The 140,595-nt window shown below is 48.9% G+C and overlaps 5 protein-coding genes across 16 annotated transcripts in view; 4 read left to right on the forward strand and 1 right to left on the reverse strand.

The window, feature by feature from the left end:
• The first annotated feature begins 1,992 nt into the window (after positions 1–1,992).
• ZNF541 (zinc finger protein 541) lies at positions 1,993–55,247 on the forward strand. 2 transcript variants are annotated; one of them, XM_073321739.1, is made up of 15 exons: positions 1,993–2,360; positions 3,695–3,938; positions 5,148–6,963; positions 20,121–20,179; positions 23,380–23,539; positions 24,610–24,777; positions 25,846–26,182; positions 27,498–27,561; positions 32,572–32,714; positions 33,225–33,328; positions 36,208–36,283; positions 36,837–36,925; positions 45,958–46,041; positions 53,050–53,231; positions 54,290–55,247. In XM_073321739.1, the coding sequence occupies exons 1-15, from the start codon at positions 2,057–2,059 to the stop codon at positions 54,390–54,392; spliced, it is 3,933 nt and encodes a 1,310-aa protein (XP_073177840.1). In that variant the 5' UTR covers positions 1,993–2,056; the 3' UTR covers positions 54,393–55,247. The 2 variants fall into 2 exon arrangements, with proteins under 2 accessions (XP_073177840.1, XP_073177841.1); XM_073321740.1 differs by lacking the exon at positions 45,958–46,041.
• A 1,180-nt stretch (positions 55,248–56,427) lies between these two features.
• LOC140902041 (E3 SUMO-protein ligase ZBED1-like) lies at positions 56,428–70,469 on the reverse strand. 8 transcript variants are annotated; one of them, XM_073321655.1, is made up of 8 exons: positions 70,306–70,469; positions 69,859–69,903; positions 65,345–67,092; positions 64,817–64,899; positions 63,816–63,952; positions 62,800–63,103; positions 61,458–61,614; positions 56,428–60,478 (listed from the first exon to the last, which is right to left on the reverse strand). In XM_073321655.1, exons 6-8 carry the CDS (start codon positions 62,809–62,811, stop codon positions 58,404–58,406), a joined length of 2,244 nt encoding a protein of 747 aa, XP_073177756.1. In that variant the 5' UTR covers positions 62,812–63,103; positions 63,816–63,952; positions 64,817–64,899; positions 65,345–67,092; positions 69,859–69,903; positions 70,306–70,469; the 3' UTR covers positions 56,428–58,403. The 8 variants fall into 8 exon arrangements, with proteins under 8 accessions (XP_073177756.1, XP_073177758.1, XP_073177757.1 ...); XM_073321657.1 differs by lacking the exon at positions 69,859–69,903 and having other exon boundaries at positions 66,845–67,092; XM_073321656.1 differs by lacking the exon at positions 69,859–69,903 and having other exon boundaries at positions 66,061–67,092.
• A 105-nt stretch (positions 70,470–70,574) lies between these two features.
• NAPA (NSF attachment protein alpha) lies at positions 70,575–94,028 on the forward strand. Of its 2 annotated transcripts, XM_073322291.1 has the most exons (11): positions 70,575–70,745; positions 78,704–78,783; positions 79,432–79,548; positions 84,370–84,416; positions 85,054–85,131; positions 88,394–88,449; positions 89,376–89,460; positions 89,786–89,890; positions 90,218–90,286; positions 91,491–91,541; positions 92,307–94,028. In XM_073322291.1, exons 1-11 carry the CDS (start codon positions 70,648–70,650, stop codon positions 92,406–92,408), a joined length of 888 nt encoding a protein of 295 aa, XP_073178392.1. In that variant the 5' UTR covers positions 70,575–70,647; the 3' UTR covers positions 92,409–94,028. The 2 variants fall into 2 exon arrangements, with proteins under 2 accessions (XP_073178392.1, XP_073178391.1); XM_073322290.1 differs by lacking the exon at positions 89,786–89,890 and having other exon boundaries at positions 70,584–70,745.
• A 3,199-nt stretch (positions 94,029–97,227) lies between these two features.
• KPTN (kaptin, actin binding protein) lies at positions 97,228–118,197 on the forward strand. The gene is made up of 12 exons (XM_073321456.1): positions 97,228–97,597; positions 104,043–104,125; positions 105,167–105,251; positions 108,056–108,110; positions 109,170–109,245; positions 110,290–110,363; positions 110,876–110,985; positions 112,129–112,224; positions 112,728–112,794; positions 113,285–113,420; positions 115,344–115,553; positions 117,567–118,197. The coding sequence occupies exons 1-12, from the start codon at positions 97,276–97,278 to the stop codon at positions 117,696–117,698; spliced, it is 1,446 nt and encodes a 481-aa protein (XP_073177557.1). The 5' UTR covers positions 97,228–97,275; the 3' UTR covers positions 117,699–118,197.
• A 7,352-nt stretch (positions 118,198–125,549) lies between these two features.
• SLC8A2 (solute carrier family 8 member A2) overlaps positions 125,550–140,595 on the forward strand; it is a 73,218-nt gene continuing 58,172 nt past the window's right edge. The window contains exons 1-2 of one of the 3 annotated variants that reach the window (XM_073321702.1): positions 125,602–125,689; positions 137,504–137,913. Coding sequence is in view for 1 of the 3 variants with exons in the window: in XM_073321701.1 (XP_073177802.1) it covers positions 125,623–125,689 (67 nt within the window). In the remaining 2 variants the exon portion in view is untranslated. Of the gene's footprint in view, positions 125,690–127,427; positions 127,501–137,503; positions 137,914–140,595 lie in introns of those variants that run through there. The other 2 variants (XM_073321701.1, XM_073321704.1) reach the window with 2 other exon arrangements.

The raw sequence follows: 140,595 nt of genomic DNA on the forward strand, positions 1-140,595 counted from the left end.
AACAAAATAATTTTTTTTCTTAACTCTTTGGCCCTGTTCTTGCCATTGTTACTTGGGCAAAAATTCCCAGTGATTTAAATGAGAGCTTTGCTTGAGCAGCAGACCCATTATGGAAGTGTTAGATGTAATTTTAGTAGCTTTATTAAATTATTACAAAAAAATTAAAATCAGTTTTCCAGCCTTCTTTGTCTCTTAAAACAAAGAAAGAAAAGCAATTGAAAGCTTCTATATAGAGGGTGAAGAACTCATTTTTAAGAAAAAGAAATTTAATGCATTTGACTTTAAAAGGAAAATATTTCTTAAAAATTGGGGGTTGGGGAGCATTTAAATATTTTCCTGTTATTCAAGGTGTGAGAGTGGGGAACAAAGGAAGGATACCCAACATATACATTGCTGTATGTACAGCTAAAAAGAATTTATAACAAAAAAATTAGGTGTCATTTTTACTATTCCATCTCCTGTAAAATTTGAACCTATTCTTTGAAAATAATATTGCCCTTGGTCAGAGTAGTATGAGGAAGTTCTTTATTCTCAGATATGCAGCAATAAACTATTCTTTTTGTGGTGGTTGTGAAAACTGTGCCTCTGAGATCTGTATGTCCTGTTCGAGAGAGATATGTTGCAGACTGGATGAAATTCACCTCTCTGCAGGTTCTGTAACCTGGACCTACTTTTTTCTAGGCATATAGCACCATAAGTTACAAACTTATAAACAGGGTCGTTGTCCCACCATCTTTTGACCCCATTGAAATACATGAGATTCAGTGATTTTTTAGGAATGATGTAGTGAATAAATGGTAACATTTTTCATGTTTGCAGCAGCACTGGATGCTGGTAAGGAACTTCAGGTTTCATAGATAATTCAGGCATATTTTAATTATGGACTAGTTCTGGTACATACACTTATTGGCATTTAGCTGTGTGCAATTGTGCATGAATTTTTTTCATATACAGTGTGTAGACTTGGTTTGAATATCTTCTCTGCAGGTTGCATTTCCTAAAATAATATCATCAAGATCAAATTTCTCATCAATCAAGTTTAAGGCAAACCAGGCTTAAATTACTTCACTTGTTCATGACTAGGCTTGGAAAAATTAGATTTTTATTGGTAAATGTCAATTTCACCATACATACACAAATGTATGAAAAATATTGCCATTGATAATAATTGTAATTTATGCATAGAAAAAGTGAGAAAATTGCTGCTTGAGAGCATATTAGAGTTTGATTTAAGGATATTTATTTTGTACGTTTTGATATGTGATGTTGACAGTTTGTGTTTTAACTGGTGTAAAACTAACTTTTTGAATCACAACATATACTGTCATTAAATAGAAAAGGAGTACTTGTGGCACCTTAGAGACTAACCAATTTATTTGAGATTAAGCTTTCGTGAGCTACAGCTGTAGCTTAGTCTCTAAGGTGCCACAAGTACTCCTTTTCTTTTTGCGAATACAGACTAACACGGCTGCTACTCTGAAACCGGTCATTAAATAGTTATTGTCTTAACCCCTCCCATATTTTCCTGCAACTATGAAAAATTAAATAGATAAAAATAGAAAACAATGCTTAAAACCCATAATTTTGTGCAACTGTGAAAATTTAAATTGATAAAAAATTAAAAATGCTTAAATATAAACATCAATATTATCCCTCAAATTTATATTTAAAAAATATGAATTCTGCCAAATCTGTTCCTGATGATCAGTGTAGCTTAAAGAGCAAAATGGATTTAACCACACATACAAAGTTCCAGTTGTTTGAAAGCACTTTTAATTTGAACACATATTTCCATCTAAAATACAAACCAGAAGTATTTATCTAGAATACTATATAATAAGGATTGGTTTATATATATATGGGCTAATGTATCAATACTGGTATTGCTTTCATTTTAAAATGTATTATCTGTTCATCTCTGTTATCTAACTTTTTCCTGTTACCTTTTGTTTAGGAATCTTGCTATACACTAATGCAGTTTTCAAGCTCTGAGTCTTGTCCTAGTTTATCAGAAACCAAAGCATATTCCCTGACCAAACATTAAAGGTGGGTAAACATGGACCAGTACCACCTCAGTGATGAAAACTTCATCCAATCAGAGATGCATATTCCTGGATTTTCAGAGAGTCAAGGGCTGAACTGTAGTGACACTCTCAACCTTAAGCTGTGTCCAGATACAAGAGACATAATGTATACTGGCCTAAGCAGCCTAGATATGGATCCTAGCCTTTCAGCTGCAGATATGGCTAATGACACTTTGGAGGACAATTTAGATGCACTGTCTTTGTATTCTGTGAAGGACTGTGATTTTGTTAAACTCCTTGATGAGTCTGACTTTGGCTCACAGCCTTCTTTGTGTGGTGAGTACATTGGAATCTCCTTTGGTTATAATTTTACAGTTCAGTGTAGCCAGAAATTCTTCAGTAGTTAATTTAGAAGCTAAAGTAGACCTAGTGATAATCTCTTTGGGGCAGGGACATTGGGTAAAATTTTCAAAAGCCCCTAAATGACGAGAAGCCTAAATCCCAATTTCAAGTGCCTTTTGAAAATGAGACTTAAGACTTCTAAGTCACTTAGGTGCTTTTGAAAATTTTGCGTCTTTATTTGTCTTATAAATTGTCATGTGTATTTATAGCTCTATAGAAAATAGTTACTTATAATTACTGTAATATTAAATAGGATAGGAATATTTCCCCTACGACTCTGTTTCCTTAAAATTGTACCATGACTAGGAATACACTCTCTGTTCAAAGTCTTTGCAACTTGATCTCAAAACTGCAAATGGAAAATTTAAAAACATTAAGATAACAGATTTGCTAAATATGCTGCTAACGTTTACATTACTAGCTTTCCTTGAAGCATAGAAGAGACATTCTGTTTAATTTTTGCATTTCAAGTTCTCTGGGAAATGGATTTAGAAGAATGGGCTTTCTCCAAAATTTGCAATTAGAAGTTAAAAGGAGAATGTCCTGAGTAAAATACTGTCCTTGAAAGAACAGGGTAGCATCACTGCTAATGCAGATCAGTGATCATGCAAAAGTTCAAGGAAATTTGAAGACAGAAAAAACAAAAAGACACAAGCAGGAGTGCTCAAATAAGAGAATGATAGAATTTTTTTTATAAAATTTGGTGCTTTTATTTAACTGATTAGGCCAACTGATAAAATTTGTAGTATATCTACCTCTCTCCTTTTTCATTCTGGTTCATAGGTAATTAATCTTAGATTTATGAAAACAATGTAAGCTTAGTGGCTCAATGAATTTATTAACTAGTCAGTCATCTCTGGTGACCTTGGTTTAAATATTGATAAGGTCACAAGTGCAAAATAATTCGGAGGAGTCTCCTGTGTCCATTTTTGTCCAAAAAAGCGGAAACAGTGTGGCAGAATTCAGGTCAGTTGACACTGCTCAAGAGATTCAGGACTGAAATAGCAAGCCACAACTGAGGTGCATTGTCAGAGCTGGGTGAGGACATAGGCCTGGAAAAGCAGTGGTGTTGCAGATCACAGGCTACATTGTTAGACACAAACCTGTGGTGCATCATGCTTGTACTAGTTATCCTGCCCTGTAACTAGGCTCCCAACAGAAAATTTAGGGGAATTAAAAAGAGAAATCTATGAAACCTTACATTATTGGGGTAATTTACTAAGATACTGTGTGTTACCTAATGAGTATAACTTTCACCCTTTATTTAGAATTGGGACTTCCTGTCCCAGCAGCACCTAAAGAAGTTGAACAAGAAGGAAAGTCCAATTCTGGTAGTGCCAGGAAAGGGAAGCATCAGCACAGCTCTCCTCAAAATCCTGTTCTGGATTGCAGTCTCTGTGGAAAGGTGTTCAGCAGTGCCAGCTCTCTTAGCAAACATAACCTGACTCACAGCCAGGAACGGAAATACATCTGTAAAATCTGCAGCAAGGCTTTTAAACGGCAGGACCACCTGTATGTAGGCGTTTACTAATATAAAGGCATAAAACTATGTTCAGTTTGTTTGTTTGTATGTTTGAAACAGAGTGGATAGTATCCACTTCAGTAGTACTTCATTTTCCTGTTTCAGTTTGGTTTAGACGCACAGTTACCCTACTTTGGTACTTTGGTGTGGGCATTTGTCAGGCCAGCAAACCCCATCAAATTACATTGCAAAGCTATATCAATAGCAGAAGCAAGTTAGTTCTAGCATTTCCAGAGCATATTGGTGCAGGAAGGGCCTCAACTAGCCATATAAGACATAGTTCAGCTACAGAAGACTTGGTAAGCTTGTATTGTGCAATAGCAACTAAGAGCCTTTTATTTTTCTTTCTGCTCAGTGGTCCAGGGAAAAGCTTACTGGTGTTGGAAGTACTTGTACTGGACAGCCAATTCTTGTGTGGTTTCAGCAGCCAATATGTTGTGAACTGCAGTTAAAGATTAAATTTTCACACCATTAATAACTGGGATTCAGTGTTTCAAATGCTGTATGGCATTTGTTCTATCTCTAGTGGTTCTTGAAGTATTGGACCTTCAGTGGTCTATTCTGGTTTCTTGATGTAGCAGTGCTGGTTCAGACTAATTGTATCAAGTCCAAGACATCGGACCAGTGCAAATGCCAGTCCCAGGGAACGGGCTGGAGGTTTCAGTCCGTATTACTATATTTTGAATTAATATGTGTCCTTTAAAATGTTGTTCCGCCCTAAAAGTGTCTCTGTAGAAAGGGCATTGTGGTGTTCCATATTCATTGTTTGTCACTGGTTTCTGTATCAAATTTGCTTTGAAATTTTGAATTTCTCAGTGCTGGCAGTTAAAAAACATCTTTCCTGAGAGTTTTGAGAAGGTCAGTTTTGAATTGGATTCAGCGATAGGCAGCCAGTGCAGGTGATGGAGGGTGGGAGTGATGTAATCCTTCTTCCTAGAGTGAAAAAAAAAGCAGTCGGGCTGCAGCTGTGTGGACCCCTCCTGCTTTAGAGAGCCCTAATTGTGCCTTGTTTTACACTCTGTCCAACCCCTGTGAGTTCTGTAGGAGTTGCACTGGATATGTCAGTGCAGAATTTGACCTTCAGAATTTAATAAAACCATAGAAGTGAGAACTGAAATAGTTCAGGAAAGAAATGATTTAATTTCTGCTAGTCATTTTAATATGAGTCTTCTCTTCTGTCTTTTGTCTTTTTACCTCAGGAGTGGACACATGCTAACACATCAGAAAACAAAACCATTTATGTGTATAGAACAGGGTTGCAATAAGAGTTACTGTGACCATCGGTCGTTGCTTCGACATTATGAAATGCAACACGGCTTGTCTATCTTGAAGGAGGCCACCTGTGATGAAGATGCCTGTAAGGTCTCATCACCTTCTCATGATGCATTTGTCCAAAGAGGACAAGGTAGCTTGAGAATGGAGAGGCTGGCTGTTCACTCTGAATCCAAATCTCCAAATCCTGTCCTGCCCAACAGAGACCTACTGAAATGTATTGTTAGCAGCATTGTAAATCAGAAGCTTCCAACAACTCCAGCATCGTCTGCAGGGGACTTGAAAGGTTCACTGCAGTCTTGCTCCTCTGTAGCTGATAAGGTTTCTTGCATCCCATCTAGCACGACTGCACTATTTGAAGCTACGAGTGACAACGTGGTGAAGGAGCATTATTCTTGCCAAAAGAATGCCACCTCTTCTAATGTGTATGCCATAATAAATCCTGGTAATTTATCTGTGATCACGCCAGGAGAAAACATAGTTACCAGTTTGACTGATACATCCCTGCGTTCAGAATCACAGTTTCCTTTAGAGACTACAGGGCTGGATTATTGGCCAAACAGCACTTTACCTTGTTTTCCATTATTCAGAGGTCAGAAGATTTCTGCAAACTCCTCCCATCAGTCAAGCAGTAATTTTCAGTGGATCAGAAACATGCCAGTTTGTACTAAAAGCAAAGGGAATAGTGTTTATATTAATCACAATCCATCTGTTGCAGCTCAGAATATTTCAGGTGGGTTTCCTGGACCTTCTCATGCATTCGACTCGTTTGCACAGATGTATGAGTGTCCAGATGCTGTGTCATTCGCACTTTTGAAGACCCAAGGGGAAATCTCAGGTGAAACAAAGCTCAGCAGTTTTGAGGAAGCCTTTAGGCCAACAAAAAGACAAGAATGTGACATTGATTCTTGTCACTGGCAGAACATTCAGAAGCATAATGTGTTACAGAATGATGCTAACCCACACTTCAGGCAGCTTTTCATGGAATCCTCCGTGAACCAGGAGCATTTGCAAGTGCAGCAGCACCTGCTCCAAATGTTCACCAAATCTCAACACATTTTGTCCCACACCCAGGTGGTGGCTCCATCACAGAAAGCAACTTCTGAGGTGAAACAGGCTGTAGAAAAACCACTCCAAAATGTATTGCAACAGCAGCAGCAGGCTGACGTGATTCACTCTCTTCTAGAGCACACACAACGTGGAGGGTCTCCCATGTATATGCAAAAGACTTTGACCCAGTATCAGAAGGATGTGTTATCTGTTAGTGAGGAACAAGGCCAAATAGGAAGGCAGCAAGCAGCAGTTACTTTGCAGTCTTCTCGGTCCCTGTCTGACCCTTTCATAAATTCAGACTCTGTTTACTCTGCCAAGCAGACTAGACCCTTGAAAGGGTGTGTGGGATTCAAAGATACTGACAACCCAAGCCAACCCCAGACTGCAGTATGTGATAAGGCCCTGGGAAACTCTACTTATGGGAAATCACGTCAGCGAGAAAATAACACTTCTGTATATAGCAACAAAGAGAAGAATGAAGGATATTGCAAAGGAACAAGTGGAAAACTACAGTCCAGCAGTGGTAGGCCTCGCCGCTTGTCCAGTGTCCGAAAAGAGAAGCTAAAGTTTGACCTGTCTTGCACAGCTTCTCCAAGTCAAGTGGCCATGGCTTCCTTTTCATTACCTGGTACTTCACCAAGTCATGTGACTGAAAAGAAACACAAACTAACAATTTTTAATAGGATTCAGGTATGTTCAAATCTTCTTTTATTTTTTAGCGAATAAAATAAAAACTTTTAAATAAATAAATAGAAAACAGAGATGGCATCTTCATGGTTAGAGCAGGGAATTAGGAGTCAGAAATCCTGGCTTTTCCTATTGAAAGTCACTGGGAGGTATGTGTCTAACTCATTTGGGTGCTTTTGCATCTTTAAGTATCTAAATAACTTTGTAAATTAAGCCCTCTGTGTCTCAGATTCTCCATCTTTAAAATGAGGATAATGATATTTACCAACCTTTGAGAAGTTGTGACACATTATTGGAGCAGTGACACAAGGCTCCATTTTTTAGCTGAGAAGTGAAACCACTATTGTAACCCTTGTGGTACAAAACAAAACCAAACCACCATGTAAGCTAGTCTTTTTGAAAATTAGGGTGTAAATATATAGGGGAAATTATTTTAAAACTAAGACCTTCTGTACCAAATTTGTATAGAAGATTGCAGTTTATAATGGAAATACTCACACATTTTAACAGGGCTGTGCTAGTAGACTATGCTAATAACTTGTTGCCAAGAGGAATCAAGTTGAAATCTGCTTCTGGATTGAGATGGGACTCTAATCAGCTCATCCAAAAGCAAGTGTTAATGTAGTTGCAGAATAAAACTTCTTTTCAGACTAAAAAAAAAAAAATCCCCAGCTCTGAAAATATTTAGTATTCCACAGGATAAATAAATAGTTTCACAGTTACTGTTGATCTAGATGTCTTTGTCAGGATCATATTACTACATTATTTTAACATGTGGGAGAAATGCTCATAATTCATTCAGTTCTTCTAGTGAATTATGTATGAGGCTTAGTCACTAATCAGTGAAGATATCTTTCAGTGCTCCCATGGGTTGCACTGAAATATTTCTTTGCTTTTCATAAATCAAAAACAGTAAAGCTTAGTCTGACATCCTTCACACTTGGTAGTGTGACAGGATCCTTATTTCTTGTACTTTATTTGTCAGTGTTGCTGTATTAAACTTCATCTTGAAAGGTGTGGTAAAGTGGGTCCAACATTCTTTTAAACAGCACATCAATTATGTTTTTTGTTTTATTATGAATAAAAATATGGGGCAGTTAGCTGTGCTTTTAACCTGAGATCTGAAAATACTTTATAATTGTTCATGAAGGGGGTTAACATTACCTCTGTTTTATAGTTTGGAAAACTGGGACACAGAGATGTTATGTGATGTTTTAAGTTAATTTGCAGTCTGGAATAGAACCTAGGGTTCCTAACTCTAGGTACTGAGCCTTAGCTATTGGATTTCATTGTTTCCCTGTGTTTTTTTAAATTGGAGGTGGGCAAAGTACGGCCCATGGGACACATCCGGCCCGCGGGACCTTCTTGCCCGGCTCCTGAGCTCCTGGACCAGGAGGCTAGCCCCCGGCCCCTTCCCTGCTGTTCCTCCTCCCCTGCAGCCTCAGCTCACTGCACCACCAGTTCAATGCTCTAGGCGGCGGGGCTGCGAGCTCTTGCTGGGCAGTGCAGCTGCAGAGCTGCTGCCTGACCTGGTGCTCTGTGCTGCACGGTGGCGTGGCTGGCTCCAGCCGGGCGGCACGGCAACCTGTCCTGGTGCTCTGAGTGGCACGGCTGTAGCACTGCCAGCCACTGGTGCTCCAGGCAGTGCGGAAAGGGATCAGGGGGGTTGGATAGAGGGCAGGGGAGTTCGGGGTGGTGGTCAGTTGGCGGGGATGTGGATGGGGTTGAGGCAGTCAGAGGGCGGGGAACAGGAGGGTTGAATGGGGTCAGGGGTCCCGGGGGGGCAGTCAGGAAGGAGAGGGGGGGTTGGATGGGGTGGCAGGGGGCAGTCAGAGGCAGGGGTTCCCGGGGCAGTCAGGGAGAAAGGGTGATTGGATGGGGCAGGAGTTCCAGGGGGGCAGTCAGGAATGAGAGGAGGGGTTGGATGGGATGGCAGGGGGCGGGCTGGGGTCCCGGGGGGGCCATCAAGGGACAGGAAACAGGGGGTTGGATGGGGCAGGAGTCCTGGGGGGGGCCGTCAGGGGATGAGAAGCAGGGGGGGTCGGATGGGGGCGGGGGCCGGGCCACGCCTGGCTGTTTGGGGGGGGCACAGCCTCCTCTAGTCAGCCCTCCATACAATTTTGGAAACCTAATGTGGCCCTCAGGCCAAAAAGTTTGCCCACCCCTGTTTTAAAATCTTTTTATTAGTGTTGACAACTTTGGACTCACCAAAAATAATCTTTAGCATTTACATGGCACTTTACATATTTCAAAGTGCATTAAAAACTAATTAATCCAGTGTCAGAGGTTTAAAAATGATTTAACAAGATGAAGTCTCACAGGATGCTTTGTAAAGTCTTTCACCTAGGTTCTTGGTTCAACTTGGGCTCTGGTCAGTAATAAAATATTGCTAGCATCAGACTGTTCAGGGAGCTGTGTGAAATGAGTCAGTACAATAATGGACAGATGTCCATATAGCACAGATCACTTTCTCAATTGGGAGTAATTAGTGCCTAACTGCTTGCATCAGCAGAGAGATAAGGGGCTAAATAGTTATACATAATGAACTTCTCACCCTTAGGGTATGTCTACACTACGGAATAAGGTCGAATTTATAGAAGTCGGTTTTTTAGAAATCGGTTTTATATATTCGAGTGTGTGTGTCCCCACAGAAAATGCTCTAAGTGCATTAAATGCATTAACTCGGCGGAGCGCTTCCACAGTACGGAGGCTAGAGTCGACTTCCGGAACGTTGCACTGTGGGTAGCTATCCCACAGTTCCCGCAGTCTCCGCTGCCCATTGGAATTCTGGGTTGAGATCCCAACGCCTGATGGGGCTAAAACATTGTCGCGGGTGGTTCTGGGTACATATCGTCAGGACCCCGTTCCCTCCCTCCCTCCGTGAAAACAAGGGCAGACAATCGTTTCGCGCCTTTTTTCCTGAGTTACCTGTGCAGACACCATACCACTGCAAGCATGGAGCCCGCTCAGGTAACCGTCACCCTATGTCTCCTGGGTGCTGGCAGACGCGGTACGGCATTGCTACACAGTAGCAGCAACCCCTTGCCTTGTGGCAGCAGACGGTACAGTACGACTGGTAGCCGTCATCGTCATGTCCGAGGTGCTCCTGGTCGCCTCTGTGAGGTCGATCAGGAGCGCCTGGGCAGACATGGGCGCAGGGACTAAATTTGGAGTGACTTGACCAGGTCATTCTCTTTAGTCCTGCAGTCAGTCCTATTGAACCGTCTTATGGTGAGCGGGCAGGCGATACGGACTGCTAGCAGTCGTACTGTACCATCTTCTGCCGAGCAGCCATGAGATGTGGATGGCATGCAGTCCTTCTGCACCGTCTGCTGCCAGCCAAAGATGTAAAAGATAGATGGAGTGGATCAAAACAAGAAATAGACCAGATTTGTTTTGTACTCATTTGCTTCCCCCCCTCCCCTGTCTAGGGGACTCATTCTTCTAGATCACACTGCAGTCACTCACAGAGAAGGTGCAGTGAGGTAAATCTAGCCATGTATCAATCAGAGGCCAGGCTAACCTTCTTGTTCCAATAAGGACAAAAACTTAGGTGCACCATTTCTTATTGGAACCCTCCGTGCAGTCCTGCCTGAAATACTCCTTGATGTAAAGCCACCCCCTTTGTTGATTTTAGCTCCCTGAAGCCAACCCTGTAAGCGCCCCTCCCGGCGTCAGAGCAACAGCAAACAATCGGGCATCTGAGAGTGCTGTCCAGAGCAGTCACAATGGAGCACTCTGATGGGGCTAAAACATTGTCGCGGGTGGTTCTGGGTACGTATCGTCAGGCCCCCGTTCCCTCCCTCCCTCCGTGAAAGCAAGGGCAGACAATCATTTCGCGCCTTTTTTCCTGAGTTACCTGTGCAGACGCCATACCACGGCAAGCATGGAGCCCGCTCAGGTAACCGTCACCCTATGTCTCCTGGGTGCTGGCAGACGCGGTACGGCTTTGCTGCACAGTAGCAGCAACCCATTGCCTTCTGGCAGCAGACGGTGCAATACGACTGGTAGTCGTCCTCGTCGTGTCCGAGGTGCTCCTGGCCACGTCGGCTGGGAGCGCCTGGGCAGACATGGGCGCAGGGACTAAATTTGGAGTGACCTGACCAGGTCATTCTCTTTAGTCCTGCAGTCAGTCCTATTGAACCGTCTTATGGTGAGCGGGCAGGCGATACGGACTGCTAGCAGTCATACTGTACCATCTTCTGCCAGGCAGGCAAGAGATGAGGATTGCTAGCAGTCGTATTGTACCATCTTCTGCCAGGCAGGCAAGAGATGAAGATGGCTAGCAGTCGTACTGTACCATCTTCTGCCGAGCAGCCATGAGATGTGGATGGCATGCAGTCCTTCTGCACCGTCTGCTGCCAGCCAAAGATGTAAAAGATAGATGGAGTGGGTCAGAACAAGAAATAGACCAGATTTGTTTTGTACTCATTTGCCTCCTCCCTTGTCTAGGGGACTCATTCCTCTAGATCACACTGCAGTCACTCACAGAGAAGGTGCAGCGAGGTAAATCTAGCCATGTATCAATCAGAGGCCAGGCTAACCTCCTTGTTCCAATAAGAACGATAACTTAGGTGCACCATTTCTTATTGGAACCCTCCGTGCAGTCCTGCCTGAAATACTCCTTGATGTACAGGCACCCCCTTTGTTGATTTTAGCTCCCTGAAGCCAACCCTGTAAGCCGTGTCGTCAGTCGCCCCTCCCTCCGTCAGAATCATAGAATCATAGAATATCAGGGTTGGAAGGGACCCCAGAAGGTCATCTAGTCCAACCCCCTGCTCAAAGCAGGACCAATTCCCAGTTAAATCATCCCAGCCAGGGCTTTGTCAAGCCTGACCTTAAAAACCTCTAAGGAAGGAGATTCTACCACCTCCCTAGGTAACGCATTCCAGTGTTTCACCACCCTCTTAGTGAAAAAGTTTTTCCTAATATCCAATCTAAACCTCCCCCACTGCAACTTGAGACCATTACTCCTCGTTCTGTCATCTGCTACCATTGAGAACAGTCTAGAGCCATCCTCTTTGGAACCCCCTTTCAGGTAGTTGAAAGCAGCTATCAAATCCCCCCTCATTCTTCTCTTCTGCAGGCTAAACAATCCCAGCTCCCTCAGCCTCTCCTCATAACTCATGTGTTCCAGTCCCCTAATCATTTTTGTTGCCCTTCGCTGGACTCTCTCCAATTTATCCACATCCTTCTTGAAGTGTGGGGCCCAAAACTGGACACAGTACTCCAGATGAGGCCTCACCAATGTCGAATAGAGGGGAACGATCACGTCCCTCGATCTGCTCGCTATGCCCCTACTTATACATCCCAAAATGCCATTGGCCTTCTTGGCAACAAGGGCACACTGCTGACTCATATCCAGCTTCTCGTCCACTGTCACCCCTAGGTCCTTTTCCGCAGAACTGCTGCCTAGCCATTCGGTCCCTAGTCTGTAGCTGTGCATTGGGTTCTTCCGTCCTAAGTGCAGGACCCTGCACTTATCCTTATTGAACCTCATCAGATTCCTTTTGGCCCAATCTTCCAATTGGTCTAGGTCCTTCTGTATCCTATCCCTCCCCTCCAGCGTATCTACCACTCCTCCCAGTTTAGTATCATCCGCAAATTTGCTGAGAGTGCAATCCACACCATCCTCCAGATCATTTATGAAGATATTGAATAAAACCGGCCCCAGGACCGACCCTTGGGGCACTCCACTTGATACCGGCTGCCAACTAGACATGGAGCCATTGATCACTACCCGTTGAGCCCGACAATTTAGCCAGCTTTCTACCCACCTTATAGTGCATTCATCCAGCCCATACTTCCTTAACTTGCTGACAAGAATACTATGGGAGACCGTGTCAAAAGCTTTGCTAAAGTCAAGAAACAATACATCCACTGCTTTCCCTTCATCCACAGAACCAGTAATCTCATCATAAAAGGCGATTAGATTAGTCAGGCATGACCTTCCCTTGGTGAATCCATGCTGGCTGTTCCTGATCACTTTCCTCTCATGCAAGTGCTTCAGGATTGATTCTTTGAGGACCTGCTCCATGATTTTTCCAGGGACTGAGGTGAGGCTGACTGGCCTGTAGTTCCCAGGATCTTCCTTCTTCCCTTTTTTAAAGATTGGCACTACATTAGCCTTTTTCCAGTCATCCGGGACTTCCCCGGTTCGCCACGAGTTTTCAAAGATAATGGCCAGTGGCTCTGCAATCACAGCCGCCAATTCCTTCAGCACTCTCGGATGCAACTCGTCTGGCCCCATGGACTTGTGCACGTCCAGCTTTTCTAAATAGTCCCTAACCGCCTCTATCTCCACAGAGGGCTGGCCATCTCTTCCGCATTTTGTGATGCCCAGCGCAGCAGTCTGGGAGCTGACCTTGTTAGTGAAAACAGAGGCAAAAAAAGCATTGAGTACATTAGCTTTTTCCACATCCTCTGTCACTAGGTTGCCTCCCTCATTCAGTAAGGGGCCCACACATTCCTTGGCTTTCTTCTTGTTGCCAACATACCTGAAGAAACCCTTCTTGTTACTCTTATCATCTCTGGCTAGCTGCAGCTCCAGGTGCGATTTGGCCCTCCTGATAACATTCCTACATGCCCGAGCAATATTTTTATACTCTTCCCTGGTCATATGTCCAACCTTCCACTTCTTGTAAGCTTCTTTTTTATGTTTAAGATCCGCTAGGATTTCACCATTAAGCCAAGCTGGTCGCCTGCCATATTTACTATTCTTTCGACTCATCGGGATGGTTTGTCCCTGTAACCTCAACAGGGATTCCTTGAAATACAGCCAGCTCTCCTGGACTCCTTTCCCCTTCAAGTTAGTCCCCCAGGGGATCCTGGCCATCCGTTCCCTGAAGGAGTCGAAGTCTGCTTTCCTGAAGTCCAGGGTCCGTATCCTGCTGCTTACCTTTCTTCCCTGCGTCAGGATCCTGAACTCAATCAACTCATGGTCACTGCCTCCCAGATTCCCATCCACTTTTGCTTCCCCCACTAATTCTACCCGGTTTGTGAGCAGCAGGTCAAGAAAAGCGCCCCCCCTAGTTGGCTCCTCTAGCACTTGCGCCAGGAAATTGTCCCCTACGCTTTCCAAAAACTTCCTGGATTGTCTATGCACTGCTGTATTGCTCTCCCAGCAGATATCAGGAAAATTAAAGTCACCCATGAGAATCAGGGCATGCGATCTAGTAGCTTCCGTGAGCTGCCGGAAGAAAGGCTCATCCACCTCATCCCCCTGGTCCGGTGGTCTATAGCAGACTCCCACCACTACATCACTCTTGTTGCTCACACTTCTAAACTTAATCCAGAGACACTCAGGTTTTTCTGCAGTTTCATACCGGAGCTCTGAGCAGTCATACTGCTCCCTTACATACAGTGCTACTCCCCCACCTTTTCTGCCCTGCCTGTCCTTCCTGAACAGTTTATAACCATCCATGACAGTACTCCAGTCATGTGAGTTATCCCACCAAGTCTCTGTTATTCCGATCACGTCATAGTTCCTTGACATCACCAGGACTTCCAGTTCTCCCTGCTTGTTTCCAAGGCTTTGTGCATTTGTATATAAGCACTTGAGATAACCTGTTGATCGCCCCTCATTGCCAGTATGGGGCAGGAGCCCTCCCCTCACAGACATTCCTGCCTGTGCTTCCTCCCGGTATCCCGCTTTCCCACTTACGTCAGGGCTTTGGTCTCCTTCCCCCGGTGAACCTAGTTTAAAGCCCTCCTCACTAGGTTAGCCAGCCTGCTGGCAAAGATGCTCTTCCCTCTCTTTGTAAGATGGAGCCCGTCTCTGCCCAGCACTCCTCCTTCATGGAACACCATCCCATGGTCAAAGAAACCAAAGCCTTCTCTCCGACACCACCTGCGTAGCCATTCGTTGACTTCCATGATTCGACGCTCCCTACCTAGGCCTTTTCCTTCCACGGGGAGGATGGACGAGAACACCACTTGCGCCTCCAACTCCTTTATTCTTCTTCCTAGAGCCACATAGTCCGCAGTGATCCGCTCGAGGTCATTCTTGGCAGTATCATTGGTGCCCACGTGGAGAAGCAGGAAGGGGTAGCGATCCGAGGGCTTGATGAGTCTCGGCAGTCTCTCCGTCACATCGCGAATCTTAGCCCCTGGCAAGCAGCAGACTTCTCGGTTTTCCCAGTCAGGGCGGCAGATAGATGACTCAGTCCCCCGGAGGAGAGAGTCCCCGACCACCACCACCCGCCTTCTCCTCTTGGGGGTGGTGGTCGTGGAACCCCCAACCTCAGGACAGCGCATCTCATGCCTTCCAACCAGCAGAGTCTCCTTCTGCTTTCTCGCCCCAGACATATCATCTGGTCCACTCTCCGCAACGATACCTGTGGAGAGAACATGAAAGCGGTTAGTTACCTGTGTCTGTGTTACTGGAACCCGGACATTCCGCTTACCTCTTCTGGAGGTCACATGTTGCCAAGCTTCTTCACTGGCCTCTTGGCTCCTCTGTGCAACCTGCTCTATATCTGTAGAGCTTTGGCAGACAATCGTTCCACGCCTTTTTTCTGTGCGGACGCCATACCAAGGCAAGCATGGAGGCCGCTCAGCTCACTTTGGCAATTAGGAGCACATTAAACACCACACGCATTATCCAGCAGTATATGCAGCACCAGAACCTGGCAAAGCGATACCGGGCGAGGAGGCGACGTCAGCGCGGTCACGTGAGTGATCAGGACATGGACACAGATTTCTCTGAAAGCATGGGCCCTGCCACTGCATGCATCATGGTGCTAATGGGGCAGGTTCATGCTGTGGAATGCCAATTCTGGGCTCGGGAAACAAGCACAGACTGGTGGGACCGCATAATGTTGCAGGTCTGGGACGATTCCCAGTGGCTGCGAAACTTTCGCATGCGTAAGGGCACTTTCATGGAACTTTGTGACTTGCTTTCTCCTGCCCTGAAGTGCATGAATACCAAGATGAGAGCAGCCCTCAGAGTTGAGAAGCGAGTGGCGATAGCCCTGTGGAAGCTTGCAACGCCAGACAGCTACCGGTCAGTTGGGAATCAATTTGGAGTGGGCAAATCTACAGTGGGGGCTGCTGTGATGCAAGTAGCCCACGCAATCAAAGATCTGCTGATATCAAGGGTAGTGACCCTGGGAAATGTGCAGGTCATAGTGGATGGCTTTGCTGCAATGGGATTCCCTAACTGTGGTGGGGCTATGGACGGAACCCATATCCCTATCTTGGCACCGGAGCACCAAGCCGCCGAGTACATAAACCGCAAGGGGTACTTTTCGATAGTGCTGCAAGCTCTGGTGGATCACAAGGGACGTTTCCCCAACATCAACGTGGGATGGCCGGGAAAGGTGCATGATGCTCGCATCTTCAGGAACTCTGGTCTGTTTCAAAAGCTGCAGGAAGGGACTTTATTCCCAGACCAGAAAATAACTGTTGGGGATGTTGAAATGCCTATATGTATCCTTGGGGACCCAGCCTACCCCTTAATGCCATGGCTCATGAAGCCGTACACAGGCAGCCTGGACAGTAGTCAGGAGCTGTTCAACTACAGGCTGAGCAAGTGCAGAATGGTGGTAGAATGTGCATTTGGACATTTAAAGGCGCGTTGGCGCAGTTTACTGACTCGCTTAGACCTCAGCGAAACCAATATTCCCACTGTTATTACTGCTTGCTGTGTGCTCCACAATATCTGTGAGAGTAAGGGGGAGACGTTTATGGCGGGGTGGGAGGTTGAGGCAAATCGCCTGGCTGCTGGTTACGCGCAGCCAGACACCAGGGCGGTTAGGAGAGCACAGGAGGGCGCGGTACGCATCAGAGAAGCTTTGAAAACCAGTTTCATGACTGGCCAGGCTACGGTGTGAAAGTTCTGTTTGTTTCTCCTTGATGAAACCCCCCACCCCTTGGTTCACTCTACTTCCCTGTAAGCTAACCACCCGCCCCTCCTCCCTTCAATCACCGCTTGCAGAGGCAATAAAGTCATTGTTGCTTCAAATTCATGCATTCTTTATTCATTCATCACACAAATAGGGGGATGACTACCAAGGTAGCCCAGGAGGGCTGGTGGAGGAGGGAAGGAAAATGCCACACAGCACTTTAAGCACAGCACTTTAAAAGTTTACAACTTTAAAATTTATTGAATGACAGCCTTCTTTTTTTTGGGCAATCCTCTGTGGTGGAGTGGCTGGTTGGCCGGAGGCCCCCTCACCGCGTTCTTGGGCGTCTGGGTGTGGAGGCTATGGAACTTGGGGAGGAGGGCGGTTGGTTACAGAGGGGCAGCAGTGGCAGTCTGTGCTCCAGCTGCCTTTGCTGCAGCTCAACCATACACTGGAGCATACTGGTTTGGTCCTGCAGCAGCCTCAGCATTGAATCCTGCCTCCTCTCATCACGCTGCCGCCACATTTGAGCTTCAGCCCTGTCTTCAGCCCGCCACTTACTCTCTTCAGCCCGCCACTTACTCTCTTCAGCCCGCCACCTCTCCTCCCGGTCATTTTGTGCTTTTCTGCACTCTGACATTATTTGCCTCCACGCATTCGTCTGTGCTCTGTCAGTGTGGGAGGACAGCATGAGCTCGGAGAACATTTCATCGCGAGTGCGTTTTTTTTTCTTTCTAAGCTTCACTAGCCTCTGGGAAGGAGAAGATCCTGTGATCATTGAAACACATGCAGCTGGTGGAGAAAAAAAAAAGGGACAGCGGTATTTAAAAAGACACATTTTATAAAATAGTGGCTACACTCTTTCAGGGTAAACCTTGCTGTTAACATTACATACATAGCACATGTGCTTTCGTTACAAGGTCGCATTTTGCCTCCTCCCACCGCGTGACTACCCCCTCAACCTTCCCCCCTCCCTGTGGCTAACACCGGGGAACATTTCTGTTTAGCCACAGGCAAACAGCCCAGCAGGAATGGGCTCCTCTGAGTGTCCCCTGAAGAAAAGCACTCTATTTCAACCAGGTGACCATGAATTATATCTCACTCTCCTGACGATAACACAGAGAGATAAAGAACGGATGTTGTTTGAATGCCAGCAAACATACACTGCAATGCTTTGTTCTACAATGATTCCCGAGTATGTGTTACTGGCCTGGAGTGGTAAAGTGTCCTACCATGAAGGACGCAATAAGGCTGCCCTCCCCAGAAACCTTTTGCAAAGGCTTTAGGACTACATCTAGGAGAACCGCAAATGCCAGGGCAAAGTAATCCTTTCACATGCTTGCTTTTAAACCATGTATAGTATTTTAAAAGGTACACTTACCAGAGGTCCCTTCTCCGCCTGCTGGGTCCAGGAGGCAGCCTTGGGTGGGTTCGGGGGGTACTGGCTCCAGGTCTAGGGTGAGAAACAGTTCCTGGCTGTCGGGAAAACCGGTTTCTCCGCTTGCTTGCTGTGAGCTATCTACAACCTCCTCCTCCTCCTCATCTTCTTCGTCCCCAAAACCTGCTTCCGTATTGCCTCCATCTCCATTGAAGGAGTCAAACAACACGGCTGGGGTAGTGGTGGCTGAACCCCCTAAAATGGCATGCAGCTCATCATAGAAGCGGCATGTTTGGGGCTCTGACCCAGAGCGGCTGTTCGCCTCTCTGGTTTTCTGGTAGGCTTGCCTCAGCTCCTTCAGTTTCACGCGGCACTGCTTCGGGTCCCTGTTATGGCCTCTGTCCTTCATGCCCTGGGAGATTTTCACAAAGGTTTTGGCATTTCGAAAACTGGAATGGAGTTCTGATAGCACGGTTTCCTCTCCCCAAACAGCGATCAGATCCCGTACCTCCCGTTCGGTCCATGCTGGAGCTCTTTTGCGATTCTGGGACTCCATCATGGTCACCTGTGCTGATGAGCTCTGCATGGTCACCTGCAGCTTGCCACGCTGGCCAAACAGGAAATGAGATTCAAAAGTTCGCGGTTCTTTTCCTGTCTACCTGGCCAGTGCATCTGAGTTGAGAGTGCTGTCCAGAGCGGTCATAATGGAGCTCTCTGGGATAGCTCCCGGAGGCCAATACCATCGAATTGTGTCCACAGTACCCCAAATTCGAGCCAGCAACGTCGATTTAAGCGCTAATCCACTTGTCAGGGGTGGAGTAAGGAAATCGATTTTAAGAGCTCTTTAAGTCGAAATAAAGGGCTTCATTGTGTGGACGGGTGCAGGTTTACATCGATTTAACGCTGCTAAATTCGACCTAACATCCTAGTGTAGACCAGAGCTTAGAGATAGTCCTTTCAGGTCACAGATGAGGCACATTGATGCAATTGTGTAGGGAAGCTGCTTGCAATAGTGCTGCCCATGCTGTACGTGTTCTGTGGATAAATAGGAGTTTTGAGTCTCCAAGGTTTTGTGGAGAGTCATTTTTCTTGTGTTGATTATTAGTTGCACTTCCTGCCCCATGCAGTCTGCTGACATCTCACCCTCATGCACTACTCTGATGGAGAGTTCATATGCATGCTTTTGTCCAGGCTTTGCACAAACTGCTGCTGTTTCTGCTGGCCAGAAGGTCGCCTGTCATCTATGCACTGAGGTGAACCTTTGTGCAAGGAATCCCCCCTACTCCATACTGTGGGGGCAGGTGCTGAGCCACCTCTGTTGTACTGTTCCCTGCCTTCCCCTAGGACCTTGCAGAAGGCTCTCTGTAATGGAAGGGGCCTGCCATTGCTGTGGGAGGAGTGAGATGCTGGCTGGGCCAGAGGAATGCCGGCACTAGGAAACCTGCACGGGGCTCAGAAGCTATAGGAACTCTCTTAACTCCTTGAAGTTTATATGGGGCGTCTTGCTTCCCTCCCCAAATCCCTGCATGTGGGCACCATGCATTAGGAGCCTAAGAGATTGGAAAGTAGGAGGAGAGGATCCTCCCTCTCTGGCATTCTTCTGCAGGAGGTTACTTTCTCTGTGCTGATGATTGCTCTCTCTTTTAGAGGGTCTTGTAATGGGAAGTAAGCAACTTATGATATAAGAGTGCTGTTGTTTGGAACTCATGTTATTTGTATATGCACACAAGGGTTATGAGGATAAATTCATTAATGTTTGTAAAGGGCTTTGGGATCCTGTAAAGAAAGTTTCTAAACCATATAACTGCAAAGTGTTATTTTTAGAAATGAAAGAACTCTGAAGTTCCATGTCTTGTTTCAGTATGGAATAACTATATTGTAAGTTTAAATCATGGACAGCATAACATCTGTTTTTGATTTTTTTTTTTTAAACTCAGGGTGGAAATATCTACAGCCTTACTAATGCAGTGAGGGAAGAAAACTTGTCAGCTGGATGGTAAGCAGGGTACACTGTAGTCTTGACAGAGCTTCAGATAAAGTAATGTCACACAGATTTTTATTTTTACTTTTAGGTTTGGCTTCAAATGTCTGTGTTAGCAGTAAGAGTCCAAATGATGTATTTGCTCCCTTAGGGTTGGATTTTTACATAACCCTTTTTTTTGGCTAGCTCTGAGATTATGCTAATTAATAGGTGTTTGAATTTGAGCCACAAGGCTTTCATAAAACTACTTTCTAATCCACAAGCATGAAAGCCATATAGCAACTTAAGTATGACAGAGGGATATTTGAGTGTGGTATTTAAGGTTATTAATATGGTAATAAAAACTGACCAATCCTTTTCTTTTCACACATTACCATAATGAATGAGGGTTCACAATGAAAGGAATGGAAGGCAAATTTAGAATAAAATTAAATGAGATTCACCTCTGGGCAAGAAGGGCTTCAGTGGGTCTTAAGTTGAGTACAGGTCTTGTGCTGAGTTTCATCCACAATGAGTAGTCAGCCTTTGAAATTTATTGTAGGAACAGAGAGTCAAATACTGAAGCTGGATGTTTAAAAGTGAATGGATAATTTTATGACCAGTAATTTATTTACGGCAAGTTTGTGCCCTGGTCCTCAGTGGCTGCATAGGGAAGTAAACACCTTTCCCCCTCCTTCTGTTCAGCTGCTTAAAACCTATCTGCATCACAGCTTGGGTGCTGGTGTAGAGAGCAGGGACTGCACTCCTGATATTCCTTCCGCAAGTAAGCCATGGTCTATCTTCCCATATGTTAGCCAGTGGAGCTGATTATTTATTAAATGAGGAAGTAAGCTGTTCCCTGAAAGGGGGTGTCAGAGCTTACTCCTCCCTGGGGAAGGAGGGGAGGAGCTGTGACGTAGGGTCACAGTTCATTCCTGGGGTTCCTCTTTGGGTGATACAGCTATGTGCTGCCCCATGCTTAAGTCTGAGCCTTTGTGACACTATCTGTGGTACCCAGGGCTCTGAGGCACCTTGCTACCACCAGCTCTTAGCGGGAGGAAGCCTTGTCTGTGCCCACCAAGGCTCAGCTCCCTGACACCACAAGCCTCAGGTGACACAAGCACTACCTTCAGGCTTCTGCAGGCCCCATCCTCTCTTTACGGGTTAATGATATGCACACTTCAACTCTGAACTCTGAGCATCCCCCTGGAGTATCCAGCACCTGTTCCACTGAACACTCACAGAATTCATAGATCCGCTACTCCCCAAGGAAGAGGACACCCCAGTGTAGCAGTTACAGCTAAGAATCGCCACTCTGATCAACACACAGCACTTAGATATGTTTATAGTAAAAACCTTGAAGTAGTTTATTTAACAAAGAACATAGACTGGGAAGAAGGAAGTAGAACTAATAGAAACAAATGGCTACATATAAAATAAAATCATAACATGCTTTGTAGCGGCTAAACTTAGCTAACAAGACATTATCATGTCATATAGAAGGAAAGCACACCCAAAATCCTTGCAGTGTATTATAGCCAGTCTTAGCTGTAATCTTCTGTTCATGAGACAAGTCATGTTGTCCTCTTGCTTTGTCAGTGGAGAGATCCCCTGTGTCTCTTTGCAATCCCAGATACATCCAAACAGTCCTTTGATCTTTATTCATAAACAGGTCACCCTCCTGCTTATTGTTCTTCCCTGTGGCCTCCCCCTCTTGTTGACCTTGCAATTTTTTAATTAGCATCTGGCTCCACGTGCACATAGGCTTACCTTGTGAGACACTCGGTGCACAATACACATTTGGCCAATCAAAGAGAGAGAAGCATCCCCTGACCAAACAGAATCTATCCAAGGCTGGTTACCTCCTGGTGACCTGCTTTTAACTTCAAGGCTTTAAGAACATAATTTCCAGTATAGATACATAACTTCCTAAATATTACTCAAACATACATTACAGAGTGACTAATAATCAGTGGTTGTTGATAGAGACTTCACATATCACTCTTTGGTATCATATACCATCGTAGGGATTCCTATGCATCCCTACGCAGCCTGGGAGTTCTCTGCCAGTTGGCACAAGGAGGTTGCTGAGTCATAGCCTTACAGTTCAATCTAGTGAAATTCAGTTGAATTCAATGAAGTTGCACGGGTGTAGCTTGAGAGTAGAATATGGCCCACTGATTTAATTCTTCTGTAGACATGGCGCAGATTAATATGATTCTTCATTTAAACTGCACAAACAGCTGCCTTTCCTACAATGCCACTAACCGTGATAGATACGCCAATAATTTTCCATCGTTAAGAAATTGATTGACATTTATTAAGAATCTGAAGAATCCATTCCTGGTCCGTAATGACTGAAAGTCACAGTTCATAGTGAGCAAGTGTCCACATAAAAAAAAAATCACCCACACATCAAGGTAGTCTCCTTCTCTCTCTCCCCATCTTCCATTTCTAGCCCCAGGAGAGGAGCCAAGGACTGAATGGACCATAGAGTCTGAACTCATCTCTCATTCTCACCCTTAAGGTGGTCCCTCCACATTAGGGTGGTAGGTGGGTGGGTATTGGAAAGCTTGAACTGCCTTTGCTTTGTTTGTGTTGTGGATAGAGGACTTGAGTCTCCAGAGCTGTCAATCTGTCGCCATTCATCAGCAAAAAATTCATTAGGGGAAAAAAAAATAAAAGGAAAAACAACCCACATGTAACACATGTTTTCCGATGGCAACATCTCAATTACAGAAATTCCATATGGTATGTTTAATGGATGGCTTAAGAAAATGCTCTGCGGGATTTGAATGCAGGCCATCATTTTTAGAGGAAGTGGTGTGGAGCTCTGTGTAAGCTCAAAAGCTCATCTCTGTCACCAACAGAAGTTGGTCCAGTAAAAGATACTACCTCACCCACTTTGTGTGTTGCTTTTTGGAAAAGGCATTTCTACATAGTTGGTAACAGAGGTACAATTGCATGTAAATACCCAAGAGGGCATTTCATTGCATCTTCTGTTTAAAACTATCTTTCTAACATGGATGATTTATGTCCCAGTGGGGATTTTTCTCTGGTTAACATAGTTTGCTGATAAATGAACTGTAGAGACTTCTTTTCTAGCTAGACATAAAATGAGAACTAAAGACGGGAATGCAAGCATGCACCTAATGTTGATAGAGACTAAATTGCAAAGAGTAGTTCAGCTTCATAATGTTAATTTTCCATCCTTTTACCTTGCTTTTCACGCTTAGTAATAACACCAGTGGTGTTCCTGCAGATGGGAACGAATATGCAAGTGGTTTCGTTTGCAAGACCTGCGGTCAGCTGTTCTATACTGAGAAAGGTTTAAACAGCCATATGTGTTTCCAAAGTGAACAATGGCATTCACCACCAGGGAAAATGGAACAGCAGGTAAAGGGAAATTGAATCCCTCAGTGCTTGTTAGTTAATGGGAGTATGAATTAAAGCCACAAGGATTCTTTAAAACCTGTTCCTGGCCTATGGGGATAAAAATACCTTGAAGCACCTTAACCTTTGTATTGAAAATTAAGAATAATAGGATAGAATCTAGAATTCTGGAACTATCAGACACCCTTCAAGTGGTTATTGTTCAGTAGGCATTCTTAAACAATTGTAATGTTTCAAAAGAGTGCTATTTCCCACAAAATTTTCTACTATATAGACAGGGAATATCATTGAAAATGGTCACTTTCTTTTTATAAGATAGAATTTTTTAAGTGCGTCTACTGTGCATAGGGGTTGACTCCGTGGATACTCCTGGGCTGGAGCACCCACGGGGAAAAATTAATGGGTGCTCTGCACCCACTGGCAGCCAAGCTGCTCCCGCATCCCCACCTTCCCCACCCGAGTGTGTCATGTCCCTGCTCCTCCGCCTACAGCTATTTGGTGGCGTGCTGGGAGGGAGGGGAAGGAGCAGGAATGTGGCGCACTCAGGAGAGGAGGCAGGGAAGAGGTGGGGCTGGGTTGGGGATTTGGGGAAGGAGTTAGAATAGGGGCAGGGAGGGGGTGGAGTTGGGGCAGGGCAGGGTTGGGATGGGGCAGGGCCTCATGGAAGGGTTGGAGTGGGGGCGGGGCCGAGGCCGAGGCCGGGCATAGAGGGGGGTCAAGCACCCACCAACGGGAGCAGAAGTCAGTGCCTATGCTACTGTGGTAGCACAGTCTTAGGGTTTGAGAGCCAAGTTTGGCGTGGAGTGTGGCATAATGGTTAGAATAAGGGACTGTGACTTATGGGTTCTGTTCCTGGCTCTGTCACTAACTTGTTATGTTACTTTGGAGAAAGTCATTTAAATCATTGGGTCTTCATTTTTTCCATATATAAAATAGTGATAATAATAGTGCTCTAATGCAGAAGGATATTGTGAGAATTAATTGTTTGCAAAGCACTTTGAGATCCTCAGATGAAAAGATGCTATGAGATATGCCTGTTATTATTATTATTTATTAGAATTTTTTGTGTTAAGGTGTACAATGCAGAAAACTTAAACCCTCAGAAATTGTCACTCAAGCGAATAGGAGATGGAAACACTCCATCAGAAATTAAGAAACCTTTAGAAGATGTAACAGTGGCACCTCTTGTGATCCCAGTCTCTGTACCTGTGACAGCTATGAACCAACAGACCAGGAACAAAGTGGGTTGTGATTTGTGTTCTTCTACATGGTATACATTGACTTTAATGGGACAACTTCTGTGAGCAATTGTGCACCAGTATGTGAAATCCCTCCCTGCTCAGATGGTTAGCAAAAAGCCTATGCACCACTTAGGTTCTACTTAAACCCTTAAAATAAAACTTAAGTGGCATTTCAGTGGCGGCTTTCTATACAGCAGTGAATTTCACTGCAATGTGAGGGGTTCATATGGACCTGTGAGATTAATCAATTGGAAATATATAAATATTTTAATGCAGTAAACCACTTTGAGTTGCATAACATTTGAAGATTGTGAGAAATGTCTGAATTATGATGCAAGCCTTGTATTTGGCTTTTGGTTTTGTGGAAAAAATAAATATTTACAATTACAGAGTTGAGGCAACATTTAACTGAGTTTATTTAATTTGTTAGATTTGAAAAAAAGTAATTTGTTCTGTTTCTTGCTAGTAATTGCCTTCTCTGGTAATTCTTTGTCACCAGTAGCAAGTGAATATTTTAGCTAAGAAGTTAGCAAATAGGCTTTCCTAGAAAAATTATTAGGAAGGAATTTCACAGACTTACTTTGCTATCAGCACTAGTTGGTGAATTTGATTATTGTGTAGGATAATCATTTGGTTTAAAGCAAATTAGAGTATATCTGAACTCTTTAGGAAGGATTCGCAATAACTCAACTCTATATGATTACAAGGAAACTTACATAGAGCTCTAGTTTTCATTCCTTGCTCATGTGAATACTTCCGTTGACTTAAACGGGACTACTTGCATGAGTAAGGGCTGCAGAAGAGGGTCCTTTCTTTAACTCTGCTCTAAATCTTGATGTTTGCTATTAATTATTAGTCCCAAAAATGATGAATCACCAAAGTGAGATGCTAGAAAAACCCAAACATGCAAACGACATGAGTCCCATGTAATTTCAAGTTTCCTCCTCTGTTAAATGATTTTAAGTGCTTCATGTTGGTCATATGCCACACACCTTAAATGCCAGAGACTCACACTTGTTACACTTGTTCCTGTGGTCAATTAAAATTCCAAATGAAATGTCTCCTCAGGTTAATGAAAAGGAAAGCCAGGATGAGAAGGACCTCAGGAAAAGTTTGCCCCAAAAAAAGAGGAAGAGACAGACTCGTCCCAAATCGCTCTTTATCCCACCTCCACCTCCCTTATGTGCTGAGATGCAGACAGCCATGATGGGAGGATGCCATGAGAGTAATCTTCGATCACCTGTCTACATGGTTGACCACCTCCTGAGAGACTTATTCCAAAACTCTCCATATACCCCGCCTCCTATGCTCAGCCCAATACGGGAGGGATCAGGGCTTTATTTCAACACTCTTTGTTCTTCCTCTACTAATGCTGGTCCCAACAAGTTGTACAGTACCATTCTAGGTAACAAAAACCACAGTGTTCACATTCAGCTAATAATAATAATAGAAAGAAATCCAGTTTGCTATCATTAGTTGTATGGGCCCAGATTGTCTGTTGCCCTGACCTTTGTGCAGATATTTACTACAATGCAAAATGGGCTTAATTGGTACTACATTAGAAAGGCCCACACTTTTGCACTGGTGTCAATGACACAATGTAAAGATCAATGGAAAATCTGGACCTATATGTCCAACAGTGTAAGTTAAGAATGAAAACTGCTCAACTAATTTTCTTGCACTACTTTTCTGTTGTGTTGGTCTAAGCGTTAAAAGCATTTGACAGTTACACCAAAATGTACAAATATTAGTATAGAGGCATCAAAATTCAGTCATTATATATGTTCCCATTCCTGGGGTCAAATTCTACCAATCCTAGAACAGTGTTATATACAGCTTTACTCCAAAACAGTGTAAAATATGCATCAGTATATACCTGTGTTTTCCAACACTGCAGCCCCGTGCACAGCTCTCCCTCCTCCAAGGTCTGATTATTCCTGCTAAAAGCATGTATAATCTGTGGTTGAGTTATATTTAGGGGCCATTGCTGAGTTAGGGGTGTACATAGAATCATAGAATATCAGGGTTGGAAGGGACCTCAGGAGGTCATCTAGTCCAACACCCAACGTAGTGCTGCCCAAGAGTTTGCAACTCCTGTCACAGACAGCCAGGGAGAATAGGAGCAGACATCTTCCGGTTTGTGCTTCTTGTACTGGCTGCTGATTTCTGAAAGGAGGAATACACCTGCCAGAATTTGGCTCCAGATACACCTCTACTGGGATATAACGCTGTCCTCGGGAGCCAAAAAATCTTACCGCTATAGGTGAAAGCATGTTATATCGAACTTGCTTTGGCCTCGAGCGTTTCCATTATTAAAGCAGCCCCGCCCCCCAGAGCGCTGCTTTACTGCGTTGTATGCAAACCCTTGTTATATCGGGTTGCGTTATATCGGGGTAGAGATGTATTATATTTAATATTGTATGGTATTTAGATTTTGTTTATGATTCCAAAATAAAGACCTGTTATGCCTGTGGGATGACAGCTTGTGATGAGTGGTCAAAAAAACCAAAACTGAAAAATTGTGTGAGGATGTTCCATATTGAGGGCCTCTTCTTGAAAGACATAGTCATGTGAGTAGTTCCACTGAAGTCGGTGGGAGTTCCAAGAATTAAATATCTGCAAAAGTAGTTGCCGAGAGATTTTAGATGAGCATGGCAAGTAAGGCCAAGGGGAAGGGTCTTGTGAGTACATTTATCTTCAATGTATTTATATTTTTTTAGGCAGAATGGATGGAGACTTTGGATTCTGTCTTGTGAAAGATAACACCAAAATCAGCATAAAGCCGTAAGTTGGGGCATAATAATAATAATAAAAAATGTCATGCTTCTCCATTAGTCAGTATTGTAGCTTTAAACAAGTGACTGGACACATCATTATGAGAATAGAGCTATTTCCTTCCCTCTACAGTATCCTTCAGTGGCTACTGCAGAAGATGGGATAATTGGACTAGCTGGACCATTGGTCTGAGGGAAGGAGTGAGAAAGTTTGAATGCAAGACAGATCCCACCGTACAAGCTAGTCATAGGCAAAATATTAGCATATGGGGCTGTGGGTTTTCTGTAATTCCATAGACACAAAGTTGTTCTTTTGACTCTGAAATGTCAGCGGGCAGCACAATGCCAGGGGCAAGAGAGAATGGAATTCATGAATACATGGAATGGAATGGAAAGCAGTGCTTTAAATGCATGGAGTGCTGTTCAGGGGTTAAAGAAGGGTCTAGGAGTAGTTTGCTGGGTTCAGTTCTTGACTCAGACACTAATTTGCTGTCAAGTTCAGACACCAGTTCACCACGTGCTTAACTTTAAGCACATGAGTAGACCATTGACTTCAATGGAACTACTCATGTGCTTAGTGTTACGCACAGTCTTAAGAACCATGCTGAATTGGTCCCTACTTTGCACTTCACTAGACCATTCCGTCTAAGGATCGAAAAGTGCTTTACAAACATGAATGAATAAAGCTTCAAAACAGCCATATGAGTTATGTTAGTATTAGTATTCTAATAAAGAGAATATTCTCATTTGGAAGTATGCTCTTGTGCTTTAACTATTATACCATGCTGTTCTTACCCTTGCTTAAATTTCACTTCCTCTTTCTGTGCCTCAGTTTATTGATCCCTGAATAGGAATAGTAACACAGATAGCTTTTTCACGTTTGTGTTGTAACCCTTAATTAAATGGTTGTAAAGCACTCAATGTTTGGAGCAAAGGAACTGTATAAATACGGAGTGTTACTGCATCAATTTAAACAAAGTTTGACTGTGTTACTCATGATGTTTGGTCAAGTCATTCTATCTAATGCATCCCTTTTTTTCTACACTCCCCATTAATAAAGGAACTCAGAAAATGTTAATAGTGGAGGAAAATACAATTTTAGGAGACTGAGAATCTTGGCTATTGCAACTACAATGTTTTAAAGGCCTTTTAAGATAACATTATCCACTTCCCTCCTCCTTCACCCACCCACAAATCCGTCATTTGGCTGACTCTCTCACTGTCTTGCATCATTGGCTGGATTAATAGCATTTTTGGCCAGATAATGTCAGATGCTGGCCAAAATGAAGTTGCTACAAAATATCCAGTGCTATCCCCATTAAACATGGACTGGGTTATGCATGAGGCTAGCATAATAAATAAAGATTGCTCTGCCTTTTCATTTTTTCTTAGGCTGTTTAGACATCCTGCTCTGTCATCTGTCATAGCCACCTTTCTTGTTATCCGTTGTTAATTTCACCCTCTGCCTCTCACTTTACAGATCAGAAATTTAGGAGGGAGAGCCTGGTTTATTATTTGTGTAGGGGCACATTAATTCCTGTGATAACTCCATGATTATCTAAGAGCAAAGAGGTTAATTTGCTAAGATTAATCAAGGGATGCAAGTTCTTTGTAGTATATTCATGTGAATGAATGTGAGGCAGGTGGAGAGGTGTGGTCTGAGCACAGGACTAGGAGCCAACCAGGGACTTCTGAATTCTGATAATATTTCTGACAATGATTCCCTCTGAGGCTTTGGACAACCCACTTAATCTATCTCCCTTTGTTTTCTGATTGTGACAAAGTTCCTGCTCTACCTTAGTGGGTCTTGCGCTTATTGGCGGATTTGCTCGCCTTGGAGCTTCATGGCAGCCCTCAGCTTGGCCGTTTTTCTGAACCCACAGTCCAGGTCGACTCCTCCTGTGTCTGACCAGGAGTTGGGAGGATTTGGGGGGAACCCGGGCCCGCCCTCTACTCCAGGTTCCAGCCCAGGGCCCTGTGGAATGCAGCTGTCTAGAGTGCCTCCTGGAACAGCTGTGCGACAGCTACAACTCCCTGGGCTACTTCCCCATGGCCTCCTCCCAACACCTTCTTTATCCTCACCATAGGACCTTCCTCCTGGTGTCTGATAATGCTTGTATACCTCAGTCCTCCAACAGTCTGCGTTCTCATTCTCAGTTCCTAATGCCTCTTGCTCCCAGCTCCTCACACGCACACCATAAACTGAATTGAGCTCCTTTTTAAAATCTAGGTGCCCTGATTAGCCTTCCTTAATTGATTCTAGCAGCTTCTTGATTGGCTGCAGGTGTTCTAATCAGCCTGTCTTAATTGTCTCCAGAAGGTTCCTGATTGTTCTGGAACCTTCCCTGTTACCTTACCCAGGGAAAGGGACCTACTTAGCCTGGGGCTAATATATCTGCCTGTCATGTAGGTTGTCTAAAATAAAACTCATTAAACCCATTCTAGGTTAAAAAAAAATTACTCTCCTATAGCCATCTGGCCTTCCCTGTCACATGATATATACAAAATGGTACTAATACCTACCTCACGAGGGAGAGATTGGATTGTGTGGATTAATACATGGTTTTAATTCAGATTGTAAAATGATGATTGTATAGTGGAATCTAAACATTTTTGCAGTGCCAGATTTACAAGGAATCTAATGTACTAGAGGCAATCAGTCAGATTTCAAACCTGTATATAGTAGGGGAAGTAGAACAAGTTACCTGTTAGGTCTTTTCCATCTTTAAGATCTAGGAACATAGGAATTGTCACACTGGATCAGATCAGTTGTCCACCTAGTCTATTAGTCTGTCTTTGAGAATGACCAATACCAGCTGCTTCAGAGGAAGGTGTAAGAACCATGCAGAAAGTAGTTATGGCATAACCTGACACCAGGGAAAGATTTTTCCAGATCCTCCATTAGTTAGAGATTGGCTTATGTCCTGAAGCAGGAGGGCTTACAGCGCTTCTGAAACGCTTGTCTTTTTAAAAAATCCTTACTGTTATAACTCTGAGTATTAGATAAGTATTTAGATAAGCTATTACCAGCAGGACAGTGGGGTGGGAATAGGTATTGTTTCATATTCTCTGTGTATATATAAAGCCTGCTGCAGTTTCCACGATATGCATCTGAGGAAGTGAGCTGTAGCTCACGAAAGCTTATGCTCTAATAAATTGGTTAGTCTCTAAGGTGCCACAAGTCCTCCTTTTCTTTCTGAGTATTCTTGTTACCCATATAAATGTCCATCCTTAACAGCTATAATTCTGTCAACTGTATTTTTGTCAACAGCGATGACAGATGATGATACTTAAATACTTGGCTAGCAATTTTAAATATTTTAGTATGGAGTGAGTTTAATAGCGTGAGTGATATTGTGGTTCTTGTAAAATAGAAAAGGTGAACAGGGACTATATACGTATTAGATTCCTTTTGTTTGGGCTCTGATTAGCTAAGGAAGGACAGAGTCTTCTCTGATTGTCATTGAATGCATAACGTGGACAAACAGTGACAGTGCTACGGTAGTTGTGGAACAATGAAGTAAGATTGATCAAAGACGACTAATTCTGTTTGCAGTGAATACAGCAGTGTTGTGTAGCTTGGCATCTAATGAAAAGCTAAGATCTGGTAACATATCCGGAAGGGGGCATTGTTAACAAGATTGCACCATGTGGGTTAAATATACGTAGTAACAAGATAATCTATAACAGGATTATCCTGCAATAAGACAACCCATTGAAGAGTTTCATGCCATTTACAAGAGCAAGAACTGTAAAGGCAAACCCTAGAGCAGTGCATAAGGGGAAACTGTGAAAACCACAAGTCGGCAGAGCTGACTGAGAATTAAGGAGGATAAAAGTAATACTGGTGAAAAAGATCTTGATGTCCTAAGAGTTTTACACATAGTTTAGGCACACAGAATACTTGAACCATACACGTTACACCGAATGCTCATTATGGGGCCATCAGTTGAGACTACACATCTGTTCTAAGCCTTCTTTGATCCAGCCAAGGGGAAGATATTAAGCCCATCGCTATGTCTCTCACTGGGAATGATCTACAGCTCTGAACTGTATTGTTCTTATATATAAAATACCAGCTCATAATTTCAAGACTGGCAGCAGGAGAACTGAAGTTATGGCTTTCCCAGACAATTGATGGTGTGGGCACCTCAGTTCAGACTTTCCTTCCCTGTCCTGCCAATATGCTTCAACTTACCTTTGCCTGCAGAGGTACTCCCAGTAGGTATAAGGTGTTCAGTCTCCTTGGCTCATTCACTCCTTGGCCTCAATGCTGAGTTTTCCAACAAGGACACCTGTTCTGATGATAGTTTTTGTGATGTGGGTACCTGCCCAGTTATAATCAATTATGTTTCATATAAGCCACTGAATAGCTGAAAGTCAGGGTTAGTGACCTACTTTTAATTTTGTAGTTGCTCAGGGCCTGATGCACTGCTAGGTTACTCCAATTTTACACCGGTGTAACGCCGTTGCTTTAGACGATATTACATTGACACGAAACTGGAATAATGCAGCAGTATGTCAGGCTTTTATTGGGTATAGACGGCCCGCAGAAGCAAGCTTCCTGGTCCAGGTCAACAGCGACAGGCTAGCAGGGCTCACGCTAGCGCTCAAAAAATAAGCGTGTAGACAACACTTGGAAGTTGTGGAATGGGCTGGAACAGGGGACTCTGAAGCCAACCCCCTCTAGCTCAAGCAGTCTACACAGCAATTTGTAGACTGCTAGCACAAAAGCTGCTAGCCCAAGTCTGTCGACCTGGGCTGGGAAGCTCACTCCTGCTGGCATTGTAGACATACCCATTGTCTATTGCTGTTTACTTGGGAACAGATAAGGTGCACTAGTATGGTTTGCAGATGCATTTGTGCACAGCATAAATGACATATTTATCACACTGCACCTTGTTCATCTGTATCCTCTGAAATGCTGTGTTGCTCTGTGTGTGTTTGTGTGTATCTGCTGACTTATTGAGTTGTATTTGTTCCCAATTCATTGTCTCCCATCCCCCACTTTTTATTTTAGACACATTAACATTGGAAACCGGTTTCAGGCAGAGATACCAAACCTCCAGGATAGAGCATTTTTAGAAAATGATGAACATGCAGCATCGTTAGTGTGGAAACCCTGGGGAGACATTGCAACCAACCAGGAAACACAGGACAGAGGTGTCTTAAAAATTTTATCCTAAGACTATCCCAAGATTTTATGTTTAGAAATTGTTTTGCTGTCATTGCAACCTTGTGTTCTTTTTTAATTCTCTTGCTTATTAACTGCATTGTGCTGTGGAAAATGTTAATTTTCTTGACCTCTTTCTCAACACAGTTGCATTACAGGGAAGTGATTTGCTTAGTTTTGGGAGAGCTGAAGCAGTAAACAAATTAGACAGCTGTTGTGCTCCCAGTGACATCTCCTCATCACAAATAGTCATGAACATCTCCATTAGTCTCCATTCATCTACAGTGACTTTGAAAGAGGAGATGTTTTGCTTAAGCACACTGGTTTATCAGTGAGATAGCCATGTTTAAAACAGATGAGACATTTCACCATTCTTTCTGTGTTTTACTAGCGGCCCATTTGAGTATCGCAATTGTTCTTTTTTCCTTAAAGTAATGTTCTCATGCACTTTTCCTACCTCCATCATGGAACTTGACTCTGCTTTCTGATTGTGGTTGCAGTAACAGGACTACTAAATGTGGCCTGCTCCAGTGCGATGCCAGGGGGAGGGACCAATCTAGAACTAGCCCTGCATTGTCTGCATGAAGCACAAGGCAATATTCTGGTAAGAGCTATTTAGTCATAGGTAATAACTGGCCAAGTTCTGTTCTTAGTTACAACTTGTGTGAATTGGAAGTAATTCCATTTTGTCCAGGCTTACACCACTTGTAACTAAGAGTAAAATTTGACCCGGTGTCTCTAAATTTAAATGCAGCCTACCAAATCCTATTGTTACTGTCTGAATTTCTGTATCTTAGAATTATTAAACACCCCTGGTGGTGCATCCATATCTAACAGGCCATCAAGAAAGATTTATCACTGTTTCCATTGGAAATAGTGTTCACCTTCCATTGACTTCGGTGGATGCAGGATCAGCCCCCCAAATTTGCTATTGCACTTTAGTAGCTTAGTGAATATTATTTTGAGTTTTCACTGCAGTTCAACTAACAAGTCATTTCTGTTCCTTTCTGATTCAGGAACACATTCCTATTGAAAGAAAACACGTGAACATGTTTAACTTTAAGGTTGTACTTAAGCTCTATTGAAGTCAATGGGATTGTATTTATGTGCTTTCCTGGACAGGGATGAATTTACACATGAGCTTAAGTGTAGATATTATGATTGGGAGAAGAGAGATTTTAGTTTTTACCCCCATGTACATTTCTGTGCACATTAGATGCCAAACTCAGATGCTTGGACAGCTGTCAATATGACCTTCTGTGTCACAGAGTTTGAGCTACACTGCTCAAGTGTAAAACTGAAATATAAAGAGCATTACCGTTTTCGTATTTTCAAGAACATCTGTAAGCCAAGTCTTGCATTTTTAGAGTTCAAGGGCATAGAGAATACAAGTTTTAGTAGCTGGGAGCCTCTGCCATGCCATTTTCAAATTAACCTAAAATTGCGCTCAGTTTTATCCCCTACATATTTGTTATCATTACACTTAAGCCTGTCTGGCACTGGTTCATAGGATTTAAATTTTTAAAAATTTTGGTATATTAATTAGCTATACATTATTTTGTTACTTTAAAAGTGTTTTAAATGTATTTTAATAAAAAGGTTATGTAATTCCCATTCTGAAAATTAAGAATCACCAGACTAGATGAAACCCAAGGTAGATAGTCCAGTATGCTGTCTCTTCCAATGGCTGGCACCAGATGCTTTAGAGGAAGATGGAAGAATCCTGCAGTCAGAAGATGTGGGATAATTTGCTTCCCACATAGGTCTCATCCCAGTCTCTCAGAGTCGGAGATTGGTTTAAGACCTGAAGAACAAGGTTTAATATCCCTTCCAAAATTTTTGTCATTTTTTTATAACTCTGGACATTCCTTTTATCCATATAAATATCCAGTTCCATTTTGAATCTTGTTAAATTCTTGGTCTCAACAGCTTCCTGTGGCAGCGAGTTCCACAGTTTAATTTCATGTTTGAAAAAGTATTTCTTTTTACCAGTTTTGAATTTCCCACTATTTAATTTAATTGACTTTCCCTTTGTTCTTGTGTTGTGAGACAGAGAGAACAGAAGTTCCTGATCTACCTTCTGTATGCCATCTATTATTTTATAGACTTTTATCATGTCCCCTCTTATTCATCTCCTTTCCAAGGTAAACAGTCCCAGTCTTTACAATCTCTTTTTAAAAAGTCCCAGTCTTTACAATCTCTCTTTGACAGTGTAAGTTAAACTATCAAAGCCTTTTTTTTTTTGGTCAGTGCCTCAATGCCCAGCTGTGAGGGAAGCCATATGAAGAGCGCTGGATTATTTGTTTGATCTGCAGCAACATATTTTCTCTCGTTTGTTTATGATTACATAAAATTATAGAAATGTAGGGCTGGAAGAGACCTCAAGAGGTCACCTACCTAGTCCATCTGCCTGTGCTGAAGCAGGATTAAGTATACCTAGACCATCCCTGGCAGGTATTTATCTAACCTGTTCTTAAAAACTTTCAAGGACAGGGATTTAACAACCTCCCTTGATAACCTGTTCCAATGTTTAACTATCCTTATAGTTAAAAGTTTTTCCTAATAGCTAACCTAAATCTGTTTAGCTGTAAACAGTAAGCCAATTACTTCTTGTCATGCCCTCAGTGGACATGGAGAATGTTTGATCTCTATCTTCTTTATAACAGTCTTTTACATATTTTAAGAGACATATTATCATGTCCCTCCTCTTGTGATAACCAACATACTAGGATCTCGTCCTGCTGCCATTGAAGTCAATGGCAAACCTCTCCAAAGTCTACTGGTTTAGGGCTCAGTCATCTCTGAGCCAGTGCTGAGCCTAGTGCAAAGACTGAGAAGGAAGGCAGTGCATCCTGCAGGGGCTTACTGGTTCACCTAACGCACAGGTTAGAGCAGCCTTGGGGTTTGCACTCATTTGTGGCCCAGGTACAGTGGCTCTTATGGGAATACTCTGGCCACACCCTCCTTCCTGCAGTGTGACCCAGATGCCCCATGATACTTCTATGCCAGGGATTCCTGCGGGGGAGTAGTCTGTCTTAGTGCCAGGCAGAGAAGACTTATAAGCCTGGGGTGTCCCTGGCTGGGGGTGGTCTTATGGTTGCAGTGTAACTGCTATGCGCTGGCATAAGTGGCACAAAATGACTGAACCACAGGACAAATAACCCCCCTAATGTGGCAGGACACTGCTACTTTTCTGCACAAGATGTTTGCACAAGATGTATTTTTTCTTAAAACACTTGAGGCATGATCTAAAGCCATTGAAATCAGGGGAAAGTCTCCCATGGACTTCAGTGGGCTTTGCATCAGACCCCTAGAGAGCATTATATTACATTAGCATTGCCAACAGGAGCAAATTCTTCTCTCAGTGATGCTGGCATGAATCACTAAAGTCAGTGGATTTACATCAGCATAGCTGAGAGCAGAGTTTACCTCCCTGCTTCTCTTTTGAGGGCTCTGATTACTTTCTGGATTAAATTGTTGCAGGAGGCCCTAGAGATGCTGCTGTTTAGAGGACCTCAGAAAGCTCCATCCCACCCTCTTGCTGACTATCGTTATGCAGGTAAATTGAAAACAAAACCTGTAGTTCGGGACTAGTGAACTGGGATGCTAATAGACATGCAATAATTGGGTAACTCTGTGATTTGCCTTTAATTTTCTTCTTTTAAAAACACAGGCACTTTAAAAAATATAAACAGAAGATTCTTGCCCTGCGGTGTTATCACCTCGTCAATTTTAATATTGTTTACACTGTTTTCTTATGTTCAGCTCCCTGGTTCCCTTGTGACAGCGTGACTCTTTACCATGCACTGCCCTGCAGTGACACCCAATGGGAGAAGTATGCTGAAACATGGCAATGACAGATGCTTGCTATTGTGTGGTATTCTTTTCCATGGTGCATATGTTTTATAGTATGTGGTATTTCCTGTGCCAGTAGTAATTTGAGTTTTTCAGACTTTTCTAACATATTACTGATTACTGTTTTTAATAGATTTGAATTGTTTCCCTGAGAGAGAAAAATGTGTACATGAATAATCAAGTGTTTTAATTTTGTAAGTGTGATGGTCCATTAAGCATGCAATGTGATCTAATAATTTGCATCTTATTACCATTAGGTTCAGATGTTTGGACGCCTGTTGAGAAGCAGTTGTTTAAAAAGGCTTTTTGCCTACATAAGAAGGATTTTTACCTGATACAGAAGAAGGTAAGTCCTTTAGGCAGAGGGTTTTTTCAGATTGCTAAAGCTCCTTCGAGAATTAATTAAAGGAGTTATTTGTAGACTCTTTCTCAAGGTTAAAATGTTTTTGAAGTGTTTTTGATGTTTCTCAAAAAGAATCAGAAGCAAATGGGAAAAAAAGAGTTATAGATGGAATTTGTTTGTCTGAGGGAGTTCAAAGATAGTAGGCTAAGGGATTGTCTAGACAGGTAATTTAAACTGGATTAAGTCAAAATAATCTGGTTTGAAAATCCTTGTGTACACACAACGTATCACACTGACACGTTTATCATGAACTCTGAAGTCCTTTTTCAAAGTGAAATAACTTTGCTGCAATTCGAATTCCTCTGATATATTGACTGCTTTAGGAGTCTTCCAACATATATCCCACACAAGCGGCCATTATTGACCTATCTGTTTACCTGTGTGCTCTCCCGAGCTCTGGGGTCAGTTTGGTCAGATGTTCCCTCCCGTTTATAAACTGGAAAGGTGCCAGATTTTGTCCTTTTGCGCCTGGATTTGAGTATATCACAGTAGCTGCTCCAGAACCTTTACAACATGACTCGAGCAGTTGCTTCAAGCTGAACTGAGACCCCACTTCTTCGCCCTCTGAGGAGAAGCATCAATGCAGGAAGCTCATATGGCCAGCCACCAGAATAAAGATCTTGTTGACATTGTTAGGCAGATGTCCTCGAGGGGCCATGACCATGATGTCAAAAAGTACCAGATAAAGAGCAAACTGGTCAGGAGGACCTATGCTAAAATGAGAGTTGACAGGAAGATATCTGTTGTATGCAGTGTTGTAGCCATGTTAATCCCAGGATATTAGAAAGATAAGGTGAGTGAGGTAATATGTTTTATTGAACAACTTCTGTTGGTGAGAGAGACAAGCTTAGAAGAGCTTTGTGTCAGCTCGAAAGCTTGTCTCTCTCACCAACAAAAGTTGGTCCAATAAAGGAAAAAGTCTGGCAGGGGATATGTAACTTGTCCAGTTTTTGAGGAGCTGGACAGGATTTTACATAACTACATGACCACCCAACCCATGCAGTCTGTGGATCCTGCTGCCTGCTTTCTCCCTCCCACCCCTCTCCGAGGATAACTGGCAAGATCAACAGGAGTCATCAGAAGATGAGCATGAGAAGGCCAGTGAAGAGATCTCCCTGGAAAGCCAGGGTCCCTTCAAGATTCACACCCTGATGCCAGCCAGATAGAAAGCAAGCCTGAATCATGCCTTGCTGCAACCAACCATACTTCCGAGACAGCAACCCAGACCAGGACCGAGGAGGCTGATCCTATGGAGGGAACCTTGCATGTATGGTTTTTTAAAATTATTAATAATTTAATATAGAAGTTTTAATGTATTATTGTTAAGCTACACTGCTGTGCCAGCTTCTGTTCTCGGTGCCTCATGGCTGCAGCCATTGTAGGTGGATGTGAGTCCCAGATCCTTGCCTCCCTCCATCGGCCCATGCTATCTGTTCTCCCCTCCCCCATATGCCTTACCAAAATGGCGGTGACTCCGGCTGGGCAGTTGATCTCTTATCTCATGCTGAAACCCCAACTACCAACTATTTTCAGGCCCATGCCGTGGAAGGCACGTGCCCATCCCTCAGTTGTCCATACCAGCAAGCCCCCCCAACCCCAATCTCCAGCTCAAAATGGTGGTTGACAGCATGGTGCAGCTTCAGCCTCCACGCCACCCACCTCATGGCAGATTCAAATAATAAAAAACATTCTTTTGTCCAAATTGCAAAAGTTTATTGAGACAGTGATTACAGGAAAAGCAGTTTGGTTAGCATTCTCACTTTGTATGAGGTAGAGATGCACATTGCATGCCCATAAAGCTACAAAGAGTACAATTCCCTGCTGAGGTATAAATGCCTTGTAACACACATTCTTACAGTAAAAAAGCTTTGCTATGAGGATAGCAAAACTCTTAACAGCTTTTCACAGGCTTACATAGAGCTAGACTGGTAAAAGCAAATGCTTCAGGCAATCATTGTAGAACCCTATCAAGTTTTCTCTGCGCTTTCACCATGTCTCCCCATACAGGGGAGATAAAGCAAAATGTAAGACTGAGAAATTGCTCAGTTGTTGTTTGTAGATTATGAGAAAAAGCTGCATGGTTATTCCTGGTATAGTTTGCGATTCCCTTTTGCTCCTGCAGCACTTCTGGGTGGGGACCATCTTGGTGAATAACTTGACTGTGCATCTCACTGGTGTGCCCTTTATCTTTTTGAGTAAGTCCATTCTCTACCTCCTAGTCACCTGCCTCGGGTCATCCAGAGGTGGGACAGCCTAAAGTGGAGGTAGAGGATATTACTATCCAGTTCACCCCCAGATTCGACCCACTCTCCCTTATAACACCAAATAAGCAACACCAAGGCACAGCAGAACTCCAAAGCCAGACTGGGAACATCATTCCTAACCTCAGCTCCCTCTCTCCTCCTGGCCAGCCTCCAAGGCACAGTCAAACAGCATATATTGCACAGACAAAAATTGCATGTAGGAATCATATCAGGAGGGCCAAATCACACCTGGAGCTGCAGCTAGCAAGAGATGTCAAGAGTAACAAGAAGGGTTTCTTCAGGTATGTTGGCAACAAGAAGAAAGCCAAGGAAAGTGTGGGCCCCTTACTGAATGAGGGAGGCAACCTAGTGACAGAGGATGTGGAAAAAGCTAATGTACTCAATGCTTTTTTTGCCTCTGTTTTCACTAACAAGGTCAGCTCCCAGACTGCTGCGCTGGGCATCACAAAATGGGGAAGAGATGGCCAGCCCTCTGTGGAGATAGAGGTGGTTAGGGACTATTTAGAAAAGCTGGACGTGCACAAGTCCATGGGGCCAGACGAGTTGCATCCGAGAGTGCTGAAGGAATTGGCGGCTGTGATTGCAGAGCCATTGGCCATTATCTTTGAAAACTCGTGGCGAACCGGGGAAGTCCCGGATGACTGGAAAAAGGCTAATGTAGTGCCAATCTTTAAAAAAGGGAAGAAGGAGGATCCTGGGAACTACAGGCCAGTCAGCCTCACCTCTGTCCCTGGAAAAATCATGGAGCAGGTCCTCAAAGAATCAATCCTGATGCACTTGCATTAGAGGAAAGTGATCAGGAACAGCCAGCATGGATTCACCAAGGGAAGGTCATGCCTGACTAATCTAATCGCCTTTTATGATGAGATTACTGGTTCTGTGGATGAAGGGAAAGCAGTGGATGTATTGTTTCTTGACTTTAGCAAAGCTTTTGACACGGTCTCCCACAGTATTCTTGTCAGCAAGTTAAGGAAGTATGGGCTGGATGAATGGACTATAAGGTGGGTAGAAAGCTGGCTAGATTGTCGGGCTCAACGGGTAGTGATCAATGGCTCCATGTCTAGTTGGCAGCCGGTATCAAGTGGAGTGCCCCAGGGGTCAGTCCTGGGGCCGGTTTTGTTCAATATCTTCATAAATGATCTGGAGGATGGTGTGGATTGCACTCTCAGCAAATTTGCGGATGATACTAAACTGGGAGGAGTGGTAGATACGCTGGAGGGGAGGGATAGGATACAGAAGGACCTAGACAAATTGGAGGATTGGGCCAAGAGAAATCTGATGAGGTTCAATAAGGATAAGTGCAGGGTCCTGCACTTAGGATGGAAGAATCCAATGCACAGCTACAGACTAGGGACAGAATGGCTAGGCAGCAGTTCTGCAGAAAAGGACCTAGGGGTGACAGTGGACGAGAAGCTGGATATGAGTCAGCAGTGTGCCCTTGTTGCCAAGAAGGCCAATGGCATTTTGGGATGTATAAGTAGGGGCATAGCGAGCAGATCGAGGGACGTGATCGTTCCCCTCTATTCGACATTGGTGAGGCCTCATCTGGAGTACTGTGTCCAGTTTTGGGCCCCACACTACAAGAAGGATGTGGATAAATTGGAGAGAGTCCAGCGAAGGGCAACAAAAATGATTAGGGGTCTAGAACACATGACTTATGAGGAGAGGCTGAGGGAGCTGGGATTGTTTAGCCTGCAGAAGAGAAGAATGAGGGGGGATTTGATAGCTGCTTTCAACTACCTGAAAGGGGGTTCCAAAGAGGATGGCTCTAGACTGTTCTCAATGGTAGCAGATGACAGAACGAGGAGTAATGGTCTCAAGTTGCAGTGGGGGAGGTTTAGATTGGATATTAGGAAAAACTTTTTCACTAAGAGGGTGGTGAAACACTGGAATGCGTTACCTAGGGAGGTGGTAGAATCTCCTTCCTTAGAGGTTTTTAAGGTCAGGCTTGACAAAGCCCTGGCTGGGATGATTTAACTGGGAATTGGTCCTGCTTTGAGCAGGGGGTTGGACTAGATGACCTTCTGGGGTCCCTTCCAACCCTGATATTCTATGATTCTATGATTCCATTACATACACCACTTACCATGGCCCAGGTTCTCCTGAGACTGGGAAGAATCTCAGAAAGGGAAAGCCAGAGATGCATACAAGAAAAATGCTATCTCAGCCTCACTAGAATATGAACAGTAATTGCTTGTGAATTTTTGAATTCCCACAATCATGGCATATACACTGGCTAGACCCTCAAGGAGAAGGGCTTTTACCAACAGCTGAGCAGTTGGCTAACCTGTGGAAGAGAAAACGGAAAACTCACGATGAAATATGCGCACACATCATTTAAAATAGTGGAGAGGTGGAGGCAGCATTTGAGGATGGAGAGAGAATCAGACAAGCTGCTCGACAGGGAGATTGTTGCAGTGGCCAAAGGCAGCATGGTGGTTGCCAAAGGCAGCATGGCAGTTGCCAGGGATCTCATTGGCATGGACAAAACCAGTATGGAAAAAGACAGGGAGATGGAGAAGCAACTCCTGGAGGCAACACAAAGCCAAAATGCCCTGCTGCAGCGCATGTCACTATTAGGGCAGCTGGCAGTGCAGTATTGTAAACCAACACACAGGCATATTATGGAGCCCTTGGACAATACAGGCTGCTGGGAACCACATTAACTCCTCCCTGCTGTAAACCCTCAGCAGGGCTCCAATAGGCCATTCTCTTCACAGACTCAAGCTTCGGGAACTGAGAACAGTGCCAGCTGGAACACCAGCCCTTTTGAGCTCTCTATCACTCCTGGTAACTTCAAGCCTTGCCACTCAACATCAGAAGACCTAGGAACAAGAAGAAGAGGCAGAGCCAGGGCAAATACTTGCCTTTGACTTTAAACCCCTACACTGCTTGTGTTGTGTCTTGCCCTGTGCTGTTTTGTTTCACTGCTATTTAAAAGGGCACTTTGTAGTTTGGTAATAGAATGTTTTTAATATATTGTTTCATAATTAAAAACATTTTTCATTACCATTTCACTTCAAGATGTATTTTCTGTTTATTACATGGTAGATGGTACATGGAAATAATAAAAACCTTGAAAACTTCATTCATAAGGAGTTGACAGCTCATTTCACATAGAAAATCATTATTTGCACTTATTCTTGGGTTTTTACTACATATGTAGGCAAAGAGACCCGTTTAAATAGGGATTGCCACAGGGTTGCGCTTCCACCGCTCATAAACAACACTGCACACACAAAAAACTCCCAACACTTTCCAGCCCCCCGTGCATTAACAGCTGGATGTACAGCTGCACAGTTTCAGGCCTGAGACTTAAAAGAAGAACAAAGGGCATCCCAGACAATATTGCCATGGCTATTTGTGTTTTCTAGTGGATACCTCACTGGCTACTCAAAGTGCTGAGTAAGTCTTTGCACCTAAACCTCCCACCCATCACTAAAGCTTTCTCCCTTACTCTCACAAGTATAGTGCAAAATACAGCTTGCTGCTGTAATCTTTAGGATGCTTTTTCTGTTGCTTCCAACCTGTTTAACAAACAGCTCCATCTCCCTTTCAGATGGCCGATTGCATACTCCACTGTCTTTCTGCAACTACTGTGGTGGTAGTTAAATAGTTCCTTCCTTCTGTTCAAGCAGCCTGTGAATGGCTTCATTAACCAGAGAAACAGAGGATTAGTTGAATCTCCCAAGATATCTGGAGTAACATCCACACCATTAATGTCCATAGTGTTTCCGTGGGCAAACAGTCCTTTTTCCATTGAGTTAAATAGAGCTGAGTTCTGAAAGATCCTGGCATTGTGGGCCCTTCCAAACCACCTGGCATTTATGTTTGTAAATCTGCCACAGTGGTTAACAAACCCTTGGAGTGTCATGGAGAAATACCCCTTTCTGTTAGTCAGCACCAGGCCCTGGTGTGAGCGGCAAACAATAGGCACACAGGTCCCATCAATTGCCCCACTACAGTTTGGGAATCCCATATGTACAAAGCCATTGATAACCTCCTGAGCATTACCAAGTTTTGTAACCCATTGCAGTAGTACCTCTTCCATGGCATCACACACCTCCATGATAATGAGCCTGATGGTGGATCTCTCCACACTGAATTGATTAGCTACATACCAGTAGCATTCAGGGTGGCCAGCTGCCAGATGGCCTTGGCGACCTGCTTGTCTGCAAGTATGGGGCATCACATGTTGGTACACTGCCGCTGCAGCTCTATCGTTAGTTCAGCACATATCTCCAAAAAGGCTGTCTTCCCCAACCTGAAATTCTCTCGTCACTGCTGGTCATCCCAGGTGTGCAGAACAATCCTTTCCCACCAATCTGTGCTTGTCTCCTGAGCCCAGAAACGGCGCTAGATGCTGTGAAACTGCACCAAGAACCAGTCCTGTTCTGTCACTTGCCAGGTGTCTTCCTTTTCTTTCTCATCCATGTCCCAGTTCCACCACCACTGAAGACCCTCCTGCTGCTCGAGAAGCTGCTGCAGCTGCCACATCATCAGCTCAGTGTTGAGGCAAGCAAAGTCCAAAGCCAGTTCATCCATTTTTGTGTGCTGAGCACACAAGCAGCCTCTGCCTATTCGAGGTTGCCAGAATAGCAGCACGGAGCATTGATGGGTCCATTCTGGCTAACAGTAATTCAGAACTGATGCTAGTCCACACACAAAGGAAGCACAGGGCGGAGACAGATGAATCATGGGATTTTGTAAAAATTTCAACTCACCTGGTTTCCACTATGCATCCCACAATGCACAGTGAGAAAAATCCCAGAATGCACACTGCTCAACAGCAAAACAAAGGAACATGGGATACCTTCCAAGAATGCCACAACCTCAGTTTGCAGCAAACCACTGTGGTGTTTGCAGTGATTTGCTTTGAAAGAGGGCACCCTTCTCCCATGTGCATGCTGTTACTGTGACTTGCATACTGCATGTTACTTGATGCACAGGGATCTGTCCTGGGTCTGGTTCTGTTCAGTATTTTCATAAATGATTTGGATAATGGCATAGGGAGTACACTTACAAAATTTGCGGATGATTCCAAGCCGGGAGGGGTTGCAAGCCCTTTGGAGGACAGGATTAGAATTCAAAATGATCTTGACAAACTGGAGAAATGGTCTGAAATAAATAGGATGAAATTCATTGAAATGCAAAGTACTACAGTTAGGAAGGATTAATCAATTGCACAGATACAAAACAGGAAATGTCTGCCTAGGAAGGAGTACTGCAGAAAAGTATCTGCGGGTTATAGTGGATCACAAACTAAATAGAGTCAACAATGTAATACTGTTGCAAAAAAAGCAAACTGCATTCTGGAATATATTAGCAGGAGTGTTGTAAACAAGACTTGAGAAGTAATTCTTCCGCTCCACTCCACACTGGTAAGGCCTCAACTGGAGTACTCTGTCCAGTTCTGGGCAGCACATTTCAGGAATGATGTGGACAAAGTAGAGAAAGTCCAAAGGAGAGCAACAAAAATGATTAAAGGTTTAGAAAACATGACCTACAAGGAAAGATTGAAAAAACTGGGTTTGTTTAGTCTGCAGAAGAGAAGACTGTGTGGGACATGATAACTATCTTAAAGTAGTAAAGAGGTGGATGATCAATTGTTCTCCTTATCCACTGAGGACATGCTAAGATATAATGGGCTTAAATTGCAGCAAAGGAGATTTAGGTTAGCCATTAGGAAAAAATTCCTACTGTTAGGGTAGTTAAGCACTGGAACAAATTACCTGGAGAGGTTGTGGAATCTCTGTCATTTGACGTTTTTAAGAACAGGTTAGACAAAAATCAGTCAGGGATGATGCAGATAATACTTACTCCTGCCTCAGTGCATTGGACTGGACTAGACGACCTAGTGAGGTCCCTTCCCATCCTACATTTCTGTGATTTGTATGATTTCTATAAAGAGTTTAACTATTGTATTTTTAAAAAGCATTCTTTATCAGGGACAATCAAATGTTGTGCTTAACCAATTTACAGTGTCTCTTATATTTCAAATCCTCTGTGCATTAGAATTCAAACTCTTTCTTTCTTTCTTTCTTTCTTTCTTTCTTTCTTTCTTTCTTTCTTTCTTTCTTTCTTTCTTTCTTTCTTTCTTTCTTTTTCTTTCTTTCTTTCTAATAAAATTATGCCTATACAAGGTACTAGTTGCTGTAATGCGTAAGTAGCAGTACAAGAAAATTCCAGCAGCATTAAAATAATCATTCAAACAGGAACTTAGCCAGCCACTTACCAAATATCCATTCCATCTATTCATCATTCTGGGAAGCTTACTCTAAGCCTTCTCAAAAACCCCTATCAAACACCTTTTTCAGCCTGCCAGGGAAGTCACCAGATTTGGGCTATATCAACCCAGGTGGGAAACTGCTCCCAGAGCCCTTCCAGGGGAATGCCTTGTCAGCAGCCTCCTGTTTTTTATAATGAGAGGAATCCTGCTCAAGCACCACTGCTTATCGCAGCTGTAGCAGTGTGGTATTGTATGAAAGGCTCTCAAAGCACTTTACAAACATACATTAATTAAACCTCTCAGATTGGCTCCCAGTCTTGGGATGAGCCTATATCACAAATACATATTTCTAGGTACTTACATGGCCCTTAGCATTGTGATTTCTGAACACCCATTATGGTGGGAATGAAAAAAATCCCCCACAGATGCAGTTTTTGTATTGTGTTTTGCAGAAATAACTATATTCTGTTTTTTCCTAATAGATTCAGACTAAGAATGTGTCCCAGTGTGTTGAATATTACTATATCTGGAAAAAAATAATAAAATTTGACTTCAGTCGACCAAAAGTAAGTGATAGAAAAAAGGGTTCAAGGATTCAGGAGAAGGATGAGGTAGAAGAGACAGCAGAAAAGGTAGAAAAAGACTGCTTGGGGAATCTGTCTGAGATTCAGCTCTTTAATTTAAAGATCTTCCATTGCCTTAGGAGATGTGGAGTTCATGTGTGTAGCAAGCTCCCTCCAGGAAACACCTTCCTATTTAATATTCTGTTGCTACCCTTTAACTTGCAGAGACCTACAGAATAATATTGCAAAAAATCTCAAACAAACCCTGTTCAATAGTTAGCATGTTATACTATGCCTAACATTTCCCATTACTCTCGCAGGGAAAAAGAAAAGGAGTACTTGTGGCACCTTAGAGACTAACCAATTTATTTGAGCACAAGCTTTCGTGAGCTACAGCTCACTTCATCGGATACATATTGTGGAAAGTACAGAAGATCTTTTTGTACACACAAACCATGAAAAAATGGGTGTTTACCACTACAAAAGGTTTTCTTTCCCCCAACACCCCACTCTCCTGCTGGTAATAGCTTGTCTAAAGTGATCACTCTCCTTACAATGTGTATGATAATCAAGTTGGGCCATTTCCAGCACAAATCCAGGTTTTCTCCCCACCCCCCCTCACAAACCCACTCTCCTGTTGGTAATAGCTTATCTAAAATGATCACTCTCCTTACAATGTGTATGATAATCAAGTTGGGCCATTTCCAGCACAAATTCAGGGTTTAACAAGAACGTCTGAGGAGGGGGCGGGGGGTAGGAAAAAACAAGGGGAAATAGGTTACCTTTCATAATGACTTAGCCACTCCCAGTCTCTATTCAAGCTTAAGTTAATTGTATCCAATTTGCAAGTGAATTCCAATTCAACAGTCTCTCGCTGGAGTCTGGTTTTGAAGTTTTTCTGTTGTAATATCGCAACTTTCATGTCTGTAATTGCGTGACCAGAGAGATTGAAGTGTTCTCTGACTGGTTTATGAATGTTATAATTCTTGACATATGATTTGTGTCCATTTATTCTTTTAAGTAGAGACTGTCCAGTTTGACCAATGTACATGGCAGAGGGGCATTGCTGGCACATGATGGCATATATCACATTGGTGGATGTGCAGGTGAACGAGCCTCTGATAGCGTGGCTGATGTTATTAGGCCCTGTGATGGTGTCCCCTGAATAGATATGTGGGCACAGTTGGCAACGGGCTTTGTTGCAAGGATAGGTTCCTGGGTTAGTGGTTCTGTTGTGTGGTATGTGGTTGCTGGTGAGTATTTGCTTCAGGTTGGGGGGCTGTCTGTAGGCAAGGACTGGCCTGTCTCCCAAGATTTGTGAGAGTGTTGGGTCATCCTTCAGGATAGGTTGTAGATCCTTAATAATGCGTTGGAGGGGTTTTAGTTGGGGGCTGAAGGTGACGGCTAGTGGCGTTCTGTTATTTTCTTTGTTAGGCCTGTCCTGTAGTAGGTGACTTCTGGGAACTCTTCTGGCTCTATCAATCTGTTTCTTCACTTCTGCAGATGGGTATTGTAATTGTAAGAATGCTTGATAGAGATCTTGTAGGTGTTTGTCTCTGTCTGAGGGGTTGGAGCAAATGCGGTTGTATTGCAGAGCTTGGCTGTAGACAATGGATTGTGTGGTGTGGTCAGGGTGAAAGCTGGAGGCATGTAGGTAGGAATAGCAGTCAGTAGGTTTCCGGTATAGGGTGGTGTTTATGTGACCATCGTTTATTAGCACTGTAGTCTCCAGGAAGTGGATCTCTTGTGTGGACTGGTCCAGGCTGAGGTTGATGGTGGGGTGGAAATTGTTGAAATCATGGTGGAATTCCTCAAGGGCTTCTTTTCCATGGGTCCAGATGATGAAGATGTCATCAATGTAGCGCAAGTAGAGTAGGGGCGTTAGGGGACGAGAGCTTAGGAAGCGTTGTTCTAAGTCAGCCATAAAAATATTGGCATACTGTGGGGCCATGCGGGTACCCATAACAGTGCTGCTGATTTGAAGGTATACATTGTCCCCAAATGTAAAATAGTTATGGGTAAGGGCAAAGTCACAAAGTTCAGCCACCAGGTTAGCCGTGACATTATCGGGGATAGTGTTCTTGACGGCTTGTAGTCCATCTTTGTGTGGAATGTTGGTGTAGAGGGCTTCTACATCCATAGTGGCTAGGATGGTGTTATCGGGAAGATCACTGATGGATTGTAGTTTCCCCAGGAAGTCAGTGGTGTCTCGAAGGTAGCTGGGAGTGCTGGGAGTGTAGGGCCTGAGGAGGGAGTCTACATAGCCAGACAATCCTGCTGTCAGGGTGCCAATGCCTGAGATGATGGGGTGCCCAGGATTTCCAGGTTTATGGATCTTGGGTAGTAGATAGAATATCCCAGGTCGGGGTTCCAGGGGTGTGTCTGTGCGGATTTGTTCTTGTGCTTTTTCAGGGAGTTTCTTGAGCAAATGCTGTAGTTTCTTTTGGTAACTCTCAGTGGGATCAGAGGGTAATGGCTTGTAGAAAGTGGTGTTGGAGAGCTGCAGAGCAGCCTCTTGTTCATATTCCGACCTATTCATGATGACAACAGCACCTCCTTTGTCAGCCTTTTTGATTATGATGTCAGAGTTGTTTCTGAGGCTGTGGATGGCATTGTGTTCTGCACGGCTGAGGTTGTGGGGCAAGTGATGCTGCTTTTCCACAATTTCAGCCCGTGCACATTGGCGGAAGCACTCTATGTAGAAGTCCAGTCTGCTGTCTCAACCTTCAGGAGGAGTCCACCTAGAATCCTTCTTTTTGTAGTGTTGGTAGGGAGGTCTCTGTGGATTAGTATGTTGTTCAGAGGTGTGTTGGAAATATTCCTTGAGTCGGAGACGTCGAAAATAGGATTCTAGGTCACCACAGAACTGTATCCCCTTGTTTTTTCCTACCCCCCCCCAAGACGTTCTTGTTAAACCCCGCATTTGTGCTGGAAATGGCCCACCTTGATTATCATACACATTGTAAGGAGAGTGATCACTTTAGATAAGCTATTACCAGCAGGAGAGTGGGGTGTGGGGGGAAAGAAAACCTTTTGTAGTGGTAAACACCCATTTTTTCATGGTTTGTGTGTATAAAAAGATCTTCTGTACTTTCCACAGTATGCATCCGATGAAGTGAGCTGTAGCTCACGAAAGCTTATGCTCAGATAAATTGGTTAGTCTCTAAGGTGCTACAAGTCCTCCTTTTCTTTTTGCGAATACAGACTAACACGGCTGCTACTCTGAAATCTTGCAGGGAAGTTATGTAACAATAACAGTTGAGCAGGGGGTTGGACTAGATGACCTCCCGAGGTCCCTTCCAACCCTGATATTCTATGATTCTATGACTATTTGCTCTTGACATTATGACACCATTGCTAATTAAAACAAGAAAATTAAGAAAACTCTTAGCTCCTAATTAACCATCTAAAATAATCCCTAGCTCCTTGTTAGTAATGCTGTCAGCATTAAACTTGTCATTGCAGATGTGGCAATGTCATCTTTGACATGCCAGTATTCTGCAAAAAAAACCCGCCACATACATGACACAGAGCACAGGCGCCGCTGAACTGTTTCATGGCAGCAAGTGGGGAATAAGACTGAGCAGAAAGATTTTTGCTGAGGTCCACAGATCCATTACAATGAGCACTTCAGCCTGCTTGCAGCTGGGTGGCAGAACCAAGCCTGCCACTCCTTGGCAGCAGGGGAATGGCTCATCTCCTCAAGTTCTCTCCAGTTTTTTCTGTCCTCCTCCAATGGCATGTAGCTCCCCTCTCCTCCCTGCTGCAGCATTGCTGAGGGAAATTCCAAACTTCAGTTCAAATTTTTAAGACCAACAATAGGGCTTAATAATGTGTCTGTGTAATTCCCAGCCATGCCCCAGGGCTGTATTGGATTTTGGGGAGAAACTGTCTGTCTCAGCTCCACTTCCCCTACTGGGGCGTTGGTTCCCTGGAGGCTTCAGGGAGGGAATTAGGCCAAGAAAAGCCAGAGGAAGGGTCCATGTCTCTTGCTTCTCCACTTATCGAGCATCTCTCTGGAGAGCTTGTGCGGCTCTGTGGGCAGAGAGCAGGTTGACTCACAGCTCAGGCCAGGCAGGATTCCCTCAATCCCTCGCCCCGCAGGAGAAAGGAAGAAGGCAGGATTAGAAAAGAATTGGGTCCCTGGCAGGCAGCCCTCCCTCCCCCATCTCTACGATAGAAGCCAAGCTAAAAGGGCAGCGTGCCAAGTGAAGATCCCCTCTGAATTCGTATAGCCGGAATCAGCGGCTAAGCTTCCCCATGGGTCACAGATGGAGGGCACCAGACACAGCACAGAAGCTACTAACACCAGAGAGTTCTATATGGGATCTTTGGGCCCAACACCCCCCCCCCGCTGCCCTTCTCTTTAATGCTCCCTCCCTCCTGCCCCCAGAGGATCCAGTCTCATATCCAATCTCATGCTGAGGCCTGCAGGAGAAACACAGATCTGTCTAGCCTGTGTGGATCCCATGCAACAGAGAGGCTGCTGGGGGGTCCATCCTTGAGCTGCAGGCCAGTGCCTTCCTGAGAAACCATGTGGGGAAGGAGAGACAAATAGACTTGGCCTCTTTGAGGACAGAGAAATTGCTAGCCACTGGAAATATTTTCAAAGCAATCTCTGAGCCCAATTTAGCTTCCGCCTCTGAAGCAGGATTCTGGGGACAGATTCTCAAGGGGAAATAAATTAATAATGAAATCTGCAGTTTCCTCTTGTCACCTTCGCGGAGTGCCACAGGACAAATCAATACGGAAATGACCTGGCCGTAGGCGTGGGTTGATCCCGCTAGGCATGGTTTAAAATGAATAGCTGGATGAAGTGATTATTGTGCTCATGGACTCCAAAAGAGAAGTCAACAAATTGAACTTAGTCTACTGACTGTTGGAAAGTCCACAGTTTAACTACCATGTTAAACCAGTGAAACAGCCTTGGGTAGCCCTGCCCCAGGAGGGTTTTCTTGTAGATGCACAAGAGTGCCCAAGCAAAAGGTCAAATCTTTGTAGTATAATGTTCTCAGCACGTTGAAGAAAAGGAAGTTATGTACAAATACCAACATTAAATGCTTCCTTAGGGCATCCACTTTATTCCAATGCTGCAGGGTGATATCACTCAACCTTTGAACCTTGTTTTGTTCCTTATAGCACTACCTAGATGGAAACACCCTTTTGCAGGTGTCATTATTCTTCCTATCCATTCATGTAAGCCTCATGATGGCCACTTTCTCCAATGAGATTGAATTTTTCATTTGAAGTTGGAAGCTTACTCTAACCAGACCTAGTATCGTACCTTTTATTCAGAACAGTAGTTCTCAGAACTGTTAGAACGTTCATTCTCTAAGTAAATTCAAGAAATATGCCACTTTCAGTCAAGCATTAAGAGTCAAATCCTTAGGGACACTGACAGTCTCAGGACAGAGTAATCATATCTCCTGTTTTGAGATCTACTGGACAGCCATTAATTCATCAAGTTCTTCATATTGTTACGAATTATACCTGATAGGACATGCACACAACTGCTGCGAATTACACCTGGTAGGACACGCACACAAATGCTACGAATTACACCTGGTAGGACGTGCACACAAATGCTACGAATTATACCTGATAGGTCACGCACACTTCGAATCTAGGCTGAGGCACATAAACAGAGTCCACAACTGCCGAGTTCCCAAAAAACACCAAGTTTATTACGCTCGAGTGTGGTGCCCCCCTGCTAGCCAGGAGGGGACCCCGAATACAGCTTATACAAAGGTTATATACTTTTTAGCAAAGCATGTTGCCCTCGTGCATCGGAAACCTTAGCCAATAAACAAACCCTTTTCTTATCTACCACCTATCCCTGCTTGGTGCATTCCTCGTGCTAAACTAGTATGTTAATTACACATCATGGTCCTAAAGCCATGCATCAGTAACTTTTATTATCAGGATGGGAGGCCTTACATCAAAGGCCAGGAGATTGGGAGTAGGGAGTTTAGGGACTGACAAAGAACAGATACCGGGAGTCAAGGCAGGCTGGAGAGAAGGAGGAGGATTTTCACAGGAATGCAGTATCTAAGGAACACTCCTCCTGGTGCATGATGTGCTTGTGGTGAGCCCCAAACCAAAATGGAGTCACATGTGCTAACTTTTTCTTAACAATATTGGTCATCCAGTCTTACTCAGTGCCATTTTCTTTCTTTTGTCTTCTCCACACCTCAGTGCCAGGGGATGATGGAGAAGATATTTATATATAATGTACTTTGTAGTAGATGTCCACATTTCAAGAATGATCTTGCTTCCTGTCTTGGAGGCACACTGTTATGAAAATCCATTGTAACAGATCTATGGACCTTAGCATGAAGAAGAATCAGAAAATTTATCCATGGTTACCTGAAAATTTCCTTTTTTCGAATGATAAGGTCTGCAGATCCAGTCACAGAGACAACAGATGGTCCGGAATAGAGATGGAAATGGATGTCCAGTGATTTGGGTTTGTTGTCAATAGGTGAAATTTACTATCCTTTGCAGTAGGAGAAATTGTTGTGCTTTTTCCTCCAAGTATATTTAACACAGTCTGTAATTTAAGAAAGTAGATTTGCATTATCCTGGCTGTGAAAGCTATCTCAACTGGATGTGGGGCTTTTCCCAGCTGCCAGGGACTGACAGGTCTGGTTCTGCCCCCTGCCTCCCCCCAACCTGCAAGCAGGTTGAAGCACCCATTCTAATGGAACCGTTAGAATGAACAGATTATTTAATGAAAGGAAATTTTCAGGTAAGAATGGATACATTTTCCTGTTGACTTCAGTGGGTCTTAAGTGCTTTCCTGAATCAGGATCTGAGAGAGGTTGCACTGTGTCATAGTGTGTGTGTGTGTGTACAGGTGTATAAGCATATGCATGCGGCTTTTAAAAAGTTTAGAATTAATTTTCTTTGACTTCAATTCCTTTTAACTATCCAACCACAACAATACAAACCTTTCTGAGGGGGAAAGAGAGGGAAAGAATGCTATTTTAACAAATATTCCATAATTTGCAGATTGCATGGAGCCCAAAGAAAATGCATGGTTATTTGCCTAGACAAGACTTTAAGATAAAGTCAAAGAATTACAAAAAAGCATCACACAAGACATACAGTCCAGCCTGCAGTCAGAGGGGAACTCCAGACCAGCCTGGGAGCACAGACTATCAGGGTGCATTTCCATGTAAAGAGTGTGAAAGGTATGGCTTTATTATTAATCTTGCATTGTTCAGTGATTTCTACATGTCTGCTTAATTCAGAGTGTATTTATAAACAAAGCCTTCTTAATTAAAGGAGCACCATTTACTTCAAAATCTAATGTCTTTTTTAAAATGAGTTAAATGCATTATGCATTTCTCCCTGAGCCCCCTAGCCAATTTGTGTGATTTTACAACCACGTATAACTTTTTAAAAATAGTTTTTTCTTTCCCCATTTCAGCATGAAAGACTCACACAAATGGGAAATTGGCAAAGATGAAAAAACAAACCTGACTGTGCACAAAGCAAAAAAAATGAGAAAAAATAAGAGGAAAATGTTTTCTTTTTCTAATCTCTTTCATGTTGTGATGTTAGGTGTTATTTCTAACAGTAAAAGGCAAAATGATTTGAGATAAAAATGTGATTTTTTTTTTTTACAAAAGTTGCATTTGTCCCTTTAAATTAATGAACCCTGAAGCTGTAGATTCATATCCCATTTCATCTCTAGGCTAACCCCTACACTTTTAAAGAGAATGTAGGGCATTTAGCTCCATGGCTGCCATTGATATTGTGGGAGAATCATATGACTAAAAGGAAATAGGTTCTTTGGCTGTTGCCAACCCATCCGTGATCATCTCCCTTTCCTTGTAGGTCTAATTCCCTATCTGTTTTCACTACAAAACAAATGCATCTTTTACCGCAATGGAACATTACTTGTAGATCCTGTTCAGGAGATGTGGGGACTTGACTGAAAAGGAAGAGGAAGTATTACAGCTAGGAACTGGGGTGTACTGGCAGAACTGGTTGTGGGAGGAGAATACCAAGCAGTGCTTTAGGTCAGGATTGAGGTGCAATTGCAGAGCTGCCTAGGGATGCTTCCAAAGTACTAACCTTTACCTCACCATATGCTGGTTCCTCACTTCCATGTGCACTGCACACCTAAAAATTAAGGGAGTCTGTTCTGCTCATTACCTGGGGAAAGTTTTTGTGTGCGAGTCCCATTTTATTTAGCCTCGTTAAGAAAACTAACAACTGGCCCTTGTTTTCTGTCAACTTGTAGGGTGTTTGACAAGATAAAAAGTCGGAATGCTCATATGAAATGCCACCGTGTGCAGGAGCAGATGGAGCCGCTGATAAATATTAAGTGGCCCATAAAACATTAAAAAATGAGCCAAAGATGAAAGAATCAAACTCAGATGTTGACCTTCTCCAATGGTAACTGGGAAACCGCGCAGGGTTATCAGTGGTGGTAGTCTTGTCTAAGCTTGGAAAATATGTAAATGTTTTTTAGCATCTGATCAGTTGCTGATCAGCTCTGTGCAGGATTAGCTGACGTGACTGTGTGCCCAGCCTGCACTTCAGCTTACACCATTGTTGGCACTGCAGAAAAACACTCACTGTTTTTCCTCGTGCAGAAGCACCTGATGAGAAAGAAACCTCCACTTGAAGGTATTGAAAGGAGAGTTGTAACTGTTTGTATATGGTAGGATGCCAAAGCCTATTTGGATGTTTTTAGCATTTAGCACCAATATAACATTGTTGGCATCAAGTTGAAGTATAAAGAAACATTCAGGCATTAAATGCTCTTTACTTACATTAACACAGCAAGGACGTGTGTGTTCAATTAAGTATGCATGCCTGGCATTAAATTACAATTATGCATGGTTGAAAAAAATATGTAGTTGTTAATGACTGTAAAATAGCTGTTGTACAAATAGGAGAGGCTCTGTACTTCTGCTTCCGTTTAATTAAAAAAAAGCCCTCTTGCTTCCATTTAAAAATAAACGTTGGATGTGGATAGCCCTTGTTTCTTACTATCAGTTTATGGGTTCAGTTGCTGTTGTTAGAAAGGTCAAAATAGGAAAATCAATGAGAAATTGCTGTTGTATTTATATCTTTTTTGCTGAAATGTGATGGTCATGCCCTGCATTTCAGATTGAATATGTAGCCCTGGGATGATCTGTGCATTGTTATTTTGTATGTGCTCTCTGCATAGCTTATTAAATTGGGTTCTTGAGCTCGAGTTGTAAAAGTTGTTATACCGCTTTTAATGGTTATTTCAAAACTAGTTATACCATGTTGGTGAAGCAGAACAGGGCATGCTGCACGGACATGAGACTTAAAAGAATCAGTCTTATTTAACTTAACAAAGAGAATGTTAAGGGATGACTTGATTAAAATCTATGAGTACCTAGGTGGGGAATAAATAATTAATAATGGGCTCTTCAATCTAGCAGAGAAAGGCATAACACGATCCAGAGGCTGCGAGTTAAAGCTAGACAACTCAGACTGGAAATAAGGTGTACATTTTTAACAGTCAGAGTAATTAACCAGTGGAACTGGTTACCAAGGGTCACAGTGGATTCTCCATCACTGACGATTTTAAATCAAGATTGGATGTTTTTCTAAAAGATCTGCTCTGGGAATTATTTTGGGGAAGTTCTATGGCCCGTGTTATGCAGGAGGTCAGACCAGATGATCACGATGGTCCCTTCTGGACTTGGAGTCTGTGAATCTGTGTATCTAAATATATGCTGTGCCAGCTTCATACAGTCATTTGGTAGGTGAAATATACAGGGAAGTGATTATCATTACTATAGCTGCTCGGATCTTAAAGTGCCTTACAGACTTGTAACAGGCTTGGTGAGCTGAGGTTGGGTAAAGGACAAACTAACATGGTTTGGAGTTTAATAAAAAGCCTGGCTTCTCTCAGGCAGAGCGAATGCTAAATTAAAACAAAAGGCCTTCATGCAGCCAATAGCCTCTGTGGGAATAACAAATTTGCAGGTCTTACATTCCCATGGGTAAATTGAACATATTAGTTAATTGGAAACTGCAAGTTATGGAGCAGGGTTTTTCTTAATTGCACAACAGATCCAATCGTAGCAGAATTTTGTTTTTTACTGCAGTTATCTTCATATTGGCTGTGATACCAAGGAATTTTTTAGCAGCTTAGACTATTAAAACTGAAGAAAAGGTCAATACAGCTGACCACTCTGCTCCTTTGGAACACTGGAATTCTCTATTGGAACGATGAAGCTCATTTGTGCAGGAGACAGAACGTTCTCAGGGCTCATCCAAGGCTGTGGAATTTGCCTCTGTTGGAACTCAGAGCTACTTCAGACCTCACCACTTTACGATTCAAATGCAAACCTCACTTCTTCAACCCGGCCATCACAAATAATAACATACAGCACATCAGCCTTTCTTCCTTTTATTTTTAGTCACATGCAGTTTTCCCCCAGGGGAGAGTAATGGAATGAGCCACACATTACATGTCAGTCCCTTGTTTATTTTATCACTGGAAGACACTCAGATACTACAGTGATGAGAGCGGCGAAAGATCCAGCAATGGAACTAAAGGTCTGTTTGATCTGCCATAAATCTTATCAGCTGTCTAGCAGTCCCACTGTTAATATCCCAGAATATTTTAAAGCACCATAGCAGGTCATAAATTATTGCACCGGTTTTGTGTATCACTTTTTGTTTGCAGAAGCAATACAATCTTGCAAAACTGAAAAGTTGAGTTGTTATTGGATTTCTTTTGCTTGGACAGCAAGTAAAATATAACTAGGGTTTTCCCCCAACCATCATTGTGTGGGAACTGGAAATATATTTTGTTGTTGGGCTGGTGGCTGTTTTGCGAGACTGGATGATGAAATCCTTCCTCACACTAGTCAAAATGCTCTTGTAGCGCCTCTTACTAAAGCAGCAGTGTTCAGGTCAAGGGCTTGAAAAACATACTCACCCATGGCAATTGGGACAATTTCCCTGGAAGTTTTCTCATTAGCTTCTGTAGAATTTAAGGTGTTATTTTTTAAAAAAAAGGTTAAAGATGAAAGAAAGCTTTCTAGCCTTAAAGGAAACCCTTAAAATATGACCAGCTGTCTTCTGAGAGTGCAAACAGAAGGCCTCAAACAGGGTATTGGCATGACTTGCCTCCATTCCTCTCAGTGTGCTCTTTACTTTGAAGCCTGTCACTCACCCAAGCCTTGTCTACACACAGAATTTTCACTGGTTTAACTAAAAAAAGGTTAAAAACCGGTTTAGTTAAACAGGTGCAAACCCTATGGATACTCTTGTACTGGTTTAAAACTGGTCATATTGATTTAACTTGTGCCTGTAAAATTGTAAATACCAATGCAAGAAAAATTGATGTAAACCAGTTCAAACTGAATTAAGAGTGTCCATGCAGGGGCTTGAAGCAGTTTAAAATCTGCCTTTAAGTAAACTGATGCAAAATTACTATAATCCAATTCTTCCACTGCTTAGACTAGTGTAAGTCAGGAGTGTCTCCACTGAAGATAGAGTTAAATGGCTTTAAAACTGGTGTGTGAGTGAAGAATCAAGTTTATGGGCCAGGTCATCAGCTGATGTAAATCGGCATAGCTCCGTTGATGTATTGTACTAGCTGAGGCTCTGGCCCTTTATGTGGAACTTATGGGAGGTTTTCTGCTATCTCTCCTCCCAACCAAGCCATGCATACACTCTGAAAACTGGCAACAGACAGGATCTGTCTTCCAGTCTAGTGACCCACTGGATGATGTGTTAAGGGCTGCCCTAGGTGAACAATTTCCATCTGCTTCTCTGTTACCAGGAACAACCTACTGCAGAAGAGGAGAGTAGCTCTGAGGACTGAAACTTTTAACATCAGTGCAACTTAAATAACATCTCAAAATAGTGGACAGTGGCCTGTTCCATAAAAACTCACAGCTTTTGACTAATGTAGTAGTAGGATCCATGCAGCAGGGTGAATAGTCTTAACATTTACATATATTAATATATTTGACCTTTGTTCTGTAAAAAGGTTGCTACAATGAGAATTTTTATATCCTTTAGGATTTTACTAGCATGCCCTAGGGCCAAATTCAGAGGTGATGCTAAGAAGTCCAGACTGGTAGAACTTACATTTTCTTTCTGCTCTGGAATTATATTGTATTTGAGTTGGATGAAACTATCACAAAGTGGTTACAAAAACAGTGTTTGTTGTACATGTAGGGAGGATTTTGGAAAACACTCAGCACTGGCTTAACTCTGCTCCCATTGACATCAAAGGATAATTTCAGTGGGAATGAAGTTAGGCAGACACCTTTCCAAAATCCCACCCAGAAGGTAGGGAAGCGTTAAACACTGTTATACATCACCTCTGTACTCAGCCCCACCCCTACTGCATTTTAATACTGGGCATGCAGATTTCTACCCCGTATCTCATTACTGTTTCTCATTGATTCTAAAAAATCAAAATTTTGGTGCAAGAACAGAATTTGGTCCAGATTTTCAGGGGTGAGGACAGCTCTCCGATGCTCCAGGGTGCTCTCGTTGGCAGCAAAGGCCTGGTCTGGCAGCACAACAGTGGCTGGTATGGCAAGGTACTGCCTGCCTAATCTCGCCACAGCGGGGAAGCGGTGCTCATTGGTTTTCCACCAGTCCAGTGGGTTGGTGCTGCGTTTGCAGAGAGGTTCCACAATGTAATTCTCCAGTTGCTGATGAATTTCCGGCATGCTCTCCGTTGGATCTTTCCCCAAAAGGATGTCATACATGCTCTGGGACTGGCCACTTGGGCCTCTGTCTTTATGAGCAGACAGCTGACCCCCTGCTTCTCCTACCTCTGCTTTGTAATCTGAATTCGGCACCCAGAACTGGGGAGAAGGCGGGGACTGGTGGTTGAAGACCTGTGATAGCATATTTTTGACTCTCTTATGCAGCTCACTCCTCAGGTTGGGACTCAGGAACCTCATCTCCTTGAAACGAGGGTCTAGAAACGAGGCAATAATCGCAGGGCTTTCCAGCACCTTCTCATCCTCTGATATACTCCAGCGCTGCATCAGCTCTGACCTGATATTGCCTACCACCATCTTGATGATATCACTGGACTCTTCCAACTGCTGCCCAATGGCAGCGACGATACCGTGGATGCAAGGCATCAGAGAAGAGATGGAGATGTTCTGCTCCTCACGCAAGAACGATGTGGCGATCTTAATCGTCCTCATGACTGGCACCAGGTCCTGCAAGAGCTTCCACTGGTGGTCAGCTAAGTTCTGCACAGCCAACGTCCCTTTGGGATGTTCCTCCAGCAGGGACATGATAGCCCATTTGAGGTCCAGGAGGCTCTCACACATCTCGATGGTAGTTATCCAGCGAGATCCCACGTCCATCACCAGCTTCAACTTGGTCTTGTTGATCGCTTCCAGCTTGCTGTTCAGCGAGCAGGTGGCTTTCGCATCCTGTTGGAAGTAGCTCACTATGCCCCGGGCTGCAGTCAGAGCCTCTTGCACCTGCCCGACCTCCAACCCCGCCTTGATGCACAGGTGCAGCATGTGGGCAGCACAGCACAGACTGGTCCAGCCATAAGCCCTTTTAAGCGGCTGCGAATTCATCACTGTGTTCTCCAGGCTGTCATGCATCACACAGAAAATGGACTTATTCGACAACCCAAACTCTGTCAGGATGCTGTAGAGCTTCTCTCCTAAATCGCCCTCCCCTTTAGTCTCATGCACTGGCTGGGTTTCCAGGATACATCTTGCCCGGCGCCACTCTCCGTCGATGAAGTTGGCTGTGATTGTCAAGTATGTCTGGTTGGGCTGGGACACCCAGAACTCCACGCAGAGGACTATGGACTGGGCTGTTTGCAAATAGCGCTCCAGGTGCTGCTTCACCACATTGTATCTATGCCACAGCATGCTGGAGAGCTGAATAGGAGATGGAAGGGTAAAATTAGGCTCTAGATACCCGATGAGGAGGCCAAAACCCTTGTCTTTCACCACGGAAAGAGGATGGAGGTCACGAAATATCATCTCAAGCACCAGTTCCAGAATCACATCAGTCCTTGGTTCCGAGCAGGACGCGGCATGGTACAGGTAGTTTTCTGGTGTCATCTGCCGGGACCTCTTTATCATGTTCTCCTGAGCCATGCAGTCAGACTCGGAAGCCTGGTCATCCTTCAGCTGCGAGAGCAAAGTGTCGCGAATGCTGTGCTTCCTCACCAGGTGCTCCCGCATGGTGGTGGTGCTATTGTGAAAGGAGAGCTGCTTCTTGCAGACGTTGCACTCGACATAGGCATCTCCCAGCTTGGTGTAATAGTTCCACACCTTGGACTTGCGGCGGTCAACATAGAGGGAGGTGCTCGTGCCATCGTGATTCGCCCCTTTCTCCCTCTTCCTCCTGGAGGCTGGGCCAAGGTTGGCTGCCATGTTGTAGGTGTTGAACACCATCGATATTTCCTCTGTGAGGAGGAGAAATCCCAAAGTCACTATTAAGATCACCCAAAAAAATTGCATTAGTTCCCCCGCAAAGCACAGTAGTTTCATTATTTCATAGATTTTCATAGAGATTCAGGCCAGAATGCACCATTAGATCATCTAGTGTGATCTTCTTTATATCACAGGCTATACATTTCACCCAAATACCGCTATGTTGAGCCCAATTACTTTACTTAGTCCAAAGCATTTCAGTCTTCAGGAGACTAAACTATGTGCCACAGGCAGAGAACAGGAGAGACCAAGGTAACCACCAATGCCAGAGGCCCCTGCAATGGCAGGGGATTGATTAGGTGAGATATGCCCAGATGATCCCACCAGGCAAACCATGCCTCAGGCTGCAGAGGAACACGAATAAGGGACGTGGATGGTAGAGTTGTAGGAAAGAGATCTTTATTGAACAGGCTGGGAGACCAGTATTATGTGCGGAAGTCCTAGAGTTGATGTGAAAGCAGTCTGGTTCAGCCAGCGTTCCCGAGCTCCTTAGTGCCAGGCTGAACTAAGTCCCTCCTGAAATCTGACCCTCTTTCTCAGGTCCACTCATCATACTACAAAGCAGCATGAAAATCTTTTAGTTTTAGTTGTGAAGGTCTAATATTATTGTTTAGGTCACACTTTATATAAAGAGGATACATTTATAAATAGTTTATACAGGTTTAATAGATGTTATAAGCATCTACAGACATGAGTGACGTACTATAGATGGTTAGAAGCATATCAATAGAAGGCATTATAGGTGGTTATGAGCAACCTGTTGAATGTAATAAATGGTTAATCAACTGTTATAATGTCTATTCATCTATTTGCAAACTACTTATAAATGTTCCCTTCATGTGAAGTGTGACCATTATTTATACAGCACCATACATGGGCCTGGCTCTTTACAGCCATACATGAGGCAGATGATAACAACAACATAATGGCATCATTGCAAAATGCATTATTAGAAAGAGGCCAGAGAAATGCACATACCTTGCACTGTCTGAGGGTAGGATTGAGTGATAACAGGGAGAGACTGCTCTTCTATTATCTCCTCTTTGGGCTGTGCGTCCCCTCCGTTGTCCTCTGGCTTAATACATTTCTGCAACAACTGAGATGCCCTCTTGGAGTTCACATCTGCCATTTCGCTCTTAAGGACGGAAACACAAAGCTCATTAGAACAACAATAAGGAGAATGGCCCTGCACTTCTGACTTCGGCAATTAAAAAGTGGGAGCTGGATAGGGGCCAGATTCTGTTCTTGGTTCCATGGGATTTACAGTGGTGTAAGCAAGATCAGAATCTGGCCATTGTTCTCCTCTACTGTGGCTATTACCTTCAGGTAATGACTAGCGATAACATAACGCCTGTCATCCATGAATTTCACAGCTCTTTGCAAAGTGAGTCAGTATCGTTACTCCCATTGTACAGTAAACATTTGTGCCCGTGTATTTGTAGATTTTAAGGTCACTGCACTAATCTAGTTGGAGCTACTATATAACACAGGGCATGGAATTTCACCCAGTAATTCCTGCAGTGGAGGGAATTGCTCTTCCCTGTGAAGACAAGACTGCAGTTTGTTCTGTCTAGGTGCTCAGATATTGCTCTGATGGGCAGCAATATAAGAACCCAAGCAAACAGAACAGTAGTGTAAAGAGGTGCATAGCAGGGCTACCCATAGGTCAATCAAAGGAAAACCTCTGTAAGAGATCTGATGGGTGGGGTTTCCTAGAATGGCAAAGGATATCTGTTCTGGTTTTCTAGCACTGAGTCATGCACTGTGAAATACTGACGTCTAAATGCCCCCTTACCTCCCACCTTCAGTCATATTCAAAAGCTAAAAAACAGCATTTTATCTATGTCAATATCAGAAGGGATGCCAACAGCAACCATTTATTTAAACAGGTGATCTTTTAAGCAGCTGTTATCTACAACTGCACTGCAGTGCTCCATGCAAGGAGGAGGGGCCATCTGGCAACAACCTGCAAAGACCAACAAGCCTTGAAGGCATCATAAATCATGAATGTAAATATCATTTGGACGGAGAGCTTTGCAATCAGGAATCTGTTGTGTCACCTATAAAACACTTGGCCATATGCGCTCCATATAGTGCAGAAGATTTTAGAGGAAAGCTCCATGTCAAATTATGTAGCATTTCATGGGTGGCTAAGGAATACTTATTTGTTATTTTACAATCACGAGATCTCATGACATCACTAGATACCATGGTGATAAATTTTATATAAAAACCTAAGCTAGGTCTTCTTTGACAGCAAGAAGAAAAGAGAGCAAGGCATATTTTCAAGCCAAAATTGCAGTCTCTGCACGGTTTGCACCTGTTTCAGCATGCTTGTCACAAGAGTCTTTTTAAAGTCCAACGCAGGCTTATCTCATTTGCTAATGCCGCCTCATTTCTTCCTGTCCTTTGCTGCTATTTATTACTGCAACTGCATCGTTTAACTCTGCAAAGCCTTCCGAGGAGGGGAGGACATGACGTTTGCATGAAAGGTGCTGCACAATGCCATGAGAGTTGCATTGTATTGTTAAAAAAGGTGACAGTGGAAATAAACGAAGTGGTGACGTCACATTTAAAAACCTCCAGCTGGTCATATGCAGAGGCTGTAGTCAAAGAAGCCCTGCCTGGAAAATAATTTCAAGGTTAATTTGCTATAAGAATCACTATTTTACCTCCCCTGCTTTAAAACAGATATTATGTCTAGCACAGAAAAATATACATCGTGCATAGACTGAAGCAAGGCTTAGACAAATGAAGAAACAAGTAGGCATATGACAGTGTATACTCACTGCTTTGTTACCATGGGCATAATACAGGCTGGTGGGTTGTTTGCAGTCTCTGAGCTCTGTGCAGTGAAATGGGATAGCTAACCTTTCATCTGGAAGTAATTCATTTAGGGCTCCTCTCAAAAGTTCACACTGGGATGAAAAGTGATCTGAACTTAAATGGATGTATTCTTGGATGCCAACGAAGCTGCAGGCACATCAGAGCACAGATGCTGCATACAAACTTATGCTTGTGTACAAATGGCGAAGGGGGGGGGGTCTCATGGTTCACATTTATAATAATACCACTGTATCTTCAAAGAACTGTGCAAAATAATCCAATTAATCATTAACTATTTCAACATCAAGGGACAAATTCTGTCCCTGGATACCCAGTTAATAAGACACAAATTTTTAAGTGTGGATAATTAGCCACTGGAAAAAACTACCAAAGGGAGTGGTGATTCTTCTTCAAATGTCGGTCCCTATGTATATTCTACATGTGGGTACACATGCACCCCATGCCCCTGAAACCGGAGATTTCTAGCAAGTAGTGTCCATTGGTCCACACCTGTGCAGTTGCCCTCCTTGTGCTCTAAACTGAGGTCACTAGTGGATCAACGCCTCTCCAGTTCCTTCTCACTGCCACATGGTCTGAGTTGGAATCCTGTGCCTGTAACTACCTCTGTGTGTCTTTTTCTTCAGAACCTGTAAATATAATTGTACATAGTTTTTAGTATTCTTAGTGTTGTTAGAGTTTTAGCATTATAGCATAGTTAATATAGCTTAGTTTTGCCCGCCGACAAAGACTATGCCCTGAGTCCTGGGGTATAAGAACCGTATCTCCTGCCCCTCCTTCTTCTCCAGGAGAGACGGACACCAACACTGCCTCTGTTGCCTTGGAGAGGTCACATCTCTGCTAAGTACAGCATCTGACACCCCCTCACCAAAAAAAACCTGCAAGGGACAAGAGCTCCAACTGAAGAAACACCTTATGGAGAAGGCCATGAGACCTCAGTTGGATCCAAGTCAGTGAGACATGCCTCCTCCCCCACATACAGCAGCCTCAGTGGATGAGCAGAGCCCCTTGGAGCACAAGCTCAGGAGCCAAGGCCAGAGCTGCTAAGCTCAAGGAATCCCTGCTATTTTAGACTATCTCTTGTCCCTGAAGACATCAGGACTTTCTGTTCGTTCACTGTGGGTCCATCTAGCAGAAATCTGGTAGAAGACTACTGCATTTTTACTAACCCAACAACCACTGGATTCCTGCAAGGTCTCGTTAGGTCTCCAGTGATGCTGAAACCTACATCAAAATGGGACTTCAACTTTGTACTATTAATGCTTACCAGACCAATCTTTAACCATTGGCCATGTATTCAGTGTCCTACCTCTCCATGAAGATCGCCTTCCTAGTTGCCATCACATCAGCCAGATGGGTGAGTGACCTAGGAGCCCTCATGGCTGACCTGTCATACACCATTTTTCATAAGGAGAAGGTTTCCCTTCAGCTTCACCCGAAATTCACCCCCAAGATAATTTCTGAGTTTCATATGAATCAACTTATTCACTTACCAGTATTCTTTCCAAAACCTCATACTTCCAAAGAGGAGAGGAGACTTCACTTTCTTGGTATCAGACGGGCTTCGGCATTTTACCTGCAAAGAACAAAACTGATCAGAAAATCACCAAGGTGATTTGTCGTTATAGTGAAGCAATTGCGAGGACAACCATTATCTGCTCAGTAATTCTCTACGTAGATTTCTGGCTGCATCATTCTTTGTTATCAGTTGGCACATATTCCTCCCCCAGATGGGAGCCCACTCCACTAAAGCACAACCATCCTCAAGAGCATCCTTTCAAGAGGTACCCATACTAAACGTTTGTAGGGCAGCTACCTGGAGCTCCATCCATACATTCACAAAACATTCTGCATTAGTCCAGGCCTCCTTTGCAGATTCAGCTGTTGGGACATCAGTATTACAGACATCTATTCCAACTGCATCCTTGCACCCCTGTTCTGTTTGAATACTGCTTACCAGTCATCCATATGTGGAATACACATAGGGCCCAGCACTCGAAGAAGAAACGGAAGTTACTTACCTGTAATGGGAGATGCTTCAAGATGTGTGGTCCATATCTGTATTCCACTACTTGCCCTCCTTCCCCTCTGCTTTGGATCTTTCTGAGTTGTGGTAAGAAGGGGAATTGGAGAGGTGTCGGTCTGCACTACCCTTTATGCCTTCGGTTCGGAGCATGAGGAGGACAACTGTGCAGGACAACTGACCAGTGGACACTAATTACCCAGAAATCTGTCTCATGGAGTGCATGCATACACCTCTCAAAGAATCTCCAGTGACAGATAAGTCACCTCCATATTCTCCATCTCGTGAAGTCTTCCCATCAAGACTGGATGACTTTTTGGAAGAGATGCTTGTTAGGATATAGATGTTCAGGCCTGTCTTGGAAGGCCTATACTCTAAGAATTTAGGTGTATTCTTATCACTTGGCTAGTTAGAGGTATAAAAGAAAGAATCAAAATCACTGTCTGCCAGTGTAAGGTCCTTCTCTTACTGTGACAGTCTGAGGCCCTGTTCTTAGGCTAAGATCTTTGGCTAAGCAACAGAGGCAGCCATAAGCTGGGAAGCGACTGGTCACATCCTCACATTCCAAACTAGTCACATTGAAAAAAGGTGCTATTGGGCTGTTAGGAATACACTCCTGTCCTGATAATGCCTATCACCTCCAGAGAAAGGGAAGTGCCTAGAAAATGTAAAAGGAAACTTAGTTTGATAGCATCCAGTCTGGCAAGAACTCACTTATCAATAGCTGGGATGTGAAATCCTCATTTCTTTAAGAAGAAAAGGAGTACTTGTGGCACCTTAGAGACTAACCAATTTATTTGAGCATGAGCTTTCGTGAGCTACAGCTCACTTCATCCTCATTTCTTTGTTGTTCTATCACTGTAGTCCCCATTTCCCTATTGTTTGTCTGTATAATCTCTTTCTGGTTCTGTGATTGTTTCTGTCTGCTGTATAATTAATTTTGCTGGGTGTAAACTAATTTATGTGGTGGGATAGAATTGGTTACATAATCATGTTACAATATGTTAGGATTGGTTAGTTAAATTTCAGGAAAATGATTGGTTAAGATATAGCTAAGCAGAACTCAAGTTTTACTATATAGTCTGCAGTCAATCAGGAAGTGGGGGGGGGTGTGTGGGGGGAAAATGGGAACAGGGAATGGGAGTAAGGAAGTTGGAATCATGTTTGGCTAAGGGCAGGAATGGGAACAGGGACACAGGTGTAAAGCTCTGCGGTGTCAGAGCTGGGAAGGGGGACACTAAGGAAGGAAACTGGAATCACGCTTGCTGGAAGTTCACCCCAATAAACATCGAACTGTTTGCACCTTTGGACTTCGGGTATTGTTGCTCTCTGTTCATGCGAGAAGGACCAGGGAAGTAAGTGGGTGAAGGAGTAAGCCCCCTAACAATGCTTTAGCCAAATACTTATTTGGGGGCTCAATACAGGAGTAACTGGATAAAATTCTGTGGTCTGTGTTATTCGGGAGGTCGGATTAGATGATCTAGAGGTTCCTTCTTACGTTAAAAATCTGTGAGTCTGTGAAACCCAGAATTTGGCTTTAGCTGAATACAGGACATGCTGCTTTAATTAAATATTCCTTTAGCTAGTAAAAGCGATAGCTGTGGTCCACTGTGCCAGGCTTAAGACTGGGAGGCAGGATCATTGAGACCACGTAAAGCCTCATCAAAATCCATGGCGAGTCTCCTCAAGTGCAATGATTCCTTAGGCTCTCGTGCTGTCAATCCAGTTGCAGGCGCGGGGTCCAACCTATTATGTCAATCAAAGAGTATATTTAATGAAGGCCCAATCCTGGGAATTGCCAACTAACAGTGACATCAGGGAGAATTGATACTGCTCATCTCTTTGTAGGATATTTAGGGATAATCTTTCCTGCAGCTGTGAAAAAAAGGCTACAATCCCATCAGGAGGGTTCAGGTGATACATACTACCAGAGCAAAGTGTGCAATGCATATTCATGATATACATCAAGAATGATGGTTTTTAACCAGAAGTCAGCATTGTTGTTGATGGAGATACGGTCTCATAATATCAGAATATGTGTTTTCTGCATACAACTCCAATGGCCAAAGGATTTTGAATTACTTTACAAGTTCAGCCTAGCAACATACAATCTGCCTGTAGCCTAAAGAAGATGGATGGTATTGTGGGAAAGGCACTGGCTTGGGACTCAGATCTAGGTTTAGTGCCTGGTTCTGCTACACACTCACTGTGTGACTTTGCACTTAATTTCTCTAGACCTCAGTTGCCCATTTGTAAAATGAGGCTATAAGACTTTCTTAAAGTAACAGGGGAGCCAGTGTGGCCTAATGGTTAGCGTATGGGCTCTTCACTCAGGAGACGGAGTCTGTTCATGGCTCTGCCACTGGTTGCTGGGTGGCCTTGGGCAAGTCACTTCACCTCTCTGAGCCTCATGGTTCCCATCTGTAAAATGGGAATAACGATATCAGCCTCCTTTGTAAAGTGCATTGAGATCTACTGAAGAAGCGTGCTAGATAAGAACTGCCTTTGGATTATAAACTTTTTGGGGCAGGGACTGATTCTTACTTTGTGTCTGGACAACACTTAGCACAATGGGGCCCTGATCTCTGTTGAAGCCTTTCGGTGCTACCCTAATACAAATAATAAATAAAAATGATCATTAATACTATCACTGGAATGTAGCCACCTCTGGGCTGGAACGCTGGGCAGCAACACTTAGTACAGCAGCTGAGGACTGAAAGTGAAGAATTAAAGGAATCCTCAGTTTCTGTTTTCTGCAGCTGTACAGTGCTTATGAATAGTGTGTATTCTTAAATGATTCATTCGGCCTTCATTTTTACATAATAGATTCACACAGGCATTGTACATTAACATATATTCATTGTAGATTTCTGTCAGTACATTTTTTTAATAATTGTTTTTCTTTTATACTCTTTCCCTTGTCAGAAATGATGACCTACCTAACTACAGTATTCCCAAGGCAAGGTTTCTCTGACCTCTACAATGCTAAACAGAGTGACTGAATGTCTGCACTCAGTCATGCAAATGGGGTCTTCATTGCCACAGAGAAATCTGTAGCAGCTGAAAAATGGCAGAGGACATTAAAATAAGCAAAAACAAAACCAAAAAACCACCTGACACACTGAAAATGTTAACATGAATGTTTGCAAATAAATCAGTTGTTTGTAGTGTTACTGGTCCCAGGATATGAGAGAGATATATAGGTGAGGTAATCTTTTATTGGATCACCCTCTGTTAATGAAAGAGACAAACTCTCGAGCTACCATGAGCTCTTCTGGTCTGCAAATAAATCTGTCCAGTGCTTTAGACTCCGGGGGAGTGCAGTTCACATGAGCATGTGACTTGCAACTCTGGGCATGGAGTGTGTCTGTCCTAGTAAAGCTTTGCCATACCAGAGGATTGAGATGTACAGTTCTTTCAATCTCCTAAAATATTTGTAACAGAAGTGGTGGCGCTGGAATAAATTCAGGCAAAAAATATTTAGTCTAGGTATCCATTTGCAAAGGAGTAATCCCAGAATATTATTTGGTCTAATTTATCCAAGCATTTGGAAAGGAGCAACCCTAGCATGGAACAGAATCGAATCTATCCTGTCCTACCCTATCCATTTGCAAAGCATCAGCCCCAGATTTTCATGGTTACCAACCTGAAAAAAATTGTAAGAGGGAGATTTTAAAAAGGGGGAAAACATCCAACAAACAGACAAGTGATCAGACAGCACTATCCATTCACTGAAGTCCTTTTGTCCCAACCCTCCCACTTCCCGGCTGCCTTTGGCACTTTCTGGCACTCTTAGTTTAGTACCTACATTCCCTCACATACACTATATATAGATATGTTGCATATAGGTGATCTGCATAACCATATATGCCCCCACACATAAATACAAATTATATGTGTATCTATCTAGGTGCAAGAGGGAATAAAGGTATTTAGATGTGTGTATGCCTATATTGGGGGGGGGTGTCTTTCTCTCTTTAAGGGTCCCTCCCTCTGCATGAGAATCTAAGGCTCTTTAGAGTGACCTCTGTAGGGGTTTCTCTGCATAGAAACATAAGGCTATCTCAAGCTATATGTCGACTGTTATAAGAGCTTCTCTCTATGGAAGCCTAAGGTTATCTATTTAACATGTTCATAAATGATCTGGAAAAAGGGGTAAACAGTGAGGTGGCAAAATTTTCAGATGATGCAAAACTACTCAAGATAACTAAGTCCCAAGCAGACTGCAAAGAGCTACAAAAGGATCTGTCAAAACTGGGTGACTGGGCAAGAAAGTGGCAGATGAAATTCAGTGTTGATAAGTGCAAAGTAATGCACATTGGAAAACATAATCCCAACTACACATATAAAATGATGGGGTCTAAATTAGCTGTTACCACTCAAGAAAGAGATCTTGAAGTCCTTGTGGATAGTTCTCTGAAAATATCCACTCAGTGTGCAGCAGCAGTCAAAAAAAGCAAACAGGATGTTGGGAATCATTAAAAAAGTGATAAATAATAAGACAGAAAATACCATGTTGCCTCTATATAAATCCATGGTACGCCCACGTCTTGAACTCTGCATGCAGATGTGGTCACCCCATCACAAAAAAGATAGATTGGAATGGAAAAAGGTTCAGAAAAGGACAATAAAAATGATTGGGATATGGAACGGCTGCTGCATGAGGAGAGATTAATAAGACTGGGACTTTTCAGCTTGGAAAAGAGATGACTAAGGGGGGATAGGATAGAGGTCTATAAAATTATGACTGGTGTGTAGAAAGTAAAGAAGGAAGCGTGATTTACACCCCACAACACAAGAACTAGGGGACACCCAATGAAATTAATAGGCAGCAGGTTTAAAACAAACCAAGGGAAGTATATTTTCACACAAGGCACAGTCAACCGGTGGAACTCCTTGCCAGAGGATGCTGTGAAGGCCAAGACTTTTACAGGGTTGAAAAAAGAGCTAGCTAAATACCTGGAGGCTAGGTCCATCAACGGCTATGAGCCAGGATGGGCGGGGACAGGGTCCCGAGCCTCTGTTTGCCAGAAGCTGGGAATGGGCGACAGGGGCTGGATCACTCCCTGGTCTGTTCATTCCCCCTGGGGCTCTCCAGGAGCCTTCCCAGAGGGGCGGCAGCCGCCCGTGTCACGTGACCGGGTCACGTGGCGCGGGAGCCTTGAGGCGGGCGGGGCTTTCTCCCCCCGTCACGTGACAAGAGGGCGGGCGCCAGGCCTTCCGCCCTCACGTGACGGGGCGCGGCGCTCGCGGCAGCTTCTGCCCCCCCCGCCCGCCGACCCCCACTCTCCCGCCGCCGCCATGGACCCGGCCGGGAAGGAGAAGGAAGCGCTGCAGCTCCTGGCCGAGGCCGACAGGAAGGTCCGCGGCTCCCAGTCCTTCTTCGCGGGGCTCTTCGGGTGAGTCCGCCGGCTGGGGGGGGGGCCTGTGAGGGGAGGGCGAGTCTCGGGGGGGGGGCGACCTGTGAGGTGTTGGGGGGGCGAGTCTCGGGGGGGGGGGCGACCTGTGAGGTGTTGGGGGGGCGAGTCTCGGGGGGGGGCGACCTGTGAGGTGTTGGGGGGGCCCTGTGAGGGGAGGGCGAGTCTCGGGGGGGGGCGACCTGTGAGGTGTTGGGGGGGGCGAGTCTCGGGGGGGGGGGCGACCTGTGAGGTGTTGGGGGGGCGAGTCTCGGGGGGGGGGGCGACCTGTGAGGTGTTGGGGGGGCGAGTCTCGGGGGGGGGGGCGACCTGTGAGGTGTTGGGGGGGCGAGTCTCGGGGGGGGGGCGACCTGTGAGGTGTTGGGGGGGCGAGTCTCGGGGGGGGGGGCGACCTGTGAGGTGTTGGGGGGGCGAGTCTCGGGGGGGGGGGCGACCTGTGAGGTGTTGGGGGGGCGAGTCTCGGGGGGGGGGCGACCTGTGAGGTGTTGGGGGGGCGAGTCTCGGGGGGGGGGCGACCTGTGAGGTGTTGGGGGGGCGAGTCTCGGGGGGGGGGGCGACCTGTGAGGTGTTGGGGGGGCGAGTCTCGGGGGGGGGGCGACCTGTGAGGTGTTCGGGGGGGGGCGAGTCTCGGGGGGGGGGCGACCTGTGAGGTGTTCGGGGGGGGGCGAGTCTCGGGGGGGGGGGGGCGACCTGTGAGGTGTTCGGGGGGGGGGCGAGTCTCGGGGGGGGGGGGCGACCTGTGAGGTGTTCGGGGGGGGCGAGTCTCGGGGGGGGGGGCGACCTGTGAGGTGTTCGGGGGGGGGGTGAGTCCCCGGGGGGGGGCGACCTGTGAGGTGTTCGGGGGGGGGGTGAGTCCCCGGGGGGGGGCGACCTGTGAGGTGTTCGGGGGGGGGGTGAGTCCCCGGGGGGGGGCGACCTGTGAGGTGTTCGGGGGGGGGGTGAGTCCCCGGGGGGGGGGCGACCTGTGAGGTGTTCGGGGGGGGGTGAGTCCCCGGGGGGGGGGAGGGTGAGTCCCGGGGGCGGGGGGGGGCGACCTGTGAGGGGCGGGCGGTGTCCTGCAGTGGGTGCTGCTGGGAAGGGAAGGGTAGCTGGCGGGGGCTCTGTGCTTGGGGTCTGTGGGGCAGGCTGGTGAAGGGGGCTGGGCTGCAGGGAGTGTCCCAGACAGCCTCTGTGACCCCAGAACTAGGAGCCTCCCCCTCTAGGATCCCTGCAGAGGCAACTCCCTTCCTCCTAGGGCCTCTGCTGGGGGTGGGGGGGATGGCGCTGGTCTCTAAGGGGAGAGCAGGGGGAGTGTTTCTCCTGTCCCCCCCCCAAGTTCCCCCCACCGCCAGGCTTGCAGTGCTTTAGTGCCAGTCCACCCTGACCTGTTGAGTTGGGGGCAAGGGGGAGTCAGTTCCCAGCCTGGATTTGTCCCCACAGCTTCCCCCCTACTCCTAGGAGGACTGAGCCTGTTCTGGTGAAACTGGGACCAGTAATGTATCACGGTGGGTGGGGGCGGGCAGAAGGAATGGGAGGGTGCAGGCATGAGCCTCGTCTACACAGTGGCTTCTGTCTGGCTACCGCTGGTGATGACCTGTACTTGGTATCTGGGTGTTTTCCTAGTGTAGACAATCCATTAGGGGAGTGACTCAGAACAATCAAATGTTGCTAATCTTGGACGACATCCAAGGCTAGCACAGTAGCACATTGCGGGCCGTGTGTGGCTGCAGAAGCTGAAGACCTGGGCAGAAAAGACCGCAAGGCCTGGTCTAAACACATAGTTGCACCAGTTTAACTACTTGGACTGGAAGCTGTTTGGGGCAGGGACAGTCCTTTTGTTCTGTTTGTAGAGCACCTAGCACCAGGAGGTCCTGGTCCATGGTTGAGGCTCCACTGAAATAAAGTGATGTGATGTTGAACTGATGCAACTTTGTATGTGGATGCTCCTCAAGTGGTTTATGTCTGGATTACATTGGTTTAGCTTGCATTGGTAAAATGTTATCAGTTTAGACAGGCTGTACTAGTTCTAAAGTAATGATCCCTGCATGGATACTTTAAATGACTGTCTTTTAACTAAAAAGAAAAGGAGTACTTGTGGCACCTTAGAGACTAACCAATCCGATGAAGTGAGCTGTAGTGAGCTGTAGCTCACGAAAGCTCATGCTCAAATAAATTGGTTAGTCTCTAAGGTGCCACAAGTACTCCTTTTCTTTTTGCGAATACAGACTAACACGGCTGTTACTCTGAAACCTGTCTTTTAACTGATTTATGTTCAGTAGATGCAATGTGCATGTATAGATGTAACACCATGCAGAGTGTGCAGTATAGGTACGCTTGGCAGAACTTGGTGTTATTTTATAATGTTGGTTGATTCTTTTCAAGTATTTTTTTGAATGTAGTCAATTTAAATTTCATAGTTGCAGGAAATTGGGGGGGGGCAGACTAATCATTTAATGACTGTATATTCGAAAAACTAAAGCTTTGTAAACCTTAAATCACAAATTGTCAACATCACGTGTCAAACTATCCAAATTAAATATCCTTAAATCAAACTCCAATATATTCTCAAGCAGCACTTTTCTTTCTTTGCCTATCTGCAAATTTCAGTTATTGATGGAAATATTTTTTTCATCAGTTTGCATCATCTCAAATCCTTCTTAGATCTCTCTCTGCCCAATCTGCGGAGGATAGGAGTCTGTTACAGCTCCAGCTGGGGAAGCTTGGTGCTCTAGCTCAAGCTGTCGCAGCTCACTCTTTTAGCTCTGGAGGTTTTGTTCAGTCCCGTGTGTCTGCCAAGATAGTGGTTGTGACTTAGGCCTGGTGTATACCTAAAACTTAGGTTGACCAATCTGCATCAATCAGGGATGTGAAAAATTCCCACCTCGAGAGATGTAGTTAAGCCACTCTAAGCTCTGGTATAGATGCCACTAGGTGGACAGAAGAATTCTTCTGATGGGGTAGATTTACTACCCTAATAGAAAACCCTCTCCTGTTGCTGTAAAAAGTGTCTACACTAGTGTTGCTGCAGCTCTGCTGCTGTAGTGCTTGTAGTGTAGACGTACCCTCTGACCGGCCTTAAGATCCTCTGTAAATGAAGTGAAGTGCATGTTGTTAGGAGAGTACTCAGTGGCTTACCACGACTTGAGGAAGAGGCAATGGCTGACTGATTTAGGGGTGACAGTGAGCGTCAAATTAGATATGAGCTTGAAATGTGCTAGAGTTGCCAAAGAAAAGGCAGATGCAAATTTTGAGGCTGTGTGCTGCAGAGCCAGCATGTCACTAGAAAAAGGTATATGACAATTCCCCCCGCCTCCCCTCCTCCCACATGTGACTCCATAGCTGGAATGTTATGTTCAGTTCTGGGACATAGGTGACTGACTGGAAGGGAGGTCTGAGGAGAACAGCAATAATCAAATGGTCAGGAGGAACTGGATATAGAGGGAAGGATCAGGTCTGTGTCGTTTGGCAAAACAACCTCGAACTAAAGGGTGTCATGTCTCTAAATAATGAGGGGAATTTAACGTGATACACGGGCAATGGGTAGGACTGATAAAAAGAAGGGGGAAATAAAGGATAAATTGCAGGGAAAACTCGCTGGCAATGAGATCCCTTACTGCAGAAATATCTCTGCTTGGGAGTCTAGAAACTGGACTGGATACTAGAGATGTTCTGTAGGGAAGAATCCTGCAGTTTTCCCCAGGCAGATAGGAATGGCTGTGAGCTGTGTGTGTGAGAGACAGTGGAGTGGCCAGACGCTGCACGTGGCTAAATCATGTGTGGTGATGCGGAGGGGGGTTTAAAATGCAGTCCCATCTGGGGGAGATAGGGTTAGTTGAAAGCTAGCGGCTTTAATCCTGTGCCCTATGGGAGAGCTCAGTTTGCCTCTGCAGCTTGTCCTAGATGTGTATCTGATTGTGCTGCAGGCTGGGTTCTCAGCTGAAGCAGCAGCTGCCAGAGGGGTAGGGCTTGGGGAGGGCATACAAGAGCAAATGACAAGCTTCTTGTGACTCAAGGCACATTGTTTTCTCTCATCTGGGCCACTAGATTCCCAAGGTCTCCAGAGCAGGGAGCTGCAATAGATAACGATTTTTTAACCAGCACAAATAAAAGTGGGGGCTGGGGAGGAAGCTGGCGGGCTGGCTATCCAGAGGAGAGAGGAGGTGGCTGATGTCAAGTATATGATTCTTAATAATAAAATAGGAAATGGAAAACTCCAAAAGAGGCTGTTAAATTATGCCTCCTAAAATTCTTTGCCTGTAACAAGTGAGAATGCAGCACATTGTGTCAGCTAAATCTAATGTTCAAAGACAATATGTCCTGGTTCTAGGAACCTGGATTTCATACTGGCATGTGACACAGTAATACTGTTGTGTGCAGCTCTTCTCTTACAAAATGTATACTCAAAAAGCAGTTTAGAGTAGCAGAACAGGGAAGAGACACTGAGATAGACAAAAGTTTTTGCTGAGTGTGTATATACACACACTTACATATACAAAGCTTTTATTTTTAAGAGACACAGTTGAAGATAAAGTTGAAGGGGGACTTAAAAAATAAACCAAAGAATCTAGGCAGGCAAGCCCTATTAAGTCACTGGGATTTGTGTTTCTGAATCTTAGGTGGCTTTAAAAATCTATCCCCTGAAAACCCTTTAGGACATTTTTAACAACTAAAATTCCCTAGTGATGTTTTTAGTGTGCATCATAAATTATATGCTTTCAACTCATGTTAAACAAGTCATTGGTACATAACATCAGATACCATTGTGCTAAATGCTAATTGGCATTCGGTGGTTATGGTAGCTTGTCTGCAAACAAGGTGTACTTCCCCAAAATCTCACTACTTACAAATACATATTGCTCAGATTTAACTTGTCTGCTTGCCATTAGTCAAATGCTTAAAACTTGCATCTGTAAATAAAACATGGAAGCTGATCCAGACTCACTCCTGCTGTTGGTTTGGAACCTCAGTCTAAATTTTGCTTTTCTCTGTAGAGCATTGTAGCAGTCTCCTTTAAGGACATACCTAGCAATGCTGATTCTCTTATTGGATGCTGGACATTGCTATCTGTCAGTATAGTGTGTGTGCCTCTTTAATTACTTCTCCTTGCATGGACTCTGTGAAATAGGGAAGGATTGTTATCCCTGTTTTACAGGTTGAAGCGGAGGCCCAGGTAGATGATAGAGGTTTTTAAGGTCAGGCTTGACAAAGCCCTGGCTGGGATGATTTAACTGGGAATTGGTCCTGCTTCGAGCAGGGGGTTGGACTAGATGACCTTCTGGGGTCCCTTCCAACCCTGATATTCTATGATTCTATGACCCAATAATTCTTTTTCATAGCTGGGAATGGAACCCAGGTCTCCAGAGTTAAAGTCCAGTGCCTTAAGCACAAGGTCACCCTTCCTCTCTAAACCATATCGGTTCTCTGTCAAGGTCTTCACGCTCTGGTACTAGTTGGAGGCTCCAACCTCAAAGAGGGTATGGAGGGTAAAACCTTGTATATTGAAATATTTAATGAGAATATTCTTGTCTAGCACTGATCTAAAACATTGGACTTCCTTGTGACAGAGGTACGTTTGATACGGCTGAAACCTTCACCAGCCTCGCACTTCCATAGCTGCTTTTCAGCTCAAAGGATCCCAAAGCACCTTACAAACTGTACATGCAGCACTGCTGCAAGGCAGACACCTGTGCATAGCATCGGGGAATAACTTGATGAAGGAGACCAGGACACGCAATGAACCGTTGCCACCATCCACTGCACCAGGTGGCCTGACTTCTTAAGGGCCGACTTAAAGAACTGGACAAATTGCGTTGACTCTCTTTATCAAGCTAGGCAGGATAGAGGGCCCAACTGACTGCTGGGATTGAAACGTTTGGTTTCAGGGGAGTAAACATGAGCTAGGCTCACTGCACACCTTTGCAGTGGTAGTGGACTGCCTTTGTGTTTTCCAAATAGTGAACTCCTCAGTTACTGTGAAAAATCTTATTTCCAGGTTAGTAGCTTTAGCTAAGTTGGTAATTAGCTAGTTAGTTGCTTTCCTGTTCTTGCTAGGAACTATGGGCCAGATTCTCCACTGCCCTGCACCTTGCCACTTAACACCAGTGTTAAGTGAGTGTAATACAGTCCTGTTCTGGTGTAATACCAGTGTAGTACACTCACCATGTCTTTGGTGTAAATGAACACACAGGGCAATGGGGAATTGGGCTGCCTGTGTTCAGTTAATGAGTTCCATGGCAACCATGTAGTGGCTTTGGCCCCTTTTTGGAAACTGATTCGGGATTTAAGGATAACTTTGTCCCTCAAGCTGATCCAAACTACTGGAAACGCTTGCTGGCTCTGACCAGCAGTTTGGCAAGGTCTGTCTCTGCCATATGCAAGCAATTTTCAAATGGAAATGAAACTCCAGTCTTTGGGGGAGACATGGAAATGCTTGCTTGTCATGTAAAAGCAGAGTGTTTATTGCAAACAAAAGCACGCTGGTCGAAGCCATCTGCCAATCTGTATCCCAGGATATAAATTATCTGTAGGATAAAGTTGAAATACTTCTGCAGAATATTTGTCCTAGCCACACGTTTGGGTAGAGAGGAGCTGGGATATGGGGTAACTGGGTCCTATTCCTGGCTCAGCCCGTCTCACTATGATGTTAGACCAAACTTTCTCTGTTTCTGCCACCTTTAAAATGGGTGACACTTGCATAGCATACAGGGATTTTGAGTCTCTGAGACTCTCTGGTGAGAAGGACAATAGAAATATGCCTTTATTTCTCTGTTTGCTAGATGTGCCAGCAAACATCTCCCTGCTATGAGCATCGCGGTCTCTTGCTACCTCTAATTTTGCAGAGCTATGAATGGGGGAAAAATGCAGCATAAACTCTTTGATCTTCCAATTTTAAAAAAACAACAAACTCACTGACATGATGCAGCTTGGATTGTCTGTCACCTCATGTCCAGGGTGGTTAGTCAGAATCAATAACTTCAATAGGTGGATGTGTTCATTAGCAAAACTAACAGCAGCTGGGGGGACTGTGCCTGCTTGCTGCAATGCCTGAATATAGAATGATTTATCTTAGCAGGCTAACTCTGCCCCAGCTTCGTAACTTCCCCTCTGAGGTTAACGGGCAGACTGAAAGTCGCTTCTTGATCTTGGCTGGCATCGTGGCTGCCTTGGCAGTTGGCAGCTGAACACCCCCCCCACCTCCCCCGCGCACTTGGGAATGTGCTATTTCTAGGATCCACGCAGCTGGTTTAAGATCTATGGTTGTTCATCAGTGGCTTTTATGGCTGTCCCACACTAACATCTGTTTTGCTAGATTAACAGTAGAGAACAGATATGGGAGGAGGGCTGAATTGATGGCTTCATTCAAGAGACATGTTTTTCCTTTCTTCCCCCACTAGCTGAGCCCTCTGAATCATTGACCCCATTTTACTTGGTGTAAACGACACTGCTTCCATGGGGTATCTGTCTCACTCTCAGCTCTTATAGTCTTTGGAGAACAGTCTGGCAAGGTGGCCCATTGAACACTTGGAATATCACATGTGTGCATGGTACTCTGCAAAGCTTTCAGGTGGTCTCTGAAATGGCTCCAGGGATTGCTTCTCATTGACTCTCTAGCAAAAGGGTTCTGGAGTTTTTTGGGGCTTTTAGTGACTGGTCTCCGAGAAGCCTTCCTGTCCATGGGGGGGGAGTCTAGCATTCTTGGCTGCAGGAATGAGTTGGTGGAGTTCAGAGGCAGGAAGGCGTGAGGGGTAGCTCTCCTAAATTGGCACCCTGGGGAGTTAGGGGCTCCTTTGGCCAACATTCTAGCCAGTGTTCATGGAGAAGCTGCTGTTTGTAGGGCAGGGGACCTTCTGCTACCAAGAGGGAAAACGTTCCCTGGACTGGAGTTTCCAGTGATGTGAGCGGAGGACTGGAGCTTTCCAGCATGATGAGTTTAAGTGGTGTCTGGTTGGTTGGTTTTTCAGGGGCTCCTCCAGGATAGAAGAAGCATGTGATATCTACGCCCGAGCAGCAAACATGTTCAAAATGGTCAAGAACTGGAGCGGTATGTACGCCTGCTCCGATGCTGCTGTCTCTGTTAACCATTCCATTCTGGGCGGGCTTGGGGAGGGGTAGGGTCCCCCAGCAGGACAGAGCAGTAACGCTGAGTTTGTGCCACTAGCCTGCGGCAGCACGAGCAGCAGAGTCCATCATTTCGGTATGGTGTCGGTGAGGGACCATGCTGCATCAGTGGCTTGATCTCTGGGAGATCCGAGCACTCGGAACGCCTGCTGAAGCCAGTGGGTTCTGCAAGGGATCAGCAACTCTGACAATCAGGCCCAAGGCTTGCTAGGTCTCTCCTGGCATGAGAACAAGCGCCATGGCCTCTTCCATGGGGAAGTGCTCTCTAAGCAGCACCTTGCTGATTGCCTCCCCTCAGTTTTCCCTGTGAACTGGGGGGCAGCTGTAAGAGGCAGCTGCTGCTGCTACTAAACTGGGATTCCCTGGAGCTTGAGTATGAAGTGGCAAAGCACGGCAACACGTCCCCTCTGTGCGGGCAAAGACCATTGTGCAACTCCACCTTCACGTTGGGTTCCTTAGCTCACTATCTGGCATACTTCGGAAAAAGGAAGCTGTGCCTGTGAAATGACCCTCCCGGGCCTCTCGGGAATGGCTGGGATTGTGCTCCTCACCCTCCTGGTTTCTCTTCCAGCTGCGGGGAACGCCTTCTGCCAGGCAGCACAGCTCCACCTGCAGCTGCAGAGCAAGCACGACGCGGCCACCAACTTCGTGGATGCTGGCAATGCCTTCAAGAAAGCTGACCCACAAGGTAAGATGTCAGCGCTGCTGCTCACCTCTTCTGCTTTCCAGGTGCTGAGGGTTAGGTTCTGCTGGGGCTCTGGTGGAAGAGCTGGGAGTCAGGACACCTGGGTTTTATTCCTGGCTTGGGGAGAGAGATGAGATACAGTGGGTTAGAGCAGGGGGGCTGGGAATCAGGACTCCTCCTGGGTTCTTTTTGAAGCTCTGCCACAGACTGGCAGGCTGTGAGTCTGCTAGGACTGAGTAACTCCATCTGGGTCTGTTCTTGTACAATGGTGAGGATTCACTAACTCCATAAAATGCACTGATTAACTGGGACTATATAAAATGGATGTTTAGCTGGATTCATGTACTGTATTTGCACACCATCTTCCAGCCATAGGTATATCATGGCCAATAGATCCCTATGAAGAGGGGTAAAGAAAGACTTCAGATCCCTTTGTGGAAACGTTCTTTTTCTGATTTGCACCCTTAACCACCAAAAGTTGATCAATGCACTTTCCTGCGTGAAAGTAAAGAAGGAAGTGTTTATTTACTCCTCATAACACAAGAACTAGGGGTTACCCAGTGAAATTAATAGGCAGCAGGTTTAAAACAAGCAGAAGGTAGCATTTCTTTACCCAGAACACAGTCAACTGTGGAACTCCTTGCCAGAGGATGTTATGAAGGCCAAGACCATAACAGGGTTCAAAGAAGAACTAGATAAGTCCATGGACAATAGGTCCATCAATGGCTATTAGCCAAGATGGGCAGGGATGGTGTCCTAGCCTCCGTTTGCCAGAAACTGGGAATAGGCAATGGGATGGATCACTTGATGATTCCCTGTTCTGTTCGTTCCCTCTGGGGCACCTGGCATTGGCTGCTGTCGGAAGACAAGATACTGGGTTAGATGGACCTTTTGGTCTGACCCAGCATGGACGTTTTTATGTGGCTAGCAGCCTGGGGGAGCAAACCCCACTGGCCAGCTTGCCTGTCAAGTTACACGTTGAGATTCCTAGTTCAGTGGAAATCCTTGTGCAACCTGAAGAGCCTGTCTGTCGTGTTGTGCTGCTGTTCTAAGAGAACCACCCTGGTCACAATCCATGTGAGGTGGGGATGGGTGTGTGTGAGAGAATTGCGTTGCGCTGGGATAAACCCATTACTAGAATATTGCAGTAGCTTCCAGGTATACTACTCCTGCTGCCCTGACTCTGAGTGCTTGGTGGGGGCTTTCTCTGAAGCTGCAGATGTGACTGTTAACTGGGCAGCTGGAATATTGTGCTGGAGTGAATGTTCTGCAGTGCTGACTGCTGCAATTTCCACTCTCTCTGATGTGGATTAGTGGGTTAGGATGCAGCAGGCATACCACCCTGCTCAGTAGGGGACCTCAGTAAAATCTGACCTACCATCTGGGAGCATGCCTCCTTTCACAGATGGCAAAGTCACACTGGTTGTGACCCTAACCAGCAAAGACCGGAAGCTTAGGACTCAATTCTGTGTGGAGCTTCTTGTGGCTGGTTAACCTTATCAAAAGAGATAACAGCAAGGAGTGCAGCTGAAAATGAGGTAGCTTGGGCAGCCCACAGAGATGTGCTGTGTGTGGCCATGCAGAAAAGTGTAAAGTCTCCTAATTAAGCTTCTAAGAGACTGCTCTGTACAAATGTTCCCTGTGCAGCAGAGAACTGAATGAGTTCTTAGAACTAACTATTCTTTACATCTTTCTGCTGATGAAGGGCATATAGCCTGCCAGCAGTTCTGTGGGAGCAGACCCTTGTGGACTCCTCATGACATCAGTGGGACTCTCTGCAGGCCTCTTCAGAGCAGTTACCAGTGTGTGCTGACTGTGTCCGTCTACTTGTAGTGCCTAGCACAAGAGGGATTCTACTCGAAGTTGCATGCTTTGAGGGTGATAACTTACACCATGGTTATCTGAGCTGGGGTTTTGCACATGCAGTTAGATCTGCTTGGGTGGTGATTTTGGAGAAAAGATAATGAAGTAACCTGAGGAGACGACAAATTTAATCCTCTAGGGGATTTGCCTAATCTTTTGGAGATTTAGATTCTGATTATCCAGCCATGTTGCTCTCGGCAGAGCAGCCAGCGTTTGTTCTCCAGAGTAATTTTTGCAAGCGGGTGGGGGGGAGATGGTATCTGGGCATGGTGGGCAGAGGGATCTTAACCAGTTCCGGTGGGGCTCGTGGTATTTTTCCCTCTCATCAGTAGGATTATTTTTTGCCTCTCTGCTAAATCCCATTACTTGGGCAGAGTGCCCTTAAGAAGGCATGAGCTCTGTTTGTCTAAAGAGACCCTACGCCAGGCAAAAGGACAATTTTGCACATGTAACTAGTGTACCAATTCCTGCAACGGTAGTTCCTTGTCCAGCAGCAGGATCACAAGAGCAGGAGTGTGCCCTCTACTCTGACGCTCAGAGCACCAACGTCCCCAGCCTGTAGCAGGACCCTGAGGTTAGCATCGTGGCATTTTTGCTGTGAGCTGGCTGGACAGGCAGAGCAAGTCTGGCCTGCCTTTAGAAGGGAGAGAGCCTGGTTATGTGGCTCTGATGCAGCTATGTTTTCTTGCCGAAGAACCTGGCTGTAAACCCTGGGCATTAGAGGTTTCAGTAACTGGACATGCAGGCAAACCCAATTAAAGGAAAAAAATCCCCAAATCTACCAGCCCAAATTCCCCTCTTAATCCCTGGCTTTGTGGGACAGCACTGGGGGCCTGGCTGGACGTAGCTCAGGGAAGAAACGAGGGCAGCTGCTATTTCTTCCTTGTGATACAGTTTCCAAGTTATGGAGAGGGGAAGAGAGCCCCTTAATCAATGTACAGGACGGAAATGTGTCTGGCAGGCTTAAATGGCCTTGGGTACTGATACCAGGTGCCAGAGCTCACAGCACTGAGGAAATATTTTCATGACTTGAAGGCCAGATGGAACCGTTATGACATGCAGAAGATCAGACCAGACTAACCCAGGCCAGAGAGGCTCACCCAGTGATTCCTATGTCCAGCCCAATATGTGGGACTTGTTGTTCTCCCTTTTAAATGCTTGTGGATGGAACCTGACCTGATTTATTGATAAATACCCCCGTTCATGTCCTATGTTACTCCCAGTCTCTCTTCCTTCCCCCCCAACCTGCATTAGCTTTCCAGGCCCCTTGGTCTAAATGCAGTCTAAGATTCAGCGGGTGCAACACCTATTGGTTTAAAGAACAGGAGGACTTGGGGCCCCTTAGAGACGAACCAATTTATTTGAGCATGAGCTTTCGTGAGCTACAGCTCGCTTCATCGGGTGCATACGGATGCCTGCATCCGATGATGAAGCGAGCTGTAGCTCACGAAAGCTCATGCTCAAATAAATTGGTTCGTCTCTAAGGGGCCCCAAGTCCTCCTGTTCTTTTTGCGAATACAGACTAACCCGGCTGTTACTCTGAAACCTATTGGTTTAGAGGCAGCTGCACCTGCTTATCCTAGGGCTGATTTTTAGCCATTCTGCTTCCTGTTGGGAGCAATGCAAGTGGCATTTGGGAACAGTAGGAAAAATTTGCCTGTCAGAGCTTGGTATTTATATGCTGAAAAAACAGCCTCCCACATCTTTCTGGGGAATGCTGGTGAGAGAAATTCCTCTTGTAATAGAGCAAAATGTAGTAGTGAAGGGAGCCATCTTGTGTTGCTCACCGCACTGCGAGGTATTTACCCAGAGCAGGCTGGTGGCCTTGTCTTTGGAAGCCCTGTGTCATAGTTCATATGAGCTCCTGGCAGATCTTTTTGGCTGGAAAATCCTGTCTGAAGAGCAGGGAATTCCCCCTGCTTTGTGTCAAGTGAACTCTGAACTTTAGATCCTAGACTTGCAGGGGTCACCCCTGATTTAGCTGAAATTGGTGAGGCTTTGTGGAAATGTTAGGGGTTCACTTGCATGGAGACAGTTGAAGGATCAGGGCCATAAAATCTTATGGAGGCACCTTGTTTTCTTATTTTAGTGATTGTGCTGGTGAGCTTTGCATGTGACTGTCCTTAACCTTGAACAAAGCTCGTCGTTTAGGGCAAATAAACTAGTAGCTTGCGCACATCTTTCAACTCAGTCTTTTCACAGTTGTGGAGCAGCAGCATGGTCTGGAGGAGAGGGCACTGCGCTGAGTGTCCAGCCATGTCAGCTCTGCTCCTGGCTCTGCTGCTGACCTGCTGTGGGATCTCTGGCCAGCCACTTCCACCTCCCACCTGCCCTTTTGTTGTGTCTTGCCCTTTAGACTGAGCCCTACAGGGCAGGGACTGTCTCTCATGAAGTGTCTGAGCCCAAGGGGCCTGGAAGTGCTACAGTGTTGTAAATGTTACGGGTACAACGCGCACAAGCTCCTAAAGCTTAAGCTGGTGGCTTCCTCGCAGGCAGCGTCTGGTCGATGACCGGAATACTGTAGGATTCTTGTGTGCTTAGTAATATCTACCATCCTAGCCAGGTCAGTGGCAGTTTCCTGATCCCCTCACTCATTGCTGTGTTGTGCTCTGGCCCCTGAGACTTTCTTTTGCTGGATTGGTCTGGACAACGCTGCATGAGACATTGGGGCGCAGGGGGACAAATAACACCACTAGAGAGGGAATCTTCATCAATTCATTAGCTCCTCTGCAGGCCCCTTCTAGCTATGGTACCACCTCTTGCCTGCTCTCAGTTCCCTGGAGGTTTGCAGCTTCAGCAGCTTTTGAGTGGCTATTGATCTCTGTGGAGGGGTTGTGCTAGAAACAAACACCTGGTTTTCATCATTTTTAGGCAGGTCAGAAGAGTTACTGAATGGCTTTATTTCTCCAAGCGCCTATGCTAAAAAAAGTTTTTTGTTCTTTGTTTTTCTTTTTTAAATAGAGGCCATTAACTGTTTGATCAGAGCTATTGAGATCTACACAGACATGGTAAGTCTGTTCCGCCATGTCTGCGGACCAAACTACAGAACTTTCTTTTGCTTCTGGGCTGCTGCAGCAGGGAGGATGATCCAGTAGCTGGCGCTCTTCCCTAGGCTCTCAACCCTGTAGTGCTGTGCTGCTGGAAGTGGTGTCAGCCGGATCAGACATCCGCTCAAGGCCCTGACTACTTGTGGTCCCTAAAGGTACCACGAAACTTCTTGGAAGAGTCAGTGATTCAGCTACTGTGTTCTTGGCCAAGTTGAGGCAGAAGCAAAGGGTGCCTCTGCCTGACAGCCTAGCACTTGGGTACAGCAGTGAATGGGCACCCTAGACATAATTCAGCTTGTGTACTGACCTGTGTGTGGATCAAATTGAGCAGGGTGGCCTGCTGCAGTTTTGCCAGCTGAATGAAGCCAGTATTGGACTCAAAAGAAGGGTTTGTAGCGACTTCAGAATTGGCTGCCATGGCAGGTGTGTTTATACCCACTGTGGTGCAGTTCAGAGAACTCCAGTGTGGAATTATCATACACACCCCTGCAGTTCGCCAGTGCATCCTCCCCAGTGCAAGTGTAGTGCAAGCGAAAAGACACAGGAGCTGACACTGTTCAGTCGGTGGACGTGCGTTAATTTCCCCCTCCTCTTCCAGGGCCGATTCACCATTGCCGCCAAGCATCACATATCGATAGCGGAGATCTATGAGACAGAGCTGGTGGATATAGAAAAGGTAAGTCCTGAGGATGCTGGGGGAGAGGAGGGAATCTGTCTACCTTGTAGCTCTCTTATCTAGAAATAGATTAAATGCAGACAGTCTCCTGTGATTGGCCTGATGTTGTTGCTGTGTCTGGGGTGTGCAGCCTTGCGAGGACTTGAGCTTAATCCTGCATTTGAATCCTGTTAGACACACTCATGGCTAATGAGAACACCCACTGTTAGAGTAACTTCTTGGTAATTAGGGATATAAATCCCCTTGCAGGGCTTTTGTAGCAGGTTGTTACAATTGTTCATTATGGTTTTTTTTGCTCCTTCCTCTGAAGCTGCTGGTACCAGTCAATATCAGAAGTGTGAGATTGTGGGTGGATGCCAATGGCTTGGTAGCCGAGGGGGTCTGGATCTTGCTTTGGTTGTCCATAGGTCCTGAGGTCAAATCCAGGTGGAGCTCTGGCAACTGGTGATCCATTTTGAGGTCATATTAGATGGTCCCAGCTGGCCTTAAGTTGGATCTGGTAGGGCCAGGTTCTCTATTGTCCTGCACCTTGTGGTCACTCTCACCAGTGCAACATGGGTGGAAAACACTTCAGCCAATCAGAATGGCAGCACTCCATGCCTGTGTAAATGACTGCACAAGTTGCTGGGCAGTGGAGAATTGAGTCTCGTAAGCCTCCCCTTGGGCAGGACACAGTTACCAGGTTTATAAACAGAAGCAAAACTAAAAATTCGCCAGCTGGAACAAATAGCAGGCGCTTGGAATGCGGATGCTGTCAACTAGCAAAAAATCTCTGCAGACACTTGGCGTGGCTCGTGTTGCAATTGATTAAAGGTTAACGCATGTGGCTCACATGGGTGTCTGAGAACCAAAGGAGCAGTCGATGCCAGTTGTATGCCCCTAGGATCACTGCTCCTGTTTTGTGGGAATAGATTCACCAAATGCTCTCCAGGAGAAATAACTTTCTTCCTTGTGAGGGAGAACGTCTGCTGCTGCCTCTGGGATTCTGTAGGCTGCCCACACACAAACTGGCGCTGTGTAAATTAGACCCGTGTGAACAGTTATTTTGGCTTTTTTCAGTTTAGTTCAAACCTGTTTCGCTTTGATTTAAGCGAAACCAAAATACCCTTGGTGTCAAGGGAATGAGTGTCTAGATGGCCTTTGGCACTGGTTTAAATTGCTCCATAAGTTAAACTGGCGCAACTTTGACAAAACCGGTGTGACAGGTTCGATCACAGAGATCCCCTTGTGACCGTCACCTGACGTGCTGAAATTACCTCTGAACCTGTTTTCCCTGCTAGCTTGGGACTCCAGAACCCTGCTTTGTTGAGCCAGACACGCCAGCCTGCTGCAACACAGACCCAGGGTCTGGGCCACACCACCAAAGCTGCAGACTTAACTGAAAACAGCTCAGCAGGTTACCTGTCTCCAGCACCCAGTTCCTCAATGTGATCCAAACCACAAATAAATCCGTTTTACTCCGTATAAAGCTTATACAGGGTAAACTCATAAAGTGTCTGCCCTCTATAACACTGATAGAGATGCACAGCTGTTGGCTCCCCCAGGTATTAATCACTTACTCTGGGTTCATTAATAAACAAAAGTGATTTTATTAAATACAAAAAGTAAGATTTAAGTGGTTTCAAGTAATAACAGACAGAACAGAGTAAGTCACCAAGCAAAATAAAGCAGAAACACGGAATCATAGAATCATAGAATATCAGGGTTGGAAGGGACCCCAGAAGGTCATCTAGTCCAACCCCCTGCTTGAAGCAGGACCAATTCCCAGTTAAATCATCCCAGCCAGGGCTTTGTCAAGCCTGACCTTAAAAACCTCTAAGGAAGGAGATTCTACCACCTCCCTAGGTAACGCATTCCAGTGTTTCACCACCCTCTTAGTGAAAAAGTTTTTCCTAATATCCAATCTAAACCTCCCCCACTGTCTAAGCCTAAGCCTAATACTTTAAGAAACTGATTACAGGTTAACGCCCTTTTATAGCTTTAGCACAAGGTGGGGATCTTTTGTCTGTGCTTGACCCCCCCCCCCCACCCCTCCTTCTAAATGGAAAAGTACAAGATTAAGTGAGCTGTGGCTCACGAAAGCTCATGCTCAAATAAATTGGTTAGTCTCTAAGGTGCCACAAGTACTCCTTTTCTTTTTGCGAAGACAGACTAACACGGCTGTTACTCTGAAACCAAAGATTTAAGATGGATTTCAGTATCAGATGGCATGGTCACGTGTCCCTGAGACACCTCATTCTTCATTACCCAGGGGCTGGCCCACACATACATAGGAAGGCTTGCAGGTAAATAAACCCATTCACAGTTCATTGATTCTGAAGCACACTTAATATGTTTACATCAGTAATACAAGTTTATATCTTTTTTCCAACTCCAGACCTAGAAATAATACATGGAAACATAGGATGAACACTCAGCAGATTACAAGCTTTCTAATGATACCATACAAGGGGTATTTAGCATAAAGCATATTCCAGTTATATCCTATTCATAAGCATATTTCCATAAAGCATATGGAGTGCAACATCACAACCAAGCTGGGGGGGTATCTTGTAAAATTCTACTTGGGAGTTGATGGGAAGAAAATCCACAGTGCTGGGGCTGTCTCGGGGGTGGTGGGCTGTGGTCCCATGGCAGTCTCACAGTACTGACTCAGAGAAAGCTACAAACCAGTTTACTATGCCTAATGGATCTAGCTCAGACAAGATGAGGAAGGATGGCCTTGTGGTTAAGGCACTGAATGGGGACTGGAGAGACCTGGGGTCAGTTCCTGCCTCCACCAGTCTTTCTGCATGCTGTACCCAGAGTCTGTTAATCTTTGGGCCTCTGGTCCCCATTTGTGTGTGTGCAGGGGTGATGACCATTTTTGTGGTCTGTTTAAATTGTGTAATCTCTCTCAGGCAGGGACTCTGTGTGTTCATGCAGTGCCTGTCTTGGTTGGGGCCGCTACTGCAGGAGTGCTTGATGAGGATGGAAGTTCTAGGCTCTAGTGAGGCTCCAGCCACAGGCTCCCTCTGTGAACCTGGACTCCATTGCTGGGTGGTGATCAACACCTCTCAGCTCAGCTCCTGCATTCTGGAGCTTGCCTCGCAGATGGCAGCGCTGCTGGCTGAAGGGGTGGGTGGATTTTGTGTGTAGGATTCTCTCCGCAGTTCTGGCGTGTGGTGCTGTCCTCGGGAGGTGGTGGTCTGGTCTCTCAATTCTGCTAGTGCTGCCAGTGAACTGGCTGGGGAGCTCTCACGGTGTGTTGCGTTCTTTCTAGGCGATAGCCCATTATGAGCAAGCTGCTGATTACTACAAAGGGGAAGAATCCAACAGGTAAATCAATTGCTGCTTTGCCTCCTCCTGCTGTAGAACATGGCTGAGCAGCATAGCAGCCATGCGTTAATGCCTGCGCTCTGTAGGCATACGGGTTGCCATTCCAGCACAGCTCCCCTAAGGGGGTATTGTAACCGTCCATCCAGCCCAAATAAGGGGTAGCATGTAGCTGGCCAGGCCAGGAGCTGGTTGGGACTGGGTCACAATCCTGTCTCTTTCCCCTTGCTCTGCTTGCGTCACCCCTTCACTGGTGCAGCTTGCTAGCTCATGCATGATGGCAGCAGAGCTAAGGCTCTTCCCGCCTCTCTGGGAGGGTGAGCAGTAGCCCGGCTAGAACTGCTGTCCTGCTGCACAGGCTCTGGCATTGCAGATCACTCACATGGGAGTAAAAGTGGGTTCCTTGTGCCTCCTTGCTTCCCCGCTCTGGTGCACAGCTGGGTTTGTGGCTGAGCCTTTAGGAAGGACTTGACTGTGGTGATCGTCGCCGTAAAGGGTATGATGCAGACACCACTCATTTCCCCTCTCTTTAGTGGCATAATCATACTGAGAAAACTCTTATGCACCTGGGCCCAGTGGCAGATCAACAGAACACACCTAAAGGGGCTGCTTGATCCTGTGTAGTCAGCCTGTGGGCTGGACCCTCCACCACAGTTCGCTGGCGTAGAAAGCTCTCCTTCGTAACAGTAACAAGGCATGTGCTAAAGCCGGGATCCTGGGGTCTCCTGCTGCTTGGGGGGCAAAAAAGCAAAACTGCATTTGTGTGGTTGGTTGAGTGTATCTGAGACAGTGCCATCTTTCACTTAACGCTAAGCGCTCTTCCCTCGGAAAGGGAGCACACTTCACGATCCTCACAAATGGCCCCTGGGAAGCTCAGCCTTCGGGACGACGCCATCAGCCTGTTTCTTGCCTTTTTTGTTTCTTTGCAGCTCTGCCAACAAATGTTTACTGAAAGTGGCCACTTATGCAGCCCAGCTGGAGCAGTACCAGAAAGCCATCGAGATCTACGAGCAGGTCTGGGACTCTTAATTGTGTTTAAAGAGCAGGCGTGTTTGCTGTCATCCCACAAGAGACCCCTCGTGGTGTCTCCCTTCCTTTCCCTTTCCTGGGGAGACTCCCTGGGTCTGCGGAGATCCAATTGCAACCTCACCTTTGGATCCCTGCGGTGGCAGGGCTGGGTGTGTTTGAGGCAGCAGGTCTGTACAGGAAGCTAGCCGCTCCTGTCCTAATGTAGAGGACAAGGATTCAGATGGGGTGTCCCCCTGCTCCATGTACATTCTGGACTGGCACTCAAATATTTGTCCCTCAGTAGGAATCTGATCACTTTGGTGCCTTGCAGGTGGGCACTAATGCGATGGACAGTCCCCTGCTGAAGTACAGCGCTAAGGAGTATTTCTTCAAGGCGGCCCTCTGCCACTTCTGCATTGACATGCTCAACGCAAAGGTTGGTCTGGTGCTACAGAGCTGCCGCTGTGCTACCGAGTGGGGCGCGAGGCTGGGGGCCGAAGGGCCTGCTCCCGAAAACGGGAAAACGCCCCTCTCACCAGCACCTCATTGGTCCATTTAAATGTCTCAAGCAAGGGTAGCCCATAGAGGGGCCTGCAATGAAGCTGGCGTGGGGAAGCTCTGTTGCTACTGCAGTGACCTTCTGTGAAAACCCATCAAAGCCCTGTCCCAAGGAGCCTCCAGTCTAAGCAGTCTAGTTCCCCTGCTCCCTTTGTGAGCAGTCACTCGAGCCGCAGGCTGGGCTCTCACTCCTCTGTCTTTCCAGCTGGCCATACAGAAATACGAAGAGATGTTCCCAGCCTTCTCGGACTCCAGGGAGTGCAAACTGGTTAAAGTGAGTGACTCCTCCTTATTGTCCCTGCACTGCCTGGTGGCTCAGACCTTAGAATCTCTGGTGCATTTGCGCATGGGTCTCCCCCCTCCTTCCCCAACACAGAAGCAGAGTATTGTGCCGTGGGAGAGGAACCCGTGTGAGAAATGTCCAGATGGGGAAGTTTAAAATCAAACTCTCTGCAAATCTAGAGTGAAATTATTCCTCCACTAACATTCACAGGACTCTTCTAATGGTCTAAGGCAGGGGTCTTCCACCTTTTTTTTTTTTTTTTGAGGGGCCCCCCCAGCATTCTGTAAAAATTCCACATCCCACTTGTGCCACAACTGTTTTTCTGCATATAAAAGCCAGGGCCAGCGTTAGGGGGTAGCAAGCAGGGCAGTTGCTCGGGGCTCAATGCCACGGGGGGCCCTGCAAAGCCAAGTTGCTCAGGCTTTGGCTTCAGCCCTGCATAGTGGGGCTTTGGCATTCTGCTGTGGGCCCCAGTGAGTTTAATGCTAGCGCTGCTTGGCAGACTGTCTGAAACCGGCTCATGGCCCCCCAGGGGACCCTGGACCCCTGGTTGAGAGCTGCTGGTCTGAGGAGCATGTGGTTCTCTTCTATTGGTCCAGTCATTTAGAATCCCTAGCTCTCTAGTCCAGCTGACCAATACCAAAATCCATTCCTGCCTTTAGCAAGGTGAGGAGCCATCCTGCTCTGTTCATGACCCCTGTGAGAACCCATCACCTGATTATGAAGCCAGTATGCAGGAAGCCTGTTGAATTGCAGTGTTGCTAAGTGACAACGAAGTAGGAGGGTACCCATGCCCCAGGTGGATTGTAAAAGGCCCCTGGACTAGTTCTCTTTCCCTGTGGGCTGGCTATTCCAGAACTGGGATTTTTGCAGAGTGAGTACTGGACTGGTGTGAATTGCTAGGGCAGCTCCTACCCTCCTACAGACAGTGCTCTAAAACTGTTGCTTTAATCAACTATTGTGCTTAAAATAAAATGCCAGATCCAATCCTGATACACAGGCCAACTGTTCAGTTGGAGCTGCCTGTCAGTTGGATTTTCCCATTAAAAAGGCTGGCTTAGCTATAGAGTCTCTGCTTGCATGTGTGACCTAGCTTAAGCATCAGAGGTGCAGCAGGTTACTGGAAGTTCCTGCCATGCGTGGAAATTAGTCCAGATTTGTGCTGATCCTTATTCCTCTCTTTCCCCCCTCTCAGAAGCTGCTGGAAGCTCATGAAGAACAGAACATCGACAGCTACACTGACTCTGTAAGTGCAGTGGGGAGGGAAGCGTCTAATGCAGCTCAGCACCGGAGAGAGACTGGTGTGAAGTGTCTGCTTGGGAAGCAAGTGTAGCAATTGCAAACGTGGGTGTGAGGAGTCCTTGTCAGAAACAAGAAGGCTCAGCGTGCCTTGTGTGATCGCTGTGCTAGCCAGACCCAGGGTTGGTAGTGGATTGCTCGCTCCAGGGTGTTCTCAAGGACTTAGTCCCATCTTGCCATAAATTACCAGCCAGTAGGGCTCCTGTCCCTTCCTTGGTACAGACTAATGGATTGGGCAGATATTCTGCCTAACTTCTCTGTAGGGCTGTTACTAATTTGCTCTTTCCCCTCCACCTGCCTGGGAAGCCTTGACTTCCTTGTCCAGGCTTCTGTTCTGTGCCAGCCCAGTTTGCAGCTCATGTTGGCTTCATCAGGAGTCTTAGGAGCATGGCACTTCTGCAGATCAGCCCACAACAAACTACGTGTGGGTTTACTTTTGGGGGTGGGGGTGGGGGATGAGGAGGGGAAATTTAAATTTTCAGAACACGAGTTGGGTTAAAAACATGGAACCTAGAAACATTAAGGACTAAGGAGAACATGGGGAAGAGAAGCTGGGTTTTACCATGAGTGAATTTGTTTCTTGTAGAAATCCCAGGCTCCATAGTTTATCGAGTACAATAGCTGGTTTCCTGCTCCATAATGCTAATTAGCCTCCAGGTGAATACAGCCATGTGGTATGTCACTCATTCTGATTCTCTCCCTGACCTTCCAGGTAAAGGAGTACGATACCATCTCACGGCTGGACCAGTGGCTCACCACCATGCTCCTCCGTATCAAGAAAACCATCCAGGGCGAAGAGGAGGACCTACGTTAAACCCCATCCCTTCCTTCCCGGTCACCGTCAACTCTTTCCTCCACGGAAGTCTGCATGGATATCTTTGGGGTGGGGAGGGTAGGGCCTGGAGGAGAAGGATTCAGACTTCAGTGACTTATTATCCCTTGTCTCATAACCCTTTTGCCCCACAACCCAAAGAGCATAACTTCATTTAACAAAGACAGGGTGTGTGGCTGTAACCACCTGCCTCAGCTGCTCTAGAGATGATGTCTTGAAGTGACATAGCTCATTCCCCCTGGGCCAAACAGATGAATTCCTAGTCTGCGGAGCTTCCCAACCTGCCTGCAGGCTCCTGTCCAGGTGTGATGGTCTAACACCCTTCCCCATCCCTCTTGTTCCCTCTTCAGATATTTAATTGTATGACAATTATTCTGTATGATTAAGATCTTAAACCTGCTTTCTCCCTGACTCACTTCACACTGGTTTCAGAAGACAGCACAAACTCAGTTTGCCTCCTAATTCCTGCTGTTTAGAACAGATCCTTTCTCACTGCCCCCTCTCCTGCCCCAGACTGTCAGATGGAGCAGTTCTTGCCCATCCCAGGCAGGGATTTCAGACTCAGTACCAGCAGGAGTGGGGATGGGGAGAGCCTTTCCCTCAGCCCTTAACTTCTTCCCCTCCCTAGCCTGTGATCGCATCCCTGTAGGGGCTCAGAAGCCTGAGTTTTGAGTATCTCCAGCAAGCCCAGAACCCTGCTTTAGGCTGGGAGATTTCAGGTGCAGTGACTTTCCCCCATGGCCTGAGCTGTGAGAACAGATTCTGCTACTCTCTGCCCTCTCCTAGCCCCCAGAGAGCTGGAGAATGTGGCAAGCACAAGTTGGCACTTCCTATCTCCTGCTTATTTCAGTGAAGAACCGTACAACCCTTGTCTAACATCTTGGCAGCAAATACTTCCCAGGGCATCCTCTCAATCCCCAGAGCTCTGCAAGGAGCTGACAGGAAGTGTCACTTCGCTCTGAATCACAATTATCTTCTTTCCCGTTTCTCATTGTCAGCTGAACATACTAGCTTGAGAAATAACCCCATTTCTTCCCCCTGCCCACAGGGCTGTAGTGCTGCTCTATGGCCAGCTGTTAAGGGGCGTCAGACACTGTCATTCGCGTGCAGCCGAAAGAGGCGAGAGCGGGACTGGACAGTCATTCCCACACCGCGTGGGTAGCCAAAAATATTCTGTGCTTCTGGTATATGAATAACCTTCGCAGACCCTTCTGTGGTGACTGTTTTAATTTAATCCCATCTCAGATTAGGCAGTAGAAGACTCTACAGCGTGGGTGAATTCTGTACGCAGCAGGCCACTTGCTGCAGTGGGTATGGCACCTGGTTGGAAGGGAATGTTACTCCCATTCAGTATTGTGTGTGTACAGTATGTGTTGTCATAAAGGTTTTTATTTCTAGGTTATTCTCTTGGTTTTGAAACCTAGTCCAAGAGGGGTGGGGCTGGGGCAGCTCAGGGTTTACCCTGCAGTAATCCCCACTTCTGTATTGTTTGCTGAAAGAAACAGGAAGTCTTGCTGCATGTTTTAATGTCAACAGAAAGCGACTCTTGCTGAGTGTAGTGAAAAATTGCACAAGAAAAATAAAAACTTTGCATGAGCAGAAGCAGATTTGTTTCTAACTGTGACCCTGCAGCTAAATTCACGCCGCTTCACTGAGCGCAACTGTGGGCATGCATGTCCTATCCTCCCTGCACCACTTCCTCTCCCTCTTGTTGCAACTGCATTTTCCCGTTACCTTGCAATCCCTTTAAGTGGTGATTCCATTCTGAACGCTGGCTATGGAGCGAACAAAAAAAACCCCACCTTCATTTGCCAGATCTTCCCCCTGTGTGTTCAGGTGTCTGTTCGGTTCAGTCCCGTTATCCTCCCAAAAAAAAACCCCGTGAGAACTATTCTACATTGAGTCACCGTTTGTAACACTGGATTGGACGGGGAAAGAAGTGGTTTTGCTGATTTCCAGTCTTACCCACTGAACCTGAACTCTCTCAAACATTTTCTTGACGAGTCGGAATGAAGTATTCTGCAGTTAGAATTTAGTTAATTCAGTTGACACATTGAGAGCTAGGGTAGATTCTACATCTGTCTGGGCTCTGTGGAGCTATTATTTTTCACCTTGGGCATGGAATCCTCACAAAATCACCCTGTTAGCAGTTTAGCTGTTTAGCCATTCATCCATCAGCACATATGGTAGACATGAATTAATGAACAGCTGAGATTTATCTTTTTGTTCTAAGCTGATGCTTTCGTTGATATTTTCTGTCCTTGGACCACATTCTATCTTAACCTATTAAAGAGTTCCAGCTGTTCATTAACAAGCCTGTCTCCTCAGAAGCTAGAGGTATGGTCCCTCTCAGCAGTTTGGTTCATTAGTACATTGAAGCAGCTGCAACAATTGGTCAAGTCTTGACATAAACAAGCACAAGTGGTCAGCTGGAGTAAACTGGTACAGCTCCAGGGTCACCGTCCGAGAACTGGCCATGCTGTAGCCACATTTTTAACAGGCCCAAGAAATCCTGGGTGTAGAATGGGACTCTTCCTCCTCCTGCAGCCTAAGTTACAGTGACCAAACAGCAGCGATTTCTGTTCTGTGGAGGTGGATAAATGTGCTGCTATGATAGAAAGAAAAGGAGTACTTGTGGCACCTTAGAGACAAACCAATTTATTTGAGCATAAGCTTTCGTGAGCTACAGCTCACTTCATCGGATGCATATTGTGGAAAGTGTAGAAGATCTTTTTATACATACAAAGCATGAAAAAATACCTCCCCCCACCCCACTCTCCTGCTGGTAATAGCTTATCTAAAGTGATCACTCTCCTTACAATGTGTATGATAATCAAGGTGGGCCGTTTCCAGCCCAAATCCAGCGTTTAACAAGAACGTCTGAGGAAAGCGGGGGGGTGGTGGTTAGGAAAACATTACCTTGCATAATGACTTAGCCACTCCCAGTCTCTATTCAAGCCTAAATTAATCGTATCCAATTTGCAAATGAATTCCAATTCAGCAGTCTCTCGCTGGAGTCTGGATTTGAAGTTTTTTTGTTGTAACATCGCAACTTTCATGTCTGTAATCGCATGACCAGAGAGATTGAAGTGTTCTCCGACTGGTTTATGAATGTTATTTCTTGACATCTGATTTGTGTCCATTTATTCTTTTACGTAGAGACTGTCCAGTTGCCAATGTACATGGCAGAGGGGCATTGCTGGCACATGATGGCATATATCACAGTGGTGGATGTGCAGGTGAACGAGCCTCTGATAGTGTGTAAGGAGAGTGATCACTTTAGATAAGCTATTACTAGCAGGAGAGTGGGGTGAGGTATTTTTTCATGCTTTGTGTGTATAAAAAGATCTTCTACACTTTCCACAGTATACATCCGATGAAGTGAACTGTAGCTCATGCTCAAATAAATTGGTTAGTCTCTAAGGTGCCACAAATCCTCCTTTTCTTTTTGCGAATACAGACTAACACACATGTTACTCTGAAACCTGCTATGATAGAGGGTCCCTATCTTCAAACTAGGGGTTTAGTAGTGACAAAATCCACCTCTGCTCCTACAGTATGGAAAAAGCTAGTGCTAATTTTTACAAAACTTTCCCAGGCAGAATCTATGAGCGGATATAACACAGACTTTAGCATAGAACTCTCTTCTTGTATCACAGCTGTGTTGAACCCTGAATTCAGCCAGGCTGGACCCTCTCTTTACCCTCCAAACCATCCCCACTGCTGAGGAAAAAGCGAGCTACACGCGTGATTGCGCTTTGTGTCTTGTCAGGTAGAAGTTTAGACCCTTTTAAGTTTATTCTGAGTGGAGAATGCCTGTTGTTGCAAAGGCGTCACATCACTTCTCACTTGCTGCAGTGTGAGGGCAGGGCACCAGCATGGAAACTGAGGCAAGATGGTGGACCTGTTCCTTTTCTGTATGTTGAGAGTTTGTCCTAAATGCTTCCCTCTCTTCCTGTCCAGTGTGTGTGTGTGTGTGTGTGTGGGGGGGAAGCTGGGTGTGTCTCTGTCCAGAGCACTCCCTTGTCTGGGGCCAAGTGACTACCCTTAACCTTGCCTTGGAGGTGTGTTCAGGGGCTGTTTTGAGTTCCCCTCCCAATGTCACGCCCCATAGAGGGAGGCTGCCCTGCTACTCTTGGGGGCGGGGGGCAGGGCTGCCCCAAGTCCTGCCCCTTCTGTGGGGGCAGATGCCCTTCATGTCCTTTTCCCCCCTCATGGGTACAGTGGGCCCTGCCCCCTGGAAAGGGTTACTACTCTATGCCTGCATAGGGGAGGGGGATTACTCTGAGCGCCCCTTCCCCCTAGGTGTGGGGCACCTGCCCTTGCTGCCCTAACGCTCCGTGTATGTGTGAGGGGCTGCCCTGAGCCCTCCCTGCCCCCTCGAGGAGCTGTCCCAGCTGGCCCTTCCCTCCCCTGCCCCATGGGGGGGCTGCCCCAGGGGACCGTTCTGTCCCCTCCCCCGCAGAGGGGGCGTGGCCCCCTTGCCCCTGGGGGGGGCTGCCTCAAGTGACCCCTCCCAGCTCCTGCCCCATGGGGCGACTTCCCCATCCCCTACCCCATGCATGCGGGGGGGCTGACCCAGACCACCCCCCACCCTCCCCTCCGCGAGGGGGCACGGCTCCTCCCCGCTGCCCCGCGGGCGCCATTTTGGCTCCGGGCACCTTGCCCTGCCCGGACTCGTGACGTCACCCGCCGCGACGCTGGCGCCCGTGGCTGCGCGAGGCCCGCCCGCCTGGCCGAGCTGCCCCCCGCGAGCGCCTGCCTGGCCGGCCGGCGAGGACCCCTCCGCGGGGAGGTGTCCGCTGAGCTGCCTGACCCGGGAGGGCGGGTGGCCGCGGGACGAGGGGGCATGGAGCCGCCTCAGCCCCCGGGGGCGCGCCGGGGCTGCCCGTTGCCGGAGGACAGCTTCACCCGCCTGGCCTCCCAGAGCAACGTCTACGGGCTGGCGGCGCTGGCCGGGGGGGGCCCGGAGCGGGAGGCGGGGCTGGAGGCGGCGGGCGGGCCCGGGCCCGGGCCCGAGGGCGCGGCGGGCCCCGGGCGAGCCTGCGGCGGGGGCCCCAGGGGGCTCCTGGTGGCCACCCTGAAGGGGAAGGTGATTTACTTCCGCTACCAGGACCTGCGGCAGAAATTGCGGCCGGTGGCCCGGGAGCTGCAGTTCACCTACATCCCCGGTGAGAGGGGCCGGGGGTCACTCTGGGGTCAGGGGTCACCTGGGGTGGGTGGCCCGGGAGCTGCAGTTCACCCACCTCCCCGGTGAGAGGGGCCGGGGGTCACTCTGGGGTCAGGGGTCACCTGGGGTGGGTGGCCCGGGGGCTGCAGTTCACCTACATCCCCGGTGAGAGGGGCCGGGGGTCACTCTGGGGTCAGGGGTCACCTGGGGTGGGTGGCCCGGGGGCTGCAGTTCACCTACATCCCCGGTGAGAGGGGCCGGGGGTCACTCTGGGGTCAGGGGTCACCTGGGGTGGGTGGCCCGGGGGCTGCAGTTCACCCACCTCCCCGGTGAGAGGGGCCGGGGGTCACTCTGGGGTCAGGGGTCACCTGGGGTGGGTGGCCCGGGGGCTGCAGTTCACCTACATCCCCGGTGAGAGGGGCCGGGGGTCACTCTGGGGTCAGGGGTCACCTGGGGTGGGTGGCCCGGGGGCTGCAGTTCACCTACATCCCCGGTGAGAGGGGCCGGGGGTCACTCTGGGGTCAGGGGTCACCTGGGGGTGGGTGGCCCGGGAGCTGCAGTTCACCTACATCCCCGGTGAGAGGGGCCGGGGGTCACTCTGGGGTCAGGGGTCACCTGGGGTGGGTGGCCCGGGGGCTGCAGTTCACCTACATCCCCGGTGAGAGGGGCCGGGGGTCACTCTGGGGTCAGGGGTCACCTGGGGTGGGTGGCCCGGGGGCTGCAGTTCACCCACCTCCCCGGTGAGAGGGGCCGGGGGTCACTCTGGGGTCAGGGGTCACCTGGGGTGGGTGGCCCGGGGGCTGCAGTTCACCTACATCCCCGGTGAGAGGGGCCGGGGGTCACTCTGGGGTCAGGGGTCACCTGGGGTGGGTGGCCCGGGGGCTGCAGTTCACCTACATCCCCGGTGAGAGGGGCCGGGGGTCACTCTGGGGTCAGGGGTCACCTGGGGGTGGGTGGCCCGGGAGCTGCAGTTCACCCACCTCCCCGGTGAGAGGGGCCGGGGGTCACTCTGGGGTCAGGGGTCACCTGGGGTGGGTGGCCCGGGGGCTGCAGTTCACCTACATCCCCGGTGAGAGGGGCCGGGGGTCACTCTGGGGTCAGGGGTCACCTGGGGTGGGTGGCCCGGGGGCTGCAGTTCACCTACATCCCCGGTGAGAGGGGCCGGGGGTCACTCTGGGGTCAGGGGTCACCTGGGGTGGGTGGCCCGGGAGCTGCAGTTCACCCACCTCCCCGGTGAGAGGGGCCGGGGGTCACTCTGGGGTCAGGGGTCACCTGGGGTGGGTGGCCCGGGGGCTGCAGTTCACCTACATCCCCGGTGAGAGGGGCCGGGGGTCACTCTGGGGTCAGGGGTCACCTGGGGTGGGTGGCCCGGGGGCTGCAGTTCACCTACATCCCCGGTGAGAGGGGCCGGGGGTCACTCTGGGGTCAGGGGTCACCTGGGGTGGGTGGCCCGGGGGCTGCAGTTCACCTACATCCCCGGTGAGAGGGGCCGGGGGTCACTCTGGGGTCAGGGGTCACCTGGGGTGGGTGGCCCGGGGGCTGCAGTTCACCCACCTCCCCGGTGAGAGGGGCCGGGGGTCACTCTGGGGTCAGGGGTCACCTGGGGTGGGTGGCCCGGGGGCTGCAGTTCACCTACATCCCCGGTGAGAGGGGCCGGGGGTCACTCTGGGGTCAGGGGTCACCTGGGGTGGGTGGCCCGGGGGCTGCAGTTCACCTACATCCCCGGTGAGAGGGGCCGGGGGTCACTCTGGGGTCAGGGGTCACCTGGGGTGGGTGGCCCGGGGGCTGCAGTTCACCCACCTCCCCGGTGAGAGGGGCCGGGGGTCACTCTGGGGTCAGGGGTCACCTGGGGTGGGTGGCCAGGGGGCTGCAGTTCACCCACCTCCCCGGTGAGAGGGGCCGGGGGTCACTCTGGGGTCAGGGGTCACCTGGGGTGGGTGGCCCGGGGGCTGCAGTTCACCCACCTCCCCGGTGAGAGGGGCCGGGGGTCACTCTGGGGTCAGGGGTCACCTGGGGGTGGGTGGCCAGGGAGCTGCAGTTCACCTACATCCCCGGTGAGAGGGGCCGGGGGTCACTCTGGGGTCAGGGGTCACCTGGGGTGGGTGGCCAGGGAGCTGCAGTTCACCTACATCCCCGGTGAGAGGGGCCGGGGGTCACTCTGGGGTCAGGGGTCACCTGGGGGTGGGTGGCCCGGGGGCTGCAGTTCACCCACCTCCCCGGTGAGAGGGGCCGGGGGTCACTCTGGGGTCAGGGGTCACCTGGGGTGGGTGGCCAGGGAGCTGCAGTTCACCCACCTCCCCGGTGAGAGGGGCCGGGGGTCACTCTGGGGTCAGGGGTCACCTGGGGGTGGGTGGCCATGGGGCTGCAGTTCACCTACATCCCCGGTGAGAGGGGCCGGGGGTCACTCTGGGGTCAGGGGTCACCTGGGGTGGGTGGCCCGGGGGCTGCAGTTCACCTACATCCCCGGTGAGAGGGGCCGGGGGTCACTCTGGGGTCAGGGGTCACCTGGGGTGGGTGGCCCGGGGGCTGCAGTTCACCTACATCCCCGGTGAGAGGGGCCGGGGGTCACTCTGGGGTCAGGGGTCACCTGGGGGTGGGTGGCCCGGGAGCTGCAGTTCACCTACATCCCCGGTGAGAGGGGCCGGGGGTCACTCTGGGGTCAGGGGTCACCTGGGGTGGGTGGCCCGGGGGCTGCAGTTCACCTACATCCCCGGTGAGAGGGGCCGGGGGTCACTCTGGGGTCAGGGGTCACCTGGGGTGGGTGGCCCGGGGGCTGCAGTTCACCCACCTCCCCGGTGAGAGGGGCCGGGGGTCACTCTGGGGTCAGGGGTCACCTGGGGTGGGTGGCCCGGGGGCTGCAGTTCACCTACATCCCCGGTGAGAGGGGCCGGGGGTCACTCTGGGGTCAGGGGTCACCTGGGGTGGGTGGCCCGGGGGCTGCAGTTCACCTACATCCCCGGTGAGAGGGGCCGGGGGTCACTCTGGGGTCAGGGGTCACCTGGGGGTGGGTGGCCCGGGAGCTGCAGTTCACCCACCTCCCCGGTGAGAGGGGCCGGGGGTCACTCTGGGGTCAGGGGTCACCTGGGGTGGGTGGCCCGGGGGCTGCAGTTCACCTACATCCCCGGTGAGAGGGGCCGGGGGTCACTCTGGGGTCAGGGGTCACCTGGGGTGGGTGGCCCGGGGGCTGCAGTTCACCTACATCCCCGGTGAGAGGGGCCGGGGGTCACTCTGGGGTCAGGGGTCACCTGGGGTGGGTGGCCCGGGAGCTGCAGTTCACCCACCTCCCCGGTGAGAGGGGCCGGGGGTCACTCTGGGGTCAGGGGTCACCTGGGGTGGGTGGCCCGGGGGCTGCAGTTCACCTACATCCCCGGTGAGAGGGGCCGGGGGTCACTCTGGGGTCAGGGGTCACCTGGGGTGGGTGGCCCGGGGGCTGCAGTTCACCTACATCCCCGGTGAGAGGGGCCGGGGGTCACTCTGGGGTCAGGGGTCACCTGGGGTGGGTGGCCCGGGGGCTGCAGTTCACCTACATCCCCGGTGAGAGGGGCCGGGGGTCACTCTGGGGTCAGGGGTCACCTGGGGTGGGTGGCCCGGGGGCTGCAGTTCACCCACCTCCCCGGTGAGAGGGGCCGGGGGTCACTCTGGGGTCAGGGGTCACCTGGGGTGGGTGGCCCGGGGGCTGCAGTTCACCTACATCCCCGGTGAGAGGGGCCGGGGGTCACTCTGGGGTCAGGGGTCACCTGGGGTGGGTGGCCCGGGGGCTGCAGTTCACCTACATCCCCGGTGAGAGGGGCCGGGGGTCACTCTGGGGTCAGGGGTCACCTGGGGTGGGTGGCCCGGGGGCTGCAGTTCACCCACCTCCCCGGTGAGAGGGGCCGGGGGTCACTCTGGGGTCAGGGGTCACCTGGGGTGGGTGGCCAGGGGGCTGCAGTTCACCCACCTCCCCGGTGAGAGGGGCCGGGGGTCACTCTGGGGTCAGGGGTCACCTGGGGTGGGTGGCCCGGGGGCTGCAGTTCACCCACCTCCCCGGTGAGAGGGGCCGGGGGTCACTCTGGGGTCAGGGGTCACCTGGGGGTGGGTGGCCAGGGAGCTGCAGTTCACCTACATCCCCGGTGAGAGGGGCCGGGGGTCACTCTGGGGTCAGGGGTCACCTGGGGTGGGTGGCCAGGGAGCTGCAGTTCACCTACATCCCCGGTGAGAGGGGCCGGGGGTCACTCTGGGGTCAGGGGTCACCTGGGGGTGGGTGGCCCGGGGGCTGCAGTTCACCCACCTCCCCGGTGAGAGGGGCCGGGGGTCACTCTGGGGTCAGGGGTCACCTGGGGTGGGTGGCCAGGGAGCTGCAGTTCACCCACCTCCCCGGTGAGAGGGGCCGGGGGTCACTCTGGGGTCAGGGGTCACCTGGGGGTGGGTGGCCATGGGGCTGCAGTTCACCTACATCCCCGGTGAGAGGGGCCGGGGGTCACTCTGGGGTCAGGGGTCACCTGGGGGTGGGTGGCCCGGGGGCTGCAGTTCACCCACCTCCCCGGTGAGAGGGGCCGGGGGTCACTCTGGGGTCAGGGGTCACCTGGGGGTGGGTGGCCAGGGAGCTGCAGTTCACCCACCTCCCCGGTGAGAGGGGCCGGGGGTCACTCTGGGGTCAGGGGTCACCTGGGGGTGGGTGGCCAGGGGGCTGCAGTTCACCCACATCCCCGGTGAGAGGGGCTGGGGGTCACTCTGGGGTCAGGGGTCACCTGGGGTGGGTGGCCCGGGGGCTGCAGTTCACCCACCTCCCTGGTGAGAGGGGCTGGGGGTCACTCTGGGGTCAGGGGTCACCTGGGGTGGGTGGCCCGGGGGCTGCAGTTCACCTACATCCCCGGTGAGAGGGGCCGGGGGTCACTCTGGGGTCAGGGGTCACCTGGGGTGGGTGGCCCGGGGGCTGCAGTTCACCTACATCCCCTGTGAGAGGGGCCGGGGGTTGTTCTGGGGTCAGGGGTCACCTGGGGGTGGGTGGCCAGGGGGTGCAGTTCACCCACCTCCCCGGTGAGAGGGGCCGGGGGTCACTCTGGGGTCAGGGGTCACCTGGGGTGGGTGGCCCGGGGGCTGCAGTTCACCCACCTCCCCGGTGAGAGGGGCCGGGGGTCACTCTGGGGTCAGGGGTCACCTGGGGTGGGTGGCCAGGGGGCTGCAGTTCACCTACATCCCCGGTGAGAGGGGCCGGGGGTCACTCTGGGGTCAGGGGTCACCTGGGGTGGGTGGCCCGGGGGCTGCAGTTCACCTACATCCCCAGTGAGAGGGGCCGGGGGTCGTTCTGGGGTCAGGGGTCACCTGGGGTGGGTGGCCCGGGGGCTGCAGTTCACCCACATCCCCGGTGAGAGGGACCGGGTGTCGTTTTGGGGTCAGGGGTCACCTGGGGGTGGGTGGCCAGGGGGCTGCAGTTCACCCACATCCCTGGTGAGAGGGGCCGGGGGTTGTTCTGGGGTCAGGGGTCACCTGGGGTGGGTGGCCAGGGGGCTGCAATTCACGTACATCCCTGGTGAGAGCATCAGGGGTCGTTCTGGGGTCAGGGGTCACGCGGGGGTGGGTGGCCGGCCAGGGGGCTGCAATTCAGCCACATCCCTGGTGAGAGGGGCCAGGGGTCACGCAGGGGTGGGTGGCCAAGGGTACTGCAAAAAGGATATAGGAGTATTTGTGGCATCTTAGAGACTAACAAATTTATTTGAGGATAAGCTTTCGTGAGCTACAGCTCACTTCATCGGAACTGCAGTGCACCTATACCCCTGGTGAGAGGGGTCAGGGGGTCATTCTGGGGTTGGGGGTGCTTCAGTTCACCTCCATTCCTGGGGAGAGGGGTTAGGGAGCACACTCAGGTTGGGGTGAGTCCACCCGAGGTGGGTGACAGGGACCTTTTCAGTTATTTCCTTGGTGAGAGAGGTCAGATTAGGGGCAGAGGGAGGGTCTGTTAGTCATTGTTAGGTCAGGGGGCTGGGAGTCAGGACTCCTGGGTTTTGGGAGAGGAGTGAGGTTTTGAGGTTAGAACAGGGAACGGGGACTCCTGGGTTCTGTTCCTAGCTTTCCTGAGGATTCTTTGTGTGGCCTTGGACCTGTGTCTCAGTTTCTCTCTGTCTCTGGAATGAGGATAATGGGACTGATCTTTGTAAATTGCCTTGAGATCCTCCCTCTGGTGAAATGTAGCCATTGTTTTTAAAGGCACCTGAGAGGTTATGGAAAAACACTCTTTGTTTGTATAAGGCCTGCAAACAGGAGTCAAGTATTGTGCAAAGTTTATTATTATTGCATTAAACTTTGTGACCTTTGGCAAAAATTTAAACTGTTAATCTAAAATGGTAAACTCTGCAAGGCAGGGACTGTTATTTTAGTCTCTGCCTGTACAACCCTAGCACCATGGGGACCTGTTCCCTGGTACAAATAATAGTAACCAGTTGTGTCAATGATTTATTGTTTCTTGGCAGTTGATGCTGAGATTGTCTCGATTGACACTTTCAGCAAGTCGCCGCCGAAGAGGGGTCTCGTGGTGGGAATAACTTTCATTAAGGTACCTGCTTTTCCTTTCCTGCCCTCCGCTTTCTTCAACAGGTGGAGTTTGTTGCATTTTAAAGTACATGTAGCTGTGTGGAAGGTGCTGAAGTGAAATCCCTGAGCATGTAGCGAGCAACAAAACTGCTTCATCCCAGTCAGCAGCAGGGCAAACTTCTACGCTGCGTACACAGTCCTGCCATGTGTCCTGGGTGCAGATCTAATCTAACTAACTCCATGCACATCTGTCTAATCTAGCGACCTACTATGATCCTCATTTCTGTAGTGTCTGAGCTCATTGTCTTTAATGTGCTTATTCTTACACCACTCCTCTGAGGTAGATCCATGCTATTATCCTCAGTGTACAGATAGGCAGTGGAGACCCAGAGAGGCTAAATGACTTAGATGCCCAATTGCCGCTGACTTTCAATTGGATTTGGGTCCCTAAGTCCCTTAGGCTCATATGAAAAATCTCAGCCCAAATTCTTGGCTTCTTTGCTGAGACAGCTAGCATGAAAGAGGTCTGAGACCTGCTCTGTGCCTCAGTTTTCCCTTCTGTAAAATGGAGATAATTATACCACCCTCCTTTGGAAAGTGCTTTGAGATCTACTGATGGAAAGTGCTTGACGTTACATAGGCCACTGAACCAGCTGTTATTCCCATGACAGTGACAGCTTTGAGCCCCTGATTAGCTGCCTATTCTACAGGCCGGTATTGTTCCCTTGTACTCCTCAGTCCAGGTCCATCTGTTGTCTCTAGTGAGATAATTAGACTGTAAGCTTTGTGGGGTAGGGAGTGTGGTTTTGTTCTGAGTTTCTGCCTAGCGCCGTGGCATGCTGGTTCATGACCAGGGGTCCTATATAATAAATAATAGCAGAGGGCTAGGATTTAGACTCCATTGTTGGTCCCCAGAACTGTCCGTTCCCTTACGGAAATGGTATGATAATGTGTCCTTTTAAAAATGTTGTGCTTTGAAATGAACCTCACAGGTTCTGTTACTCCCTAAGCTAACATCGCTGATGATCCTCAGACGGGTTCCTCTTTCACTCTCTCTCTCCAGGACTCTGGAGATAAAGCGAGTCCGTTTCTGAACATTTATTGTGACTATGAGCCTGGATCGGAATATAACCTGGACTCCATCGCACGTAAGTAACCAAGCTAACGTCTGACCTCTGACCTCTGTGCTGTTGTTTGGTGGGAGCGGGGCAGCAGAGAGTAAATATAATTGGCCTCCTGCAGTCAACCCAAGGGCTGTGATCTTGTCACATCTTACAAGCTAAGCCGCATCAGCCTGGCTCAGTACTTAGCTGGGGGACCTCTAGGGAAAACACAGGTGCTTCAGGGAGTGGTGTTGATGACTCAACTGGGAGTGCTCTGAAGGGTGGGCGCTCTCCCCTGTGAGGCACCCTCTTTCAGAGAAGACCTAACTGAAATCTGGCCAGTTACAGGTTGCAAAAGGTCCCCCCACGCTTTCCCTAAAGCTCTGGTTGTCATCCCTGGGGTCCTGGCCAATGTGAGTAATGTATTGTCTTCCTAAAGTTCCCACGTTTGTTCCAGTTGCGGAACTTTCTGCCCTTCCGAGCAGGGACTGTCCCTTCCTGTATGTCTGTACGGCCTTTGGCATGATGGGCTCTGGCTTGTGCGTGCTGCTGTAATCGAAATAATAAACCGCAAATAACAGTTGCAATGCTATGGCAGTTCTGTGTGCGGTTGAACAGCTGCTGTAGCCCACCCAAGAGGTGGCTGCATTTTAGTGGTAGGTGTTAGGGGGCTTACTCCTTCACCCACTTACTTCCCTGGTCCTTCTCGCATGAACAGAGAGCAACAATACCCGAAGTCCAAAGGTGCAAACAGTTCGATGTTTATTGGGGTGAACTTCCAGCAAGCATGATTTCAGTTTCCTTCCTTAGTATCCTCCTTCCCAGCTCTGACACCGCAGAGCCTTATACCTGTGTCCCTGTTCCCATTCCTGCCCTTAGCCAAACATGATTCCAACTTCCTTACTCCCATTCCCTGTTCCCATTTCCCCCTTTAGCAAAACATGATTCCAATTTCCGCACCCCTGTTCCCATCTCCCCCACCCACCCCTTCACCCCCTCACTTCCTCATTGACTACAGATTATATAGTAAAACTTGAGTTCTGCTTAGCTATACCTTAACCAATCATTTTCCTGAAATTTAGCTAACCAATCCTAACATATTGTAACATGATTATGTACCCAATTATATCCCACCACCTTAATTAGTTTACACCCAGCAAAATTAATTATACAGCAGACAGGAACAATCACAGAACCAGACAGAGATTATACAGACAAACAACAGCAAAGTGGGAACTATAATGACAAGACAATACAGAAGTGAGGATTTCACATCCCAGCTATTGATAAGTGAGTTCTTGCCAGACAGGATGCTATCAAACTAAGTTTCCTTTTACATTTTCTAGGCACTTCCCTTTCTCTGGAGGTGATAGGAATACAATCCTGTCCTGATAGTGCCTAACAGCCCAATAGCACCTTATTTCAATGTGACTAGTTTGGAATGTGAGGATGTGACTGTTTGCTTCCTAGCTTATGGCTGCCTCTGCTGCTTAGCCAAAGGCCTTAGCCTAAGAACAGGGCCTCAGACTGTCACAGTAAGAGAAGGCCCTTACACCAGCAGACGGTGATTTTGATTCTTTCTTTTATACCTCTAGAACTAGCCAAGTGATAAGAATACACCTAAATTCTTAAAGTACAGGCCTTTGCAGACAGGCCTGAATATCTTTATCCTAACAGTAGGTGAGTTACCCTTGGGGATTCTGCAAGCTGACAGGTGCTGAAAAATGATCCAGAGATGAAGATTTTGTTCCAGAGATGAAGATCTTTAAGTTACTTCAGAGAATTCTTGCTAGAATTGGCTGCCTAGTGTAACTTTTGCTGGTGCACGCATCCTTCAGTCAGATTAAATGTACTGTCTGCAGAACTGAGCTGGGTGGCCGGGATTTTAACACTGTTGCAATCCTCATCTTGAAGATACTTATGGATTTATTCGGGTCCCCCTGTCGTCTTACTATGGAAACATGTTAAAAAGGAAATAGTATCAGGAGGCTCTTGTTAAATTTTAGGCCCTTCAGCTTTCCTAGAATCCTGGGTAGGTTCCTCTCCCCTCTTTAATTCCTGCTACGTCCCGTTTAGCCCATAGCTAGGGGAGGAGGGCAGGGGGCAGTGCAAGATTGACAGAATGACTGTCTGTTCCCCAGCCTAATTTGAATTATGAATATTATGGTATGCCTAGAGACCCCAACTGAGATTAGGGCCCCCGTTGTACCAGGCACTGCCTCAGACCCTGACCAAGATTAGGTCCCATTTGCGCCAGGCGCTGCCCAGACCCCGACCGAGATCAGGCCCCCATTGTGCCGGGCGCTGCACATGCATCTAGTAAGAGACAGTCCCTGCCCCAAAGAGCGTACAGGCTAACAGCCAGGGCAGCCAAACAGTAAGCTGAAGGAAGTATTGTCACCCTCATTTTATCCTTTCACAACCCGCTTTGAACCCTGTTGCGTATTGGAAAAAATCTGTGAACCTTAAGAAAAGCTCTTTTGAGGGATGGGGAGGTGTCTGTGTCTCAGAAACCCCTTTGTTGCATGACCCCCAATACGGCTCACTAACCTATCTTGCGCCCCCATGAGGCACACCACATTCCTGTTCAATCTAAGTTCCCCTGCCGATTTTAGAGGCCATAGAAGAGTCCAGCTTGAAACAGAAAGCTGACTGTAACCTTAACTCTAGCTGCCCTGTCACCGCTCTCCAGTGAGGGCGTGAGGCCTGGAGAGGTGCCGTGATTTGCCAGGGTCACACAGTGACTCTCGGAGAGCCTGTGGTGATTTGTGGTGGTGTTTTGTTAGAGAACCGGCAGGTAATTCTGTGTCCGATTTACCTTCTTACTCATCTCTGTTCTTCCCCTCCAGAAAGCTGCTTGAACCTGGAGCTGCAGTTCACCCCATTCCAGCTGTACCATGCGGAGTACGTATATCGCTCCGCCATTCTCTTTTCTTCCCATACACGAGCCTGCAAGCTCACACTAGCAATCACCGCTCCACGTGGCATGACCGTCCATCCCCCCGGCCCCTCTCTGCTTTAAACATCAGCTGTAAAAAAGACATTGAAGACTCTGGGATTTGCCATCCTGTCTTTCGGGGCCCGGGTGTGTCTAGTACGTGGAACGGGCATGGTCGGCTGGGCAGTTGTGCAGAACAAGGCGGGTGATCCAGGAAAGGCATTTCAGAAACACGCAGGGGTGGCTTCCAGTCTCCGTGACCCTTGGGCAGTGGAGTTTACAATTGTGACCAGAGTGGTCACTGATGCAGGGAATGGGGCATTGTGGGACAGCGGCTGGAGGACTGTTAGGATTAGCACAGGTCACACAGTGTCGATGCTCGCCCTGCCTCGATCTTGGTAGGTTGGCCATCATACCAGACTGCCTGGGGAGGTGGTTGGACTGCGTTGCTGTAACGGGGCGTTTATGACAGCCAGAGACAAATGGAAGTGTAGACACATGCGCAAATAGGGTGATGCAGGCAGCTTACATTAACCTATGTTTTTAGGTGTAAACCAGACCTAGGATTGTTCATGCTCCTTAAAGATCTGATAGCACTTTTCTTGAGAAGAGTTAGGCGTGTCAGCCCTGGGCGGAATCCAGTCCAAATTCCATCCCAGGGAAATTCCATTCTGCTTTCCTAAATTCCCTTTGCAATTTCATTTCTCCTCCCCCTGTCCTAACCTACCTAATGGCACTGCCATTCACTGTTAAAGAGTTACAGCGTTCCACCCCAGAGCTGGCTGCATTGCAGTGGCGGTGTACTGTGTGTGCTGGATCCCGAAGTGCTAAACAACCTCAAGTCCTGCTGAAGTCCCTGAGAATCGGGGTGCTCAGCACCATTCAGAACCAGGCCCATGCGAAGTGCTTTGGGATCCATCGGCAGCAAAATCTTTCCTCCAGCGGCACCTTTCCCACAGCTGGATCCTCAAGTGTGTGGAATCGCCACTTCTCCTGGTAATTATTTTCCTTTTCTGCTCTTCTAGAGTCCATGTTGGAGACCAGCCAGAGACAGTCTTTCTGCTGAGTGGGAACGACCCCTGCATTCACCTGTACAAAGAGGTGAGATCAGTGCCCAGGAGGAGCCGCCTGCTGCTGGGTTCTGCCCTGGTACAGAGCCATGTGCTCTGGAGGTCACTTGGAGAACAATTGATTCCTGTGTGGCCTGGCACCTTTCCTTTCCAACACAGGGATTACTTACCTTCACTAAAATGCAGCCACCTCTGGAATAGGGTGGGGCAGCTGATAACATGGGGATCCCTCACGCAGGGCTGCCATGCAGCTGCCTCTGGAGTGGGGTGTGGCAGCACTCGCTCAAGCAGTGCCAAATGTGGCCCCCAAAGGGGTGAGGTCTGGCAGCTGTTCCCCAGCCATCTGTACAGCACTTTAGGACAGGAAATGGGGGATTCTGTGCTGACCTGCATAACACCGGCTGAAGAATTTCCCCCTGTTCTTTCTGCCTCCAGCCCATAGCTTGTGGTTGAGCTAGAGCAGAGCTCTTAGGAAGAGATGTCCTGTCTCGAGAGAGAGACTCCAAGTGCTGAGAATCCACCATGACCCTTCGTTGCTTCTCTAATACTAAGAGCCCTGCTCTGTTGCACTTGCATTGCACCCTGTGGCTCTCTTCCCCTCCCCGGGGCCTCACACGGCTGGGGGCTTGTTGTGTGACACCTGGTGCAGGTTCACTTCCTTCCCAGAGATGCAGGGCTGCTGGTATCTGCGTTGGGGAAGGACTGTGTGCACTATCCCTTTTAAAAAAAAAAAAGTTCCATGTGGTTATAGAAAAGTGTTGCCTAGTACTCTCCGTCAGTAGATCCTACAGCACTTTACAGAGGAGGTTGGTCTCATCATCCCTTTTGGGATAGGGAAACTGAGGCACAGGGAAAGAGAGGTGACTTTGCCCAAGGTCGCCCAGCAGGCCAAGGCAGAGCTGGAAATAGATCCCGGGTCTCCTGAGTCTGTGTGGTGTTCCAACCACTAGGCCATGCTGCCTCAAAGGCACACTGGGGCAAGTTCAATGGGAGTAACTGGGATTGGCCCCCAGTGTATCTGAGCTCAGTGTCTGGCTGGGCCTGGACTGATGATGGGACCGCTTTCCCCTTGCAGAATGAAGGCTTGCACCAGTTCGAGGAGCAGCCCGTGCAGAACCTCTTCCCGGAGCTCCAGGAGCTGCCCAGCAAGTAGGAGAAATGGTTTGTTAGGGGTGCATTCTCCCGGGGGGCTGAGCGGCAGGGTGGGGGAGGAGGTGTCCGTGTTAGCGTGGGTGGGGCAGAGGCCCGATCCCCCGATCGGTGTCACTCCATTGGAGCAGAGTCTTCCATTTGACAGCAGCTGCGGCTCTAACCCACGGTTTATACCCCGATATCACCAGTGGTTCCCAGCCTTTCCCACGCCCAGTCGCCCGCCCCACCTAGCCGGACCTCCTCCCCCGCTGTAGCAAGTGGGAAGTGTGGTCGCGAACTCTGTGCTGTTGGCCACCCTTAAAGATGGCTCAGCCTGGTGCTCACATGCAAGGGCTTCCTGCTGCTACTCTCAGCCCTGCGGCCCCTGGTCCCCCCGACACGTTCTCCTCCTTCCCCGCCGTATTCTCTCTCACTGCCTTTTCCTTTCCTCTCCCACCTCCTCTTCCTCGGGGCAGTGTCCCCTCCCCCCCGGCCGTGCACAGCCCCACGTCTTGTGTTTCCCCCCGCAGCGTGCTGTGGCTGGACGTCTGCAACATCCCTGGCTCAGGCCGGCGTCTCACAGCCTTTGGGTGCCAGAGTGGCTACGTCCGGGTGGCCCAGGTGGAGCAGGCCAGCAGAGGTGAGCCAGGGCTGCCCTTCCAAGGGCATGTAAGACATCAGTGGGTGAGCCGGGTGTGATGGGTTCCCCCCGTGGTGCCACCTGGAACTGGGGTACTGCTGAGCCCTCTGACCCACCAGCCTGGGCTCCCTCTCTCAATGAGCTGCTGTGACAAGCTGCAGACCTGCTCCTGGCCCTACACTTCCACCAGCATTCACACAGGTAGGGACACACCCAGCTGCAGTTACCTGCAGGCTTTCTGGCTAGCCACTGCACGAACCAACAGTAGAAAGGCTACAGCCAAAATAACCACCAGCTTCCCAAGCTAGGATCCAAGGGCTGTGGCATTCTGCCCTGGTCCAAACCCCAATCAGTATGAATTTTATTATCCAGTTCGCCTCCCCCTCAATGTGGAGAGGATTAGGCAACAGCCTTTGTCCCTTAAGCTATGTTTTCCCATGCATTTCACTCAAACTCACTGGTTTAGATAAAGCAAAAACAAGCTTATTAACTACAGAAGATAGATTTTAAGTGATTATAAGTCATAGCAAACAGATCAAAGCAGATTACCTAGTAAATAAACAAAAACGCAAACTGTCTAACACACGAGTTAGATTGAATATGAATTAGCTCGAGAAGGAGGGGAACTCATCTGAACCGAGGTTCTGCATGGCCCTGGGGAGTGGACTGTGGGAGCTTTCTGCTACATCCCTCGGGACAGGGGCTTGGCCAGACAGGATCTGATGGGCATTCCCATCTCTGCTGGGAGTTGGAGATTTTGAAGCCGTTTCCATCCCGAATTGGGACAAAAAGTCAAAATCCTCCCCCAGATTTTACAGCCTGACAAACCAAAACGAATCTGGATTCAGGTCAGTGGAAACGTTTTGTTAATTTCCAAACGTTTCGATTACAACCTTTTTTTTTTTTTTAAACCCTTTGTTTAGTGTAAACTACGTTAAATTTTAAACCCACACCCCCTCTCCCACGCCCCAACTTTTCTGAAACATTTTAACTTTTTTTTCAGTCGGGAAATTCATCAAAACTGATCCTTTCCCGCTAATGGTTTTGGTGACCCGGTGGGAGAACATTTTGTCCAAAAAGTTCCACCCAGCTGTCGCCTGGTCGCCCGCCTTGCCCTCAGCGCCCTGTGTCTCTCCGTTGCAGAGGTGCTGCAGAGCTGGAGCATTCAGCAGGACGGCCCCATCTCCAAGGTCCTGCTGTTCACACTGCCGTCCCCTGGGGGTGACCCTGCCCAGAATGGTAAGCGCGAAGGGAGCTGGGGGTGGGAGGTGTGACTTAGATTTGACCAAGCGGACATTGGGGGGGTTCATTTGTAACTCATGGGGTGCTCTGTGGGGTCTGATGCACATTAACCCTTGCAGCGCAGAGTACAGAATGCTTTCCCTCGCCCTCGCAAACAGACCCAGCCCCCTTCCTCGCTCCGGTTTCCAGGCCTTTGGGGCTGCCTGGGGTTCAGGTGGGTTAGCTCACAGCCACTTGTTCTGTGCCCCTAAGTCTTGGGGGGCACATTTCGGGGTGGTTCAGGCCACTGGAGTCCTGCTTCCCGCTTCACTTGTCCCCAGCAACGGAGTCAGGCTGAAGCAAGGCAGCAGGTGGAGTGGGGTCGAGGAGGGCCCAGATGAGCTTGGCTGACAGATGCGGAGAGGGAAGCTGCCCCGAGCTCTGCAATGGCTGGGAGCCAAGCGTTAGCCCGCTGGCTGGTGTGTCTCCCCGTCACCACCTGCCATGTCTGCTCCCACTAGGTAATGCAGGCGACCAGGGCTACAGTGTTCTCGTCACTAGCACCATCGAGCTGTCCGTGGTATACAGGTCAGTGCTGGGGGCTGGGATGTGCCAAGACGCGCTTTGCCGGCATCCCACCATGGGGCCCTTTCCACACCCTGGCTGGGGATGACCGGGTCGCGAGGGCAGAGTGAGCGTGGGGCTGAGCATCGGAGAGCCGCTGCAGCCTGGCTGGCTTGGGGGCAGGTCCCTTCCCGCCAGCTCACCTGCAGCTTGGATCGGCAGGATCCCCAGTCTCGTGTGCGCCTACGAACGCGGAATGCACGGCCTTTGCTCCCCTCCAGCTCCGTTGGAGACGAGGCCGTGACCAGGAGGGGAACAGCTCGCCTAGCCCAGCAACAGGCAGCCTTTCCCGGAGCCAGGGTCCCCCCCGAGGAGCCTTCCTCAGTCCTGACCCTAACCCAGGCTACCTGGGGGGTGGTTTGAGATGCAGTGTGGCCCAGCGCGTAGGGGGCTGGGCTGGGCCTCGGGAGATCCCTGCTCTGTGTTTGGTAACTTCCCCCACCATGCCCCCCAGGAATGTCCTGACCCATGGGCTGGCAGACCAGCTGACCCTGCCAGCCAGTGACCGGCATGACAGCGTGCTCTGTGCCTTGGTGACGGACATCGATTTCGACGGAGCGCCCGAGATACTCCTGGGCACATACGGACAGGTAGGTGGAGGGGCACGGCAGGCTGCTGGAGGTGGGCTGCTGCTTCCCTGTCTGCATGGTGAAACCCACTGAAACGGGCTGGTCTAGGGCCGACCCCAGGCAGGGAGCGAGAGCATGTGTCAGGTGGGATCCGCTGTGTGAATCTGTGATGGGGCACCGAGGGATTGGCCAGTCCCAGCTGCTTCAGAGGAAGGTGGCCTGGCCCTTTTACCAGGCTGAGTCCAGGGGGCAGAAGCTCCCTGCGAATGGGGGGCAGAGGGGTAATAGGGGGAGTTAGGGGAGGTACTGAGACTCTGCTAGGTGGGGGAGAGGGTCAGCTGGCTCCAGGCAGGGAAGGGGGGGGGTCCTGGAGGTTTCTACCTGCTCTCTGGCCTGTGACACTTCCCTGGGTCCCACTCACCTCCATCGTCCCCCACCTCCATGCTGGGCATGCATGAGTTTACACTGGGATGGCGCTCCCACAGTATTTCCACCTCCTGGTTCTGCTGGCCCTGGGTCATGTGACTCAGGTTCAGGGCTGCTGGGAGATCATAGAATCATACCGTAGCATCATCAAAATGTCGGGCTGGAAGGGACCTCGAGAGGGCATTGCATCCAGCCCCCTGCACTGAGCCAGGGTCAAGTGAACCTAGACCAACCCAGACAGGGGTTTGCCTAACCTGGTCTTAAATCCTCCAGTGACAGGGAATCCACAACCTCCCTGGGTCACCTGTCCCAGAGCTTAACTGTCCTTAGAGTTAGAAAGTTTGTCCTAATATCCAAACCTAGATCTCCCTTGCTGCCAATTAAGCCCATTACTCCTTGTCCTACCAGCAGTGGACACAGAGAACAGTTGATCGCCGTCCTCTTTGTACCAGCCTTGAAGACTATTCTCAGGTTCCCCCTCACTCTGTTCTCCAGACTAGACGTGCTCAGGTTTTTTTAACCTCTCCTCCTAGGTCAGGTGTTTTAAACCTTTTCTCATTTTTGTTGCTCTCCTCTGGGCTCTCTCCAGTTTGTCCACATCTTTAGTAAAGTGTTTTCCCCAGCACTGAGCAGAGCGGGACAGTTACCTCCCGGGTTTTATGTGCGACACTCCTGTTAACACACCCCGGAATGCTATTCACTTTTTTCACAACTGCATCACATGATTGACACACATTCAATTTGTGATCCCCTCTAACCCTCAGCTCTGTTTCAGCCATATGACCCCCTAGCCAGATATAAAGGGCAGCTGGAGTTCAGAGAAAGATTCAAAGGAGCGGGGGAGCTGTGGCAGCTGGTCTGTGTGGAGGATGGGAGCCCTTGGGAGGGGTCTCCTGAGCTGGTGAGCCTGCAGACAGAAGTTGGGTGTGCCTGGTTTTAAGTTGAACTGTCTTAGGATAAAAAGTACAAAGCCCCAGGTTGTGGTGATTTTGTTTGGCTGCAAAATTGGGGAAACTGAGGCAGTGTCCGGTTGAGCACCAGATAAGGCAAGACCCTGTTACACCCCCTAGTGGCTAGAGTTCAGCTCATGCCCCAAAGCAGGAAAATCTCTAGCCCTGCCAAATCCTCACTGTTCTAATGCCGTATTTTCTTGTTAATCACACAAACATCCCTCGTTGAATCCCACTAAGCTCTTGGCTTCAGTGAAATCAAGTGGCAGGGAGTTCTACTGGTTAACAAGGTTTAAACTGTGTGTGTGTGTTTCCTGTGCATGCCTTCTGCTGAAATGGGCCAGTAAATGCCAGGCCTGCTGGAGGCGGGACGGCTGCTCAGAAATGGGGGTTGATAGGAGCTCCCTGGCTCTTTTGCAGATGTTGATCATTTGACACTGCGCCTGCGTCCCGCTGGGTTACGCCCTCCCCTGCCCGCGCAGCCTGGCCATCATTAGCAGGGCCCATCTGTCCACCTGCAGACTTGCCTGCCTGCTTCCCGGCACGTTTCTCTCTTCCCCCGTTGCAGGAGCTGCTCTGTTACAAGTACAGGCACTCGGGAGCTACCGGAGCTGGTGCAGCAGGGGCCGAAGCCTCGTCGCAGCCCGCTGGGGAGTTTCAGCTGCTCTGGAAGCGGAGTTTCCCCAGCCCCCTGCTGTCCATGGAGTACGCAGACCTGACCTGCGACGGGCTCTGTGAGCTGGCTGTGGTGTGTCTGAAGGGGCTGCATGTTCTGCAGGTGAGTTGGCCCCTCTGAGAAGGCCAAGCAGATCTCAGTAGCCCTCCGACTTTAGCTGTCCCGGTGTCCTGGCCAACGATAATGACGTTCTCTCTGGCTGAAAACTCTCCTGTTAGTTGGACACGGGGTTCTGCCTCACTTCCTGTCCTAAACTGGTGCGTGGGGTTGCTATGCAGATGTTAAACAGCTGCCACATCCCAGCCTGGAGGTGGTTACATGCCTGTGGCAGGTGAAGTGATCCTTGCGTATGTGGCTTAAATCCTCTGCAATCTTTGGGGAAGAAATATACTGCAAGAAATGTGTGAGTAATATTTTAAAGTTAGATTTCTGATGTATCCTTGTGGTCCCTATTTCTGGGAATCGGGTCTCCCACCCTTGCAATTGTGAGATGTTCCACCCTGAGGGAGTCTGCCCCTCTCACTAGCCAATCGGGAGTCTCCCAGAATTCCCAGAGCTGATAAGATCCATACTGCAGAACTCTGGGGATGCCAAGCATGGCTGGAGAGGAGGGATGTAGGAAGCTGGTTTTGTTTGACCTCTGCAGACTGTTGAGCCATCTAGTTGGGTATTCCTGCCTCTTCCTGTACTGGCTCTGGTCACTGGTCCATCCAGTCGGGAGGTGCAGCATTCAGCAGTGCCCAGTGCCGGGTACAGAAGATGATTTAGAAAAAAAACCTTTCCCAACTTCTGATAGTGTCACAGGCCAACGATATGGGAAGACAGGCGGGATTCCTTGCAGTGATCTGCTGATGCAGTAGATTTGGCTCTTCCTATCTTAGCCGCAAATGTTATTGGTGATAGAAGCGTCGTGATAACTGACCCTCTGATCCGTTGTGCTGTGAACACCACCTCCTGTACCTTCCCACCACACGAAGGAGTATTTCCTTTTATCGTGTCTAGATTCCCTGGGCCTTACCTTGCTGGGAATCCACCGGCGCTTGTATAGGCTGAGGGTAACAAGCTCAGAATTCGTAGCTCAGTCGAGTCCCTTCTCCTCTCTGCTCTTTGCCTATTAACGATTCATTTAAAATAGAAACGCCAGCCCCTGCATGCCGGGGAACAGAGAAGGGCAGCAAATGGGGGTGTAAAAACCCCATTTCCAAGTGGTGGCAAATGTCCCCAGTACAGGTGCTGCAGAGCACAGCCAGAATGTTGCATGCAGCAATGGGGAGCTTACATACCAGGCACTGCTCCAACAGGAGCTGCCCAGGGTCGGGAGGGCCGCCCTAGCCCCATGGTCCTTGTACTGCAGGTTTTGTCCTCTCGGAGAATCTTCCTGGAGAGCCGCAGCCTCATAAACAGAGGCAGGAGTTTCTGCCCTTGCTGACTGTAGGAAGGAAGAGGGAGACTGTCTCTAGGGCTGAGAAAAGGCAAACGTCTGAGTTGCCCTAGTCCGGCTCCCCATGGTCGGCCTTAAGAACAGCCCCAAACGCCGCCTGTAAACCCAGCTGTCACAAGGGAAAGGTGCCAGGCCTGAGTCCCGCAGTTAGACATCGGGGTGCAGTCAGAAATGCCAGACGATTTTGCAACGTGCGTTCTATGCACAACGCACCCCAGGCTGCTTGCCAGAGTTAAAGACACGAGCCAGGATGCAGAACAACTAGCAGAGAAAGAAAGAGCAGATCCGTTCAGCGGAGATTGGTTATCATTCTGCCAGCACCTAGGAATCCATTGTGATGGGAGCTGTCCAGACAAGGAACGCACAAGGCAGTCCCTGCCCTAGCAGGCTCACGGCCTGGGAGATTTGACATGACATGGAGCGAGACAGGCGGGCAGGACTGCAGAGGAGAAGATTCTTGTGCATATGCATGTGCAGGGTTAGCAGAAGCGAGCGCTAGGCCAGTCGAGCGGCGGGAGAGGAGGCCTGTCGGGTCGGCTGAAGCGAGTTCCGGCAGGTGGGCGATATGAGCTGGCTCCTGAAGGAAGTTGGGGTTGTCAGTAGCCGTGCTGTAACCTCTCTGTGCCCATCCCGCTCACCAGGTCACTGCTTCTCTCCCTTCTCCTCCCACACAGCATAGCCTGAAGCAGACGGCTCAGTGCCTTCTGGAGAGGCTTCGCCAGGAGGTGGCACAGCGGGCGAGCCACAGCCGCATCTCCCAGCGGGTGCGAGATGCCTGTGCGGACGGGGAAGCAACAGAGGAATAACTGGGCACGGCCTGCGCTCGCCACATCGCAGCTGATTTCTGGCCAGCCTGGTTGCAGGATCCTGCTCTCCGCAGGAGCTCCGGGAAGCGCTGGCAGTCAGAGAGGCCCCTTGCCCTGGGAAGGGCCAGGGGGACAATGATGGTGGCGGCAGGGCGAGATCAGGACATGATGGAGGATCCAGCCCTAACGGACCTTTGTCTGTGAGAGTGGAACAGCCAACCAGGAAGCTGTGCTGTAGCCTCCCTGACGTGGACGTGTGCCAGTTCCATGCAGCATATGCCTGGTACACGCAGCACGTGCCAGGCGCTCCCCTCCTGCTGGGGAGAGCAAAGAACGAAGATCGGACTTCTCCAGTCCCTTTGCCCACGCTGTGCCAGCCAGCCAGGGGCCAGCCCGTGGCACAAGAGACCCTGAACGGTGACACCAAGGGCCACAGCTGCCTTGGATGGATGTTTACATTAACACCCCCTCGCCCCGGCCCAGTAAAAGTTCCCATGCACCCAGTGTCTTGCTGTCATCTGTATCCCCCCTGGTAAGGGGGTGTGGAGCTAGTTGGAGGTCCCTGCTAACAGGGCTGCAGGCCACGTTTCAGGGCACATTTGGGGCTCTCCCCTTATAAATTGGAGGCGATCCTTTAATGGAGGAGCTCCTGGGCATTCAATTTGGAGCAGGTCCCCTGGCCAGAGAAGGGTAAGCGGTTTGCAAGTGGGAAGTGATTTCTGAGAACCCCTTGGTTAAGCAGGCAAAGGCCAGTGAGAGCCAGTGGCTGGGAGCTGAAGCCAGACAAGTGGAGACTAGAAATGGGCTTGTGTTTAGCAGTGAGGGTCTTTAACCCATGGAAGAACCGATGCAGGGAGGCACTGGATTCGCCATCACGTGCTGTCTTTGTGTCAAGTGGGTTCCGGAGTGGCCTCGCGAACGGAACAGGGGGGCAAACCCCCGACTAGCAGGAAGATGGACATTGGTCAGTTTCTAAAGGGGGTGCCTGGGGTCACCCCGTGAGTCAGGGGAGGGGGGAGAGCAGGGAGTAGCTCCCCAGGAGGCCTGGCTCACCACCTGACAGCCTGCCATGCCACAGGTGCCAGGGACAGGCAGGACCATCTGTCAGAGCAGCAGCCCCATATACCCCTGCCAGAGAAGAAATCACCTTTAATATTAGACACCAGCTTGTGGCAAGCATCAGGGTTTGTCAGTTCCAAAGCCTGCCGGGAGGGAATATCTGACTAATTTCCTGCATGATGCACGCAGGCCTTGGGCTCCGTATTTCCCTGAGGGCACCCGGGAGTTCTGCCTTCTCCAATGCAGCCAAGAGGGAGCAGCGTGCTTCCCAGACGGCTGGGAGAGTCAACCGTGGTTGCTGCTGAGCCGAGCTGAATTATTGGGATTGTTTGACTCTTTCTAAGCTGGGTCCCTCTGAATCTCCTCTGTGGGGTTTTGGGGTCTGCAGGGGTTGGCAAAGGCTGGAAGCAGCTAGGGACAGAGATGTGAGTCGGGGTTCTCTAGCTGCCCAGTCTGAGGTAGTGGGGCCGAATGAGTGGGCGGAAGGGGGAAGAGAAGTTTTGTTAGAGGCGCTGGGGTCCGGAGATGTCGGTTTTATTCCCAGCGCTGCCGTGAACTCACACAGTAGCATGGGGAGCTTGTCACCCAGGAGGCCGGGCACCTGTGAGGCTGAATTTGCGAACACTTGTTAAATGCTGTGAGACCCTCCACTGCAAAGGGCTACGCACGTGTCTTGGTGTTGGACAGGAGGCACCCGTGGAGCCATTTCTCCGTCCTGTGTTCAGGACGCGACTCACCTCTTCGGGCACGTCTCATTACCTCAGATCTGTACAGCATGGCCTCTAGGGAGCACTCCTGTCACGACACCAAGCCGTTCTCAGGTGCATCACAGAGCACTTGACAAAACAGCTTGGCTTCATTACCCCGTTTTACAGATGGGGAAACTGAGGCACAGGGCGGGGAAGGAACGTGCCAAGCAGGCTTGGGGGCAGAGCTCTAACCACTAGACAACACGGTCACTTCATACACTACAAATAAACCGATAACGTCCAGGGATGTGGGAGTAGTGATCTCAGCAAAACCCAGCATCTCTGAGCTGTGGCCATTTGCAGCCGTCAGCCCCCGTGCTTTGGGAAAAGCTCTTTCTGCTATTCAGCAGGATTTCTCCTGCCCTTGCTCTGATTTCTGTGGGCGGCTCTCAGATGGCACGTGAAACACCAGGATGAAGCCGAGCTGTTATCTCAGCCTCCCTCCCTTAATAGACCGAATCCTTCTCCCTCTTCCTGTCTCCCTTCCCATCCCCTTCCACACTGGTCCTGCCCTTCCTCCCTCTCTCCTCCCCGGCTCCAGCGTACGGTCTCTCTCTTTTCTTTCCACACCTCCAAGTCTTTAAAAAGAGCTGCCAGATAGACACTCTTTCCTCCCACCCCCAGTTTTCCCTGTGGTGGAATGGCAGCTGGTGGGGTGTGATGGGATGGCAGGTAGGTGTGGGGGCGGAGAGGGGATGGGATGGCAGGGGGAGTGCGTAGGAAAGAGAGAGTGAGAATTGCTTTAACATCAGGATGAATTCTGGTGCAGGCCAGAGCAGGCTGAATGCTGGATTGGAAAATCTGTTTCTGTTCTTTGCCTTTGCTGCTGGTGCCCACGCCCCATCTCGGAGCTCGGCTTTCCTTTTCCCAGTCTTTGCCTGGCTTACGATGGAAGCCCTTTGGGGCAGGGACCGTCTTGTCCCAGGTGTGCGTCCGGTGCTCGCCGAGGCTCCCCGTGCTGCAGTAACACAAATGATGAAATATACAAATCTTGGGGCTTTGGTGGCTGCCCTCTGCTCCAGTCCCCAGTGATGGGTTAGTGGATGTGAATCAGCGGATCGCCAGGCTCTTGAAATGGGGCCCAAACTCTTTAGTGAGAAGCCAGCTGCTAACTACAGATAAACCAGCTTGAGTTCCAGCGCAGCCTCCCTTGGCCAGCCGCTGGGACCTGGCAGGAGCTTTCTGCAGCATATGGCTTGAGGCTGGGGTAAGACTTTGAACACACAGGGATGGATTTTCGGAAATGTTCTGCACCCCCTGGAGTCAGTGTCCTCTAGCCTCTTCCATCGAATGGGGTTGCAAGCGGGGTGGGGGTGGGGTTTTTTTCATTCCACCCCTTGCACCTTCTCCCTCTTTCATTTTAGAGCCCCCTGCCCCTATTTGCAGACGCACATTGCCAGGGAACAGTGATGCCTGGGGAGAGTTTATTAAATTTTACACTGCTTTGAATGCTCTTCAGCGCCCGCTAGTCAGACGGAGGATGGACTAGCCCCACAGGCATGGCCAGCTGTTCTCGGGGCCCAGCAGGGGTCATGGGGGGGCCAAAGTTTGGGAACCACCAATAAATACAGAGCAGGGGGTGGAGTCACTGAAAGCGCCATGAAGTCTGTACCGTGCCAGACAAAGGCCAGGGTTATTCTCTATCTCTGGGCTGTCCCGCTGCTTAGTCCTGGATGGGGACTCAGGAGATTTGGGACCAGTTCCTGTCCTGCAGTGGTCTTCCTGTGAGAGCTTGGGTAAGTCATTTAGCCTCTCTGGGCCTCAGTTTCCCCGTCTGTGAAATGGGATAAATCACCCTTCCTTTCTTCTCCCCTAGGATAGTCTCGTCTAGCTAGACTGAGAGTTTCATAGGCCAAGGACTGTGTCTCATACAGCGGCTGGCACAATGCGGCCTGGCCTTCGTTAGAATGAGGTGAATGATCATTATCAGCAGTATGTGAGTTGCTCTCAGTCATTGACTCTTACTAGCACTGAATTTCTCTTTCTTTTTCCTCCCCTCTTCATGTTCTCGCCTCAGCAGCCAAGCTGGAAGAGTTTTGTATATTTTAATCCCAGTTATGCAGTGCACCTGAAAAACAAAAGGCAACAGTCTTTAGTAATTGGCGAAAGATCTTAATTTCCTCTCTCCATAGGCATCTTGCTAACTTCCTGCACCGTTGACTGGTATAGAAAGCGGTGCTAAAAATAAATCGAGCAGGGTGGTGTTTAAATGGAATTTCTCTCCCAGCTGGTTTCGTACAGGCACATGGAAATGGACCTGTTCTTTTAAGGAGATTTGTCCCCTTACGCTTTCCTGCTTGGACCTGTTACTCAAGAGGATTTTTTCTTTTAAATGGGCAGGTTTTATTTTAATCGCCCTTCTCACCATTAGGTTTCATGGAGCATAATCAATATGCAGTTTGCGCGGAGCCAATTGGCTCTGGCTTTCTTCCCCTTGCTCCGCCGCTTGACACATGCGGTGCCTGGAACCAATAAACTCTGGGCACTTTGCATATTCATGAGGCGGATTGTTGTGTGGCCGGGAAACCAAAGGAAGTGTGTGTATGGGGGGGGGTTGGAACATTTTCCCCCAACAACCTCTAGAGATGGCCTCTGCTGTTTTTCTCCCCCTAGCCTGCTTCCTTTGCCTGCTGGACAGAGCCACAGCAAAGCTGGCAATCAGAGGCAGGGTGGGGATGGAAACAAGGCAACAGATATTAAAGCAAATGTAGAGAGGGAAAGTTGGCAACCCCTTTGGAAATGCCCCTCCTCCCTCCCTAGGTGCCTTTGACCATCCTGGCCCTAAATAATGTGTCTAGGGCTCCAGTTATAGGTAGTGTTGCCTAGTGGGTAGAGCACTGGACTGGGAGACCTGGGTTCTACTCCTGGCATGGGCAAGTCACTTTCCTGCTCTGTGCCTCAGTTTCCCTTTATCTCTTTACACTGTGAGTTCCTTGAGATGGGCTGTCTCTCATGCCACCTGTGTGCAGCGCCAGGCCCCGTGGGGCCCTGATCTCAGCAGGAGCCTGCGGGTGCTACTGTAATATGCCTACTGGGATAGGAGGTAGCCACACAAAGGGCAAATGCATGAACTAGTCCCCCTCCCCCCTTTTGTGTTAAGTGCCCCAGGCTTGTCTTAGGGAGGGTGGGTCTTTGCTTTGAACGCAGAGCCTTGCCTCAGTGGGGTTAGAGCCGGGGTGCTGCCAGGGGAGCAGGGAGCTGGGTTTCTCTCCTGCCCCTCATGGCCCAGCTAGGGAAGCCAGCAAACTTGAATCAGAAGTGTCCCCAGCTGCAGGGAAGGCGTGGTTCGCTGGGTGCCTTGGAGCTCGGGCACTGGGGAGCTGGGATCTGTCCTGCACTGTGTGTGTGTGTGGGGGGGGGGGGGAAGCTGGGATCTGTCCTGCACTGTGTGTGTGTGTGTGGGGGGGGAAGCTGGGATCTGTCCTGCACTGTGTGTGTGTGTGGGGGGAGCTGGGATCTGTCCTGCATTGTGTGTGTGTGTGTGTGTGGGGGGGAGCTGGGATCTGTCCTGCATTGTGTGTGTGTGTGTGTGGGGGGGGAGCTGGGATCTGTCCTGCATTGTGTGTGTGTGTGTGTGGGGGAGCTGGGATCTGTCCTGCACTGTGTGTGTGTGTGGGGGGGGGAGCTGGGATCTGTCCTGCATTGTGTGTGTGTGTGTGGGGGGGAGCTGGGATCTGTCCTGCACTGTGTGTGTGTGGGGGGGGAGCTGGGATCTGTCCTGCATTGTGTGTGTGTGTGTGTGTGGGAAGCTGGGATCTGTCCTGCATTGTGTGTGTGTGTGGGGGGGGGGAGCTGGGATCTGTCCTGCATTGTGTGTGTGTGTGTGGGGGGGGAGCTGGGATCTGTCCTGCACTGTGTGTGTGTGTGTGGGGGGGAAGCTGGGATCTGTCCTGCATTGTGTGTGTGTGTGTGGGGGGGAGCTGGGATCTGTCCTGCACTGTGTGTGTGTGTGTGGGGGGGAGCTGGGATCTGTCCTGCATTGTGTGTGTGTGTGTGGGGGGGAGCTGGGATCTGTCCTGCATTGTGTGTGTGTGTGTGGGGGGGAGCTGGGATCTGTCCTGCATTGTGTGTGTGTGGGGGGGGGGAGCTGGGATCTGTCCTGCACTCTGTGTGTGTGTGTGGGGGGAAGCTGGGATCTGTCCTGCATTGTGTGTGTGTGTGTGGGGGGGAGCTGGGATCTGTCCTGCATTGTGTGTGTGTGTGTGGGGGGGAGCTGGGATCTGTCCTGCATTGTGTGTGTGTGGGGGGGGGAGCTGGGATCTGTCCTGCACTCTGTGTGTGTGTGTGGGGGGAAGCTGGGATCTGTCCTGCATTGTGTGTGTGTGTGTGGGGGGGGAAGCTGGGATCTGTCCTGCACTGTGTGTGTGTGTGTGGGGGGGAAGCTGGGATCTGTCCTGCATTGTGTGTGTGTGTGTGTGGGGGGAAGCTGGGATCTGTCCTGCATTGTGTGTGTGTGTGTGGGGGGGAGCTGTCCTGCACTGGCGGGGCTGTGTGTGTGTGGGGGGGAGCTGTCCTGCACTGGCGGGGTGTGTGTGTGTGGGGAGCTGTCCTGCACTGGTGGGGTGTGTGTGTGTGGGGGGGGGAGCTGTCCTGCACTGGCGGGGTGTGTGTGTGGGGGAGCTGTCCTGCACTGGTGGGCGTGTGTGTGTGTGTGGGGGGGGAGCTGTCCTGCACTGGCGGGGTGTGTGTGTGTGGGGGGGGAGCTGTCCTGCACTGGCGGGGTGTGTGTGTGTGGGGAGCTGTCCTGCACTGGCGGGGTGTGTGTGTGTGGGGGGGAGCTGTCCTGCACTGGCGGGGTGTGTGTGTGTGTGGGGAGCTGTCCTGCACTGGCGGGGTGTGTGTGTGTGGGGGGGGAGCTGTCCTGCACTGGCGGGGGGTGTGTGTGTGGGGGGGGAGCTGTCCTGCACTGGCGGGGTGTGTGTGTGTGGGGGGGAGCTGTCCTGCACTGGTGGGGTGTGTGTGTGTGTGGGGGGGAGCTGTCCTGCACTGGCGGGGTGTGTGTGTGTGTGGGGGGAAGCTGTCCTGCACTGGCGGGGTGTGTGTGTGTGGGGGGGAGCTGTCCTGCACTGGCGGGTGTGTGTGTGTGGGGGGGGAGCTGTCCTGCAGTGGCGGGGTGTGTGTGTGTGTGGGGGGGAGCTGTCCTGCACTGGCGGGGGGTGTGTGTGTGTGGGGGGAGCTGTCCTGCACTGGCGGGGGTGTGTGTGTGTGGGGGGAGCTGTCCTGCACTGGCGGGGTGTGTGTGTGTGGGGGGGAGCTGTCCTGCACTGGCGGGGTGTGTGTGTGGGGGGGGAGCTGTCCTGCACTGGCGGGGTGTGTGTGTGTGTGGGGGAAGCTGTCCTGCACTGGTGGGGTGTGTGTGGGGGGGAAGCTGTCCTGCACTGGCGGGGTGTGTGTGTGTGTGGGGGGAGCTGTCCTGCACTGGTGGGGTGTGTGTGTGTGGGGGGGGAGCTGTCCTGCAGTGGCGGGGTGTGTGTGTGTGTGGGGGGAGCTGTCCTGCACTGGTGGGGTGTGTGTGTGTGGGGGGGGAGCTGTCCTGCACTGGCGGGGGGTGTGTGTGTGGGGGGGGAGCTGTCCTGCACTGGCGGGGTGTGTGTGGGGGGGGGAGCTGTCCTGCACTGGCGGGGTGTGTGTGTGTGGGGGGGGCTGTCCTGCACTGGCGGGGTGTGTGTGTGTGGGGGGAGCTGTCCTGCAGTGGCGGGGTGTGTGTGTGTGTGGGGGGGGAGCTGTCCTGCACTGGCGGGGTGTGTGTGTGTGGGGGGGGGGAGCTGTCCGGCACTGTGAGGTGCTGAATTCTCGGGAGCTCCGGGCCCCCTCTCTGCCAAGATCCCCTTTCCCTGGGACTGGGATCCCCGCCCCTGGGTGCTGGGCATCGCCCCCCCCCCCCGCCCCTGGGTGCTGGCCGCCCGGCCTCTGTCCAAGCTCTCCCCGTGCCCCCTTTTTCCCCAGGACCCGCCCCGCGCTCCGCCCCCCACACTGGGCGGGCTCCGGCCGGCTGCAAGGGCGGGGGCTGGGGGGCGGGGGCGCGTCTCGGAGCGAGCCGGCAGCTGGAGCGGCCCCCCCCCCCCCCCGCACGCAGCCCCAGCCCTGCCAGGCGGCGATCATGGAGAAGTAACTTGATGCCTTCGGAGCTCGCGGTCAGCCCCAGGCTCGAGGTGGGGAGGAGAGAGAGGAGCAGACCCCCAGGTATGCGGGGGGGCGGGGGGGGGCAGCTTGGACACATGGTGGGGGGGCGGGTGCTGGTGACTGGATGGTGCTTGCAGGTTTTCCCTCTGGCTTCTTTGCTGGAGGCTCTGGGAGCAGGGTGTGTATGGGGGGGGGAGTGGGCTGGGGGGGCAGCTGCCCTGTGTGTGTGTGTGGGGGGGTGCTGGATTTTCCACCAGCAAATCACTTGCGTGCCCCTGTCTCTCCGTTACCTTGACATCTCAGCTCCTTTTCCCACCTCCTGCAACCTACCGCCTCCCCCCCACTCTCCCCTATTCAGTGGGTTTCTCCTTATAGTCCCGGGGGGGGGGGGGGGGAGCAGATTCTATAGCTGGCACAAAGGGAGCTGACGCCCCCTGAGAACCTGCCCCCCCCCCCGTCTTGTGCAGTGTTAGATTTGCAACCGATGCCTCGGCAGAAAACAATCCCCCACCATCTCCCCTCCCTCCCCGGCTTGGGATGGATCCTGCCAGGGCTCCTCCCGACCGTTTAATAATCAGAATCCATTTTTTAAAATTCCCCTGTAAACTTCCACTGTCTTCCCCGGCTCCTGGACCCACCTGGTGCCTTTACCCGCCTGCTCCATGTCCAGTCTGTGCCCTGCTCCGAAGGGGGCCACCCAATGCCAGCGGCCCATGGGTCTTCTCGTTGCATTCGCCAGCGGGATGCTAGCGCCCACGTTTGATTGGAAAGTGCATGTTGCTGCCCCAGAGAAGGGTTCCTGTGTTTGGAACAGGGGCGATTTGAATGGGACGGAGCGGCGTGGCAGGCCCGCAGCGTGCCCGTTATGTTTGGGGACAGGTGTTCTGCCAGAATCGGCTTGATTTCCCAGGCAGCGAAACGCGCTTTTGAACCGGCAGGGGCCAAATCCTCAGCTGGCGAAAAGTGGCGCCGTCCATGTCAGTGGTGGCCGGGCTGAACTGGGCCAGAGAGGGATTTAGCTCTGAAAATGTAGCCGAAGAGATCCGATGGGTTTCCTCCCCTCTGCAGCGGTGCACGCTTTAGAAATTCAGGTCGTAAGAAATAGGATGATGATTAAAGTGCTGACAGCGTGTGGTAGGCAGCAGACCCGACCCTCCAGGGGTTACGCTCCAAAAGATAGAAACCAAGATGCACTGGGAAAGCCCAGCAGGTGAAATAACTTTGAATTATTTGCTGCTGGCTAGCTCCCAGCAGGTGTAAATTGGCGTCACGCCACGGAGTCTGTGGGACCAGAGCTGCAGCTGGTGTGAAAAGGATCTGACTCCATTCGAGTCAATCGCGTCAGATCCCCAGCGGGTGTAACTTGGTGTTACCCGACTGGAGTCAGTGGGGCCAGATCCCCCGGCTGATGTAAGTCAGCTTCGTGCCATTGAAACCAGCACAACGGTGCGGCTTTGCACCAGCCGAGGATCTGGCCCCGTGCGTATCATTTACACGGTGAGAAGATAGAGGGCGGTAACATTTCACAGCATGGTAGAAGTTAGGCTCCCTGAAAACTGGGTTTTACCTTAGGAAGCCACCTTCAACCTGAATTAAGAATACAGTTACATTGTCTCCAGACATTATCCCGGAGTCTGTGGGACTTGGGCAAGATTCTCCTTTGGTAACACGGCAGGATCAGCCGGAAATCCTGTTTTCAAGGCTGTCTCTTCCGTGGCGGGCTGGTTAGCCTGGGAGCTCTTTCTCTCACTCCGCCTGTACAGTGCCTGGCATGACGGGGCCCTGATCTCAGCTGGGGCTGGCGGGTGCCGCTGGAGGAATGAGCCAGGCCTGAGCCTGTGTGTTTATTTGCAATGGGCTTGACTCTCACTGTAAGTACATCCACGTTGCTAGATAAAAAATAGTACCCAGCTTAGCAAAAAGAGTCACCCGGAATTGAAACAGAAGCGTACTCCTCTTCTCCTCCGAAGCCTGGGAAGAGAGGCCAGCTCTTTCCCACGCCCTGGGGACCGGAAAGGAGGGAGCTGGAAATGCGTAGGAGGGACAGCCCTGTACCTGTCACTCGGTGGTGACAGCTAAAGGTCTTTTTCGCTCCTGTAGGGGCTAACGGTTTTAGAGCCATTGGACCATGGCGTAAACTGGCTCAGCTGGGTTGACTTCAGCGGCGTGGCACTGATTTACACCTGCCGGGGATCTGGCCCCATTGACCTCAAAAGAGCAACAGCTGAGTAACATCATGGGTTAGAGCCACAGACAGGATCCAATGGATCCATTGTTGGCAAGGGAGCGAAACCGCTTTGTGCCAGCTGGGGATCTGGCCCCCATTGATGCCACTGGGATTACACCAGTGATGCATTTGGTCCCTTGAGGTGAAGATTGTGGGAAACTCCCCTCGACGGCCCCCCCAGCCAACGAGCCTTCGCCGCTCGACGTGGTGCGTGTGGATCTGTTCGGCTGGAATCGGGGCAGATGTGTTTTCAGAGAGTGGGAGCCTTTTTTGTGCAATTACATCTAGTGATTCAAGCTGTCTTCAGAAGAAGTCAAATAACCCACCCTCTTCCTGCCGTGCCCCGCAAAGTATGGTAGCAAATCTGTGGCCGCTGACATGCTGCGGCCTGTGGGAAAGACCCAGTGCCAATGGGAACAGGGCACTCATACTTCGGCTCTAAAAGCCCCGGCCCGACCGCCTGAGCTCAAGGAGACACGTGGGGGGTGTTGTTAGCAGCATGGGGGTTACGGTGCACCTCCGAGCTGCCCTGCTTCTGTCTGGTAGAGAGCAGTGGTATGCATGCTCGTGAATCTACGCGTACACAATAGAATACCGCCGTGAGCTGGGTTTATGGATGTGTGCGTATTATAAAGAACTGGATTCATGTGTGCGTGTGTGTAACGTACTGACCTGGGTTCATGGGCATGGTAATGCACTGAATTCTGTGCCCGTGTAATATGTGCGACTTGCCCTCACAGCCAGGTCCTTGCAACATTTTCACACTTTGATTTAATCGGCAGCTAACATTTCATCAGCCACTTCAAAATCCTGGGGCCCCACCAGAGCCTGTTTTGCTGATTGGCATCTGGCTTGCTCTGTGTCGGGGGACAGTGTTATCCTGAGTTAGCGGAACCAGGAAAGGAATCGGATGCCGACGCTGGGTGAAATCCATCTGCTGGCTTCTCTGTGACACCCCGGGGGTCCTCTGCGGCAGAACAGACAGTGTCAGGGTTTGGACCTGTGCTTTTACTCACGGCGGGACATTGGGGCACAGATTTGATCTGAGTGTGTGATGCGATAAAGGCCAATGCGATTTGTGGGTGTGGAGGTGTTGGCCCCTTCTCTGGGGTAACCGCCCCCTGTAATACCCTGCTCACTTGTGGGCTCCTCACTGGCCTACACAAGCTGGAGACAAACTGGGGGCACTAGGAGGACAGAGCTCAGGGTGGTTAAGGGGTGAGGGCAGGGAATTAAAGGAGCTCAGTGTTCATAATCCGAGTGTGTTGTGAGGGACCTGATTCTCAGTGGCAAGGTTTTGTCTACAGGGTGACACCGACTGGAATAGCCGTTGTGAAATAGGCCATTCTGCAATAGCTCCCCCGAGTGGACGCTCTGTTCCAGGAGATCGCCCGGTCCGCTTTGGAAGCGCATGAATGAATCTGGACTAGGCCATCCACGGGGAGAGCTACTCTGGAATAGCTAGCCCTGTCGCTGTCTGCGTGTGGGCAAGTCCGACTCTGCCAGAGCGTTTTAGCTGAGACGCCAGGCCTTAGGGATGATGGCTGTGTCGGGGACTCGTAACAGCTGCATTACAGGGAATACGTAGAGCGGGTGTCGGAGGAAGCCTCTTCCACTGGAGTGGAAACCCCACGCTCTGAGAGATTTATCTCAGGTCAGAGTGACCACTGGGATCATCTACTCTAACCTCCTGTATCACTGGCCTTGGAAAATTAGATTTTTATTGGTGTCAGTAAGTGTCGATTTCACTGTATCCACACAAACTGAGGACAAATATTTCAAAGAAATGTATGGAGAGGCAAAGGAAGAAAAATGCTGCTTGAAAACTTATTTGGGTTTGACCAAAGAAGATTTACTTTGGATGTGTTGACAATTTGTCTTTTAACGGTTATAAAGCCCTTTACTTTTTGAATCTCCACATCTACTGCCATTAAATAATTGTCTGACCTCCCCCCTGCATAGTTTCCTGGAACTGTGAACATTTAAATTGATAAAAACAGAAAACTGTTTAGACATAAACATCCATGTTCTCTGCCAAAATTGCAAAAAAACGAAAATGGAATTCTGCCGGGCCTAGATATAACACAGGCCCGACGACTTCCCAGCATTAATTCCTGTTTGAATCAGAGCAGATCTCTTAGAAAATCAACCTGTCTTGATTTAATCAGGCCCAGTGAGGGAGAAGTGGATTCTGCCACAGCCTTTGGTAGGTTGTTCCATGGCTTACGTATCCTCACTGCTAACCATTTGCACCTTAGTTCCAGTCTGAATTCAGCTAGTTTCAACTTCCAACCATTGGATCCTTCCCCTGCTAGAGGGAAGAGCCCTCGGTTATCACATCTCTGTTCCCTGTCTAGGTACTTACAGCCTGGGATAAGTCGCCTCTTAACCTTCATAAAACAGGACTGTGCCAAGGGCTGTAGGGAAAGGCTCCTGTACTAACCGGTCATTATATGGGCCCTCATTAGTTATATTACAGTAGCCTGGAGCCCTAGGATCCAGCTGTAATTGGGCACCCAGCGAGGCAGTCCTATGCTGCAGAAGCATGGTTTTAAAGAGGCACAGTCAAGATCAAAATACTTCCTCACCTGTGTCCCCGGGATGATAGTAAATTGCAGTAGTGGGACTCTGCACCCCCTGCCGTGGAGCAGTGTGAGCTGGCTCTTTCAGCTCAGCCTCTCGTGCTTTGAGATGCGGTGGTGGTGTGTGCAGTCCCCCTTGCCGACGACCCATCCCCACATCTCAGAGTTAGCTTTGCCTCCCCGTATTCCCCTCCTCCCGGAGTATGGGAATTCTCCTCCACTTCCTCTCCTGCTTCTATCAGTGACAGCACTCGCTGGGGGCTCTGATCTCCCCCCGGTCCACGCTGCACAGCCCCTCAGACCGCTGTGCAGTAGGGCTGGAACCCGGTTGCTCCTGTCCCAAGTGGGCTGGTGCAGATAATTCCACAAGGTGCAGAACCGCTCCCAATGGGCTTCGTAGCTTATGAAGCCAGCCAGGACCACTGGATCGTCCAGGCTGACCTGCATTGCACAGGCCAGGAAATTTCGCCCAGTTACCCCGGCAGCCAGCCCAGTAACCCAAGCGAGCAGGGAGGCAGGGGGAAGGGGTGGCAGGTGTAGGTCGGAGCGGCCGCTGCTCCTCACGGTTCCAGGCCCCGGCCCCAGTTGTATCTAGTGCAACTGGCTTTTTTGCGTTAATCCAGGTTCCTACCCTATTTTCCTTTTTAATCAAACCTAGGTTAGCACTTCAGCTGGTCTCTTTTCAACAGAGGCTGCTGTGGTACAGTAATACTCCCTCGGCTCTAAGCCAGGCTCCCACGCTCCATGGCCATGCAGCCTGTGGCCCACCAGACCTCCAGCAGGAGAGGATCCCGCCCTGCTTTGCCCACACACTTCTTGAAACCCACCAGGGAAGGGCGAAGCAGCCGGCGCCCAAGGCCAAATTTGGCTTTCATTTACCCCCACCACTCGTCATGGAAATTAGCCCCATTAAGTCCCACCTAGCTCAGTCCCTTCCCAAGGTGGAGTTGCCCCTTATAGACTAGACCTTGGTGCTTGGAGAAATGCTGTCAGGTCCCTCTGGCTTGGCACCCAGCTGTCTGATCCAAATGGGCTTAAAGGTTTCCCTGCCTAAACCTTTGCCCCCCCCCCCCGCATCCTGCGCCTGCTCCCCCAAAACTAACCGCAGGCTGCATCAGGAGACTGAGCTCCAAATCAGCCTTCCACCCAGCCGATCACGGCAGTCGTGCTGCGATCAGGACGAACTGAAGGATCTGCCGGTGATCTGGGGGCTTTGGAGCCCGAGCAGAGCTAGTCAAGGGGGCAACAAGCGTTCTCTCCACAGAGGGTGCTGAGGAACAGTTTACAGGAGCGTGAATAACAGACTGAGCGCTGGCTGATTTTCAGAGTGCCCGGTCTCGGGAAGGTGCTTATTTCGTTACTGAAGTGGGGATATCGCCCCAAACCCTCTCTTGCTCTAACTCCTAGACAGCACCCAGCTCCCAGTTCTGGAGCTAAAACCCAGGAGTCCTGACTCCTAGTCCCCCTCTTGTTCTAACCACATGACCACCCAGCCTCCCAGAGCTGGGAAGCTGTTTGCCATGGCAGAGATACGAACAGAACCTAGGAGTCCTGTCTCCCCAAACCCTCCCTTGCTCCCACTCCTAGATCGCACTCCCAGACCTGATGCTAAAACCCAGGAGTCCCCTGCTCTAACCACTAGACCTCTCTCCCTCTCGTAGCCAGAATGGTACCAAGGGGCTTTGATTCCTGGTCCTCTGCTATAAATAACTCCCTCCAAGAGTCCAGAACAGCACCCAGCCTCTGGGCCCTGAGTCTGCATTGCCCTGAGCTGGTGCAGAGCGCGGGGCCGAAGCGACCAGTTCCTCCGGGAGCATTTTGCCCCCAGGTAAATGGCTGCACAAGGTGCAAGACAATGAAGAAGAAGGTCCCTTGCTCTGACCATTAGGTCGCTCGTCCTCTGTGGAGCATCAATTGTTGTACATTTGGACCCCCCACTGGCTCGAGGGAGGAACAGCTGTCAGGGAGAAGTGTTTCCTCTCCCCCCTGCAAAGTGCATGAAAAATGTAGCTCCTACAATAAATCGCTGCAGGAACCCGGGCGCGCACCTTCCCTCTCTCTCTCCTTCCCTCCCTCCCTCCCTCCCACTTGCTGTTGTTTTGAAACGTCTGGGAATAAAAACGCACAACCTTGCGATTAAGGCCCTGGGCCCTAAGAGATCTGGGTTTCCATCCTGCCTTTGCCACATGTGACCTTGGCCGGTCACTCCCCTCACTCTGCACTTCAGTTTGCCTAGCTCTAAAACAGATCGAATGGCCGGGGTTTCCCAACAGATCGAAGGGTGTCAAACTTTAAACGCTCGGGGCTTGTCTACACAGGGAAAATTGAGCGGCAATGCTAATCCAGAATAACTCCTCCATGTGGACACTCCATTCTGAACGCAATTCCATCAGAGCTTTGTGATGGGAGTAATTATTCCAGAATCAAGTCACTTTCATTTCAGAATAGAGCATCCCCCCAGGGAGCTGTTCCCCACTAATCAAAGGTACTTCAATGGCCCATGTTCCCCCAGGATCTGAGTAGCCCCCAACCGTTACCGTATTTATCCTTCCAACCCCTTCTGAGGCAGGGAAGAGACCTGGCCAGGGTGACCCAGAAAGCAGGTGACTTGAACTCAGGCCTGTCAAGATTTGATCACGGCCTCTTCGATCTAACAGGTCCCAGTGACTGGAAGTTGAAAAACATAAGAACGGCCAGACTGGGTCAGACCAAAGGTCCATCCAGCCCAATGTCCTGTCTTCCGACAGCGGCCAGTGCCAAGTGCCCCAGAGGGAATGAACAGAACAGGGAATCACCAAGTGATCCATCCCCTGTCACCCATTCCCAGCTTCTGGCAACCAGAGGCTAGGGACACCATCCCTGCCCATCCTGGCTAATAGCCATTGATGGATCTGTCTTCCATGAACTTACCTAGTTCTTTTTTTAACCTTGTTATAGTCTTGGCCTTCACAACATCCTCTGGCAAGGAGTTCCACAGGTTGGAACTCCCTGTGCGTTGTGTGAAGAAATACTTCCTTTGGTTTGTTTTAAACCTGCTGCCTATTAATTTCATTGGGTGACCCCTAGTTCTAGTGCTATGGAAGGAGTAAACAACATTTCCTTCTTTACTTTGTCCGCAACCATCATGATTTTATAGGCCTTTATCATATCCCCCCTTAGCCATCTCTTTTCCAAGCTGACAAGTCCCAGTTTTATTAATCTCTCCTCATACGGAAGCCATTCCATACCCCCAGTCATTTTTATTGTCCTTTTCTGAACCTTTTCCAATTCCAGTCTATCTTTTTTGAGATGGGGCGACCACATCCACACGCAGTATTCAAGCTGTGGGCATCCCATGGATTTATATAGAGGCGATATAATATTTTCTGTCCTATTATCTGTCCCCTTCTTAATTATTCCCAGCATCCTGTTTGCTTTTTTGACGGCTGCTGCACATTGAGTGGATGTTTTCAGAGAAATATCCACAATGACTCCAAGATCTCTCCTTCGGGGTCTAAATTAGCTGTTACCAGCCAGCATTGTATATGTATAGTTCTGAGGCTAGACAAATTCAGACAGGAAAGCTGTCTGTTTTTAACAAGGAGGGGAATTACCCAATGGAGCAACTTACCCAGCACCGTGGTCGAGTCTCCAGCCCAGGGAACGTTTAAATCCAGGTGGGATGTTTTTTGAGATCTGCTCCAGAAATTATTTTGTGGGCCTCCGATGGCCGATGCGACGCAGGAGGTCAGGCCAGGTGCTCACACCGCTTCCTTCTGGCCTTGGAGCCGAGGAAAGTCCCCAGCTGGTGCTCTAACCATTGCACCATCCTTCCTCTCGATCCCTCTCTGGTGGCTAATCCAGGAACAGAGATCCTTCCCCGGCCAGGGGGACATGCGTGAACTGCATTCACACCGTGTGCCTCTCTGTCCCCCTCTAGGGGCTGGCCGAGGTTTACAAGTCCACTGCAGCCGTTGCGCTGTAGAAGCTGGGGCATTGAGGCCAGGCACTGGTGCCTCGCGCTGTTGGATCCAGCGGTCCCAGCTTCACTCCCTGCAGGTGACTGCTCGTCCAAGCATGTCCTCTTGCATCCCCCTGCGACGGGAGGGTCTAACTGCACGCAGAAGCCTCGCACTGCTGCTGCCCCGTGTCTGCTTCCTGGGCTACTAGGCCGGCCGCTACCGCCAAGCTGGAGGAAAAGAAGCCAGCAGCAGGCGGTATCACAACTGGCATGACATGCAGGAGGCACGCCCCGCCCTAGTCTATAAATACACCGGCAAGTTCTACTCGGGCTTTCGAGAGCACGCTTTCAAACCCAGTGAAACGTTAATGTCCACAGCTCGCCAGCTGGTTCAGGATGTCCGTCACTGGCAACGTCTTTAGAGAGGAAGAGGGAGAGATGATGGCGCGTCGGGTTTGCTGTTCCCAGGGGCACCAAGCGCGGTTTAACCAGGGCGCTGCTCTCGATCTGTCAGTATCGTTTGCTCCTAGCTCTTTGCCCTCTGTCCTGCAAAGGACCAGGGCTAGTCCGAATATCTGGCCCCTTCCCGTGCGTCTTTTCACTCGTCACTTGTGAAAATCATGGTGTACGAGCTTAGCAGCTCTGAGAACAAGGTTTGGATGTTTGTATGGGTAACAAGGAAATTCAGAGCCAGAACAGTAAATATTCCAGAAACCAACTCAATCCAGAGGTTTTGCGGGGCTCTAAAACCCCCTGCTTCAGCTCATGGGCTGATCTCAAACGATCGCAGGTCAGGAGGGGACCTGCCTTGGCTGGGGGCTGGTTATCCCATCGTTTGATTTATGTGTGGCCTAGTGGTTAGAGGACTGGATTGTGATGTTGGAAATGTGGGTTCTAGCACTGGCCTGCTTGGGTGAGTCCTTTCCCTGCTCTGGGCCTCAGTTTTCTCCTCTGTAAAAATGGGGACAATGATATCACCCTCCTTTGAAAGTGCTTTGCAATCTACTGATGACAAGTGCTTATAAATACTATGATTATAATATAAACCACTCAAGATTTCCAGGCAGTGCTGGGTGCCCACCCTTTGACAATCAGACCTCTTTAAGGCATCCCATCTTGCTCACCCAACAATTATGGCATCCCAAAACCAACAGCCATTTTTAATGACCTTGGTGACATCTTGTGGCAATGAGTTCCACCGGCCCGTCGTAATGGGGCACGTGCAGCAAATCAGGAGAAAACTGGGGCTTATTATTAGCCACGTTCTACAGCCTCTACTCAGAACAAGTGGTTTGTTAGTTCTTGAGTCTTCCCAAGGAGATTGGTACCCTAGTTGAGGAGGAAAAGTAACTCTCAGCATGAGCAAGCGTGGCAGATTCTGGCCCTGTGTTGCTAGGGAAGAGGTATGGTAACCATGGCGATACTGAATGTACTTACTAACTAGTCCATAGTGGTAGCGATGGTTATTATTATCACAACTGATTATATTTCATGTGCCAGGCACTTTCCAAACACTGAAGGAAGACCATCCCTGCTCCAAGGAACCCACAATCTAATGACACTGCTGTTGTCTCAGGCTCTCTGCAGACTCAGGCAAATGTCCCTGCATCAGTTAGACTTGGGGCAGCTCTGCCCGTCACAGCTACTGTCTCAGATAACTAGAGGCAGGGCTGGATTAATGTACGGTCATTATTCTGGTGTCTAGTGCCCTAGCTCCTGCAGTCACGTGATTATGGCAGGCACTTGACGATCATTAAACCAATACATTTCTAGCCCTCATGTTTGTCGAGAAAAGATTGAAAATGTGACCTGCCTTGAGTGTAATCGGTGCAGCAGCATCTGCCTGGGTCTGCAGAGAGCATGAGACAATAGCTGTCAAAGGGGAAGCAGCTGGTGGTTCCCAGTTGTATACAATGCCTTGTTGATTCTTAGCTGCTGCAATGAGTTGGAGGTTCCCAGCTGCTTGCAGTAGTTTGGTGGGTCTCGGCCCCGTCCCTGGTGGCTCACAGGTCGTTGTGGATTCACGCTGGCGAGGAGACTGTGCGGGTGGGTGATCTCTCTATTAAGATGTGGTCCAACATGGTGCACAAGTCTGAGACCAGCTATTGATCTCTGGTAGGAAGCAGGTTTCCTGCGGCGACGCTGATCCACCCGCCCCAGTTACATGTGCTCTGGGGATGTTCAGGGCAATGGATGTTTGAATCCCTGGTGTCTCAGATGGAGCCCAGAGCACCTGTTAATGGACGGCGCTCTCTCTGGATAGGACAGGGAGGTGCATTCCCAGGGAGTTACCTTGCCACATTAAAGCTACAGGTGGGAACCAGATCATAGGAACTCCCCCCAACACCCTCCTTAAACTCTGGAGCCCCTGCGCTTACCCACGCAGTGACTTGCGGCTTTTATTACTTAATCCTCCTCAGCTGAGATCAGGTCCTGAACTGTGCCAGGCGCTTCACGGATACATGGCGAGACACAGCCCCTGCCCCCGGGAGCCTCAAATCTAACTCAACGAGAGAGAATTATTACCCTCATGTTACGGGGGGGGGGGAAACTGAGGCCCAGGGAAGTGAAGTGAAATGTCCAAGGTCACATAGGGGAGTTTGCCTAAAAACGGCCATAGTGGGTCAGACCAGTGGTCCGTCTAGCCCAGTATCCTGTCCCTGACAGTGCCAGGTGCTTCAGAGGGAATGAACAGAACAGGGCAATTATCGAGTGATCCATCCCCCATAATCCAGTCCCAGCTTCAGTCCAAAGACTGGCACAGCTGAGCATCAGACCCAGCTCTCCGGGGTGCCAGCCCATCGCCCCTCTCCAGGGCTTTCCAGGATCCCCACCCCCTGCATGGGACCAGATGCAGCTCATCCCTCCCCCAGCCTCAGCCCCAAGCAGAGAGCTCATGGTGCAGAGAGCCCGGCCTGACATCCCGATGGGAAGCTGAGGCTGTGCGAGTGGGACCTTTTGTGTGAGTTACAAAGCCTGATTAAAGCGTCTATTAAAAGCCGGGAACCCGCCACTCCAAAAGGGGGAAAACGAATACAATCCCATTGTCGCAGAATGAGCCTCCTGGACTGTTTAATTGATGTTTCACCCTGGCACTGTTAATGAGGCTATTAAATTAATTACAGGAATGTTGGCGCTGGAGACGGAGATGCCTGTTTTTCGGGCCTAGCGCAGCTAGGGGCTGGAGCCACGTTTCCCCAGGCAGCTCCCTGGCTCCGGGAGCACCGGACAGCCCCGCGGCTGGGCTTTCAGGGGAAGCTGCCTTGGGTGAGAGAGACCCCGGGCCAAATCCGCAGCTGGTGTCGGTGGGCAAAGCTTCGTCCACTTCGATGGAGCTCTGGCTGATTGACGCCACCCGGGGGTCTGGCCCCATGGACTCCCGTGGAGTTACGGCTGATTGACACCACCTGGGGGTCTGGCCCCATGGACTCCCGTGGAGCTCTGGCTGATTGACACCAGCTGGGGGTCTGGCCCCATGGACTGCCATGGAGTTACGGCGGATTGACACCAGCCGGGGGTCTGGCCCCAGCATGCTGTGAGGATAAATACATTAAAGCTAGCGGGAAGCTCAGTGGTGACCGTGCTGGGGGCGAGCCCCGGGCCCGCGCTGGAGGGACGGGGGGCGGGAGAGGTGTCGGCGGGTAGCCAGTCCCGTGAGCCATCAGGGTTTCTATTTTCACATTCCTTCGTTTCTTTCGCCTTTTTATAGCCCGTTCCTGTCTCCCGTTGCCGTGGAAACGGCGGCGTTGCTATGGGAGGGGCCTAGCGTTCGCCCACCAGCATGGCACCAAGGCAGTGGATTCTGCGGCGGGTGGGCGTGGGCGGCGTGGTCCCAGATGTGCTGGCAGGAGCGCTATTGCCCACCCGTCCGGCTGTGCCCGCTGCCGGGTGCGGTGCCTGTTGCCTGGTGCAACTCAATTTCCTTTTCCTCGGGATTATCAGCGCCTCGGTCCCCGCTAATTGCCGCACAGCAGCTGTTGCCGGGGACAACCTGGCGGGGAGTCGCAGGGATATTCAGATGGGAGGAAATTAAGAGCCTGCGTTTGCTTAGCAAAAGCACCTTGTCTCCAATTCGGAGCACGCGCCTCTTGGGTGAACTCTAAAGTTGGCTAAAGTTTGTCAGTGTCCGACTTGAGATATTTTGGTTCTACGGCTCCCGCTGGCTGGGAGGGGGTCATGTGGTCTACTGGAAAACCTGGCATCTGTTCCTGACTCTGCCACTGAGCATGGGCAAATCGCTTCCCTGCTCTGTGCCTCAGTTTCCCCACCCTCCCTTTGTCTAATTAGAGTGTGAGCTCTTTAGGACAGGGATTCTCTTTTACTATGTGTCTGTGCGGCACTGGCCTGATGGGCCCTGATCTCGGTCAGGGTCTGTGCAGCACCTGGCCTGATGGGCCCTGATCTCGGTTGGGGTCTGGGCAGCGCCTGCCACAATGGACCCTGATCTCGGTCAGGGTCTGGGCAGCGCCCGGCCTGATGGGTCCTTGATCTCGGTCAGGGTCTGGGCAGCGCCCGGCCTGATGGGTCCTTGATCTCGGTCAGAGTCTGGGCAGCGCCCGGCCTGATGGGTCCTTGATCTCGGTCAGAGTCTGGGCAACGCCCGGCCTGATGGGTCCTTGATCTCGGTCAGGGTCTGGGCAGCGCCCGGCCTGATGGGTCCTTGATCTCGGTCAGAGTCTGGGCAGCGCCCGACCTGATGGGTCCTTGATCTCGGTCAGGGTCTGGGCAGCACTTGGCATGACGGGCCCTGATCTCTGGGGCACCTGGCTTTTTCCGCTGTCGGAAGACAGGATACTAGGCTAGATGCATCTTTGGTCTGACCCAGTATGGCTGTTCTTATGTGGATCACTCCTGCTTCCCTGTTTAGTTCACTCCTCCGGAAGCTCTGCGCTGGCCACTGTCAGAGAGAGGATACTGGGCTAGATGGAGCATTGGTCTGACCCAGCCTGGCATCTCTTATGTCCTTAAATGAAGCAATAAACCACATCATGTAAATAATACATCACTTCACTGGAAGGCTTTTAGGTACTTACTCTTTGAAATATACAAGGCTGGAGACCTGAAACAGAGGCACTTTGCCCACTGTACGGAAGAGATTTAAGTTTCTTTTCCATGTAAAAGCTGCTCATAGCCCAGTGTTGTCCAGACTTCTGAAAACTGAGCCCGTCTCCCAGAGAAGGAGCCCTATCGTCCCAATCAAGATCAGGGTCCTATTGCACCAGGTGCTGTACAGAATACCCATCTCAGGGTCCCGTTGGGCTGGGCGCTGCACAGACCCTAATTGAGATCAGGGCCCCGTTGCACCAGGTGCTGCCCAGACCCGACCGAGATCAGGGCCCCATCGTCCCGAGCGCTCCACGATAGTGAGAGCCAGTTCTTACTCTGAAGAGCTCCCAGTCTAACTAGACAAAATAGACAATGAGACTGTCTTTTGGTTCTGTGTTTGTACAGCGCCTAGCGCAAGGAGGCCCTATACCCAATACAAATACATTAATAATCGTCATAAAAGGCTCATTTTCCCCAGTGTACCGCTGAGGCCTAGTGGGATAATGTGCTGGATTTTTAAATGGCTTAGCTTGAAAATCTGGCCTTTATTTTGGTCCCTTTGGGAACCCCCACCCCCACTGTCAGTGTTGCGACTTTGGAGGTGGGGCCCAAAATGGAAGAGATTTAATGGAATTAAATGGATTTATTTTGGTCCCTTTGGGAACCCCCACCCCCCCACATGTCACACGGGAACCAATAGCACGAGCTAGAATTGGACTCAGACCTCCCAAGTCCCTGGCCGGAGATTTAACCATGAGCCCTTCCCTCCTGCCTGTGCAAAGCCATCCTGTGTCATCAGCACCCAGGGTGTCCAGTCGCCACCGCTCCATGGGGAAGGACAGCTCCCCCCAGCCCTAGGGCATCTGACAGCGGATCAGGGGGCTGGGAGTGCAGGAGCTGGGGTTGCAATTGACCAGACATCGGGGCGCTGAGCTTTGGGGGGTTTGTCCCTCGGAAGGAAATCGCATACGGCGGCCGGCAGTCGCCTTATGCTTTCAGACCCCTGTGGTCGTGCAAAGACCATCCTTTGTCTGCAGGTCTCTGCTATGCCTCTGTGTGCAGCGCAGATTGCATCTCGAAATGCCCCCTGGCCGACGAAGGCAGGAGACGGGAGCGAGAGCAGCAGACGACTTTCCCAGTCCCCAGCAGCTGCTGCGCCGGCGAGATTGCT

Source organism: Lepidochelys kempii, chromosome 23 (assembly GCF_965140265.1).
Source record: "Lepidochelys kempii isolate rLepKem1 chromosome 23, rLepKem1.hap2, whole genome shotgun sequence".
NCBI lineage: Eukaryota > Metazoa > Chordata > Testudines > Cheloniidae > Lepidochelys > Lepidochelys kempii.

Bases quoted from the DNA above. Each gene is read 5' to 3' on its own strand.
- ZNF541 (XM_073321739.1), top strand. From the start codon at position 2,057: ATGGACCAGTACCACCTCAGTGATGAAAACTTCATCCAATCAGAGATG. The intron at 32,715-33,224 runs GTGTCTTAAAAA...TTGTGGTTGCAG, and splicing joins CCAGGAAACACAGGACAGAG to TAACAGGACTACTAAATGTG. The intron at 36,926-45,957 runs GTAAGTCCTTTA...TTTTCCTAATAG, and splicing joins TTTACCTGATACAGAAGAAG to ATTCAGACTAAGAATGTGTC.
- LOC140902041 (XM_073321657.1), bottom strand. The intron at 60,479-61,457 runs GTATGTGCATTT...TGATCTTAATAG, and splicing joins CTACCCTCAGACAGTGCAAG to TGACTTTGGGATTTCTCCTC.
- NAPA (XM_073322291.1), top strand. From the start codon at position 70,648: ATGGACCCGGCCGGGAAGGAGAAGGAAGCGCTGCAGCTCCTGGCCGAG. The intron at 89,891-90,217 runs GTTGGTCTGGTG...CTGTCTTTCCAG, and splicing joins TTGACATGCTCAACGCAAAG to CTGGCCATACAGAAATACGA. The intron at 90,287-91,490 runs GTGAGTGACTCC...CCCCCCTCTCAG, and splicing joins GGGAGTGCAAACTGGTTAAA to AAGCTGCTGGAAGCTCATGA.
- KPTN (XM_073321456.1), top strand. From the start codon at position 97,276: ATGGAGCCGCCTCAGCCCCCGGGGGCGCGCCGGGGCTGCCCGTTGCCG. The intron at 112,225-112,727 runs GTAAGCGCGAAG...TGCTCCCACTAG, and splicing joins GGGTGACCCTGCCCAGAATG to GTAATGCAGGCGACCAGGGC. The intron at 112,795-113,284 runs GTCAGTGCTGGG...CATGCCCCCCAG, and splicing joins GAGCTGTCCGTGGTATACAG to GAATGTCCTGACCCATGGGC.